At 41.4% G+C, this 144,179-nt stretch overlaps 7 protein-coding genes across 9 annotated transcripts; 2 read left to right on the top strand and 5 right to left on the bottom strand.

Annotated features, from left to right (window-relative positions):
- Nucleotides 1-3,911: 3,911 nt before the first annotated feature.
- On the bottom strand, nucleotides 3,912-15,712 carry noxo1b (NADPH oxidase organizer 1b). The gene is made up of 8 exons (XM_055890256.1): nucleotides 15,531-15,712; nucleotides 15,296-15,376; nucleotides 15,101-15,173; nucleotides 12,243-12,426; nucleotides 11,101-11,294; nucleotides 10,691-10,804; nucleotides 7,913-8,030; nucleotides 3,912-7,428 (listed from the first exon to the last, which is right to left on the bottom strand). The coding sequence occupies exons 1-8, from the start codon at nucleotides 15,603-15,605 to the stop codon at nucleotides 6,693-6,695; spliced, it is 1,575 nt and encodes a 524-aa protein (XP_055746231.1). The 5' UTR covers nucleotides 15,606-15,712; the 3' UTR covers nucleotides 3,912-6,692.
- Nucleotides 15,713-31,966: 16,254 nt separating this feature from the next.
- Nucleotides 31,967-35,845, bottom strand: LOC129828933 (glucose-induced degradation protein 4 homolog). Its single transcript, XM_055890258.1, has 6 exons — nucleotides 35,444-35,845; nucleotides 35,044-35,103; nucleotides 34,819-34,926; nucleotides 34,187-34,288; nucleotides 33,916-34,046; nucleotides 31,967-33,546 (listed from the first exon to the last, which is right to left on the bottom strand). Exons 1-6 carry the CDS (start codon nucleotides 35,630-35,632, stop codon nucleotides 33,483-33,485), a joined length of 654 nt encoding a protein of 217 aa, XP_055746233.1. The 5' UTR covers nucleotides 35,633-35,845; the 3' UTR covers nucleotides 31,967-33,482.
- A 99-nt stretch (nucleotides 35,846-35,944) lies between these two features.
- atpaf2 (ATP synthase mitochondrial F1 complex assembly factor 2) lies at nucleotides 35,945-40,236 on the top strand. The gene is made up of 8 exons (XM_055890257.1): nucleotides 35,945-36,445; nucleotides 36,588-36,632; nucleotides 36,756-36,904; nucleotides 37,085-37,182; nucleotides 37,309-37,389; nucleotides 37,549-37,661; nucleotides 37,947-38,062; nucleotides 38,184-40,236. The coding sequence occupies exons 1-8, from the start codon at nucleotides 36,310-36,312 to the stop codon at nucleotides 38,319-38,321; spliced, it is 876 nt and encodes a 291-aa protein (XP_055746232.1). The 5' UTR covers nucleotides 35,945-36,309; the 3' UTR covers nucleotides 38,322-40,236.
- Nucleotides 40,237-40,592: 356 nt separating this feature from the next.
- On the top strand, nucleotides 40,593-62,520 carry tom1l2 (target of myb1 like 2 membrane trafficking protein). Of its 3 annotated transcripts, none has more exons than XM_055890251.1 (14): nucleotides 40,593-40,685; nucleotides 41,372-41,456; nucleotides 42,096-42,324; nucleotides 43,969-44,103; nucleotides 44,208-44,405; nucleotides 44,559-44,675; nucleotides 44,988-45,121; nucleotides 45,296-45,344; nucleotides 47,340-47,511; nucleotides 47,717-47,840; nucleotides 48,009-48,087; nucleotides 58,710-58,769; nucleotides 59,212-59,248; nucleotides 59,332-62,520. In XM_055890251.1, exons 1-14 carry the CDS (start codon nucleotides 40,634-40,636, stop codon nucleotides 59,472-59,474), a joined length of 1,614 nt encoding a protein of 537 aa, XP_055746226.1. In that variant the 5' UTR covers nucleotides 40,593-40,633; the 3' UTR covers nucleotides 59,475-62,520. The 3 variants fall into 3 exon arrangements, with proteins under 3 accessions (XP_055746226.1, XP_055746227.1, XP_055746229.1); XM_055890254.1 differs by having other exon boundaries at nucleotides 40,610-40,685; nucleotides 41,347-41,456; XM_055890252.1 differs by lacking the exon at nucleotides 58,710-58,769.
- On the bottom strand, nucleotides 51,856-54,226 carry LOC129828928 (E3 SUMO-protein ligase ZBED1-like). The gene is made up of 2 exons (XM_055890250.1): nucleotides 53,931-54,226; nucleotides 51,856-53,778 (listed from the first exon to the last, which is right to left on the bottom strand). Exons 1-2 carry the CDS (start codon nucleotides 54,063-54,065, stop codon nucleotides 52,114-52,116), a joined length of 1,800 nt encoding a protein of 599 aa, XP_055746225.1. The 5' UTR covers nucleotides 54,066-54,226; the 3' UTR covers nucleotides 51,856-52,113.
- A 5,396-nt stretch (nucleotides 62,521-67,916) lies between the features above and the next one.
- foxl3 (forkhead box L3) lies at nucleotides 67,917-72,234 on the bottom strand. Its single transcript, XM_055890249.1, has 4 exons — nucleotides 71,772-72,234; nucleotides 70,529-70,630; nucleotides 70,329-70,395; nucleotides 67,917-69,873 (listed from the first exon to the last, which is right to left on the bottom strand). The coding sequence occupies exons 1-4, from the start codon at nucleotides 71,915-71,917 to the stop codon at nucleotides 69,397-69,399; spliced, it is 792 nt and encodes a 263-aa protein (XP_055746224.1). The 5' UTR covers nucleotides 71,918-72,234; the 3' UTR covers nucleotides 67,917-69,396.
- A 1,919-nt stretch (nucleotides 72,235-74,153) lies between these two features.
- fam20cb (FAM20C golgi associated secretory pathway kinase b) lies at nucleotides 74,154-141,909 on the bottom strand. The gene is made up of 9 exons (XM_055890248.1): nucleotides 140,450-141,909; nucleotides 139,891-140,069; nucleotides 128,665-128,743; nucleotides 85,481-85,573; nucleotides 80,690-80,805; nucleotides 80,319-80,499; nucleotides 79,987-80,096; nucleotides 79,528-79,669; nucleotides 74,154-78,408 (listed from the first exon to the last, which is right to left on the bottom strand). Exons 1-9 carry the CDS (start codon nucleotides 141,187-141,189, stop codon nucleotides 78,141-78,143), a joined length of 1,908 nt encoding a protein of 635 aa, XP_055746223.1. The 5' UTR covers nucleotides 141,190-141,909; the 3' UTR covers nucleotides 74,154-78,140.
- Nucleotides 141,910-144,179: the final 2,270 nt, after the last annotated feature.

Raw genomic sequence — 144,179 nt, 5'->3', positions numbered from 1 at the left:
GCAGAGAGCCACATCAATTTACAGAAATACTCATAATAAACATTGATAAAAGATACAAGTATTACACATGGAACTTTCGATAAACCTCTCCTTAATTCAACCGCTGTGTCAGATTTCAAAAAAACTTTACGGAAAAAGCACTCCATGCTATAATCTGAGTACAGCGCTCAGAGCCCAAACAAGCCATAAAGATATCCGCCATGTTGTGGAGTCAACAGATGTCAGAATAACATTATAAATATTCACTTAACTTTGATGATCTTCATCACAATGCACTCCCAGGAATCCCAGTTCCACAATAAATGTTTGATTTGTTGCATAAAGTCCATAATTTATGTAGAAATACCTCCTTTTTGTTCGCGCGTTCAGGACACAATCCAAACTCACGATGCGCGGGCAAGTCCATGCAAAAGTTTAGACGAAAGTCATATTACAGTTCGTAGAAACATGTCAAACGAAGTATAGAATCAATCGTTAGGATGTTTTTAACATAAATCTTCAATAATGTTCCAACCGGAGAATTCCTTTGTCTGTAGAAATGCGATGGAACGCAGGTCTAACTCTCACGTGAACGCGTGTGGTCAGCTCATGGCACTCTGCCAGACCCATGACTCAAAGAGCCCTCATTCCCCCCTCCTTCACAGTAGAAGCATCAAACAAGGTTCTAAAGACTATTGACATCTAGTCCAAGCCTTAGGAAGTGCAATATGACCAATATCCCACTGTATATTGGATAGGCGATGAGTTGAAAAACTACAAACCTCAGATTTCCCACTTCCTGGTTGGATTGTTTCACAGGTTATTGCCTGCCATATGAGTTATGTTATACTCACAGACATCATTCAAACAGTTTCAGAAACTTCAGAGTGTTTTCCATCCAAATCTGCTAATAATATGCAGATATTAGCAACTGGGCCTGAGTAGCAGGCAGTTTACTCTGGACACCTTATTCATCCAAGCTACTCAATACTGCCCCCAGCCATAAGAAGCTGAATGACCAAAACACAACATAATGACATCTTCTCAATTTGATTATTTTAACAACCAAATAATTCCAATAGCAAATTCTTTTTTAAACGTTTCAAAATTGCCGTATGAATGTAGTATGCTACAGTATTGTAAATTACAGTACATTATACTGTTTTCACACTAGGCAACACACTTGCATTTCCCATTCCAATTGACATATCCATAATTTATATCCTATGTGGTATAGATCCCATTTTCAAGGTGAGATAATTTTACCAGTTTCTATGTCAAATCTATAGGTTTACCAAATGTTTTCTTATTGCTTTGGTGCAATTTTCACAAGTATGTGTTACATTTTCACAACTCAACTCAAAACAGATCATCAAAAAGGCAGTTGTTTCAAAACTCTAAGCACATTTTCAATTGACTAAGTACAACACACTTTTTCACCAAACTTAATCAGTGTTTTGTCTATAAATACTTACTGGATAAGAGCGTCTGCTAAATGACTTAAATGTAAATGTAATAAAGTAATTGCCTTTCACAATGCAATGCTCACATTACTTTTGATATGATTATCTTCTCTTTTGTTAAAATAAATGTACTATTACTTAATCCGACTGCTCTCAATTGATGATCACTTGAATGTTTGGTAAACCTATAGATTTTACATGTCAACTGGTTTGTCTACTACTGATTGAGAACTACATCATGAAAATTATGTCTGTAAAGTAGAAACATAAAATGTATGATACAGTTGAAGTCGGAAGTTTACATACACCTCAGCCAAATACATTTAAACTCAGTTTTTCACAATTCCTGATATTTAATCCTTGTAAAAATTCCCTGTCTTAGGTCAGTTAGGATCACCACTTTATTTTAAGAATGTGAAATGTCAGAATAATAGTAGAGAGAATGATTTATTTCAGCTTTTATTTATTTCATCACATTCCCAGGGGGTCAGAAGTTTACATACACTATATTAGTATTTGGTAGGATTGCCTTTAAATTGTTTAACTTGGGTCAAACATTTCAGGTAGCCTTCCACAAGCTTCCCACAATAAGTTGGGTGAATTTTGGCCCATTCCTCCTGACAGAGCTGGTGTAACTGAGTCAGGTTGTAGGCCTCCTTGCTCACACACGCTTTTTCAGTTCTGCCCACAAATTTTCTATAGGATTGAGGTCAGGGCTTTTTGATGGCCACTCCAATACCTTGACTTTGTTGTCCTTAAGCCATTTTGCCACAACTTTGGAAGTATGCTTGGGGTCATTGTCCATTTGGAAGACCCATTTGCGACCAAGCTTTAACTTCCTGACTGATGTCTTGAGATGTTGCTTCAATATATCCACATACTTTTCCTACCTCATGATGCCATCTATTTTGTGAAGTGCACCAGTCCCTCCTGCAGCAAAGCACCCCCACAACATAATGCTGCCACCCCCGTGTTTCACGTTTTGGATGGTGTTCTTCGGCTTGCAAGCATCCCCATTTTTCCTCCAAATATAATGATGGTCATTATGGCCAAACAGATCTATTTTTGTTTCATCAGACCAGAGGACATTTCTCCAAAAAGTACGATATTTGTCCCAATGTGCAGTTGCAAACCGTAGTCTGGCTTCTTTATGGCGGTTTTGAAGCAGTGGCTTCTTTTTTTGCTGAGCGGCCTTTTAGGTTATGTCGATATAGGACTCGTTTTACTGTGGATATAGATACTTTGTACCTGTTTCCTTCAGCATCTTCACAAGGTATTTTGCTGTTATTCTGGGATTGATTTGACACTTTTCGAACCAAAGTACGTTCATCTGTAGGAGACAGAATGCGTCTCGTTCCTGAGCGGTATGATGGCTGCGTGGTCCCATGGTATTTATACTTGCGTACTATTGTTTGTACAGATGAACGTGGTACCTTCAGGTGTTTGGAAATTTCTCCCAAGGATGAACCAGACTTGTGGAGGTCTATAATTATTTTTCTGAGGTCTTGGCTGACATCTTTTGATTTTCCCATGATGTCAAGCAAAGAGGCACTGAGTTTGAAGGTAGGCCTTGAAATACATCCACAGGTACACCTCCAATTGACTCAAATTATGTAAATTAGCCTATCAGAAGCTTCTAAAGCCATGACATCATTTTCTGGAATTTTCCAAGCTATTTAAAGGCAGTCAACTTAGTGTATGTAAACTTCTGACCCACTGGAATTGTGATGCAGTGAATTATAAGTGAAATAATCTGTAAAGAATTGTTGGAAAAATGACTTCTGTCATGCACAAAGTAGATGTCCTAACCGACTTGCCAAAACTATAGTTTGTTAACAAGACACTTGTGGAGTGGTTGAAAAACTCATTTTAATGACCCTAACCTAAGTGTATGTAAACTTCCTACTTCAATTGTATATACTTGAATGTACTACTATGACGATTACTACTATGATTTGACTTTTCATTAAGTTGAAAAAAAAGCTGACATTTTTTGTAACAAATCAAAACATGTAACAAATCAAATCAAAGTTTATTGGTCTTGTACAGGTGCAGCAAAAAGCTCCTATAGCGCAGTAATACAATCCCAATACTCAAATTATGCAGAAAGTCCACAACAAGACTGAAATGCATCCCCTATACAGTAAAGATGTGTCCAAAATGAAGTTGTGGAGTCTTTTTGATGGGTGGGGGGCAATACGGTACTGTAATACCGTAATATATGCCATTACGTAGCAGACACTTTTATCAAAAGTGACAACAGTGCCCACATTTTGGGATGTGACCGCAGTGGGAATCAAACCCACAACTCTGGTGGTGCTAGCGCTATGCTCTTTTGAACTGAGCCATGTACAAGACCTCTAGAGTACAATACTGTAAAATACAATACACAATTACTATACAGGTGGAAGATATATGAAACATGACCACTGTAAAAAAAAAATAAGACTTGGAAAGAGAGAAGACAAATACATTGAATTCAGTTTATAGGATAATGTTGATTGCATATAAGGCATACAGACAGTAATGGTAAATAGTTACAGTAAAATTCCAGTATGGAATAACAGTGACTTCAGACACCAATAGAAGAATGATATGTATGCTACAACAAAGCAACCAGTCATTGGTCAACTCTAAAGGGGTAGAACATTTCAATGTTCAATAATGCATTTCAATAATACATTGAAACTGAACCCCCTTGAAAATGTCCCTCTGGGAACAAATGCGCAAGTTCAACATCATAATGAAAATCAATCTACGATATTAAAGCAAAATAGATACAAATTATATCATACAAGCATACTATATTTAATTCTGTGTCATCCCATATCTTTCAGAGACAACCGTGTCTCATTCCTTCATATTAAAATCATACAGACAGGAAAGGTGCATTGAAAATATCATCAGAATATAATGTTTCATCTCAAAATAGAAAAGGAACATTTTTGTGAACATTTGTGTGCTTGTTTCAGCTGTTACCGTGTAGTAATAGGAGTAGTAGTAGTGACTAGTAAAATTATTATTATTTGCATGTAAAATTATTTTTTTGTTTGGGGTCTACTCTTTAAGGGTATGCACAAATTAAGGAATGTGGCTTTAAAAGGTAAAGACTATTAGCCAATTCATTTCTACCTTTATAACCTGTGAGCATTTCACGCTAATTTAAATAAGTATAATTAAATAGCAATAGTTGATCAATTATAAATAACATCAGAAAGTTGTCAGCACATTTTAATGTTCAACATTAGCTAGATTTCCATCAATTTGTCGAAAGAATTTCAAGCAAATATTTGAATATGCGCACCCAAAAAATATCCACATTTTACCTTTTGTTTGTTTACATCAAACTGGCTTCATGAAGATGAACAGCTGTTCGTAATGACGTAGTGCACATAAAAATCACTTTGTCGTATAATTTTTCATTTAACTAATAAAAAAAATAAGTACAGTCTGTTTCCATCTCATCTTTAAATCTGATTATGGTTAAAAGCAAGATCATATTTATTTGTCAATTGACAGCCAAGCCCCGATCAACATGTCACCAGCATAAAATTAGGACCCTCGACATTTTAAGGAGTATCAAGCTCATCATCACCATACACTTTCACCACCCTGTGAGGTTCATCATTACTAATTGAATCTGTAGACTAATAAACTGTGCTTTTCCAAGTCGTAGTGGGAGGACTACACAACATAGCATCACGTGACTGAAAGTTTACTGCCACATGAGGATTATTCTTCAACAAATGCGCATTAAAGCATTTCCACTGCATCTGGTGCATGATCTACACCATATATACAAAAGTATGTGGACACCCCTTCAAATTAGTGGATTTGGCTATTTCAGCCACACCCGTTGCTGACAGGTGTATAAATTCGAGCACACCGCCATGCAATCTCCATAGACAAACACTGGTAGTAGAATGGCCTTACTGAAGAGCTCAGTGACTTTCAATGTGGCACCGTCATAGAATGCCAACTTTCCAACAAGTCAGTTTGTCAAATTTCTGCCCTGCTAGAGCTGCCCTGGTCAACTGTAAGTGCTGTTATTGTGAAGTGGAAACGTCTAGGAGCAACAACGGCTCAGCCATGAAGTGGTAGGCAACACTAGCTCACAGAACGGAACTGCCAAGTATTGAAGCGCGTAAAAATCGTCTGTCCTCGGTTGGTTGCAACACTCACTACTGAGTTACAAACTGCCTCTAGAAGCAACGTCAGCACAATAACTGAAATGGGTTTCCATGGCCGAGCAGCCGCACACAAGCCTAAGATTACCATGCGCAATGCCAAGCGTCGGCTGGAGTGGTTTAAGGCTCGCCGCCATTGGACTATGGAGCAGTGGATACGCGTTCTCTGGAGTAATGAGTCACGATTCAACATCTGTCAGTCCGATGGACAAATCTGGGTTTGGTGGATGTCAGGAGAACACTTCCTGCCCCAATGCATAGTGCCAACTGTAAAGTTTGGTGGAGGAGGAATAATGGTCTGGGGCTGTTTTTAGTTCCAGTGAAGGGAAAACTTAACGCTACAGCATACAATGACATTCTAGGCGATTCTGTGCTTCCAATTGTTTGGCAACAGTTTTGGGAAGGCCCTTTCCTGTTTCAGCATGACATTACCCCTGTGCACAAAGCGAGGTCCATACAGAAATGGTTTGTCGAAATCGGTGTGGAAGAACTTGACTGGCCTGCACAGAGCCCTGACCTCAAATCCATCTAACACCTTTGGGATGAATTGGAACGCCGATGCTACCACATCTCGTGGAAAGCCTTCCCAGAAGAGTGGAGGCTGGTGAAGCGACAAAGGGGGGACCAAATCCATATTAATGACCATAATTTTGGAAGGAGATGTTCGACGAGCAGTTGTTCACATACTTTTGGTCATGTAGTGTATTTCACAGACAAAAACTTATCCCCCTGTCTTACGTATTTTGTTCTGTCGAGATTTAGAAAGTTTACTAACAATTATACCGTTTCCATCAGTCCTGTAGTGAGTTTTTTATTCAACAAGTACTTTACTCGCATAAAAATGGTTGCATGGACTCATGGTTAATGTAACATACAGAATAGGCATTTTTATGCAAATTTTACCCTAGTATTGCAAGCCATTCTCAAAGTATTGTGCTTCACGTAAAGTCGGCCAGGAGAGAATAGCGTAATCCTAACCCCAAAAACCCCACTCTCCACCACCCACGGCTCCCCACAACCCTAACCCCATCTCCCAGTTCCCCAACCACCGCTCCCAGCCTTTCTAGTGGGTCTGGACGGGGTCCTGCAGGGAGAACAGCCTCCCTCTGGAGGCTAAGGCAGCCTTGCGGGTCATGGTGGTACACCGGGTCAGGATCTCCTGGGCTCTGGGTCGCGGGGGCACCCTGGGTGCAGCGGTGGGCATCTTACAGGACCCAGTCTCAGACCTGGAGCTAGGGCTGGTTGACAGACTCTTATCTGGGATGCTGCGATTGCCACTCTCCCTTGGCTGGGGTGAAGACCTGGGGCTGTTTGGGGGGCTCTGGGGCTCCTCCTCACTGCAGCTGGAAGAAGACGTCCTGACATTCCGGCCTGATGAGCTGATGTCAGAGTCGGAGGACTTGGCCCAGCTGATGCTGCTCTTGCGGATTGCTGGATCCGGATTTGACTCAAGGTCTTCTCTCTCTCTTTGGGATGGAGGGACGGCCATGTCGGGACGGGTCTCAGACAGAAGCTCCAGAGAGCGGGTCTTCTGGAGAAGGGAGGCCCGGTACGGATCATCCCTGGGCTGGGTCGATGTGTGATGCTGCAGCCCTGTCTCCTCATACAGGGTGGGTGGGTAACAGTTGCCAGATTGGCTGTCTCTGCTGGATGCCAAGTTGAGAGTAGAGCTGTCCATGTGGGTTGCCAGATTGAGAGAGGAGCTGTGCAGCTTCCTCTGCAGGTTGTGGAGGCCAGCACGTGGGTTGTTGTAAGGCTGCAGGTACATGGAGGGAGAGTAGCCCGTTCTGCCATTATACCTGGAGGGGAAAAGAGTTGTGTCACTCAGCGTTCAAAGAGTTTGTTTTTGATTAGAGGACATCTTCTGGTCATGACACTCATGTCTTTGCTGAACAGAACGTTGAAGTGGCGCCGTTCGTCACCATCAATCGTCATTTGTCAAAGGAAACCACCAACAAGTGCTATGTTATCCCTACTCTCCTTACTGTTATTCGTTACCAAATACCTCTGTAAGAAAACCACAGGATTCCCTGATTTATGTCATTTTATTTCAGGTATTAACTTTTGGTGGCCATAATCACGTTTGGAGCGACAATGCATTCAACAGTTCCTCCCACACACCTGCTGCCACACTTTCTCCGATAAGACAATGAGAGGTTGTACATTGTTTGCATTGTCTTGTATTACAGACCCGACAATGAAACGCAGTGTTGGTTGCTTTGTCTGTGTAGCATTCTGAGAGGCAGACAGGCAGACAGATAGTCAAGTTACAAGTTGACATACCTGATCAGCCACCATCCGTCGTCTGATTTCCTCAGCACCTCGACCACAGAGCCAATAGGAACAGGCACCTCGTCATGCTTCGTAGTGGAGTAACTCCTCACAGCGCAGTAGAGAGTTCCTAAGGGACAAACCAGGAAGCAGGTTAAAACAACAGAGATTCCTTTCTACATAATCTACAGCAAGCCTTCAGGGCATTTATTGATATTGGATCTTGAGAAATCTCAAAACCATGACAGAAAGTGTCATGCAATCTTGTAATCTGGAATGCAATCTCAGTCTGTCGTTCTCCATGATTTATATACACTACATGACTGATAGGGGGCGCTGTGTTGGAGCCACTGTGCCTGCATATTTTGTAAACTATAGAAATGCATTTATTAATGTATACATTCGTTTTGCCACATGTATTCTATTACAGTCACCTTAATGCATACTTTTACATTATATTATGTGAGCTAAACATAAATATGTAAAATGAAAAATACATTCATTTATTTTTATTTTTATGTAATTGTTTTAGATTACAAATGTTACTGGCCCCACAACAACAAGAAATATATACTTAAATACAGGCAATCGTATAGAGCCTCACAGTGGAGTCATAATACCCATAAAACACAGCAGTCAAACAGGGAAATGGTTCCAATCTTTTTTCCACCATTCATTTTTCCCATAAGGGATTTTAGAAACATTTAGAATAAGGGCTGTGTTTTTGTGTAGGCTTACCCTGGAATGACATTTTGATAAGCATGTATATCTCTCTCGGACAAGGTGACTTTTATCAATATATTCGGCACTATTTATGCTCTTTTTCGAAAATGCTAATTATCATCAAAGTAGACATCATGCAAAACAACAAATCCCTGAAAGCTCCTGTATGTCATCTCTAGCTGACACCTTTGCTAACAGGTACATTTTCCATACGCACAAAAATATTATTTCACTCAAATTTTGTGCACAAATTTGTTTAGATCCTTGTTAGTGAGTATTTATCCTTTGCCAAGATAATCCATCCACCTGACGGGTGTGGCATATCAAAAAGCTTACTATACTGCATGATCATTACTAGGGTTGGGGAGTAACAACGGATTACATGTAAAACAAAAACAAAGCCCATGTTCCAGTCTGTATTGTAAACAGTAGATCCACTGTAGATTATTTCACATTGATATCAGAGTAGCTGAGGGTTAAGAACCCATCACACCTACTCTATACCAGCTCCAGCTCCACTCATTACTGTAAATCGCTCTGGATGAGAGCGTCTGCTAAATTACTAAAATGTAAATGTCAAATGTTGCTAGAGAATTTCATGGTAATTTCTCTACCATAAGCCACCTTCAACGTCATTTTAGAGAATTTGGCAGTACGTCTAACCGGCCTCATAACCGCAAACCATGTGTGTGTAATGCGTTGTGTGGGCGAGCGGTTTGCTGATGTCATCGTTGTGAACAGAGTGCCCCATGTTGGTGGTGGGGTTATGATATGGGCAGGCATAAGCTACGGACAACAAACACAATTTCATTTTAGCGATTGGCAATTTAAATACACAGAAATAGTGTGATGAGATCCTGAGGCCCATTTTGAGGCCCATTTTTTCTTAAGGTACTGTATCTGTGACCAACAGATGCATATCTGTATTCCCAGTCATGTGAAATCCATAGATTCGTGCCAAATGAATTTATTTCAATTTACTGATTTCCTCTTATGAACTGTAACTCAGTAAAATCTTTGAAATTATTGCATGTTGCGTTTATATTTTTGTTCAGTGTACTGTACATTTAGTTACCATTTGATAGTTAATCCAGAGATTCTTTCCTTTGCCTCGATTCGGCAGTCTCATCCAGATCATAATGGCATTTGTAGTTCTGTTTGATAGACACATTAGCAGCTAACTAGCATTTCATTTGGGGGGGGGGGGGGGGGGGGGGGTACAGGCGAATATATTGATAAAGATAAAGTCTTGTTGTCCTAGAGATATTTACACACAGTTATGAAAACGTCACACCAGGGTAAGCCTACACGAAACAACACTTATTTTAAGTGTTTCTAAAATCCCCTATGGGAAAAATGAATGGTGGAAAAATGATTGGAACCATTTCCCTATTTGACCACTAGGTTTTATGGGTATTATGACTCCTACTGTGGTACTCTGTGGAGGACTGCTCCTACTGGGGGGTGCCAATATGGCTGACCGGTGGCTTCAAAGCCTCTCAAGGGCCAATACACAGCATCAGCAATCCAGGGTTTATGTACATCACTGGTCATTATCTACTATGTTGGGATGAGGATTATTTATCACTCCAGTGTTTAAATGCTAAATTGTAATTACTTCGCCACTACGGCCTATTTATTGCCTTACCTCCTAATCTTACCTCATTTGCACACACTATATAGATTTTTTTTTTCTATTGTGTTATTGACTGTATGTTTGTTTATCCCATGTCTAACTCTGTGTTGTTGTTTGTGTCCCACTGCTTTGCTTTATCTTGGCCAGGTCGCAGTTGTAAATGAGAACTTGTTCTCAACTGGCCTACCAGGTTAAATAAAGGTTAAATAAAATGTTTAAAAATGGTATCTAGTTTAGGACATCCCCCTAGTGTTTGGCTGGCTGTGGAATTTTCTAACCACAAAACTGAATGTTTGTAATGGTGTAATGGTATAAGCTAACTGCAATCCATAGTAGGCTTAGTATATTAAACAAACTTTCACAACATTTACTGTGATTAAGTTTGGACTGTGGACAGGATATGTATCAATATAGATTCAAAAGTATCTTACCCCCCAAGGGAATTCCATCCAATCCATCTTCATCGTTCTCTGCCTCACACACCTCCAGGTAAGGAGCAGGGAACCAGGCCAACTGTTTATCCTCGTTCTCCACCAGCCACCATCCTGAATGAACACACATAAACAGACACAGTATATACGAGGATTTTTATTTAATTTTATTTTTATTTAACCTTTATTTAACTAGGCAAGCCATTTAAGAACAAATTCTTATTTATAATGACGGAGGATGCAAGTATCTATTCTCCCATAAATGTATCTTAATTACACTAGTCTTGATTTCCATGCTTCTCCACACAAAGCTTGAAAGTGGAGCCTATCCCAGGTTGACAGTGGAGGGAGAAATTAAATGTGGGCTAACCTATGTCAAAATTGTAAACTAAATCAAAGAGGACTCTAACCTGCTGGGTCTTTGATGAGCACATCCAGCCTCTCATCCAAGGCCACTTTAAAGGGCCTGTTCTTAGTGTCCTTGGTGTTGTAGGGCCCCACACAGCAGTAAGACTGGCTCACAAAAGGGTGTGTCACATTGCCCAGGCTCAGACGCTGCCCACTCATGTCCTCCAGCCCATCCTCCGATGGTAGGATCATGACGCTGTGGAGAGGAGACAAACAGACATTGTTAACGTTTTTACCTGCTGGCAGAGATGGGCAGTATTTTTGTTACATGTATTTGAAATATGTATTTCAATTACTTCTGAGTATTATGTCATTTGTATTACACTGTGCTGAACTACATTCCAATGTATTTTGTAACAAGATACTTTCGAGAGCTGTAATTTTTATTTTCAAAATACAAAATACTTTTCTATACATTTTTTGTTGTTGCAGTTCACAATTTTGTGCCCCCCTTTCACCCTGCATTAATATCAGAATTCGGATGGCACTATGGTGTGACGAGAGCGTCTGCTAAACTAAATATAAATGTATATGTAAAAATTAACAATTGCAAAGTATGCCGAGTAGTATTCTAATGAGCTTCGTCCCGGAACAAGGCTAATAATAATACCCAGTGTGCTTTGCAGTTCATTTCCCCATTTACATTTTGGTCATTTAGCAGACAATTATCCAGAGTGACTTACAGTCAGTGCATTCAACTGAGGTAGATAAACAACAACATATCACTGTCATAGCAACTAAAACGTTTCTGTAACCATTACTGAGAATGGTGTTGCTGTTCGGCAGGCAACTTGCAAATGTATTTCTGTATTTTAAGTATTTAAGTATTTTGTCATTTATTTTTATGCATCTTTATTCTATTTTGTAATTGTATTTAGTAATTTTTTTCCCATCTCTGTCTGCTGTGTGTTTCTTTAGACAGAGGAACAGAGGCAACCTTGCAAGTTGCAACTCTTTGAAAGTATTTTTCATGAGAAGGCCCGAGTGCTAGGTGCATAAAATGTTGTTGTCATTTAGTAAGCAGAGTAGACGGTCTCATTCAGTACGATTTTAATAATAAGTGTAGTGAAATAAGAAGGCTGAAAAATGACTTGCTAGGCTGAAACGCCCACATAAAAAGGAGGGATGTTTGTAAAGTGTGTACCTGTTTTTGGTGAAGTCTGCCTGCAGGTCGTGGTCTTTGGGCATGAAGAACTGGGTGACCTCTGAACTGCAGCTCACCACGGGGTCACACCTGAGCAGCTCGCTGCAGTAGTTTTCCAGTAAATTCATCCGACGCATTGACCAACTAGGATCCTTCACCTGGATCTTTCTCCTCATAGCTATGGCTGGGAAGAACAGAAGAGGAAAATGAAAAAGGTCAGCTACGCACTCATTATTTGCAGTGAAAGAAAGGAAAATGTCTTCCATATTTAGTGAAGAGAAAGAATGGAAAATGTTTTCTATATGTTTTAATTGAAGGGTTACACTTTTTCATTGAGGTAGGACTCTTCATTCAAAGACTCAATCATGGACACTCTTACGACGGTTGTGGCTGCTTTGAAAGATGTATTGTTGTCTCTACCTTCTTGCCCTTTGTGCTGTTGTCTGTGCCCAATAATGCTTGTACCATGTTTTGTGCTGCTACCATGTTGTTGTCATGTTGTGATGCTACCATGCTGTGTTGTCATGTGTTGCTGCCTTGCTATGTTGTTGTCTTAGGTCTCTCGTTATGTAGTGTTGTATTGTCTCTCTTTATATAGTGTAGTGTTGTCTCTCTTTATGTAGTGTTGTATTGTCTCTCTTTATGTAGTGTTGTCTCTCGTTATGTAGTGTTGTATTGTCTCTCTTTATGTAGTGTTGTATTGTCTCTCGTTATGTAGTGTTGTATTGTCTCTCTTTATGTAGTGTTGTCTCTCGTTATGTAGTGTTGTATTGTCTCTCTTTATGTAGTGTTGTGTTGTCTCTCTTTATGTAGTGTTGTGTTGTCTCTCTTTATGTAGTGTTGTATTGTCTCTCTTTATGTAGTGTTGTATTGTCTCTCTTTATGTAGTGTTGCATTGTCTCTCTTTATGTAGTGTTGTATTGTCTCTCTTTATGTAGTGTTGTATTGTCTCTCTTTATGTAGTGTTGTATTGTCTCTCTTTATGTAGTGTTGTATTGTCTCTCTTTATGTAGTGTTGTATTGTCTCTCTTTATGTAGTGTTGTGTTGTCTCTCTTTATGTAGTGTTGTGTTGTCTCTCTTTATGTAGTGTTGTATTGTCTCTCTTTATGTAGTGTTGTATTGTCTCTCTTTATGTAGTGTTGCATTGTCTCTCTTTATGTAGTGTTGTATTGTCTCTCTTTATGTAGTGTTGTATTGTCTCTCTTTATGTAGTGTTGTATTGTCTCTCTTTATGTAGTGTTGTATTGTCTCTCTTTATGTAGTGTTGTATTGTCTCTCTTTATGTAGTGTTGCATTGTCTCTCTTTATGTAGTGTTGTATTGTCTCTCTTTATGTAGTGTTGTATTGTCTCTCTTTATGTAGTGTTGTATTGTCTCTCTTTATGTAGTGTTGTCTCTCGTTATGTAGTGTTGTATTGTCTCTCTTTATGTAGTGTTGTATTGTCTCTCGTTATGTAGTGTTGTATTGTCTCTCTTTATGTAGTGTTGTCTCTCGTTATGTAGTGTTGTATTGTCTCTCTTTATGTAGTGTTGTGTTGTCTCTCTTTATGTAGTGTTGTGTTGTCTCTCTTTATGTAGTGTTGTATTGTCTCTCTTTATGTAGTGTTGTATTGTCTCTCTTTATGTAGTGTTGCATTGTCTCTCTTTATGTAGTGTTGTATTGTCTCTCTTTATGTAGTGTTGTATTGTCTCTCTTTATGTAGTGTTGTATTGTCTCTCTTTATGTAGTGTTGTATTGTCTCTCTTTATGTAGTGTTGTATTGTCTCTCTTTATGTAGTGTTGTGTTGTCTCTCTTTATGTAGTGTTGTGTTGTCTCTCTTTATGTAGTGTTGTATTGTCTCTCTTTATGTAGTGTTGTATTGTCTCTCTTTATGTAGTGTTGCATTGTCTCTCTTTATGTAGTGTTGTATTGTCTCTCTTTATGTAGTGTTGTATTGTCTCTCTTTATGTAGTGTTGTATTGTCTCTCTTTATGTAGTGTTGTATTGTCTCTCTTTATGTAGTGTTGTATTGTCTCTCTTTATGTAGTGTTGCATTGTCTCTCTTTATGTAGTGTTGTATTGTCTCTCTTTATGTAGTGTTGTATTGTCTCTCTTTATGTAGTGTTGTATTGTCTCTCTTTATGTAGTGTTGTATTGTCTCTCTTTATGTAGTGTTGTATTGTCTCTCTTTATGTAGTGTTGTATTGTCTCTCTTTATGTAGTGTTGTATTGTCTCTCTTTATGTAGTGTTGCATTGTCTCTCTTTATGTAGTGTTGTATTGTCTCTCTTTATGTAGTGTTGTATTGTCTCTCTTTATGTAGTGTTGCATTGTCTCTCTTTATGTAGTGTTGTGTTGTCTCTCTTTATGTAGAGTTGTGTTGTCTCTCTTTATGTAGTGTTGTATTGTCTCTCGTTATGTAGTGTTGTATTGTCTCTCGTTATGTAGTGTTGTATTGTCTCTCTTTATGTAGTGTTGTGTTGTCTCTCTTTATGTAGTGTTGTATTGTCTCTCGTTATGTAGTGTTGTATTGTCTCTCGTTATGTAGTGTTGTATTGTCTCTCTTTATGTAGTGTTGTATTGTCTCTCTTTATGTAGTGTCATGATGTGTGTTTTTCCTATATTTTTCTTTGATTTTATTTTTTATTCCAGCCCCGCAGGAGGCCTTTTGCCAGGCCTTCATTGTAAATAAGAATGTGTTCTTAACTCTTGCCTAGTTAAATAACGTTTATTTTTTATTTTTTAAATACAAATAAAATAGGAAGCAGAACAACATAAACCTGAGGAGGAGGTGAGATAGGAGAGTGATGAAGGAGAGTTGAAATTGCTTGGGGGTAGATTGTGAGGCACAGATGAGACTTTTGTGATGTTGATTTACCTCTGAATTTGGGAATCACTCTGTCTCTCTTGCGGAAAGGATTCTCAAGGGGAAACCTCTTCTTCAATTGCCTCTATTGAAATAAGAGGAGGGATAGTGGTTTTGAATGACAAATTGTCAACACATCCGCTGATAAAGATGAATCAATCCTTTTTTATTTTCTATATTGATGTACAGGTTAAGTTTTAAACTTACGTGAAACTCCTTAAAATCCAACAATGATCTGTAGACAATGACTTCACTCTCATCAGACCACAGCACAGAGGTCATAAACATCTGTAGAAATGTTTTAAATTACATTCATTTATAATTATGTAACAATTCAACGATTGCAGATATAAGGAAATATTTATAACTTTATATACACACAAATGGAATAACACACACAAACAACACACACATTACACTATTAATTTATATAGTGGTTTACCTTGATTTTAGATGCCTCTTTATGCATCACTCCAATAATCCGGACACTGATGGCATAGCGCATCTGGTCTCCCATGTCTGAAATTATTGACCTATTTTTTTCGTTGGTAATGGTCTCCTCTCCAGTCTCTTGTTTTACACTCTATCGGCTGCGTGAGTACAATTTATACTTTGGGAGAAGAGGCGGAGTCGGTTATCACACCAGCCGCCCGCCGGAGCGATCCAGGTTGCGCTGAGTTCGTTGGTTGTGCACGTGAATAAATATTTAAAACACGTGGCATATGCAACAAATTCCTCGTCTCGGTGGCGCTTTGTACCTGGCTGTGGGCGGTGGGCTGTAGGCTAAAGGGAATACATATTTGCATGCCTTGTCAAGAAGTGAATTGGACGGTTTCGATAGATTTTTTTATATCGGTCAATTTTAACCACCCAGTTCACCACCCACAGCAATCAATTACAGAAGAATCGGTGGGTAGTACAGTATTCAGTATGAACCAACAAATCAATGTATAAAGTTAAACAAGGGTTTGGTAATGGGTAGGCAGCAGGCTAGGCCTACAGTTACTCATCGATTCATTTGGAGGCATAGGGTAGTAGTGGGGTAACTAGCACCCCGCTCTAATTGCTGACACAAAAAAGCAACATTAATTGTCTTTGTTCTTTCTGTGTTGTTTCTTTTCCATACAATCCATTATGTAAATTACACTAAATATTATTTGAATAATACACGATTTTAAATCCCAGCAGCCTTTAAAATGACATTCAGGAGCATAAGGTTTTCAATAGTTGTTTGTAATTCATATAAAAAAGTATTCATTGGAAAATAACATTTAATAACAATAACTTAACTAATTAATTCAGTGTAACATTGATGTGGCAAATCTGTTATGCTCTGCTACTGCACATTTCGAATGACTAGGATACCTAGTCATTTTTTTCGTCATCATTGCATCCAATCATCATTCTCAAAGCCGCTGTTTACTTCTAAGATCACTTTAGCACCGCCCTAAAAACCCGATTCAAATTCGACTCAAACCTTCAAATAGGTATGTAGTGACACATTATAAAAACTCTTTATAGTGTTTTATTTACATTTTAGAGCCGATAAGGTGATAAGTTGGACAGATCGAGTGAAATAAGCAATTTTCCCACACGACATCTGTCCTTCTCACTATCACGCATTAGTTTCGCTTCCCCACCCGCTATTTTTAAAAAGACCGGACGGGGCTCATTTCCTGCTTGAATTATGCAGAAACGGGCAGTGTTTAGGTCATGTAATTGATTTTGTTGGAAAGGGGAGAAGTGGTGCTTTACAATGGTATTGACATTACAGTTGATCTGGAAGTATTACGTTTTTGGGGCGCTAAAATAAGGGCAATTGTACGGACCAAGGCGATGTACGAGTTTACGTGAGTTTACGTTAGTAAGGTTGCTAGCTAGCCGTCCTAGCAGTTTATGCTAACTAGCTAGCTGGCTAGCATTTACTACTAATGAAGTTCCTAGCTAGCAAGTTAGCATAAACTAGCCCTAACATAAAGGGGTAACTAGCCCCCAGGGGCAGATACCCCCTAGTAAGTGGGGGAGGGGCTAGTTGCCCCCAACACACTCATCCAACTTTACTCAAAAAGTATCAAAATGTTTCTGTCTAAACAAGTGGATTATTTTTCTTGAGGCTTTCCTACTTGTATATTTAAAAAAACGTTTTCAAAATTTCAAATGTTTTCATCAACTTACTACAAAATAGCTTTGTTGAAATATGTCCAAAAGTTGTGATTATACAGAGGACATGTACACCCGCCTATTGACTCAGTATCTGTAACGGTCCTGACCTGTTTTATGTTGTTTTTGTATGTGTTTATGGTCAGGGCATGTGTTTTGGGTGGGCAGTCTATGTTATCTGTTTCTATGTTGGTTTTGGTTGCCTGGTATGGCTCTTAATTAGAGGCAGGTGTTTTGCGTTCTCCTCTAATTAAGAGTCATATTTAGGTAGGGTGTTCTCACTGTTTGTTTGTGGGTGATTGTCTCCTGTGTCGTCGAATGTATGTACCATACGGGACTGTTTGGCTGTTCGTTTATTTTGATGTCGTCTGTTTCCTGTCCGTGAGTTTACGTTTAGTTATGTAAGTTTATGTTCAGGTTTCGTCAATGTCGTTTTCTTGTTTTGTATATTTGAAAGTGTTTTGTTTCGTGTTGCCATCGTTGTGTTAAATAAAAAGATGGCTTATTTCCCGAAAGCTGCATTTTGGTTTGATGATCCTTCTCTCCTCTCCTCGTCCGAGGATGAGGAGAGAGACAGCCCTTACAGTATCGGTACCCCCTGTATATAGCCTCATTATTGTCATTTTATTGTGTTACTTTTGATTAGATTTTTTACTTTAGTTTATTTAGTAAATATTTTCTTAACTCTATTTCTTGAACTGCATTGTTGGTTAAGGGCTTGTAAGTAAGCATTTCACGTTAAGGTCTACACCTGTTGTATTTGGCGCATGTGACAAATAAAATTTGATTTTGATTTGATTTAATAATCTACTAATACCAACCTTCCCCATTTGCACCTTCCTAACTGGGCCAAATTGTTTTGTTTCCCCTGGCTGCCACAGACCTCTGGCCCTGGCTCTGTTTATCTGACTACTAATAAAAAATCCTCCTGCTGCATGTGCAATCACTCCACACCTGTCATCCGGTTCTAATTTCCCCCGTCATGACTAGATGGGGGAGACAGTCCCAGGTGTCTCTTCAAAGTGAGGGTGGTGATAGGGGGTTGGATCTGAGGGGTGCAGGCTTTGGGAGCGTCTGAAGGGGTGCCAGGACCCCTCCACCAGACTCTGTCAGTAAAGGTCAGCTCTGTCAGGACCTGAGTGGACGTCAACAAACACCTGGAACCACAACAAAGAACCACATGCACCTCGCTGGGCTGGACACGGGACACAGGACACAAGGGGGATGACTGGCTGTTTCTGGGAGGATTTGCTCGCTGTCTTATGGGGACAACATAACGTGTGTGCACATACGCTATAAAACCAAGTGTTTAGAATCTGAACACATAACTAAACATTTTTCTGTAACATTTTTTAAAGTGGCAATATGTAACTTTTTGGGGGACCCGACCAAATTCACCAAAAAAATAGAGTTATATATATATATATATAACATAGAAGCGGTAGATTTCTTATTTTTACTTACAGTTTTGTACACCAGCTTCAAGCAGCTGAAACAACAACATTTTTGGTTATGGAAATTATATTTCACAAAGATTTAGATGGTACAATGATTCTCTACATTATACTATCTTATTTTGTCACATAAACTGAAATTAGGCAAATTGTTAGAGTTTTAGCAACCAGAAAATGGCGGAGCGATTTCTGAATAGTGTAACTAAACGCGTCAAGGCATTTAGAATTCCAATGAAAACGTGTCACAGTGTTTAGATTGTAAACACCAGAACATGTTTATTCGCTGCCTGTTAAACTTTTTAAACACATGAACACGTTATTCAGAGATACCCACCTATGACAGTGTTTTTTACGTGGATGTTGCTTTCAATTCCTTCCATTCCTGAAGCCTTCACCAAGTGACTGGCTAAGTGAATGTGTTTAAATTAAAAGTACCTCTCTATGACCACATTATACATTTCATTAGGCCTTTAGTTATGGCCTAGTTATCCTCGACAAAAAACAGTCTGGTCTTAAAATATTGGATCATGGGCCAAATCAGACCTACAAGTCACAATACACTGGTTTGTGAAGTGATTGCTAATTCCTATCGGAATCCATCCAGAGGGAGAATATCTATGACTTGAAATATTGTATCCCCCACAACCTGCACTCGGGATGACTGCTGTGGTGAAACTACCTAAATCATCTAAACTGTAACAACAATTAATAGGTGCGATAAGTCCAACCCCTCACAGATTGGATTATTTTAGAAAAATGTATTAGATTAATTCATCAATCATTGTGCATGAGGAAACATAAATATTAAAACAAACTATTTTAAAAAATCCACCTACAACAAAGCATTCTGGGAAATATGATAATTTGGCCCCTCCCACATGTTTTTCACTCTGAGAGATTTCATGGAAAATTAACTCAACACAGTCGAGTAGCAATAACACCATGCGATTGAAAATATTTATTGAATCAAATGTCCATTCCAGTTGTGCTGAAATATAGGTAAGGTGACAGACATTCCTAAAAATTATAAGAATAAAAGTCACGTCAATTTCTAATGACGAAATGTACACTAAACAGGACGATGGGAAAGTAAACACTAAGGTTTAAAATATGAACACTTAGGTGATATACAGTCCCTAAAAAGTATTCACATCCCTTGACTTTTTCCACATTTTATTGTGTTACAGCCTGAATTTTAAATTGATTAAATAGAGATTTTATGGCCTACACACAATACCATATAATGTCAAAATTAAATAACTTTTTTCAAAATATGTGCAGATTAATAAAAAATGAAAACCTGAAGTATCTTGAGTCAATAAGTATTCAACCCCTGTGTTATGGACTCTGTGTGCAATAATAGTGTTTAAAATGATTTTTAATGACTACCTCATCTATGTACCACACACATACAAGTATCTGTAAGGTCGAGCAGTACATTTCAAACAGGTGAAACTTGTGGGGGTGGCAGAGCAAAAGTGAGAATAATATGTAGGCCGAAGACCGATTTTCGCGATGTGGTCTGACAAACACCGCTCTAGCTCTGCCACCTTTCACCAGAAATGTGGAAGGGCGATATCCACAGATGCAGTGGATTGAGACGCGGCCCATGCAGGCATTTCATTTAGAAGTGCAATGTAACCATGCTGATTCTGATTCTGCCCACAACAGTACTAGCGACCTAAAGCTCACTCATCTGACAACCCCGCAAAAAACCCAAACACACTATCACCTTTCGTGCATCAATTTTTAGCTGCCATCTACGGATTGTGGATATTAATGTAATTCAGCTGTAGTGAGCTCCTCTCTATGCAAAATGGCCTCATTGCAATTCGTAGCATTTGGGATGTAAATCTGTATCCCTCCAATTAGTATGTTATGTTACTTTATGGTACATTATATTGTTAAATTAATATTGGTGGTACAATGTCATAAGAATTGGCGAAAGTATAGTATCATATGTCTTACCTGGTCGTACAATATCATACAAATTGGATGACATACCGTAACTTATCATAAGTCTTGGAGTGCGTATAGTATTTTTACGTCTTTATCTGAGACTGGGATAGAATTAAATGTTTCTTCGTGCATCACAGGAGGTTGGTGGCACCTTAATTGGGGAGAACGGGCTAGTGGAAATGTCTGGAGTGCAATAGATGGAATGGTATCAATACATCAAACACGTTTTCCAGGTATTTGATGCTATTCCATTTGCCGTCCTCCCCTCAGCAGCCTCCACTGAGTGCCATAACTAAATAATAATACAGCATCATAATGTTTACCAGCAAGCAATATGCTAATTATGCTATACTTTTTTCTGAATGTGATAATACGATCAGTGTGCTATATTGATGTCTGTTTGTGCGTAGTTTGAGTTGTAATGCCTAGGAATTCCTATAAGGGACTATAGAGCTCACCAGCTTATTCATTACAACTGATTGAAGCTGATGCTACATCCCCGTGTTAAATCATTTCAGGTACTAATTCATATTTAGAATGCATTTCACATGTCAATATTTTACAAATGTTACTGTGTTAGATACTGGTTAGGGAATGTGAAGTTAGTAATGACCAGCATTTAATTAGAAGGCTGTTCCCCTAGGCTGTTCCCATTAACTTTGACACAATGTTCGCAGATAAGAACTGGCGCTATAGGTCAGAGTTCAGAGGATATGGATTTTACTTGGGGCACCTACAGACAAAATGGCAGGAAATATCTAACTGTCATCCATGTCTGCACTCTGCTTCTTTTTAAAACAGAGTGCAATACAACAAATATTTTAAATAGACTAAATCTATTCCTGGTCTATGTAGTTGATATACTGTATATATAAATGTGTGTTTGGCAGTGAATATTGTAGCTATGTGCCCTGTTCCAACCGGATGCTGAGGATGGACTGAAGATGGCCTGAGGCCGAAATGTTTATTTTTTGTTTTCAACTTTTAAATTATGCACTTTCTTGCATGATTTTTTTGGGCACCTTGATGTTCAAATAAACACATTTGTTTTGCATTTAAGCCTCAGTTTTGTATTTATTCCTTTTTTCGACAGTGTGCAGGTCACCATCATCTCCAGTATTCTTATTTGACTCATATGCACCTGGAACAGACACTATTCAGTAGTAAGGACCTTAAGAGAGAGCAGATGGCCTCACCATTTACCCTGTTCCAACCAGACACATTATCTATGCAAGCATCGGCATCTCTGCTCAACAAGAGACAATAGTTGAGAAGGAACCCGAGCTGGGCATGGCACTGGGACTGACATGCCAGCGACCTGGCATTCTACTTTGAAATACCAAGAACACTTTGGTGAAACACCTGGAGCAGAGCCACATGTGCCTTGCTGGGCTGGACACGAGGCACAGGACGCAAGCGGGTAACTGTCTGTTTCTGGGAGGATTTGCACACTGTCTTACAGGACAAACACGTGCATGAGCACATCATATGCATGTACATTCTGTATGCAGGTACGTAATCCTGTAAGCATGCACGCACATACACTTTTTCACTACATGATTCCATATGTGTTATTTAATCGTTTTGATGTCTCCACTATTATTCTACATTGTAGAAAATAGTCCAAATAAAGAAAAAGCCTTGAATGAGTAGGTGTGTCCAAACTTTTGACTGGTACTGTATGTGCTCTATTCCAACCAGACACGTTATCTATCCAAGCATCAGTATCTCTGCTCAACAACAGACAATAGCAGAGGAGGAACCAGAGCCGTGCATGGCACTGTTTTACCAGCGACCTGCCAGAAAAGCTTATGCATGGCACGTGCATTCTACTTTCAAATACCAGTAACACTTTGGTGAAATCCTTTCCTCCAGTCAGTTCATGACCTGGAACCTTAACTTTTCTTATTGTCACTCAGATTTATTTTTCAATATGGCCATACAGAATTGCACAGTATTCTGAGGGCCTTTACTTTATTATCAAAAAGTGTTGGAAATCTGCAGAAATAGAAAAAAATGCCTATACCAGCTTTGTTGCCATCTTAGTTTTTTGGTACTGGTAGAGAGTATGATAATGAGGCTGGTAGAATAGTATTGAGGAGGTAGGTAATGGGGAGGACCTTTGAAATATGGAAACTGTGTGTGCAGGCCTTTGGTTTTGTTTGTATCAGGCATGTGGCTGGCTCTCGCAATGCTACGATTGTGGGTTCGATTCGCGGGACCACCTATCATGTAAAATGTCAACACACATCAAGTAAGTCACTTAAAAGCATCAGCTAAACGGCATATATTATATTATTTATTATTATTATATATTACATTATTTTTATTATTATTATATGTATATTATATTATGTGCATTTTGACTCATGATTTAAAAAATGGCATTGGATACTTCACCACCCACTTTTGCTGTAAACTGTATAGTGTAGTAACATAATACATATTTTACTGTAGGTGAATGTATTTAATCTTCTTGTATTTGTAACCCGATGTGAAATAACAGTACATGTTTATAGCCACTTTGTGACTCCTTAGTCTCCAGCAAATGTGTTCATATGAAATATGTTAACTAAACTAAGACATAATAACAATAGAAGGGTATTGCCCATGAAATGTGTGTGTGTGTGTGTGTGTGTGTGTGTGTGTGTGTGTGTGTGTGTGTGTGTGTGTGTGTGTGTGTGTGTGTGTGTGTGTGTGTGTGTGTGTGTGTGTGTGTGTGTGTGTGTGTGTGGCAAACACTCATAGGTGTAGTCAAAGAGGGAAACAACATGTTAATAATTACCTCTCAATGATAATTACCCCTCATAAATGCTTTTTGTTGAGGTTGAGGAAACAGGAATATTTTTCTTTTCATTCACATCCTGCAGAATGGTCACATGCAGAATGTTCCTTACCTCATCCAGGCAGCCACACCTGAGAGAGGGTAACAGTGACTGCCAGCCCTGTGCAAAGTGCCAACTTAAGCAGATTTCTAATCCTCAAATGTGAATAACACGCCAGTGAAAGAAAAACAATACAGATCCCGATAAGATTAATGACCAGGACATGTCAGAATGTTTGTTGATTAGAATAAACATTTAGTCAGAAAGAAAAATATGCTTGGAAAATGGAAAATACAATGTGCATTCATAAAGTTACCCAAATAATTGACATATTGTATCAAGCGGTTGAACATCCTGTGCATATTGAATAAGATTAAAGTTCTTATGAGTCAACTGATTCACCACTTCACTTAAGCATTGTTAGGGTATATAATCTTTCCTCTGCGTCGGACCATGACCAAACCAATGAGGCTGAGGAGAAGGGAGCGGCGTGAGTGATGGTTTCTGAGAAGACTGTAAAGCTGTATGTACTGTAACAGCGAGGCCAAGGAGGAAGTTTATCTATACTGTATTAGTCATTCATTGAAGATATGGAGTCCCTGTGCAGGGAAAGTTTAACTTTTGGCAATACGTCGTGTGTACTACCCACAGAAAAACCCTTGAATAATTTGTCAATTACATATTATGCAGCCTTAAAAGGAAAGATCATTTTGTCACTTGCAAGACCAGGTAAAATGCATGAGCACCACTGAAATTCGAGTCAATTCAGGAAGTAGACTGAAATTCCAATTCCTATTTTCTATAATGCTTTTCAATTAGGAACATTTGGAATTAGAATTTGGATTACTTTCTAAAGGTATTTTTTAAGGAGTGGTGCAGACCCACTCCTTTCGTAATTGATGTATTTATTGAAGAGATAGTAAAGTGTTGGAAAGATGGGAGAGGGTGAGTCAAAGGGTTGTGGTACGGATTCAACCCCATTCCGACTCTGGCATACGTGTGCGACGTGCCAGGGTCAGTCGCTGTAACCACTGGACCACACAGGCCATGGATTTGATTAACTTGACTGGAATTGAAATGGAACCCTGATGAGCACTTGCTAGAACAACCTCATCACATTAAGGCTGCTCCCTATTATTTGTTGTTGTATAAAAATGTACATCTCATGCCCTGCCCTCTGCCTCATCCCTATCTCTGTACTTAACATGCTGGGCCTTACATAACTAGAATTATAAACTGGGTGGGTCGAGCCCTGAATGCTGATTGACTGGCAAACGTGGTATATCAGACTGTATGCCACGGGTATGACAAAACATAGATTTTTACTGCTCTAATTACATTGGTAACCAGCTTATAATAGCAATATGGTACTTCAGGAGTTTGTGGTATATGGCAAATATACCACGGCTAAGGGCTGTGTCCGGGCCCTCCGTGTTGTGTCGTACATAAGAACAACCCTTAACACCTCCTCTGGCCTTATTTCTTAATTAACAAACAAGCCATATTATTGAATTAAAACACTACGCTGGGACCAGTGGAGGCTGCCGAGGGGAGGACGGCTCATAGTAATGGCTGGAATACGCAATGGAATGGTATCAACCACATGGAAACCACATGTTTGATACAATTCCATTGACTCCATTCCAGACATTATTATGAGCTGTCCTTCCCTTACCAGTCTCCACTGGCTGGAACACAGGAACATAAAACTTTATATCATTCCGGTGATACATTTTTTGATTGTCAGGAAGTACAAGCCAGGCCCTTGTGTCACCGCAGAGCAACACTGACCTGCCTACTATATCAGGAAAAGAAATAACACACAGATCCATTGTGTTGGTGTGAACATGACTAGACAATGGGTTTTTCCTCCACTGCATACCAGGGGAAAGAGAGGGATGGGTTTTCCAGACCTGCTACTATTTATGTTATCAAACCAAATGTGCCAACTAACCTACATTACCACGTCAGATCTACAGGACAGTAGATTTACCTGGAGCTACAACTTAAATGTTATGTCTATGACAAGGGCACAGGACAAAGGATGTGGTATGAGGATTCATGGACTGATTGACTGTCGTTTGTTACCTGGACAGGGGAGTTATTTATCTATGGGTCATCACGAAACTCTGGGGAATAGAAATGTTGGGTGACACCATAAAATGTGGTTATGTGAGTTATATGTATAAATATGACATTAAAAACATTTCTATGCAATGATTTTGAATGGCTTGGGGAAAGTACATGTTATCTTCACAAATAAGAAGCTTATTAATATATCCTGTAAACTCTTTTATTTTAATGTTTCATGTTATATTATCAAAGAATAGATAGCAGGGTTGTATCAACGGGCTTTGCTCTACAAGTTTTATGCAGTTCTCTTGTGGTCGTTTGAAAAATAGCAACAGCTTTGCTCCTGACTTGGAGCACTGACCTGGGGTTAATCCAGTGGAGTGCACCATACTGTATAAAGAACACTGCACTGAATATAGAAATATACTGAATAAATAGCTCTCTAAGGTACCCAATCACTGACATGACACGAGGAAAGCTGATGATGCACTAGCCAATAAAAAAATGTCATTCTACTATTACAACTTTCAAGAGTAAGTTGAAAGCTGGACTGAGTTCCTCATGAAAATATATATTGTTTTTTTTGGGGGGGGGGGGGAATTTCCTTTCCATCTGTGAGGTACAGTTAATGACCACAGCAATAAACGCCAAGAAGCCGACCTTACTAAAGCACAAACTGTTTGGGTCACTCTGTACTGGTCTACTACTCAATGATCCTCTCAGGCTCCCTCAAACTTTGCCGACCATCCTATACTTTCCTCACTGCCTCCACATATGACACTTTCTGCACTGCTTTCACCCTGGAAACTTCAATCTGTCTCACTTGCACAGAACATTTCTGATCCCCAGCAACATGGCCACCTCCACAATTGAAACTCTCCAATTTTTTTCACCAAAACAACACTTTTGCTCCATGCCCTCCTGCGCACTTCTCAAACCTCTGAATCTCCCGTCTACATACTGCTGCAATATGATCATAAACTTGGCACCTGAAAGAGCTTAGTGGGTTTGGAACAAAAGCTCTCACAGGATAACTTAAATACCCTAACATGATTTTAGCCGGGAAACACTGCACCAAAACTCAGAAGGACAGACAGGGTCTCGTCAGTCTCGTGCTCACCACTGGGTCTGCGTCACACCAAACAGCATGCATCACAGACACCAGGGATTCCCAACTTCAATTGATCCCAACCCAGTTATCACTGCTTTAAGCAGCACTCTGCTCCGGAGAGCAAAGCAGGACACCGCTTTCGTCCCGAGTCTTGAAACACGCAGCGCACTCTCCCTCTGAATAGCAGACACACCCCCCAAAAAATCCCCCTCTGGATACTTTGACCAAATTAACAGAATCCAACTCATTCTTACTACAAATGGATGCCAAAAGACATGGATCCACTTTCTCCATGAATCGTACTCCCACTGGGACAGAGTCATCTTGGGTATTTTCTTGATCATTAGGCTTGGAAGTAGTGGCAGACTTACTATTAGGCAGAAGAGGCAACTGCTTCAGGCCTCACATCATCAAGGGGCCTTGTGAGCTGGAATTATAAACTGGGTGGTTCGAGCTGTCATGGGTTGCTCAGCTCATCACTGACATTCTGTCTTGCTTCAGCATGTTGGTCCAGCAGCAGCAAAATATGTGTGAAGCTTCAAAGTTGCAAAGCAAATGGGGAGGGAAGGGGGTTTTGCTTGGCCACTGTGCCCAGGTTAATGAGGCCACATTGTTTACAAAAAAGGCCTCCAAATATGTAAATTAATCCATAAAGCCAAATAATAATTCATAATAGATAAATAATGTATTAATATAATCCACGTTTGTATCATAAATAATAGAAACAAGTTTCATTAATCACCCACGTACTGGTTCATATTTATAATGGACTATTTCACCCAGAGTTCTGCCGGGTCATGGATAGAAGGCATCCAGCTTTTGTCAAATTACTTTTTGCAGTTAAATCAAATCAAAATCAAATCAAATGTATTGGTCACATACACATGGTTTGCAGATGTTAATGCGAGTGTAGCAAAATGCTTGTGCTTTTAGTTCCGACAATGCAGTAATATCTAACAAGTAATCTAATAAATTCACAATAACTACTTTATACACACAAATGTAAAGGGATGAATAAGAATATGTACATATAAATATATAGATGAGCAGTGGTCGTGCTGCATAGGCAAGATGCAGTAGATGGTATAGAATACAGTATATACATATGAGATGAGTAATGAAGGATATGTAAACAGTATTAAAGTGGTGTTATTTAAAGTGACTAGTGATACCTTTATTAAGTCAATTTATTTAAGAGGCCAAAGATTTCAATCTGTATGTTGGCAGTAGCCTCTCTATGTTAGTAATGGCTGTTTAACAGTCTGATGGCCTTGAGATAGAAGATGTTTTTCAGTCTCTCCGCCCCAGCTTTGATGCACCTGTACTGACCTCTCCTTCTGGATGATAGCAGGGTGAACAGGCAGTGGCTCGGGTGGTTGTTGTCCTTGATTATCTTTTTGACCTTCCTGTGATATCAGGTGCAGTAGGTGTCCTGGAGGGCAGGTAGTTTGCCCCCGGTGATGCGTTGTGCAGACCGCACTACCCTCTGGAGAGCCTTGCGGTTGAGGGTGGTGCAGTTGCCGTACCAGGCGGTGATACACCCGACAGGGTGCTCTCGATTGTGCATCTCTAAAAGTTTGTGAGTGTTTTAGGTGACAAGCCAAATTTCTTCAGCTTCCTGAGGTTGAAGAGGCGCTGTTGCGCCTTCTTTGCCATGCTGTCTGTGTGGGTGGACCATTTCAGTATGTCCGTGATGTGTACGCCAAGGAACTTAAAACTTTCCACCTTCTCCACTACTGTCCCGTCGATGTGAATGGGGGGGTGCTCCCTCTGCTGTAGCAGGTTAGGAGAACTTACGCAGCAGGTTAGGAGAATTAACGTAGCAGGTTAGTAGAATTAGATTATGGTTAGGAAAAGGGTTAGGGTAAGCTAAAATGCACCAAAGAGAAATCTACTTTTGAATTTAATTTGGCAAAACTGTATCCCTTCTAGCCATGACTGTGCTGCCTGTGTGCATTGTTTTACTCGATATGATTGCAAATGTGACTTTCATTGAAGGTAAGATGCAGCAAAGACTCTGTGATGAGGTGCTTTCAGAAGAGCGGGGCAGAGAAAAAACAAAAGAAGGACATTTTATTTGAACAGAAAAATTACCAAGTTAACATTTTTTTGTTGTTGTAAAAAGACAGGTGCCGCTGATAATACTACCTTCGTCATCGAGGCAGAGGACACAATGATGAGCCCAGACAGGCCCAGGCCTAGTTAGCACTTCAACAACCACTAGAATATTAGCCTAGCTGGCGCTTTAACCAGTAGCATTACTGCCTCTGCTGCTGTTGGTGACTAGTCATCATTGGAACTACATGCTATCACTAGTAGTAGCACAGCAGTAGCTAATGTCGAAGCAGAGCAAAAGCTCGGAGAGGAAGATGCAAATCATGCAAATTTGGTTTCAGAGCCTTTTTCACCTCTAGCCCTTGATCTTCCAGAGTCACAATGAGATCAACACATGGACCTACTGTGTGTTGAAGTGATGATGTGGCCAGAGGCGCTGTCTGACAAACAGAAGTGTGATCTTGTCAAACGGGGGCCAAAACAGTATTCCCTGAAAGTGGGGACGCAGTGCCTTTAAGATTTAGTAGTGACAACTATGAAAAAGTTATGATAAACCGAGAAAAAACAATACATGGACATGGCTTGTGTATTCAAGTAGGACTGATGCCGCGTTTCGTTTTTACTGTCGTAATTTGGGGGAAAATAAGACTAATTTCAGCAGTGATGTTTTCGTCCAAAGTATAATTAACTTCACCATGTTCAAAGGGATATTCAATGTCTGCTTTTTATTTTAACCCATTTACCAGTAGGGTCCCGTCTTTGCAAGGAATTGGAAAACCTCCCTGGTCTTTGAGGTTTAATCTGTGTTTGAAATTCACTGCTTGACTGAGTGACCTTAGAGATAATTGTATGTTTTGTGTACAGAGATGACGTAGTCATTCAAAATCATGTTGAACACTATTGCACACAGTGAGTCCAAGCAACTTATGTGACTTGTTTAGGCTTGCCATAACAAAGGCGTTGAATACTCATTGACTTATTTTGGTTTTCAGTTAATTTGTAAAAAATACTAAAAACATAATTCCGCTTTGACATTATGGGGTATTTTGTGTAGACCAGTGACACAAAATCTCAATTTAAATTCAAGCTGTAACAACAAAATGTGGGAAAAGTCAAGGGGTGTGAGTGATCGTGTGAATACTTTGAAGGCGCTGTACGTGTAGCCCATGGATCTGATGCTGTCTGGCCAAAAAGAGCATGGCATGTCCTACTCTTTTTGCCCAGACAGCATCAGATACATGGGCTACATGTAGTAAGGTGGAGGGGCGCTGTTTCACTCAGATTCTTTCTCTGGTGAAAGTTTCAGACACTTGTGAATTGAAGGAAAGTTGGCAGGTGCACAGCGCACAGACTGGCATCTGTCTGGGGCCTCATACTCACTAAGTCAGACCTTGCTCGGAAGCCTTCACCTCATGACACAGGTTCTTTTTCCTCACTTGTCAGGATCAATTTCAAGTTCACTATCTGTCAATTGCTCGCAATCTTCAGGCACGTAACATGCATTTCTCTCCTGTATTTGACCCAAATGAGAAAGTACTCGGGCTTGTGTTACAGGTTTGCACCTCGCGCCCCTTCTTTCTATGCTGAACAAAAACGTAGACGCAACATACAACAATTTCAACAATTTTACTGAGTTACAGTTTATGTAAGAAAATCAGTCAATTTAAATAAATAAATTTGGCCCAAATCCATGGATTTCACATGATTAGGCAGGGGCGCAGCCATAGCTGGGCCTGGGAGGGCATAGGCCTACCCACTTGGGAGCCAGGCCCATGCACTGGGGAGCCATGCCCAGCCAATCAGAAGGAGTTTTTCCACACAAAAGGGCTTCATTACAGACAGAAATACTCTTCAGTTTCATCAGCTGTCTGGGTGGCTGGTCTCAGACGATCCCGCAGGTGAAGAAGCCGGATATGGATGTCCAGGGCTGGAGTGGTTACATGTGGTTTGCGGTTGTGAGGCCGGTTGGACGTACTGCCAAATTCTCTTAAACAACGTTGGAGGAAAATGACAACATTCAGTTCTCTGGCAACAGCTCGGGTGGACATTCCTGCATTCAGCATGCCAATTGCCAATTATCTTGCCAAAGGAGAAATGCTCACTAACAGGGATGTAAACAAATTTGTGCACAGAATTTGACAAAAATAAGCTTTTTGTGCGTATGGAATATTTCTGGTATCTTTTATTTAAGCTCATGAAACATGGGACCAAAACATTACATACGTTTAAATTTTTGTTCACTATATACAGTATCTATGCCTCTTCCCCCCCGTCCGTCCGCCCTCTTCCTTGCCCGGTCCCTCCATCTCCGTGCGGGACTTCAGGAAACTCAGTTCCCTGCAGCGCTCCTTTTAGTCACAGCACAGCACAGGAGGGGATATCTATGAAGCATAGTGTACTTTATGGTTAACTAATCTAAGAAAGACAGAATCTGAGTCAGGCATCGGAAATGGTGTTGTAAACTATTGACAGCAACATTGGCCAGTGCTATCTGGCATCCCTGGGACGTCCCTACCCTAAACCTTAACCCTTACCATTTTAAATGTCTACTTCAATGGGGGGTATAGACGTCCCAAGCATTCCAGATAGTACAGACCCAACAACAATGTGTATCAAACTGGTATCACCACTAGAGGGTAGTATTAGATAGGTGGGAATAGCTAGGGAGCCAAAACCTCCACATGTTATCCAGCTGGGCATTCTTGACTTCGATGTAGCTCAGAATACAGAGTACACCAAACATTAGGAACAACTTCCTAATATTGAGTTGCCTCAGAAAAGCCTCAATTCGTCAAAGCATGGACTCTACAAAGTGTGGGAAGCAGTGGAGTCAACCCATGTTAACTCCAATGCTTCCCACAGTTGTGTCAAGTTGGCTGGATGTAATTTGGTTGGTGGACCATTCTTGATACACAAGGGAAACTGCTGAGCGTGAAGAACCCAGCAGCATTGCTGTTCTTGATACACTCAAACCGGTTTACCTGGCACTTACTACCATATCTCCATTCAAAGGCACTTAAAAATTGTGTCTTGCCCATTCACCCTCTGAATGGCACACATACAACAAAATAATTATTTAACCTGTCTCCTCCCCTTCATCTACACTGACTGAAGTGGATTTAGCAAGTGACATGAATAAGGGATCATAGCTTTAACCTTGATTCACCTGGTCAGTCTGTCATGGACAGAGCAAGGGTTCTTAATATTTGACATACTGTGTATTTGTCCAGCTAGAATAATATTTAGTTCATTGTGTGTTTTTATGGAGTAATATAAATAACAGGACCCATTACTAGTATGCCAGTGAAGTACAGTTCATACAATAGTCTTGAAAGAAAAAAACATAATAAGGGGTCTTTTGATATGATTTACTCCATTCTTCACAACCAGTCAGGCCACACCAATCTGCTTTCGGTCCATACTTACACACACATACTGGTATAATACATTTTGATACAGTTTAAAAAGATGGCACCATTGCATGGACAGGGCACATGTGGAAGGGTAGTGCTTGAAAAGGGCAATTAGACAAAATATTTCCTTTAACGATAAGACATTTTTAATACTATTTTATAGAATACATCTGGTTTTTGAAACTTGGAGATGTATGGTTGAAGTCAAGAACGATGCTGTTGCATAATGTTGCATAGTTAACAATGAAGGGGCGTGGACACCCAAGGAAAACAGAAGTTTGTGACAAAAGTATTTTTGTTTTAATGAATGCGAGTGAAAAGTAAAATGCTGCTGACTGCATGGACCTAGTAACATATGATTCCATCTTAAATCCAACCATGACCTACCTATGTGTTACGTTACACATGTATACTGGATTAGAAGTGTCGCACTGGAGTTAAACACAACGTGTGCAAATGAAACCCACAATACAAGAACCACAAGCACTCACAAATGTCACTTGTCTTTTCCACAGAGCACGGACCTCCAGACAGTCATTACTCTGTCGTCTGAAGATTTACAACGGGTAGCTGAAGAGGTAACTTGCAAAATCTCTTTGCAGGCAATCAGAAGAGTTAGCCTAGATTGAAAACACAACAATAACACTGTCATTCAAGGAGCTATGAACTGTTTAAAGCTTCAATCCAAAAGACGGAGTGTAGTTTATCAGAACATTATTCCACACGCTGACATTTAGCTTTAAAAGAGATCCAGCGTTTAGAGCAGAAGAATCTTTGTCCAATATCTGTTAAGCTCAGATGAGAATTGGATAAAAGCAGACAAATCCCCAGTTGCAAGAGGAAAACACCAGCTTTATTTATAAAGTGGCCAAAGACAAGTGTTGTAGTACTGAAGTCTCCATTTTCATAACTCATGACTGGACCTTGACACAGCAGAGTGAAAGTCAACAAGCTTTTAAAATCAGATGTTAAAACAAATTAAGAAATGATAAAGCATCATACTGCTATGGCTCTCTGCCCCAATCCCACAGGACTGAAGCTCCTGCCTGCCCTGGCTGGGGCAGAGCTGTCCTTTGTCTCGGTCTCTTCCATCCATCCATACCTTCCTCTGTGAAAGTTCCAGTCCAACAGACCTGCTTCCATCTGTCCATCAATAAATCCATCATTCCATTTCCTTTTCTTCCTCAGACAGAAAAGCACATCCTCTTGGTAGTAGTAACAACACAGTTTTCATGTCCCCTTTCTACCCATCCATCCCCAGTCCTTCTCAGTCTTCGTGTCTCCTTCATGTAGCTTCTGCAGGCCTTAAAGTCTTTCTGAGCCAACAAAGCCACAATGCCTGGGTCACCGGAACTCATAGATGGCTGCACTGTGTTCCAGAACATGGGTGAGGTTCAGAGACTGGTACCTGTGAGGGAGAGGGAGTCAGACAGTGCTATTTAGTGCAGAAAGTCAAGAGAGGAGAGATGCATTGGCAAGTCCCAAATTAAATCAACCCCAAGCCCTCAACTCTTATTGTACAGAGAGCAGTTATTTAATTTATTTTTGATTAGTTGAAAAGTATTTAAAAAATAAGTTCATGCCCCACAGAATTAGGGCATGAACTGCATCCTGACCCTGATAACCTGAGCAAATAAAATATTACTTTAAAGAAAAAAGAAACGCATCAGAACTGATGATGCACAGGAATATGTTCTAAGTTCACAAGGCCTGGCTACATCTGAACCAGTTTTATCACGTTCATCAATGACCCAGTTAGTATTTAGTCTCCTGTTACCATTCTGAGCTCCTATGATAGTAGTATCCCTCTATGGTGGCTGTGGACTTTTGGAAGCAGATGTAGTAGAAACCAGCGAAGGAAGCACCGCTGATGTCTTTAATGGTGTGATCAGGGACCAGGAACTGCTCCTGTGGAAGAGAATAAAATAGTTAGTACATCATTATAACAACAGTATATGTACAGGAAATGTTGCCAAACCTCATATCCATGATTCAGCTTTTCCTTGGTAATGGAGGACTAGGTAACATGCGGTCTGGTTTGAGCTTACCTTCCACCTCATGAAGATGTAGTCAGAGTTCTTCAGCTCTTCATAGTCAAACTCATCTGAGTTGAACGTCTTTGCATACTGGTAGAAAGCCTGGAATTTGCCCTGGAGCCCAAATAGAAAATCGTTAAAACAACACACTACACAGTGTCCTTTTGCTGGAACAATACAATATGTTTAACAATCATAACTATTGTTCTTGCTTGACAAATCTACCGTTATCAGACCGGGTTCCAAACAAATTCAATCACTTTTCACCCGGTGCAAAGTCCACCCACCTGGGCCAGCTTAATCGAATCCTCATTGCTTGAAATCTCTGCGCCCACTTTAAGCACCACATTCTGATACGACCAAATAACCAGTGGCGGAACACCAAAACACTAAAACTAGCCCGTTAGCCATCGCATCCCAGGGACTTTTGACAGACGTCACAATATTTTACATAGTCTGTCCACGAGAGATTAACAGCAACCAAAAAACATTAATGAGGGGGATGACGCCCTCACATTCTCACCAGGCAAGATGATCTCCTACTTCATTTTGCAGAGGTCTAAAGCAGATCAGCGTGGGTGGAATCAGACTATTCAATTATTGAAATAGGCTAAATTAAATGAATGATCGCATATTCGATTTACCCAGTGCTTGCGATCCACATCCTCATCTGCATCCCACTTCCTGGTTAGAAACGGACGCTTCCTACTGATGATCTCCCCTGCAAAGAACGTAGTCAGAGTGGGGTATTCCTACAGAAGAAAAAAACAGAAACAAGTTATGCTGGGAATCAGAAACATGATTAAAATAAAGGGGTTAAATTAAACCTTTATTCAACCTCTTTTCGGTATCAAGTAAATCATTCTCACCTCTGTCAACCCTTTGATCTTCAAGTACCCACACAAGTATGAGTCTTCCATGGTCACATGCTGAAAGAAACAACACAAGACTTGAAAACAGTATATAAATGTTCACTAGCTAGATAGTGGAATGAAGGATCATTCATTGTGTAACTTCTTTCCAAAGATACATCTGAACACAGCTGAATCCCATTCTGGTAGTAACATTTTCACTACTAATGCCAGCTCACCTACCGTCACTAGAATGTAAATTCAATTAATGATAGGGTCATCTAACATCTAGGTTTCATGGCCGGTGATTATGAACACTCCTTCTGGAAGCTGGCAATCATTACGTGTTTTGACATGTTCGTCAGCTCAATTAGTCGTCAGCTGACTGGCAAATGAAATTTTCATAAATCTAACGGACCTGCAGAACAACCTCGACATCGTAGGAGTTGCCTTTGCTCTTCTGATGTCCTCGGAACTTGGAGCCGCTGTAGAGAAGCGAGGCGACAACACCGGGCTGGTGGGTGTTGATCAAGGGAGGTGGGATAAGCGAGGCCGAGGACTTGGAGGCCATGGGGGTGTTACTGAGGTATCCAGCGGGGACAGGCATGGTTCTGGTACCGCGGGAAGGACACCGACCGCAGTCAGTGACCGTCCGGGCGATAGATGTGGGAAGATGGTACAGAGAGCACGAATGAGGCGGCTCACCTACATCCAAATCCCTTCAAATCTAATACTTCAGTCACTCACACCAAGCTCCAGAAAAGTAAATGGACTTCGTCGCGGACGTCATAAAACAGCAGCATTCTCTTCTCTCATTAGCCAAGGGATGCACTAGTCTAAAAGCGCGCTGCTCATTGGCTTATTTATCGCAACGCTATCAATGACTTTTGAGGATGTAGTCCTTTTCGCTCTGGCACTCTTCCATTCTGTTTGATTTTATAACAAGAATGGAACTACATTTCCCCTGTATCTGGGAAATCTATCGAATCTGCCAAACACGAAAGGTCACACACATGGAGAGGAGATGCGATGCAGTGAGAGGTGTGTGCAAATACGATCGTATTTCTCCAAATGATTCGTTTTAGATCAGTCAACCTTCAACTACTCTTCGTCAGTCGTTTCTTATAGCAACAGTAGTGTGTCCTGCATTTTGAAAAGCGATACTATCCGGCATTCATAATTCCTGTTAGCTAACGTTAGTTCAGCTAGCCAAGTCAACTGTAGGTTAGAACCCCACTTCAATTGCGGAAACTTGTTTGTTAAAACATCTCTGTCACTGACACGATGCTGAGGAATCTTGTGAGGTTTCACAATTGTCTGGGGCATGCTTTCTCTCCCCCCACTGTCTGCCCAAGAGGTCAAATGTTTAAGCTGCTCCCTCTGCTCTCTGTGAACTCAAAATCCTACTCCATTATCACAGGTAAGAGATGCACCAGCCACTTGTTTAATCAAATATCCAGAAAAGGCTCTCGAGCTTGCTGGTTTACAGTGATCATGGCTATGTGCACCATGGAGGTTGTACATTTCTTGTCATGTTTACTTTGTTTTGCTCTCATCGACAGAAAGAAAGAAATTCTATGAGGATGTTAGCATATCCCATGGAGAGGGTGAGTACTGTAGCAGGACTTGGAGAGTGAGGGACTTTCTCTCTTGAAATTGTTTAAATAAGAAGTCTGAGTGCTAAGAATTCAAGAACTCACTTTTTTTTTGCCTTGATTTTTGGTCTGCAGGTGGCATGTTTGAGATCAACCTGGACCGGCGGAAACTGAAAACACCAGGAGGAAAGCTGTTCACAGCCCCCAACGAAGCCTTAGCCATTGCCGTGGCGAATGAATGGGATACTCAGAAAGACATGCTCAAGTTCTACAGCATGCATATGGTATGACCTTTTACCCCAGTACTTTTGTTCAATGCTTCATGTTGGCTGTATCTGAAATGGTCACTGTACCCCATACAGGGCACTACTTTCACTAGAGCTTTTGACTTGGTTGATTGATTCAAACTAATGCTCTATATGTGGGAAAGGGGTGCAATTTGAGATTTGTTCTCTCTCCTCCAGACCACTCTCTGCAACACCGCCCTAGATAACCCTACGTTCCGCAGCAAGGACCAAATGATCACTGCTGCCCTCAAGTATCTGGAGACTGACACTCTCTGGTACACTGAGATCTTTGTAGTAGCATGAGGGTTTAGGTTCCCTCCATCAGTAATTATTTCTACAGATCATTCATGTGTATGATTGCATAGGGATTGAAACTGTGTGAGTATGTTGTCTCCTTGCAGTTACAGAGTTGAGGAGCCTCCATCACTAGTTGAGCTTCAGAATAATGAATGGGACCCTGTGTTGAACTGGATTGAAGACAGGTTGGTTTCACTTTAACATGATCATTGACTCATTTTCTGTGCGTTACCTAACAAAAAGTTCACTGGACATGTATTTGCATGTCATCTTCAGCAAAGGAGGGAAACAGAGATTTGTAGCATTGTCTTGTGAATACCTGAATTAATGTTTTTCTCTTTCAGGTACAACGTAGTCATTGGCTCCTCCACCAGTATACTGGGGCCAGAGATCCCACAGGCGACGATGGATACTTTCCGCCAGCACCTGGGTTCCTATAACTTCTGGTCCCTGACAGGTAAAAACATCTAAGAGTCATTAGAGGTACTCCCGTCCCGTGCACATGTGCAAATTCTTCACTGTATGTGGGTGCTAAAAGGAATCAGCCTCTTGCCTAGACCAATGGACTGAAAATGGAGAGAGAATCATCAGTATTTTCAGTTTGTTGGGCCACTTCAGGTAGAGCCTCCTGCTTTGCACTCAGAAGTAGGACCGGTGTTTATGATCACATAATATTGCAGAGTCTCAGTTAAATAGACTGTACACGGCTACTAATATTCTTTGTGACCTCCTCTGTGTGTAGGTCTGGAGTATGTGATCACCCAGCTGAGGTCAGTGGTGCTTGCCTTTGCTTTAATAGACAAACACATTACAGTGGAGCAGGCCGTGCTGCTGTCACGACTAGAGGAGGAGTTCCAGGTAGGAACTCGCCACAGAAACAATGCATATACAGAAATTAGAAAGCGTGGTGGATATGTATTCAATCTCTTTCTCTCTTACTAATGATTTATTTTCCTCTGTCTCTTTTCCCTCTCTATAGATCGGACATTGGGGAAATGTAGAGTGGGCTCATGATGTTGACCTATATGATCTGAGGTCACGTACAGCAGCAGGGGCTCTGTTTGTACATTTTTCTTCTGAAAGTTCAACGGTCAAACGCAAACTCATGCAAGACTAAGGAGGACATTCAGTGCTTCCCTGAGTCAACACAAACTCAGACAGGACTCTTAAGAGCAAAGGCAACAAAGGCAGTGTACTGGCCTTTGACTGGGAAGAAATCGCAAATCCTTAGGACTTGTGTTTATCACTGGTTGTTTTCCTTTGCGGAATAAAAACACATAATATTTTATGTCTGTCAATCAATCAATCAACTGTATTTATAAAGCCCTTTTTACATCAGCAGTTGTCACAAAATGCTTATACAGAAACCCAGCCTAAAACCCCAAAGAGCAAGAAATGTAGTTGCCTGGAAACCTGACGTTCAATTGCATTGAATTCTACATCGGGCAAAAATTTGCATTTGAATCAGGAAAGTTACTTCTCATGACCTCTACAAGCCAGAATGTTGAATAATATAATATTTTAATGTACTTTACTGGTTGTCCGTGCGGTAGGAATGAGGAAAGTATAATTACATTAACTTTTCAAAGCGCTTGTAGTGCGTTCAGATTTCTATCACCTGACGCATGTTCACAAGATAAAAATACATGCACGAGACGCAGCAAAATGAAGGCGGTTATTTCACAACACATTAAATGTGCCTTCACATTAAGTGTGCCACTACTCTTCTACCATATAGGCTACCTACCTGGGCTACCTGTGATGACAGGTAGCCTAGTGGTTAGAGCGTTGGACTAGTAAACAAAAGGTTGCCACATCAAATCCCTGAATTGACACGGTAAACATCTGTTCTGCCCCTGAACAAGGCAGTTAACCCACTGTTCCTAGGCTGTCATTGAAAATAAGAATTTGTTCTTAACTTACTTGCGTAGTTAAATAAAGTTAAAATATATATCTACAACACACAAAAAAATCAAGTTTGTATGTGTATCTCCTCACTGTTCCATAAGATTCATTTTGATCAGTTATTTAAATCAGATTTTACTGCTTGCATGAGTTAATTGATGTGGAATATAGTTCTGTGGCTCCATGTATTACTGTGCACCTCCCATAGTCTGTCCTGGACTTGGGGACTGTGAAGAGACCTCTGGTGGCATTGTAGTTTTCCTAAGTCCCTCTGTGGAATTTGACCACATGACTGGACAGTAGTCCAGGTGTGACAAAACTAGGACCTGTCGGACCTGCCTTGTTGATAGTGTTGTTAAGAAGGCAGAGCAGTGCTTTATTATGGACAGACATCTCCCCACCTTAGCTACTATTGTGTCAATATGTTTGTACAATGAGAGTTTAAAATCCAGGGTTACTCCAAGCAGTTTAGTATCCTCAACTTGCTAATTTTCAACATTATTCATTGCACATGAGTAATGAGTTCATGGCCTTTAATTAAGGCCAGATTGTTCTTCAAGATGTTCAAGTGTTCATAGATGTCCAGCAGGGTCAAATAATAGTCAGTGATTATAGAGAGTGCAACAGGTCAGCACCTCAGGAGTAAATGTCAGTTGGCTTTTATAGAAAGGGAAAGATGTGTAATTTAATTTCAGTAAAGAGGAACAGTCTTCTCTGACACTCCTTCCCCATAAAGTACAACTTGGCAGCAGCCAAGTATGATGATGGCCATCTCTTCTACAGTTTGTGTTTTGAATCAGTTTCTCAGTCATCAGTGACTTTTGGGAACATTGCATGTTTCTATGGAAACAGTGAGTGTTGTCCCTTCAGGGGAGGAATGTTAATTCCCTGTTCCCCCTGTCTCAGCCCAGATGTCTCTCTCACTCCCACTGTATTATACTTAGTAGCTTGTAGCAAAGCTGACTTAGTTTTTCTGTTGCTTCAGTAAAAATGTAATCTATCAATGGGTCAAACTGACTAAAACATGTTTATTGTTACATACACAGCTGTTACATACATCACCAGCTTTTTTGTCAAACCACTGAATCAAACCCTAAATGCATTCGAATAAAAATGACACATGGAAACACGTTTCTGTTATTTCCTAAAGCAAACATTTTGAAATCCTAATGTAAAATTGCTTGTGGATATGAGAAGTTTTCTATGTAAACATACTTTGGATTGTGTGCACTGCCAGATTGTAAAATCTACTGTTTACATAACCATATTGGAAATAAGTCACAAACATTTTTTCAACATAAAATTATTTTTATCTGGTTTTTCTTCATGTAGTACTGCTTAAGACTCATGAATGCAGTGATGGATGTCATTATTTACAATGGTCTGCAATATAATGATCGACGTTTATGCTGCCCAATCAGATTGACATACTGGATTTTTCTGCCAATGAAATTGCTTGATGGGCGGGGCATACTGTATCTTTTCCATGAAGTGAATCGTACAAATTGTTTGTTGTCGATCAAGATGGAGTTCCTTTTGGGAAATCCATACAGTACTCCGGTGGGACATTGTATTGGTAAGTTGTTTTAATTTTTTTAAACAAACTGTGATTGAAAGGAATCTGTAGATAATCGTGTTTCACATTTTTGAATCGTTATGACATTTGATTCTTACTTAGCTAAGTTCATTGGCTATCGACCCATACGCGAAGCTAACCAGTTGACTAGCATTCATTTTGGTTATTTCCAAGCTGGTTACCTTGGCAAGAAATATGTTGTTAACTAGTTATATATTCATCAATGTAAGCATAAGCAATAGTTCGTGGTAATCTTGCTAGGTCGTGGTGGGCATATTCCGTTTGTTGCACTTTATTCATTTACACTCGCTACTTAAGTTAATCTAGCTAACGTTAACTAGCGTTACTGTCTGTATCTGGTCGCGATAACTGTTTGTATGTGGCTGGCTAGCTATTCGAATGAACCATGTGGAATATCATGTATTTGACAGCTGGACCACTGCTAAATTAGCTAGTTAGTTCTCGAGAACCCAAGGCACAGCGGCATAGCAAGCCTACCCAGTACATGACTGGGTAACTAACTTAAGTAAATTAGCTAGCTAAATTAGTATAGCGTTGCTGTGACTGAGCTAATTAGCTAGCAAAAAATTAGCATGTGTGATCATTGCAATCATGAAAAGGATATTGTTTTCAAATTACAATTTTCTCCTGCTCTGACGAGGGGGAATTTAATGTTCTGTCTTTAGAGAGAGCCACTGATGGCTCCCTTCAGAGTGAGGACTGGGCCCTCAATATGGAAATATGTGACATCATCAATGAAACCGAGGATGGGTGAGTAGAAAAGTGCATTCTAACTAGGCTAATGAATTATGTGCATTAAAAAACACACTTTAGACCTATTCTGGAGCTTTGTGACATGGACTTGATAATTTGTCCCTAGTGACTTAACTACATGTGAATATGGCCACACTTTCTCTGTGAAGGTCTCTCGCTCTGCCTTGCCTCTTATCAGAAGCAATAAAGGATTTGATCCAAGTGCTGGCCTACTATCTAGGGCTTGGATAGCTATCTGGTCCATTAAACTTGTTTGTAAAAGTGTTGAAGTCCATTTTCTGTTTGATAAGTGGGTGGTAAATTAGGGAAGGTGGATTTACCCCTACTCCCAGTTTATCTCATAATATGACATCAGTTTGTTAAAGCCCTCTGTATCAGGAATTCAAGGGAAGGCCACACCTACCATTGTTAATGATGTATCTGCATTAGTGTAGCCTAGGCCATTTTTAGGAAAGCATTGCCTGTTAAATAAATCCTTTAAAGTATTAATAACATTATTTCAGTCAAAATGGGTAAATGATGCTTGGTGGTGCAGTTACTACGCAGTAGTAGATGGTATGTTGTAGTCATCATGTGTGTTTGTCTTCTCCCAATCTCACCCTGTTCTCTGCTCTTTGCTGTGTGTTGATGCTGCAGGCCCAAGGATGCCATCAGGGCAATGAAGAAGAGGCTGAACGGGAACAAGAACTACAGGGAGGTGATGCTGGCACTCACCGTCCTGGAGACATGTGTGAAGAACTGCGGGCATCGTTTTCATGCTCTCGTCACCAGCAGAGACTTCATAGATGGCGTGCTTGTAAAAATCATCTCCCCCAAAAACAACCCTCCCACTATCGTACAAGACAAAGTGCTTGCCTTGATCCAGGTAAGGGATCACACACTTATGGGTGAGAGTTTATGCATGACATGTTTTTATTTATTTGTGACAACTTTGGTGATAAAGCTAGTAGAAGAAGCTTTTATTGATAAACCACATTTTTTAAAAGTATTCTGACATAGTTGTGTTAGGAGATGATGATAGTTTGTCCTTGAGCAAATAGATGGAAGTGCTTTCAGAGTATATTGTACTGCTCTGTATGAGCTAGTTGAGGAAAGGTGTTGGTTGCCTGTGGCTGCAGCCCTGGGGGATCCAGTGTTCTTCAGGCAGGGCCTCAGGTGTTGTGCTACCTGCAGCCAGGTGTTACCATGGGGATCTTAGGTAACCCTGGCCGATTGCCTCCGGTGACCTCTAGTTTCCCACTAAGATGGCGGCTGTTGATGGAACTTTAATGGTTTTCACCAGACCACATGCAAGTGTTATTACAAACGCGGCACTGTTTTCTCACAAGGATGAATGTGTAATGATACACCCAAGATGCTCACATGCTTCTTTGCTCAGCCAACAAGAGCTTTTGTGGTAGTGTAAATGTCATTTGTGACACCCTTGACCTAAATACTTTGACCAGTTAATTCTCTACACATGTATGAAGGGCTAAATGGAAATGTTTCTTCTAGAAAAATGAAAAGCATATGCATAATCATGGTATCAATTGAAAAGTAATAGTTAGGAGATTCTGGAAAAATGATTAGACCAAAGGTGAGGACAACAGTTCACCTGACACAAGACTGAATCCAAACTGTCGATTTTTATTTAGCATTTTACATTACTGTACTTTTCGCATCATTTGTTGACATCGAAATCTGAAAATACTCTGGATACATTCAGTAACATAAGAATATTCCAGAAAAATTATGTATAGGTGCAACATAAGACAACTAAATGACAAGGGTCTGAGCGAGCGGACTAACTGGTGTCTCCAATTGGTCACACACCTCACCTCAATTGTGCACAGTTCCTAAGTCATTTAAATGCACTTATGACTCAAAAAAAGTCTTCAACTATAATGTGCCCCCCCCCCCCAAGCTGTGCACTTCAGGAAATAGAGCAAGCGCACTTGTAGTTTTGTTTGGAACACAACTCTGCATCCCTGCCATCACACAATTGTTGTTTATGCAATCCAAAAAACGGTCCATTGTAAATCTGGGTCAGGTGGGCAGCATTTGAAAGCTTGTTCTATTGCTAACATGACTAGATAAGTTATACAATATTACGGTGTTAGGCTTTCACAATGCAATTCAGGAAACAGATCATTATTTTACTGCGCATTGCAATGAGGTGCGTGTACTGTGGCAAATTTTCTTCACAATAGACAAGACTAATTCTGTTCAGAACAACCCAGGGTGACGCCATATCTTGTAACTACATCAAACATAGTGATCATAAATGTTGACACTATTTAACATGAGTTTTATAATATGGAAATGTGGAGTGCACATTTGGACTCATGGGTGTTTTGCTTGCTTTTATGACATCAAAGCAGTATTTAGTATAATCCTCAGTGTCTCTTTCAAAATACATAGTCTTCAACCCGTATATGGGTACGAGTGTAAAGGGCTACCTGAATAAAGCACTGACAGACATGACAAGGTTAGGATAACGTTTGTCTTTCTCATTCAACCCGTCTCCCAGGCGTGGGCTGACGCGTTCAGGAGTAGTCCAGACCTGACGGGTGTGGTCCATATCTATGAGGAGCTGAAGAGGAAAGGCATTGAGTTCCCTATGTCTGACCTGGAGACCCTATCTCCAATCCACACTCCTCAACGAGTAGGACTGTCACATCCATTTGCATGCATTTCCTTACTCTATATTGAGTATGAGAATCCAGCTGCTATTTTGTTGTAATGTTTATTTTTTTTCTTCATTTAAAGCTGTCGACTGGCTCTGATGTGAACCAAGCCACACTGAAAGCCACCGCCCCTCCCCCAGCCCAGCCTATCCCCCACCAGCAGCCTCCTCCCCATGCTGTCTCCACCCCACCCTTTGCAGCATCTGTCCCTCCCATCTATTCCGCCCCTCAGGTCCCCAGCCTCGGCGCCTCTGGGTCTATCAACCCCTCACCTGACCAGGTACTGAGTCAGTGAATAGCCATTACAGTTGCAAGATCTGTTCCCTAACCAGATTTGGGAAAAGGCGTTTAAAATCTTCTGGATAGCTTGCATTCTAAGGTTCAAGGAGATGGATCTGAGAGGAGTTGGCATTTTATTCCCTCTGCTGTCCAGATCTGCCGGCTGCGCAGTGAGCTGGACATCGTGCGTGGCAACACCAAGGTGATGTCAGAGATGCTGACAGAGATGGTTCCTGGACAGGAGGACCCCTCGGACCACGAGCTCCTGCAGGTTAGATGCCAGCCCCCTTTCTCTGACTGTATGACGTCAGCTTCGACTCTGGTATTGTTAGTTTATTTATAGGGTCTGGTTTCTTGACAAACAGAAAAGATGATTGACAGAAAAGGGTATTCCCAGACCACTAGAGAGAGCGCTTTCAATGTTTGTACAGGTAGTTTCCTTTTTCTGCAGTTGGTACACCATGAAAGCACTAATGCCATCAGATCCTTTCAGATCTCTGACAACCCCGGGTCTAGCCCTTTATACAGCTAATGTCAGACTGGGTAACGCTGCTGTGTGTAAACCTGTGCGTGATGTTTGTAGGAGCTGAACCGGACATGCCGGGCCATGCAGCAGAGGATAGTGGAGCTCATCTCCTGTGTGTCTAACGAGGAGGTCACAGAGGAGCTACTGCACGTCAACGACGACCTCAACAACATCTTCCTACGCTACGACAGGTAGGCTAGCTCACACACACACACACACACTAACATCTCTCATCACGGAGCGATGGCTAACATTTGTCTAAAATAACACCTTTCTCCTATGAGCGGCATGGAGGACTTCATGTAACAGTTGTTATGAACAAGCGTGGACCAGTTATTTTGATACGTTAATTTCATTTCTCTCAGGTACGAGAGGTTCCGGTCAGGCAGAGCATCTCAGGGTATCAACAATGGGGTGAGTTAGCAGTGACGGCCATAGGCAGTAACCCTCCCCCCCCCCACACACACACACAAACAAGGACATCACTTCCTTATTTGTACATGGTTGGCGCATGCAAATGCATAATGTTATTCCTATCTCTGCTTGATACTTTGTCTTCCATAGCGTGCCTGTTTCTTACAAATGTTTTGCCATTCTAATGTCATTGAGTCTGACTAAAAGACCGACTGTTCTGTGTAGAGATGTAGGCTACGGCATGTTACATGTTAGATCATCTGTTGCTGTCCGTACCATTAATATCATGCCCACGCTGACCGTGGCGTGTTGCCCAGGCATGTTAATGGTATTTTTTTTCTTATGGCTAGCTAAGACAGGCAAGTATGAAAGTCACCCCAATAATTAGTATGTCGCATGTATTTGGACACCAAGTGACACTGTTAAAACATCAATGAATGACATTGACCCTGTATATCCCATCTGCTCCAAATGGCATGTTTTAACTGCACAGCCCTCTCAGTAACTGACCCAGAGATGGTCTAAAGCTAGGAGTATGATGAAGTTGTCGCTAGACATTGATCTAAGATCAGTTTTGATTTTTCCTCCTTGTATGGTTAAAGTTGTGATTCAGGGAGGTTAAGCTGATCGTAGATCAGGGGGGCAACATCTACTTACTGGCTAAAGATGCCCCCAACCCCAACCCCTACCCCACAACCACCCATCTTTCTCAAGGTTCTGTTACACAGCCAAAAGAAAAAAAACAACACCCAGTGCAAAGTTCATTGCTGTGGTAACTAGGCGCTGCGCACGAATTAATGACAAATCATAGAAGCACACAACAGCTCATTTTTCGCCACAATCAAATCTTATTGCATTTCTCTTACTAACTGTTTCTGGCTGAGTACCTACCCGCTTAACCAGAACTCCCACAAACTACAACTGTTCCTCATTCATGGGCATATTCATGCTTTTCTCCAGCTAACCTAGGATTTTCCCTGACCTCTCACATTCGTATGTGCTTTATTTGCCTGAGACTTTCTTTTCTAGCGAAACATTTTGTTGTTGGTCAAATTGATGAACAAAACTAATGCCAGGTGTCGGGCCCTTTTTGTGTAATCCCTCTCCCCTTCGCGACTAGTTTGTTGTAGTGACTATAATGGGAAATGTAATTGGCAGTCGGTTTGGAGTGGGCTCCTAAAAGTGGTCTTTCATACTCTTAAAAGTGTCCAAGCACACTAAAACAGTCATGAAGAGGGCACGACAAAACCTATTCCCCCTCGAGACTGAAAAGATTTGTCATGGGTCCTCAGATCCTCAAAAGGTTCTACACGTGCACCATCGAGAGCATCCTGACTGGTTGCATCACTGCCTGGTATGGCAACTGCTCGGCCCCCAACCACAAGGCTCTACAGAGGGTAGTGTGAACGGCCCAGTACATCACTGGGGTAAAGCTTCCTGCCATCCAGGACTTCTATACCAGGCGGTGTCAGAGGAAGGCCCTAAAAATTGTCATACTCCAGCCACCCTAGTCAGACTGTTTTCTCTGCTACCGCACGGAGCGCCAAGTCTAGGTCCAAGAGGCTTCTAAACATATTCTACCCCCAAGCCGTAAGACTCCTGAACATCTAGTCAAATGGCTACGCAGACTATTTGCAGTGCCCCCCCCTCTTTACACAAACGCTACTCTGTCATCTATGCATAGTCACTTTAATATCTCTACCTACATGTACATACTACCTCAAATAACCGGTGCCTCCTTACATTGAATCTGTATCAGTACCCCCCTGTATATAGCCTCGCTATTGTTATTTTACTTACTTTTGTTACTTTTATCTCTTATTCTTATCTGTATTTTTTTTGAAACTGCATTGTTGGTTAGGGGCTCGTAAGTAAGCATTTCACTGTAAGGTCTACCTACACCTGTTGTATTTGGCACATGTGACTAATAAAATTTGATTATGATTTGACTCCCTCACGTGCGCTCACACTCATTCTCATATCCCTGGTTTGCAGGTCCTCAGTGAGGCTACAGAGGACAACCTGATAGATCTGGGCCCTGGCTCTCCTGCAGTCGTCAGCAATATGGTCACCGCCACTCCTCCGTCCAGCCTGCCCCCTTTCTACACCACCCCTGCTGCACGGCCTTCCTCACCTGCCTCCCTGGCCTCTCGGCTAGCCGGCCTTGGTATGTTCCCTGGACTCTGTTACTGTACATCCGCCCTATCCAAGTCTATTTAGTAAAAGACAAATCCACTGTAAGAGTGCTGATTAATTTGTTCTCTTTGAACTGTTTACCAGGTCCTTCAGCAATATAACATGTTCTTAACACATGCAATTCACATTTGATTATGTCTGAACAATATAACTGATGTCCTTTTGTTGTGCCTCAGATGTGGGTGACAGTGTGAGCAGCACTCTGAGCTCTCTGCCCAGCTGTAAGCCTCAGGACGACTTTGACATGTTCGCCCAGACCAGGACCGGAGCTCTGCCTCTGACCACCGAGACACTCGTGACGTAAGAACGCTTCACACTTGGTATCCCGTTCAGAGATTAGCCCTTACCTCCTAGGCTTGTAATGGACAGAGCATACACAATTCTACATGACTGATATGTTCTACACAATACATCTCTATCTGAATGTTGTGTTCGTGTGGTCATTAAACACTAACTCTCTCCTGGCAGAGCTCCTCTAGAGGACCGTAATGCTGTATGTGGGATTGGGCTGCCTCTTCTGGAAGTCAGGCGGCAGCCTGCAGGAGGGGTGAGTACTCTGGCTGACCAACCTTTTAGAAGTGCACTACTTTAAAAAAAGATATAATAATATTTAACTAGGCAAGTCAGTTAAGAACAAATTCTTATTTACAATGACGGCCTAGGAACAGTGAGCTTAACTGCCTTGTTCAGGAGCTGAATGACAGATTTTGACCTTGTCAGCTCGGGGGTTCGATGTAGCAACCTTTCGGTTATTGGCCCAACGCTCTAACCACTAGGCTACCTGCCGCCCCTAACATCACTAAGGATGACGTTTAACTTTTACATTCAATGTGCTGTTACACTGTCAAAGGCTCTCCCCGACGTAAAAAAATATATAATCTTAGTCGACCAATCGATTGGTGGAACTATTTAAATGTGCATTTTTTCCATACATAGACGCACCCTATGTGTTTTAAGAAAACAAACTATATGCACTGAGCTTCTCTGATGCTTTAAGCGCACTGTTGAAATAATTAAGACACAAAAGAGGGAGCCAGAGATCAAGAACCTGTTCCCGACCCAATTCAACGGCGCACTGAAGATTATCTTTCAGAACCACGGAGAGCAACCGCTAGCCAATGCTGTAGAGAAAGTTCACTGAAGATTCAGTTCAGCACCTTGGAGGGCCACTGCATCGGCCGCGCTCCACACCCACAACAGCACTCCTAATGAGCCAGTTCCACACACCTGTGGCAGAGGAGTGGGGAACTGTGTGCTACACAGACATTTTTGCCATGTCAGGAAAAAGCTGCCGGACGAGAGTACCATTTGATGTTGATTATTGTTCCATTCCCCTTTCCTTAGAACTTTAGAAGGGGACATGCCCCCCTAATGTTAGAAGCAAGTCAATTATTTATTAACTCAGTTGGGGGCTCAACTTACTTTTGAGAGGTGGAGTAGTAGAATACACAGTGCAATTTTGAAATGTGGTTGTGCATCAGTAGTTTTTCCTCTGTCAGTCACTCAATTAGCCCATGTGAGCTACATTTATAATATTTTTTTTATAGGTAAAATTGTCTAGCCAGCTACCTAAACTTACTACTAATCATGGTTGAATTACCAAGGTGGCTAGGGCCCCCAGAAGGCTAGGGCCGGCTCTGACTCCAGGTGTGTGTATGGACGTCTACACAAACCAGAGCTACTTCAGCCTCTCGTGATGAGTTCAGATTTTTGTGAAATTGTTACTTTTATCTCTTATTCTTATCTGTATTTTTTTGAAACGGCATTGTTGGTTAGGGGCTCGTAAGTAAGAATTTCACTGTAAGGTCTGCCTACCCCCCCCCCCCCCCCTTCCCATGTTACCCATCCATGGTCTAGACCATGGGTGTCAAACTCTGGGCCCGCGGGGTAATTATATTTGGCCCGCGAGACAATACCAAATTACTACTAGAGCTGGCCCGCCGGTATTATACAGCGCATTCACCGCTAATACTACGAATCCCATAATGCTCTGCTGTTGTTTTCACGCGCCAATCAGGACAGGACCCAGAAACGCCCTCTCCTCTGTGACAGTAGTCATAGCAACATAGACGCTACAACTGTTAGCGCGCTATCCCTTCCCAAAATAGGTGAAAAGAAAGGCAGAAAACAGGAGCTTTCTGGACAAGTGGGAGGCAGAATATCTGTTTACATATGTAAAAGACAAACCTGTTTGTCTTGTTTGTGGAGTCAACGTGGCTGTAAGGAGTACAACATTAGACGACACTATGAAACGAAACACCATGACAAATACAAGGACCTGGACATGACTCAAAGGAGCCAGAAAGTAGAGGAGATGAAAAAAAAAGTTTGGTTTCACAACAGAATATGTTCAAAAAAGCCACATCACAAAGTGAGGCTGCTGTAAAGGCTAGTTATATAGTGGCAGCAGAGATCGCAAAATCAGCCCGGCCCTTTAATGAGGGAGAGTTCGTGAAAAAGTGCATGATGAATCTCTACCGCCGTGTTCCCATGCGCACAGTTTGCTGAAAAACTGTGTTCTCGCCGCTGAGTTTAGCCGGCGATTTGCCGTCTTCGATGTCCAGAAATGTAGGTTTGAACTGCTTAGTAATCCCTTCGCAGTTGATGTGGAAAATGCACCAACCAACATCCAAATGGAGCTGATTGAACTCCAGTGCAACGACACGCTGAAGTCAAAGTATGATGCTGTGGGCGCCGCACAGTTTCCACGGTTCATCCCTGACAAAATGCCTCAGCTCCGCACCCAAACTGCTCAGATGCTCTCCATGTTCGGCAGCACTTATCTATGCGAGCAACTTTTCTCCTCGATGAAGATGACCAAAACAACTCACAGGAGACGTCTGACTGATGAACACCTTCGCTCGATACTGAGGATTTCTTCAGCTCAGAGCCTGAGCCCAGAAATTGATGAACTAGCATCCAAGAAGAGATGCCAGGTATCTGGCTTGGGCACATCAGATTAGATCAGTGTGCAATAATTAACGTTTTCTTTGTGCACTTTTTCTTGCTACAAGGCATGGGCTTGAATGGTTGATTTATTATCATTTTATTTGTAAAATTATTAGCCAGAGGAAAAAGTTTATTTTGGTATTTAAATCAGAAGGCTGCAAATAGAAAAGAGGCATACGATTTTTATTTAAATTTTATTTATTTAATAAATTAATGGCATTGTGTTTTCATTTGAAATTCGATTTTGCATGTCTCCACTATTAAATTATATATTGTATGGTAATAAGCGATGCTTGTTCCATATTAAATGTTAAAGCAAAACTTGTTTGGGTCCATATTAAAAGGTTCAATGTTGGCCCGCGACTTTGTTCAGGTTTTACATTTTGGCCCACTGGGTATTTGAGTTTGACACCCCTGGTCTAGACTCTAGAGCAGGGGTGTCAAACTCATTCCACGGAGGGCCTTGTGTCTGCAGGTTTTTGGTCTTTCCTTTCAATAAAGCCCTAGACAACCAGGTGTGGGGAGTTCCTAACTAATTAGTGATGTTAATTCATCAATCAAGTACAAGGGTGGAGCGAAAACCCGCAGACACTCGGCCCTCCGTGGAATGAGTTTGACACCTGTGCTCTAGAGGGTGTACTTCATGTGTTCATATCATGCAGGAGAGAGGCAGCCATATATTCTGTTATAATTTTGTAGAGTGAAGCTTGAACTTTTGTTTGACCTTTCATGCATATATGTAAATCAGTTTAACTGTGCACTTTGCTGGTTACTAAGTTGGAAATATGTTTTAGTTTCAAACCATACAGTATGTAGAGCAGCAGTGGTAACAACCTGACATGGGAAGTGAGAAATACTAGGAAATTACTCATACAGTAGCAGAGGGAGTACAAAATGGTTGTTAATATACACATTAATTGAATATATAATGTCACATTGATGTACAGTATGAATGGCCCTAAAACGGATTGGACTGTACCATACATAATAGATGCAACTCTGCAAGGCCCCTCTAAAGCCTTGTAAATTTGCCAATTTTAAGTTAATATTTGTCCATTTCTCAAGTCACTAGAAATTAGCATTTCATTTGTCAGTCTGCCTGGACCTCTGATTATACACCACAGGGGCCTTGTTTTACCACAAGCAGGTAACAACTTTCTAATGGTACTTAACAATCTGAATTATACCTACAGTAGCCTAGCTTAAAAAAAGCTAAGCTTATCACTGGCTGTCTCTCAGATATGATATTGCAAAATGGAGATATCCGATTAAGAACATAACAAATTTAACAATTTTAAATTGTGCTTAATTAAAATAACGAAAAGCAGCAGTTACAGCCAGTGGGCCTAGTATTCAATCAACAGAGTTGAACATTAAACAGTAAATGTTTAATTATGAATAAAATGCATGAATAACAAAAGAGCAAGTTGTAGCCCCAAATGGTATAAACATAAGCTTAAACTAATGCTGAACACATAAACATATAAAATGGCTTGTATAGGCCTAGGCTACAAAAATAAGCATAGGCTATTCCAAACATTTAGCATAATAGCTTCATCTTCTCCATCTGTCAACTGTATCGGACTAGCCTACTTACTCACATAGACCTGGGCTGCCGCTTAGCCTACTTCCCCAATCTTTTCAAGTTATGCGACAGGAACACCAGCTTGTCAACATTTTCGGGCAGAAGGCAGCTCCTCGTTTTATTGAATATAAACCCTGCCTTGGAAAATATCCGCTCTGATGGAGTGGAGGTCGCCGGAATCGAGAGGAGGTATTTCGCTGCTCTGGCCAGCTTCGGATACCTGTCCTCATTTTTCCCCCACCAAGCTAGTGGTCCAGCGTCGACTTTTGTTCTATCTTGGAGATAATACTTAACTTCTTTTTTGCTATCCCCCTGAAACTCTTTCTCTCCCTCATCTCCACACATTAGCATATCAATCTCCCGCTCCTTGTCCGTTTTTTTTCTTTTTGGTGCGGGTACCTCTTTATCCGTGGGTGTAGAGCTGTCTCTGTCTCCCTCAGCGCTCAACCGGTCGGCCAGCTGGGACACGTTGATGTAGGCTACGTCCCGTTTTGCATCGTCAAGGAATGAAAGCAGCTTGAAGCGGGGGTCTACGACTGCTGCTTGGACGTATATACTACTCTCAAATAGTCGGTCTTTGAGCTGCCATCTTTTGTCAGATTCCTCCACCAGCCTTGTTTTAAGACTCTTAGTGGTGGGGCTGTCGTCCTCCACTGGTGCCAAGTGGCGGCGTTTGAGGTTGGCTAGCATGGGTATGGTTGCAGATAAGGATGCATTTTCCTCCTCGGACTGCAGCTCAGTCAGGGTGACAATGGGCTTCAGCACATTTGAAATGTCCTCTGCCATGTTCCATTGCGCTGGGGTGAGATCAAGGTTGCGTTCATTTTTCCCAGTGTAGTTGGGGTCGGAGAGCACTGCTGTTACAGGCCATCTCTGTTCTATCAGACGCGCTAACATGGTCTGAGAAGAATTCCACCGCATGGAAACGTCTTGGATCAGGACATGTTCAACCACCTTTTGTTCTTTTTGTTTCTCCTTTAGTCCCTTTCTGGCTTTTGTTCGCTTCTTAAAATGAGCCACAAGGTGTCTGGCTGCAACCACAGTGCGACAGATGGGGTCTTGATTGAGAGTGGCGTTGATGCACCGCTGTAGGGTGTGTCCAGCACATCTGATTCCTTTAACGCCTGCCCATTTCCCCTCCCGCCCCAGTATATCTGCACACAAAACCATATTTGCGGCGTTGTCGTGTACCACAGCGACCCTTTTACATCCTGGGATTTCGTATTTGTCGGCCACTTCTCCGAGTCTCTGCGCAATGGTGGCGGCGGTGTGATTCTCCTCCATTTGCTTTGTCTCCAGCACAAGACACTGCAGTCCCCAGGCCTCCGTAATGAAATGGGCAGTTACGGTCATGTAAGACTCCATTCTCAGTGAGGTCCACATGTCGGTTGTAAAACTTACTGCCTGGCTGTTTTTTATAGACTCCAAAACCTTCTCTTTTGTGATCTCATATTTCGCTGTCAGAGCATGCATAACAGTCTCTCTCTTAGGAACAGTGTAACCAGGCTCCAAGATTTTCATCATATCCTTAAATCCCACGCCCTCTATCAGGTTAACAGGTCTCATGTCCAAGGCAATGAAGTCCACGATACCATCGGTTATCTCGCTCTTTCTTTTTTCTGAGATTGGGGAATTCTGCTCCAAGGTGGTTTGGGTTAAACCTGAGCTAGCAGTGGAGGCGCTCGTGCTGTACTGGGGATGCGCCTATAAATACACGAAGTTTAAAATTTAAGTAGTCCTACATTTGAATGAGTTATGTATACCATTGTTATTACATTATTTGGAGATGTTCACATGCATATAAACCCTGTCACTGTTTTAGCATGCAACTAGAAAAACAAAGTAGGCTAACTTACTGTTTTCAAGTGATATGTCATATTCGTTGTCGAACTATGGTAAGCAAACCGCTGTTTGCAGAGTTTGCATTCCACTTTTTTGGCGTCATCCATTACAACAATGAAATGCTGCCATACTGCAGACCTTTTCGACATGTCTTAATTTGACCCAATAAGATTATGAAGTAGCTACGTTATGTACTGGTAGGGTTTACACCGCTTCCGAATTCGCCAGACGAAGTTCCGCCCCCATTCATCTTCAACGGGAGCACGCGGAGCGATGCACATGGGATTGTGGGAAGGTGAGGGGCGCAAACCCTGCTAGTGGTGCGATAGAAAGTTCAGCTCTACTTTATGCAAATTGCACGCGGCCACTGCTGATGTTAACCAATCAGGTGAGGAGCAGATGTTTGCTTCAAAATATTCCTTTTATGGAACAGTTCCACCTGTCATTTAGTTCCAGACCAGCACAACCAAAACAGATGGAGGAACGTAAATCATTGCCATGTCGGGTTTTCCAATTCTATATGATTTTGCTTTGCTAGAATAGAGAGACAAAGTCACAAGGTCAATGGCATGGAGGAGGATTGCAGAGATTGTTGGTGCTGTTAATGGTGGGTGAAGAGAGATTTGCACATCACTGTTTGCTTGTGCTGCTAGCTAGCTATGAAAATCAAGCAACCTAGACCTCAAAACTGTGATCAAAGCCACCAATTGTGAAATGTGTCCACCAAAGGATAGAAATCACCAGTAACACAAATTATAACAGTGTATAATTTACAAAGCTTGCATTTCTCATGTAATATGCTACTAATTGGGTTATGGTATCTTAACATTATGATTCTCATTATCTTATGGCTCTTTCATTGTCTAATGACATTGACAATTATAGCTTACTACCTGTCAAATAAATAGGCCTACATGAATGGGTAATTTGGTTAAAGGAAATTGTAGCTTTGCAAATCTCTTGACCCACCTTTGTAAGAAAGCATTTCACTGTAATGTCTACACCTGTTGTATTCGATGCATGTGACAAATTTAAATTTGATCAACATCATCTGCAATCCTCCATGCAATTGATATTCTGATTTTTGTCTCTGTTCTAAAATCATTCTCGGCAAGTAAACGAGGTAGAATTACAAATCTCCCCACGCAACATTTTTTATTTTTTGACATTTTTTAATTAGTCTAAAAATAGCCAGCTTTAAAAAAAAAAATATGTACTGTACCTAGAATGCAAGGGTTGTAGTTGCACTAAACAATTGTCATAAAAATCATCATGTAGGAAATCTTGCTTATGCTTAGCCTCATGCATTATCGATCTCATCAATATGGAAACTGAGTTTAGCTGTTCTCTGCTTCAGATGTACAATGACAATGGGCACATTGATTGCACATACCCATTAGGCTAGTTATGTCATAATACTGTAGGCCTATGGCTGCATTGGTGATATACCATTATGATAAGCTGCACAATGGGTTCACATGGCTGATATCCTGAGACGGGGACAATCAAATAAAAACTCCCTCACTTTGGAGAGCTCACAGCTGGATACAAAGGTAATGTTAATTTGAGAAACAACACAGACAAATTAGAGAGAATTGTTTTTGCAGAATTGTGATCTGTGATGAATGAAAATTAACACTAGTTCATCTTGAATAATATTTTAAGTTAACAATTCAAACAAGTTTAAACACATCACTTAAATGAATCAAAATGTACAAGCTAACTTGTTTGTAAATTTTAGACATCTTAGTAAGTAGGCTATTACGAAAGCATAATTACTTGGTGAACAAAAAAGTCCATACGCAAGGAGGCCAACCTTGCTCCACTCCCTGATCTACTGGGTGAGTAGACTTCTATTCCAGCCCAGCAATAATACACATTATCAACTCCTTAGGTTTGTTAAGTTAAATCAGGTGTGTTAGCGCTGGGCTGGAATAGAAGCCTGCATACCTCTAGGAGAAGGATTGGCCTGCTGAAGCTGTAGTATGTTTTGTATTGTTGTATATAAAATTTTGCCAACATAAGTACACAATGGCATACAAGGATGTGCAAGCAGTATCTTGGGACATTCATTGTAGATATGTGATAGAGTAGTGGCCTGAGGGAACACACCTAATGTGTTGTGTTAGGTGTAATTTTTTATTGTATATAACTGCCTTAATGTTGCTGGACCCCAGGAAGAGTAGTTGCGACCTTAACAAATACATCTTCATCTGCAGACAGGTCTTCACAGCTCTCAAATAAACAGGTTTATTGTATTTTATTACAATTAAGGCCTGGATATTATCTCTCTGTCTTAGTTTTTCTCTCTAGGGCTTAAAACTGGAGAATATTTTCATAAAGCAGGTTGTGGGAAGACATTATCTAGCTAGTACACCTATTCCCTTTGACAGCTGGAGCAGAAAATAAATTCACCATCTTCAATTGCTGTTGTCTACAAATGCATTTGGAACATGTAGGCCTATTTATCATTGTAAATTAGACTCATCAAGATAACAAGCTACAATGAACAAAAATATAAACGCAACATGAAACAATTTAAAAGATTTTACTGAGTTATATGAACCATAAGGTAATCGGTAATTTTAAATAAGTCATGGATTTCACATGACTGGGAATAAAAAGATGCATCTGTTGGTCACAGATACCTTTATAAAAAAAGGTGTGGATTAGAAAACCAGTCAGTATCTGGTGTGACCATTTGCCTCATGCAGTGTGACATGTCTCCTTCGCATAGAGTTGATCAGGCTGTTAATGTTGTCCCACTCTTCTTCAATGGCTGTGCAAAGTTTCTGGATATTGGCGGGAACTGGAACACGCTGTTGATCCAGAGCTTCCCAAACATGTCTGAATATGCAGACCATGGAAGAACTGGGACATTTTCAGCTTCCAGGAATTGTGTACAGATCTTTACTACATTGTGCCCTGCGTTATCATGCTGAAACGTGGTGATGGCAGTGGATGAATGGCACGATAATGGGCCTCAGCATCTCGTCACAGTATCTCAAATGTATTTATAAAGCCCTTCTTACATCAGCTGATGTCACAAAGTGCTGTACAGAAACCCAGCCTAAAACACCAAACAGGAAGCAATGCAGGTGTAGAAGCACGGTGACTAGGAAAAACTCCCTAGAAAGGCCAGAACCTAGGAAGAAACCTAGAGAGGAACCAGGCTATGAGGGGTGGCCATTCCCCTTCTGGCTGTGCCGGGTGGAGATTATAACAGAACGTAGCCAAGATGTTCATAGATGACCAGCATGGTTTCTGACAGTTTGTGCAGAAATCCTTCGGGTTTACAAGTCCACAGTTTCATCAGCTGTGTGGGTCACTGGTCTCAGGGTTGCTGGTCTCAGATGATCCCGCAGGTGAAGAAGCCTGATGTGGAGGTCCTGTACTGGCGTGGTTACACATGGTCTGCATTTGTGAGGCTGGTTGGATGCACTGCCAAATTCTCTAAAACGACGTTGGAGGCGGCTTATGGTAAACATGAACATTAAATTCTCTTGCAACAGCTCTGGTGGACATTCCTGCAGTCAGCATGTCGATTGCACGCTCCCTCGAGCTATATCTGGGCATTGTGTTGTGACAACTACATATTTTAGAGTGGCCTTTTATTGTCCCCAGCACAAGGTGCACCTGTCTAATGATCATGCTGTATAATCAGCTTCTTGAGCTGATGTGTTTTTATATTTTTGTTCAGTGTAATATGAAGCTAACTAGTTAATGATATTTCACTTAGCTATAGTATGGAAAGTTGGTTAGCTAACAAGTAGCTCATTAGCCTTACACATAGTGACCTGCTGTAGCTAACCAGCTAGCTAATAACACACCAGTTTACTTTTTTTTTTTTTTTTTTCAAAATGTGTTTACTTACTTGAATAGGTTCACGCCCACAAATCAGCCAATCTTTTGGAGCGAAGAGTTGTCAAGCAGAGGCACCGCTTCTGGTCTAAACGAACCGTAGGCTACAATTAGGATAATTTGTGTGTGCCTTCTGCAAAGAAATCAGGGGGATACACAGTTAAATGAAAGGGGATCTATGGCAAATGTTTAGTAATAAACCAAACTATTCGGAAAATACATTTGTAATACAATCTTATTTTTATTAGTGTTGCATCATTTCAGTAGCACATACAGTATGTCTTAGTGATGGATTGTGCCATCACAATGGATTAGTCCACTCACTGAGACGGGCGTGAATCACAGGTTTCTCATGTGCCCTAAAAAAAAGAAATCAATTTGCGACCGATCAACAACAAAATCTCTGTTAGCCAACAAACAGCCTATAGACCAAACAATCGACCAGTCGACTAAATGGGGTCAGCCCTATGGGCAATACATTATTTTCCACAGTGCTTGGCTGTGGTGTGTGTGCGCTGTTGGCCTCCTCTATAACCAATCTTCCAAAGCTTACACTAACTCAGACTAGTCTCATCTAGTGCACGTCCATCCCACACCCACAGAGTTTCATACAGCCTTCAAGATGTTGCCTCTTCATATTCACTGTCACTGCATGGCATTGCAAAGCCTTCACATGGCTCTCTGTTTCATGTGTGCCATTGGTACTTCTTCATGTCATCGATCAATGGCAGAGGTCTTTGTATCATTTTATCAAATGCAATCGTTTGTTAGCATTTTTATTCGTTGTTTGAGTTTCTAGTATTCCTTTTTGCATTATATTTCAATTTATATTTAAGTTGATTTTCTTTTTGTGTTTTCTCTGCCATTTGTTTCATTTTCTTTTGGATGTTTTTTTTTTTTTTGCACTGTTTGTCCATGATGTTGCCCTGTAGATTCCTGTTGGCCAATCCTCTGTCATGGATGACATAGAGGAGTGGCTGTGTACTGACTTGGTGAGACCATCATGATTTTATTCTGCCTTTTCTTTTCTCTTCTCCTTTATTCCTGTTGCATCCCTCAATTTTTGGACGGCTTGTTCTTCCGAAATGTAATTGTAACACATTCCACTTTCTTTGTCCTTCAACACATTTCCTCATCCTTGACCAATCACGTGTCTGATCCATTGTAGCTTCCTGTGTAGTCTTCAATACTAACGGTGTGTCTTGGCATGAACAAATGACTTCAGTATTGAAGGGTTCCTGTCCTCTTTGGTGCATAGTTGTTTTTTCTTAATTTGATGTAAGAATGTGGTAATACTTTGTATTTATTGAACTTCTCTAACGTAAATGGATTTGTGGTGAGGGTGGTTGTGTAAGTTCGGATTGTCCTTAAAATAGTTTCCATACTTTGGTCAGTGAGGGACAAATGTGTAACTTTGTTTCACTTCCTCAACAGCAAGGAGAGGAGGGAGAAGAGGGGGTGACCAGTGAAGGTAGGAAACATGATTCACCTCTAGCTAGCATGTGTAATATGCTTACATCTTCTCCTCTGATCCCTCTCTTCCTCCACTTCTAGAGTTCGACAAGTTTCTGGAAGAGCGGGCAAAGGCAGCAGAGACGGTGCCCAGCCTCCCCTCGCCCCCTAGTGGTGACCCTGGTGCAACTACAGGCACACTCAAGAAGAAGGCTGAAAGACCAGATGACGCCCTGTTCGCTTAGTACAGTGGTTTTCAAACCTCTCCTCGGGGACTCCCAGATGTTTCACAATTTAGTTGTAGCCCTGAACTAGCTCAGTTGATTCACCTAATCAAGGGCTTGATAGTTAGTTGACAAGTTGAATCAGGTGTGTTAGCTCTTGAGTAGTTCAAATGCATGGAACGACTGTGGGGCCCAGAGGAGAGGTTTGAAAACCCCTCGCTTAGTAGACCTTTTAACCTTAACTTCTGACCTGGCTAGAGACCTCAGTCGCTAGCCAGGTCACCCCAGACTTTTATCTGTGACAAGCACACACACTTTCTCATCCTCCCCCTCTGGATCTCTCTACCTTCAAAACTTAACGCTCTACTACCCATTGGTTTACTACACTACAAAGGGAACCCTCGATTTTGATATCCCCCCTCTTTCAGAAAGAAACCAGCTTAATTTGGGAGAAGACAGCCACGTTATTCCATAATCAACATTCCTTATCTAATAGTTGATGGTTTGGAACAGTCTCCAGCCTCTGAAGAACTGTGGAGTATCAACAACGGCCGTCTTTATAAACCAGCAGCTCACTCTGTCCCGGGGCTGGTCTTCTTCTGAAGGGTAATATGAGACACATCCAACCTACAGTACCACCCATATTCTGCTCCGTTATGGCAGCAAGAAACCATCCCTTTCCCCTAATCTACTGCATGCATTATTACATCATCCATCCTTCAATCCCTTGAAGGGTCGTCAAAGGGAATTCAAGGAAAACTAGGTACAATTATTGTTAACCTTTTTTATTGTAGGTCAGATGGGGGGCAGGTAGCTGGATCATTGTGTGTTTTTACTATGCGTTTAATTCCTAGTCGATATTTTCTATTGTCTCGTTTCATCAATTTGACTTCATGGTTTTGAGTGTGGCTTTGTTGTATAACTGTAAAATAATGACATTTAGAATCGCTGTGTGTATATTCAATCAAGCAGAATAAGGGAAAGAAATGGTGGATGACGGGAGATCTGTTATGAGGGCATTGGAGCATGTTACAGTATGTCTACCTGGATATAACATTTTACAGCCTTTACCCAAAAAGGTTATCAACAGGAAAGGGAAGTGGAAATGTGATTTGTCCACTACAAAATTACACTACAGGGCTTTCAAGGGATGAAGTATTTCTAGGGAGTGATGCTCTCATCTTATCTATGCCGTTAGAGATTGATTTATTTTACCAGCTTAGAATTCTAGAATGTTATCTGGAATGTTATTTTGGAGAGATATATACAATTTCTGATTTATTTTCAGATGATGAATTTACATTTTATGTTTTTTAAAGTGAGACAACTAAATAATTAACATCACTTAAAAGAAAATGCACTGTTATGTTAAATGAGGTGTTATGGTTATCTTAACAAATATGTAGTACCATTTACCTGACAATGATTTTCTGTTTATCCATATGCTGAAGGACCAGTACAGGTACAGTGCTGCTGGGAAAGCATAGTCTAGATGTAGTCATGTGACCTAAGCATGATTGCATCACATCCATAGTGAATGCACTACCGTATCATACTGTAAGATTCAGTCAGACGTATACTGTATCAGTCAGTCTGAGAAAGATAACCGTTTCTTGTTAAAGCCCTGTTTTAGTAGTCTTCACTACAAACTGAACAGACTGAACATTGTATGTCTGGTATTGAATAATAACAATTTATGGACCAATGTTTTACAAAGTGGATGTGAAAAAAATGAACCTATAGAAGGGATGGTTCTGAATATCTTGAAGGAAATATAGGGAAGGGGATCTGTTTGGTCTCTGCTTGGAGTGTCAAAGGTTGTTCATTTTATTGCTTAATCACCTGAACTCTTATGTACCATGTCCTGTTCTTGTCTCTCGTTGGCTTGCTAGCTGTTCTGGCACATCACTCCGATGCTAGCCAGTTAGCTCAGTGGGCTAATCCGCTGATCAAAACGGTGACAGTGCTGAAAAGAGAGGCTGAGTGAGAGACTCTCACCATTTAGAATGACATTCATGTTTTCAGAAACGGTAACACTACTTACTAGTATGGGCAAGAACATTGAGTATTGCAAACCGAGATCTTTATTCTCTTTCTTGATGATAATACACGTGCTGTTTCATACAATGTAACACTTGACAGTCACTCATGACCTTATTCTACCCTTATTTTATTGTTAAAATATCTAGTTGAGCGGGTTGGTATATTTAACATATCTGTAATCAATGAAAAATGTTGCAAAATATTGACAAGTGTAGGAGTAATTTATTTAGGATTTTCTTCTGATCTCTGTTTTGAAATTGTTTTATTGTACAAAAGCAGAATGACTATGGGAGAGATTGGGGTTTTTCATGTTAATTGTGTGTTAAATGTTTTGTTGCTGTTTTTTGGAGTTTGATAATTTCTTATGCTGATTCAATGTCAAAAATTATGTAAATGTATTCAGATGAATTTCACTCTACAGTAACTTTTAATGTCACTATTTATGACAAGTGTCCACTCTGTGATTGGTTTGTTTAACTGTAAGCAAAGAACCCTATTGAGTTAAATTTTTTCCAAGGTTTGATGAACAAGCAGTACATTGATAAACATAGGTGTCAGAAAAATGACCTCGCTTCTGAAAGACACTTTGATAGAAGTGTTGACATTGCACATTATTAAAAGGTTTTCCCATCTCTCTGAATGGAAATACTTTAAGTGTGTGTGTACAAGGGTTGCCCTACTCTGAGACAGTAGCCCTGTACATTTGATGTATTGGAGTAAAAATATATTGCTGTTTGTGCAATCCAATATGCTTAATATAAAATGTATAGCTTGATATTGGTCTGGCTTGCTCAGTGGAACTATGGTTCTATACATGATCTTGTATAATTAAGGCAAATCTAAATATTAGCTTTGCCAGGTGGTCACCTCAAAGCCTGCTCTTAGAAAGAATATGTGTGTATGGTTAAACATAAAGGGACTTTTATGTTTGTGTGTGCAGGCTGTTTCCTGAGTTTATCTAGCTCTATATTGTTTGACTCATGCATGTGTTGAACTCCAATAAAAAAACTATAGTAGTATGTGATATGCTCCAACTTTGTCATTTTTTTTTTTTTTTTTTTCATACTATAGTTTTATGTTGATTTCAAGTCTGTCACCTCGTCTGATACATTTGTGTGCAGTTTTGGCGGTGTATGATTTAAATCAAAGTACATTACTGTGCAGTTCTGTGGAGCAGAAGGAATCCTTCCCATGGCTTCTGCCTCAGATGACAGTACACTAGTCTAAGTTGGCCTATAGTTACCCCTGACCATTCATCTTGCTGTGGAACCACTGTATCCCCTCTAATCCTCACCCCTTGGCCATTTTCTTTCTCAGCCCCATTCCTTCCTTGGGGGGGCAGGCCCTAACTGACAGTCGTCTAGGGGCTCTCCCATTGGTCGTTTAGGATCGCCTCATCCTAGAACATGGCTGGCTCTTCACATTCTGCTCCACTCTGCCTGCTGTATTTGCCCGGTCAAAAACAGGGGTGTGCTATATTGTACAACTCATGTTTTACACATGCTTGCTGACTTCATGTGTCCACAAGTTCTATTCTGTTCCATAACCGTGTGGATTTCACTTTAGAAGGTACATTTTAATATTATTTGCATTGTATGAATCTATATCATGTTGCGATGGATGGATGTTGTTCTTGTGGCAATGTGCATGTCTTTTGCAGAGTGCGTTAATTCAGTGAATAGCCAGTCTAATATGAAATATCTCAATCTTGTAAAATAATCCTTATTTTAAGGCTACGCTATGCAGTGTAATTTTGGAAATGTGTATGATTTGAATGATCCACCAAAATACTTTCATTATAATTTCTAGAGGAATCAAAACCTTTATGAATTCTTAACCTAAGAACATGTGATAATGCCACAAGAGATTGAGTACTTAAGTATTGTCCAGTAATATGATAGTGATAACAGGACATCTGAGAGAGGAGAGCTGCCTCTGTACTCTCACTGATTGAAATAGATACAGAGATTTCTTAATTCAATTATTAAAACCAAGGAGCTCTTGATTAAAGGATGTGTGTAGAGGGAGCAGTCTGAGCACAGCATAGGCCTACTTACACCAACAACATGAATGAAAAACAAGTGGGTCTACAGTCAGCCAGCCTCTATCAACCTCAATGGTCTCTTACCCATCCCCTTTTCAATGTACTGTTCAAATCAAATCAACTTGTATTTGTCACATGCGCCGAATACAAAAAAAGGAATAAATAAAATAAAAATGATGAATAGGAAAAAAATTATTTAAGGAGCAACAATAATAAAACAACAGAGAGGCTATATACAGGGGGTACCGGGACAATGGATTCCATAACCGACAATGGATCTTTGCAGTAGATAATAGTACCAAAGATACTGATAACCTTTCATCTGTGGTAGAGCCCACTGATAGCGGCAGTGTAAAAAATGAAATAGAATGAATGTCATAAAGTATGCTTCTCTACTCTCGCCCTTCAGTTTCAATGGAAACATGACAACAGTTCCCATTCTAGGTTGTGAGCAGCCTCTGCTGGCCAAACTGGGTTTGAGGCCAATGGCTATGTGCAAGCAGCGCTGGAAAGGACCGGGACTGGGACCAACTGCCATCAATCAGCCCATTCACTCATAGCAAAGCAGAAAAAAACTGACGTGTGTGTTGACCAGGGCTGCGGTGCATTGTAGTTGCATTGCATGTGTGTGTACATGGTGTGCAATGCTCCTTCCATGCAACACAGAGCTGTGTCATGATGACACGCTGTGTAATTCAGTCTTTACAATTGCGAGCAAGAATTAAATAAAGTCCAGGTGACTATTTATCTGACTTTCTGAAACTGTTGAATATCATGCTCTCTATCATGTCATCTAAGGACATTGTCGGTCTTCTCATCTATCCTTTCATGGTAAATGCATATGAATCCTTTTATTTTTATTTCCTTTTATTTTCACCCAAAGCACAACTGCTGTGAAGTGTGAACTCTGAAATGTGGGACAATATGATGTGAATATGCTAGTTAGCGTGTCTGTGATCCAGAAGCTTTTTGAAGCAGCCGGCTGTTTACCCCTAGATGATGTTACAGATAACGGTCTTGAAGTTGGTTTACATAACTTTGACTCTGCAACAACAAGTGGATGTCTCAGATTGATCCATCAAAACGTTGAATTGGACACCATGTTCTGTTCTGTCTATGGTCTTACTAAGGTTCAGTCCCAAAAGGCACCCTATTCCCTATCTGTGCATACATTTTTAACAGAGCCCTATGGGTCCTGATAAAAACAATAGTGCACTATATAGGGAATAGGGTGCCATTTGGGACATACAGTTGAAGTCGGAAGTTTACATACACCTTAGCAAAATACATTTAAACTCCATTTTTCACAATTCCTGACATTTAATCCTTGTAAAATTTCCCTGTCTTAGGTCAGTTAGGATCACCACTTTATTTTAAGAATGTGAAATGTCAGAATAATAGTAGAGAGTGATTTATTTCAGCTTTTCTTTCTTTCATCACATTCCCAATGGGTCAGAAGTTTACATACACAATTCTCTATAGGATTGAGGTCAGGGCTTTGTGATGGCCACTCCAATAACTTGACTTTGTTTTGCCACAACTTTGGAAGTATGCTTGGGGTTATTGTCCATTTGGAAGACCCATTTGAGACCAAGCTTTAACTTCCTGACTGATGTCTTGAGATGTTGCTTCAATATATCCACATACTTTCCCTGCCTCATGAAGCCATCTATTTTGTGAAGTGCACCAGTCCCTCCTGCAGCAAATCACCCCCACAACATGATGCTGCCACCCCCGTGCTTCACGGTTGGGATGGTGTTCTTCGGCTTGCAAGCATCCCCCTTTTTCCTCCAAACATAATGATGGTCATTATGTCCAAACAGTTCTATTTTTGTTTCATCAGACCAGAGGACATTTCTCCAAAAAGTATGATCTTTGTCCCAATGTGCAGTTGCAAACCGTAGTCTGGCTTTTTTATGACGGTTTTGGAGCAGTGGCTTCTTCCTTGCTGAGCGGCCATTCAGGTTATGTCGATATAGGACTTGTTTTACTGTGGATATAGATACTTTTGTACCTGTTTCCTCCAGCATTTTCGCAAGGTCCTTTGCTGTTCTGGGATTGATTTGCACTTTTTGCGCCAAAGTACGTTCATCTCTTGGAGACAGAACACGTCTCCTTCCTGAGCAGTATGACGGCTGTGTGGTCCCATGGTGTTTATACTTGCGTACTATTGTTTTTCCCATGATGTCAAGCAAGGAGGCACTGAGTTTGAATGTAGGCCTTGAAATACATCCACAGGTACACCTCCGATTGATTCAAATTATGTCAGTTAGCCTATCAGAAGCTTCTAAAGCCATGAAATCATTTTCTGGAATTTTCCAAGCTGTGATACAGTGAGTTATAAGTGAAATAATCTGTCTGTAAACAATTGTTGGAAAAATTACTTGTGTCATGCACAAAGTAGATGTTCTAACTGACTTGCCAAACTATAGTTTGTTAACAAGAAATGTGTTGTTTTTGAAAAACACGTTTTAATGACTCCAACCTAAGTGTATATAAACTTCCAACTTCAACTGTAACCTAAAGCTGCAAGGCTTCCTGACTTGGACAAGCAGGCATGTAACTGAAGGATATTTGGAAATTACTCCCAAGGATGAACCAGACTTGTGGAGGTCTACAATTTTATTCTGAGGTCTTGACTGATTTCTTTTGATTTTCCCATGATGTCAAGCAAGGAGGCACTGAGTTTGAATGTAGGCCTTGAAATACATCCACAGGTACACCTCCGATTGATTCAAATTATGTCAGTTAGCCTATCAGAAGCTTCTAAAGCCATGAAATCATTTTCTGGAATTTTCCAAGCTGTGATACAGTGAGTTATAAGTGAAATAATCTGTCTGTAAACAATTGTTGGAAAAATTACTTGTGTCATGCACAAAGTAGATGTTCTAACTGACTTGCCAAACTATAGTTTGTTAACAAGAAATGTGTTGTTTTTGAAAAACACGTTTTAATGACTCCAACCTAAGTGTATATAAACTTCCAACTTCAACTGTAACCTAAAGCTGCAAGGCTTCCTGACTTGGACAAGCAGGCATGTAACTGAAGGATATCTGAAATGAGGCAGGTTCAAATGGAAATGAGGGATATTACGCTTTATTTTATCGTTCGATTTTTACTTGGAATTTACTCAGAAATGGCAAGCAACAGTAATTACATAGTAACAAACAACTCACTATTTTATTTCAGATTCACCGAAGCCAAGTGCCACTAAAAATGCTATCGTTACCATACAAATTATCAAAAAAGAGTTGTAGTGGTATAAAATAAGGCCTATTTGCCATATTTCTTCTGTATCCTGGTTCATTTCTTACACCCTTCTAGTTGTTTTTTAAACCCTAGTTTTGGGTGTTCCAAACAGGGACATCCTACACAGGTCTCCAGTAGCAGGGGCCAAACAAGGGACTGGAAGATCTACAGTAAATAGAATCTAACTGTAAACACTTCAAAACTGACATTGATTTGACATCCAGTGTTGATATTCTCATTCAAAACACATTTAAAAACCCATTTCAGAACTGTGGAATATTCCACCTTGCCGAATCTACCTCTGGCCCTTTTGTTTTGTACATGGGGATTCAAATGGCTTCAAAGGGCAAAAGCCATCGGTGTGTACGTGTTAGCCCTTTCTGTCTCCTCAGGCTATTTCAACAATCTTCATTAGCTAGAAGCCTGATATCATTACCCAGCAATCTGCTTTCCATTGTAGGCCTCTGGTACATAAGCATGTCCCATATAACAAACTGTACATCCATTTGCCCCTCCAATCCCCTCCTGCCACAGCTCAAGGAAATCATGGTTGTTAGTCAAGTAAGGTGAAATTACACAGCCTCCCTCGTATATAAACATATACTATGTTATTGTTGTGGTTTTAAAACACCAACAACAACACACAAATATTTATAATTAAATTCATAATCAAAATTACTCCCAAGAATGAAAATCCAATTATAAAACACACGCTGTAGATTAAATGACCTATTTGTGTTTATGATTGAGATGTTATTAATGTTGCAGATCATTGCTTTCCCAATTTCCTCCTCCCCATTTCACTCATTTTGCCCTGAGCTACACATTTCAACATTACCTACCTACACTCGTAGAAAAAATGGTTCCAAAAGGGTTTTGAGGCTGTCCCCATAGGAGAACCCTTTTTGGTTCCACGCAGAACCTTCAAAAGGGTTCCATGTGGAACCAAAGGGCTCTACCTAGAACCAAAAATGGGCTCTTCAAATGGTGCTCCTATGGGGACAGCCGGTTCTCGATAGCACCTTTTTTCTAAGAGTGTACAAAATAGCCACAACTAGAAGTGAGCTCATACAGAAAATTATAAACATTTCCATATTATTTTTCCCAGACCAAATTTCCCTCTCAGAGGTTTTTAGCTCAATAAGACATAAAAGTTAAATGAAAATATTGATAGCCTCAAGATACATAAAAAAATATTTCGTGAAAACCATTTCCCAATAAAAATAAATCAAACAACATGACACAAATACTTGGAATTTGGAATGGTCATTTAATAGAGGCCATTCTAGGACAAAATAATAGTACTTCTCTCCTGTATGTGTATTTTCTCTTTGGTGTCTCAGTACAAACCGACGCAGAAGCAGACCCAGCCTTGCAGCATTTTATGCTAAGTTAATTTACCCAAATACATCCACAGCGCCACCTTACATCAACAGCTTAGTTAATGGAAACCTACTGATCCATAACAGTGGTGGTGCTAGACGTTGGCTGGAGGGCCAAGCAGGTATGAATGTTAATATCATTGATCGATCACAGGATTTGAAAGGAAGCATACGCCGGTGTGTTTAATTATAATTGCGTCGGGCCGGGCGGGCGTTGCGGCAGTGTTGTTATGGCAGCACGGCCCCCTTCTTGTATTTGACTAGGGTCACATCTCGGTCTCACCTTGCAAGTGTAATGCTATATTAAATGCCACTCATGTTAAGTGTGTTGTTGTGTTCTGTTGAAACCCCTCCTGTCCTGAATGATGCAGTCACGGCATAATATAAAGGTTAAATTGAAAATTGTCCCTTCAAACAAGCAAGAGAAACCCTGCTATGATTGATATCCCTTCTCCTAACAGGGAAATAAATGTTAGCGGTGTAGACCCCATGTTTTAGTCTCCTTCATACAATATATGTATATAATGTATTCTAATGTGTCTGGATTAAATGTGGAATGTGTCAGTCTCAGGGGAATTGAAAAGGTCGTAGGGAAAGATTAGGAGGTTTGGAGAGGGCCTGGGTTGATTAACCCCATGATAATTGCCTTAAATCACAACAATAAGGATCGACGGGGCTGAGCGCCAGCTTGTGACATGTACACTTCACCCTCTTCATTGCTTTGACACTTTCACCAACCAAAACAATTGTTGAGATTGTTATCTTTTAATATTGATACTGGTTATGATGATGATGAAGTCAGGTCACACTGCCTTCAGTTTTATCAGCTTTCTCATACAGTCAGAATACTCAAGTCTATTTATTTCTGTCCTTAAAATAGTAACGATATAATATAGGCGAATAATTATTTTCACAGACCCTCATAACAGAACATCCTACTTTATGAATACAGCTTTATGTACACCTTTATGCCTTGGGACAAGACTATGAACACTGTACAAGCTTAATTTGAGTGTGGAGTCATGTACATTTAGTATAATCAGCTAGGATCCATTGCACAATACTGGACCTCTCTATATTCTTTATTTACAGGACAAGTCAATCAAATCTCCCCTTGCACAAGGAGGCAGTCTTTGGATCTTTTAATTTCCTAATTCAGATATGGAGGGAAAACCATCCAGTCTTTCAGATGAAGTATCTCTCTTTATAGGCAAGGCTATGACACTCACATGGTCCAGAAGTGCAGGTTCAGGTGTTGGGGCTCCAGAGCGTGTATGGGGGGCCCTGTTGTACCACTACGTGGGGGTCTGAAGCCCGGCAAAGGGGGGTTGGGGGTGGAGAGGATGTAGTCAATACTGAATTTAATCTCCGGTTCTGGTTTATCCTGCTGGTTTGGGTTGAGGGGAGTGTGGTGACCTGGTCTGTGGTCAGGGCTGATGGGGCAGAAGGAGTCTGGTTTGGGGTTAGGGTTAGGATCGGACCGCCTGGTGGAGCCGCCGTGTTGGTTGTTGATGTTATTGTTCTTGTTATTGTCTACAGGGAGGAAAGGCTCCCCAGGCTCTCTGAAACCCATTTTCATGTTGCGTCGGCGCCGGCGACGCCGAAAGTTGCCGTTCTCGAAGAGGTCAAGCATGGACTCACAGCCGGTGGCGAATGTCCAGTAGTTGCCTTTCCCCTTCTCGTTTCCCTCCGTACGGGGAACCTAAAGAAATATAGGTAAAATAAAATAAAACACAATAAGAAAGTAGAAATAAACCCATAATAGCCTATTTGTGGTCACGCTCAAATGTGAAAGCAACATACAGTACTGTATTGAAACAGTATTTTGTCTGTTACCCTTTTTGCTTATAGTCAACTGTGTGCAAAAGACACATTCGCTTACAATTCATACAGTACATTTGTAAATGTGCATGTAAACGTCTATGACTGTTCACTGTCTCATTTCTGACCTTATTATTGTAATATATTTTAAACGTTTCATACAATATTTAATCAACGAGGATAAAATATTATAGTCTTACTTGTTTTCTTCTGACTGATATAAAGTTAAACTAATATCGAAGAAAGTAATAAAATGTGTATCTTACTCTGTTTGATAATGATTCTTGATCAAGTTATCAACTATCATCACACAACATATGTTAAAAAGTCCTTTACCTTAATGAAGCAGCTGTTGAGAGAGAGGTTGTGTCGTATGGAGTTTTGCCATGCTCTCTGGTTAGACCTGTAGTGGATAAAGGAAACAGTACATACACTACTCTGTCAAACTGAATTTGTGAAAGGTATCCAGCCACTTTTTAAGGAAAATGACCGTTGAATAGACATGTGAAGTTAAATAGACATGCGAAGCTCCTGACCTGTAGTATGGAAAGCGCTTCATGATGAACTCATAGATCCCTGACAAGGTGACCCGGTGCTCTGGACTCTGCTGGATGGCCATGGCTATCAACGCTATGTAACTGAAGAGAGAGGGCAGACAGAGTTACAAAAAGTACAAAGATTTATTTGAATTAATATTTCTTGGTGTTCACATTGATATTCCCAAGAACAGGGTTGGGGAGTAAATTATTACATGTAATCAGTTACATGTAATCTGATGACAAAAAACTGCAATCACTTACATTACTAGCAAAAATATTATAATCAGTTTACAGATACTTTTGAAAAACTACATGATTACTTTTACTTTTAAATAAAAAAATACATTATGAAACCTTTCTGTTTCCTCAATGACATTCAATTCAGCATTGAAAGAAGGCATATGTTTAGCTTTGTTCCACCTGATCAGGCTTTTATGGGCTCCCGAGTGGCACAGCGGTCCAAGGCACTGCATCTCAGTGCAAGAGGCATTACTATAATACCTGGTTCCAATCCCGGCTGTATCACATCCAGCTGTGATTGGGAGTCCCATAGGTCGGCGTACAATTGGCCTGGGTTTGGCTGGAGTAGGCTGTCATTGTATATAATAATTTGTTCTTAACTGATTTGCCTGGTAAAATAAAAATTGAAGTCTGACCACAAGTCATGGAGGACACACCAAACGTGTTTGATGGATCCATTTTGTCTTCTTCTAATGATGCTTAAAGGGAAAGTCATTTTTTTTAATAACTAAAAGTGATCAGATTACATCACTGAGTTTTGGTAATCCAAAAGTTACTTTACTGATTACAATTTTGGACAGGCAACTAGTAACCTTAAAATATTACACTTAGAAAGTAACCTACCCAACCCTGCCCAATAATATCTTGATAAGACTGATTAAAGTTACATTCAGGGAAAGTGGTCTAATATTCTTAATTATGATACCAATTTAATTTGGATAGTGTTGAGATTCCACAATCATCTGATTCAAATAATACAACAACACTTGGTAGTTAGGTTTTGGATTTTAAATGGCTTGCATTGCATTCATTTGTGATTTATATTATGGTCTATAAAATACAAAAATAATATGAATTTGTTTTGTATTTTTTCAGTAATAATAATAATGTAATATCTAAAAGACATAATATCTTAGATCATGAATAATGCTTCCATTATTTAAAAATATAACAATGATATAATATACTAATTCCATTATATGAATCATAAGCATTCTACCTGTAAGCAGGTCGACACATCTTCTTGTCTTCATCCGTGCTGCAGGAAGGGTATCCATCTCCATCATAGTTGAAGCAGTTATATGGATACTGCGAGTTATCAAACATGTCTACACTTCCACACTGGCTATTATAGGACTGCTTCATCTAATTAACAAATAAATTGCAGTTTTTACCACCCTCCAAATGTAGACCAATAGTACCAAGCAGTTGTTTTCTTTACAGAGAATGTTCTTCTACTCTACTCTAACATACTCTACTCATAGTGGTGGCTATACTGAATGAAGTATACCTTCCCCCTTGGTGATGAATAGATCTCTTGGAACCCCCACTCTCCTCCTCATCGACTGCCTCACAGTTGGGTTGGTCCCCAGGTAGGCTAGGCTAGCGCCGATAAGACATGCCATGCACCAAATGACTTGGCCAGCCCAACGCATGCAGCTTGTCCACGTGAACGTCTGAACCCGGGGCGTGATCAACTGGTAGCTAGACTAATCTCTGTCTCGCTTCAATCTGGGTGGTCTATAGACTATTTCGATTGTTGACTTTATGTTTGGTTTGTTTCTTTTTATAGTCTAATCTACCTAACATGATTTAAACAACTAATCCAATACTAACAAACAACCTCCTTACATCTCCATCTCTCTCTTCCTATTTTTTTCTTTAGCCTAACTCTTTAAAGAGTGTGTGTTGTGTCGGGGTATGTTGTGCTTGTCCGACTTTTTTTCCGCAACCAGTTATTTTTTTTTGTGGGGGGGGGGGGGGGGGGGGGGGGTTGTGGGGGTTTCCTTGTGTCACAGACGTTTTAGTCAACAAGGATAGTTTTGTAGATGCAATCTATAATGCTGTATAATGGCCATAAATTGTGTTTCCGTGACTAAAAGAGGGGATGTGTGTTCTGAAGGGCTCCTAACGGGGCATTTTGGTCTCTCCCGGCAGCCGACGGAGACCGGAGAAAACAGCCCGCGGGCGCGAGGACTCCGTGTGTGGCCTGCTGTGATCCAGTAGATTAATTGTTGTAGAGACCCTTTGTGTTCTTCTATCGATGCGACCAGAACAGTTTAAAAATGCAATTTTGTGTTTACTCCTTCGATACTAATGGGGCAAAGAAAGGGTCAACACTCCGGTCAATTTTAAAGTGGCAAATAAGATTGAACATTTTAGATGTCCATGTCCAAATATAATACAACTATTCTTAGATCATGGAATTGGGCACATTTTGAAACAAAATTATTGTTTTATTTGCAAAATGCACAGCTATACCCTAATTGCTGGCAGCCAAGGTTGGCCCATACCGGCAAATGTGGTGTGTTTAATCAGGTGTCAACCCATTTGAAACAATGAAGTGTCCACATCTCTATCAAATATATTGTCTTTACATTTGGAGCCATGGCATATCCTCTCTGTATGTCACTGACCGCTGTGACCTTCGGTTGGTCTCCCTCAACATTATTTAGCAAATAAAGTGATTAGCCAGTTACTCTAATTGCCAAAACCCAAGATCTATTCTAAAATGCCAGTACACTAATTCCCTTTCATTAGTGATGCAGTGAAATCAATTGCACCGCCGTTTTCAGGAGCAAATCCAGGGCCTGGGTTGACTACCCACGTGATCAAACAAGGAGAGTCAATCTATCATAGAATTAGAACCAGATTCCAGAACTATGCCCATTCTATTTGCTTTAGCAATTCTATTCTACGTTCCCTTCATCGGGGCAGTGCAGGGGTAAATGAGTGGGATCAGGATCAGATAAGGTGTCCTGTTGGTCGGATCCCTGGCTCATTCCCATGACGATGTTTCCTCTGCCGCCTGTCTGCGGTGGGGCTGATTACCCTAGTTAGGCCTGTGGTCCCTGTCCCTTAGATGTTTGTCTCAGAACGCATCCCAAATAGCACCATATTCCCTTTATAGTGCACTACTTTTAACCAGGGCCAATAGGGTTCTGGTCAAAATAAGTGAGCTATAAAGGGAATAGGGTGCCATTTGGGGCGTACGCTCAGACTGGGCTTCCTCCATTCATGAGCAATCCTTTGGATGCATTTATAAACCATAGTGGAGGCATTCCAGGGGCTGTGAGGGGCTAGGGAAAGGTTATCAAAACAAAAAGACGAAACTGTAAACATGTTCATGTTGGGGTTGCTGACCGCCGTCTGCATTAGTACTGTAGTAGGCCTATAGACATCGTTACTGACCAGGCTCTGTAGTCTGAACATACAGACAAATACGGCTGAGATATTCCTTTTCTGTAAGAGCCAATGACTTCTGTGTCTGTGCTGCCTACAAGGATCAGAATCAAGTTCAAGTTTTTTGTCCCGTCTCATCATTATTTTTCAATGTATCTATTCTATGTTTCAGATATAACTAATAAAGTTAAATGACACGTTTAAATGCACATTTTGTTTTATTGCACCTTTACAATGTTGCAAACAAAACTCCACAGAAACAATGAACTAATGAAAAATAAGCATTTTAGCTGCAGTCAGAACCACAGCCTCTAATGTTGTCCATACCTCCGTCTATACATAAAGTATCAACACAGACAGACGTATGGAAACACGTATACTGTATATAGCTTCTGATCGGGAAATAATATTTCCCATAAATACCCTTTCAATCATGATCCCAAACATTCAAGTATTTCTATCATTGCACAGGCACTAGGTTTATCTACTGTATATATATGAACTTTCAGTAACAGTAACTGAAATGTTTTCTCCAGCAAAGCAGATCTGCAGTTGGAAAGTTAAGAAATGTACATCCTGCATATCTGTAGACAACATTGACATCTGGACATCATACATACATCACACACAAAAGGAATATTCATCCTACAAAAATCTTGGTGTCACATTTGGCTTCTTAGTACCAAAATTGAAGACTGACTAAACTTTCATCTTAAATTCATCCTCAAATAATAAAGTAATCTATGGGCCAAAGAAAAATAAGAGAAAAGTACAATGGAGGATATGCTGTAGTGTGAATCACTTTGAATCTGATTAATTGTTGTAATTTAAACAGGAAAGGGCCTTTCCCAAACTGTTGCCCCTAAATTGGAAGCACAGAATCGTCTAGGATGTCATTGTATGCTGTAGCGTTAAGATTTCCCTTCACTGGAACTAAGGGGCCTAGCCCGAACCATGAAAAACAGCCACAGTTAGCGCTATGCATTGGGGCAAGTAGCGTTCTCCTGGCATCCGCCAAACCTAGATTCGTCCGTCGGACTGCCAGATGGTGAAGCCTGCTACTTCGTGGCTGAGCCTTTGTTGCTCCTAGACGTTTCCACTTCACAATAAAAGCACTTACAATTGACCGGGGCAGCTCTAGCAGGGCAGAATTTTGACAAACTGACTTGTTGGAAAGGTGGCATCCTATGACGGTGCAACATTGAAAGTCACTGAGCTCTTCAATAAGGCCATTCTACTGCCACTGTTTGTCTATGGAGATTGCATGGCTGTGTGCTCGATTTTATACACCTGTCAGCAACGGGTGTGGCTGAAATAGCCTAATCCACTCATTTGAAAGGGTGTCCACATACTTTTGTATATATATATATATATACATATATATATATATATATATATATATATATATATATATATATATATATATATATACACACAGTGTATCTGCGGAGCGAGCGGGTTTGAGGGTCATCCTATTGTGTGGATGAAGTAGGGGTGGGTGGCGGGCGGGTTGAATAATGAGGAAACAATGCATACAAAGATTCATAAATGTATCATTCTTGTGCAATGTATATCTATTGACTACACTGAGGTTTTTCATTATTTTTAGGCTATCTGGCATTAGTGCGTATTGCGTAAGCTTTAGAGCCTAACTGTATGCCCACCAAATAGCCTACAAGCCAATAGCCAAATGCTTTTGGGAACGGCCAGAAAAAGTTAAAGTCGATCCACTGAGGCAAAAAGGATAATGTCGGAGTTTAATTCAATAAAATAAAAGCTGCGAAATGGAGAGTTGTTTAAGTTGTAAAGGAGGATGATTGCAGTGCCGGCTATGTTATGTGTGATGATTCTTTACATTTGATTTAACCTTTATTTAACTAGGCAAGTCAGTAAAGAACACCCCAGCCAAACCCTAACCCAGCCAAACCCTAACCCGGGACGACGCTGGGCCAATTGTGCGTTGCCCAGTCACGGCTGGTTGTGATACAGCCTGGAATCAAACAAGGGTCTGTAGTGACGCCTCTAGCACTGAGATGCAGTGCCTTAGACCGCTGCGCCACTCGGGAGCCCACTCAAGGCGTGCTATACAAATTCAACAGTCACAAGACCAGGATTTCCAATAGGCTTATGGCAAGTCAATTGAACTGTAGCCTACTGTTCATATGGGTTAAATGGAAACTGAAATCTGGACACTGACTGTAGGTCTATAACCTTACACATAACCTTAATATTAACTCCTGTAGAATGAAGCATTTCTTGCAGTAAAATAATACACCAAATTCAAATGTATCCCATATTTTGACTCGGAAACAGGGGTGGAGAAATATGATTGATTTCTTAGAGCATCTTGAGAGAATCCAAATCTGCAGTTAGGGACCTTCTGTAGAGGTGCTATTTTTATCAGCATCATAAAAGCTGATAGGCCTAGTATTTCAATCATAGGAGGTTGGTGGCACCTTAATTGCCATTTCATTTACTCTGTTATCATGCATCCTTCTCCCCTCAGCAGCCTCCACATCAAATATGTATCCAAGCCGACCTAAAATCTTATCAGAAACATCTTGGGTCATTTTTACAGCTTTCTATTTCCTTACAACCGGTCTTTACTGATATAATTTGGACATTTTACATAGAAAATCTTTCCTGTTTATTTTTTGTTATTGCATTTTCTCCCCAGTCCCTAAACGTCTTTGCTTCGGGAAAGAAATAGAGACGACAAAGAAAAGTTTACTGACGTCAACTACATAGATAGAAGCATTCATTCTATCAATTTATGAAATTATTTTAGTGAGCAAGGGTTTATTTTAGTCTTCTAGGTCAACATATAATGACAAAAGTGAAGCAGCATGTATATAGTCTAATAATAGACAAGTTGACTAACAAATAGCCTACCGAAATGTCGGTAATTATAAGCAGAAAAGATATTTGCTAAAAAAAAACCTGCACCCCTGTCAAAAAATCGTTCTTCCATCTCTGACCGTAGCCTACAGCATAGCTGGGCGGTTGCGGATGGGTTATTAGTAATTGTGGGCAGGTGCGGGTGAACAAACAGCTGACCTGCAGACCACTATTGTACATGCACTAGAGCTGCCCTCTCCTTGACCAGCTAAGAACTGCACATCTGCAGAGTCTCTCTCGCTCCCTCTTGGTCTCCTGACCACTCAGGGCTGTATTCGATCTGTATAGTGGAAGTTCAGCGTTACAGTGTGCTTGAAATTTAAAGGCATTGTTCCCACATTAGCGGAAACTGCATTCATGGTAAACGCTGCAAATGGCAGCTCAATAGGACATTAACTTTATATTTCTAGAGCATGTATTTATTTAACCATTATTTAACTAGGCAAGTTAAGAACAAATTCTTATTTACAATGACAGCCTACCCCGGCCAAACCCGGACGACACTGGGCCAATTGTGCACCGCCCTATGGGGCTCCCAATACGGTCGGTTGTGATACAGCCTGGAATCAAACCAGAGTCTGTAGTGACACCTCTAGCTCTGAGATGCAGTGCCTTAGACCGCTGCACCACTCGGGAGCTTCAGCGATACAGATTGACTAGAGACCCCAGTCCTATTGATAAAAAAATTATGTGGGTCTCATTTATTTCAAACAATTAATATGAAATGCAATAAATACTCTCGGGACAGGAAGCACTTGAAAGATGAAAAGCAGAAGACACATTTTGCAGTAAACCCTCCAATGAAATATCTCTTAAATTAATTTAAAAAAAACACATCAACAACAATGTAAAAGAGCAACAGAAGTTATAAAACATTTTGCAATAAATTGTTCATTAAGACACAGAATCGATCTCCAATACGCATATCGTTTGCACACCTGTGACAGGTCCCAACAATGTGTAGAAACACAATATTCAGTTGACAGCAGAAGGAATAATACCAGTCTTGGAATTCACTGAATTCAAAATGTCTCCTGAACAAGACAAGCGGCTCTCACAAGACTTTCATGATCTGTGGTGCTGTGGTGGGAGATGATCGATTGGTTGGGAGGTGTACACTGTTATTTAAGGGGCCTATGTGGATGGTGGTCAAAACCGGTTCAGTCCGGTTTAATCTGGTCCAGTCCAATCCAGTTCAATCCAGTCCAGTCTGATCGACTCTAGTTCCGTACGGTTCAATTCGGTCCAATCCAGTATGGTCCATTCCAGAACAGTTCAGGCCTCCCAGCTACCTCCCCCTGGGTAATGTGTGCATCTGAGCCCCTTTCCTCTCCCCCACCAGGTCATCCTCCACAACATTACTATAGCCCTCCTTCTCGATGCAGTCTGCCAGGACGTTGAGTGTGTGGCGTAGGCGTCTGTCCATAGCCTCCAGGTGGGGCTGGATGAGGATGGGGATCAGTTTGTCCCTCAGCAGAGACTCAGACATCAGATCACTCAGCTGGTACTCCTCCTTGGCCAGCAGCTGCAGACGCAGGTGGGTCGACTTCTTCACTCTGGAGAGACAGGAGGGGTCAGGAGGGAATGGAAGAAGTTCATTAACGCTTTATGATTGTAACTTCATATAAAGTCATTTACTCCCATAGAGAATGATAGAGATATCATTTTTATATACACTGAGCGTACAAAACATTAAGGACACCTGCTCTTTCCAAGATCTAGACTGACCAGGTGAATCCAGGTGAAAGCTATAATCCATTATTGATGTCACTTGTTAAATCCACTTCAGTCAGTGAAGATGAAGGGGAAGAGACAGGTTAAAGAAGGATTTTTAAGCCTTAAGACAATTTTGACATGGATTGTGTATGTGAGCCATTCAGAGGGTGAATGGGAAAGACAAAATATTGAAGTGCCTTTGAACGGGGTATGGTAGTAGATGCCAGGCGCATCGGTTTGAGCCAAAAACAAGGGTTGCAACTCAATATTAGTAAGGTCTTCTTCTGCCATACTGCCATGATGGTTCATCTCCATATTATAATAATACTGCCATGATGGTTCATCTCCATATTATAATAATACTGCCATGATGGTTCATCTCCATATTATAATAATACTGCCATGATGGTTCATCTCCATATTATAATAATACTGCCATAATGGTTCATCTCCATATTATAATAATGCTGCCATGATGGTTTAGCTCTGTATTATAATAATACTGCCATGTCCCATTATGGTGTCTGTGAGCACACAGGCATTTTGAAGTAGTCCATTTTTCTTCTTCTACTACTTCTATGAGTTAGCAAACAAACTGAAAGGGTGCATACTGCCACCTAAAGTATGTTGTTTGAACAAGAATGAAGCCAAGATCGGCTATTTACTGCCACCTACAGTTATGGAAGGTGCATAATTCATTGGCTGAGCCCTCCTGATGACCCGGCTTGGAATTAACCCATCGGATGTCCCACCCAGTTGATTACTTTAAAAAGATGGAAGACCTCAATAACAATGTCCATGCCAAAATGGGTTTTAACCTCTATGTCAACTCCTGATAAGTGAAAAGTCAGGTTAAGTGTGTTGAGGTTCACCAGTCACAAGTAAATGGTCTTGATGTATACATGCCAATGATACACCAGAAATGTCAGTTAATAGAAAAGATTCATAAAGTTACTGACCTGCAACATTGGCTTAAAGGCACCAGGATAGATACCTCATCATGGGAATGCTTTCCAAACCCTCTCCCGTTGTCCAGATGGATTATGAAGCTCTCATTGCCAAACTTCTCAAACGTCTCATAGTGATGACGATCCATGTTGCCTGAGGAGAGACGCCATTTTATAATGGAGCCATCTCACTGGGCAAAAACCGGTTGAATCAACACTGTTTCCACTTTCATTTCAACCAAACAATTCAATATGATGATGTTAAATCAACGTGGAAAACTGATCGGATTTGAAAAGAGTCGACAACGTATTGGAATTTCTTCTATCACCCAACTTTTAACCTAAATCCAATGACATGATGATATTTTTGTTGATTTCATGTTGAATTCACGTTAGCTGAACTGACGTCTGTGCCCAGTGGGATGTCGCTGTGCTCTGAGTGTGTGTGTGTTTTCGGAGATGTGGTCTCACCCATGAGGAAGTCAAAGATGGTCATGTCCATGATGTCCAGCAGACGGGTGCCGCTGTCATAGGGCGGAGTCTGTTTCACCTCTTCACAGTAGTCAGGGTCCACCTCCCACCTACAGAAACAGACACAGAGAGGTCGTCATTAGAAACCTGTTGGGTTCTCACTTCCCCTGCACACGTCTTTCTACCTGTATTTTATTGGAACTACAGTAACTTGTCTTTTCACCTATACTTCTCAGTGCTTTTCAAACTCTTAACGTATATGCTTTTCTTTTAAATGAATGTATTTTGTATTTTATTATATTATGCTTTCTACACATGCATTGGTTTCTTACTCAGCTTTCTTGCGTTTGTGGTAGGATCGTCTCCAGGGGTTTCTCCAGGTCTTGCGTTTTGCCAAGGCCAGGTCTGGGAGGAAGGCAGCCAGGGAACCCTCGATCTGGTCCGGCTTACCGCACAGAGCATGCTCCGTAGAGCAGTAGTACGAACACTCCCCATAGAAACAGATGTTGTTGGCTGGGAGATGAGAGTTTATATGAACAGATTTGTTGGTGATATTGATTTGTTAATTTGGTGGTCAATAGCACCATCTACTGTTCATAAACTGAAATGTAGCTGACATGATCTTAACGCCAGCTTCCTTTGCCAGCTTCATTGCTCAAGACGGCTGTGTTTGAATCTCAGACTACTGTCCTAGGTTTAGTACCTGGTGATATGAAGAAGGTTTTCCACAGCTTCTTGTCCCTGGTCATATCTTTGATCTCTTTAGTCATATTCAGCAGTCTGCCAGCTACAGGAGGGACACGACGGAAGTCCAGGATTCTGCAATAGGACAAAGAGAGGAAGATATTTAGATTTGGCTTTTTAGATCCTGAAATGATCAATCACTCTCTCACTAATTCAACCAATGAGGAATGCCATGATACTTAAGGTCCACATGCTATGGGACCATATTTCTACTATCCTTCTTCGCATAAAGTGCACTGTCGTTTATTTTTAACCACCAGAGGGAACTGTGACACTGCTTCCAACTGCTTCAGTAACAGCCTAGGGCGGCCATCACAGAAATATCTGAATGATTTCACTTCAACAGCTCAAATACAGTAACTGTAGTCTAAATCAGCAATGATAATAATCTAATCAACCATGCTTGGTCTTAATGTCTTCCTCTACACCATGTGTAGTTCTGCTACATGTTATGTCTCTATTCTACTCTACTGCCATGTGGGAGGGAGACAGGTGTTCAGAGAACATGTGAGAGCTGGACACGTGGCTCTGAGGATGATTCATCTGTGTGTGCGCCCAGGTATGTGTGTGTATGTGCACAGAATATTTTAGTGTGTTGGCGCAGATGTGTATGCGTGTGTACGTGCCGGGAATGTGTGTATGCATGAACTATGCATGTGTTCGCCGTATACAGTATTCTCAGCGCGTATGAGACCACTCCAGGGACATGTGGAGATGGAATCTTCTAATGTGAACCTCCTCCCTCCCTCTGTTTTTCTGAGCGCTGTCATGCCTGTCTCTATGCATGCTACACACTCATTCAGAGAGAGTGAGAGAAAGAGAGAGAAAGAGAGAGAGAGAGAAATAAAGAGAGAGAGAGAAAGAGAGAGAGCGCGAAAGAAAGAAAAAAAGAGAGAAATTGTGAGAGAAAGAGAAAGAAATATAGAGAGAAAGAAAAATAGAGAGAAAGAAAAAGAGAGAGAGAGATAAAGAAAGAGAGAGAGAGAAGGAAAAGGAGAGAGGGAGAGAGGGAGAAAGAGAGAGAGAGAGAGAGAAAGGGAGAAAGAGAGAGAGAGAAAGAGAGAGAAAGAAAGAGAGAGAGAGAGGGAAAGAGAGAGAGAGGGAGAAAGAGAGGGAGAAAGAGAGGGGGAGAAAGATAAAGAGTGCGGGAAGAGAAAGAGCAAAAGCACTCGAAGATATAAATTGCCCCGTCATGTTGCAGAGCGTGACAGAGAGCATGTGTAAGAAGAGACTGTGTGTGTGTGGTTTGTGTGTGCATGCAAGTGTGTGTGTGTGTGTGTGTGTGTGTGTGTGTGTGTGTGTGAGCCATGTTTCCTTCCCTCTGGCTGTCAGATGTTACTGTGCCGTACCGCACCGCACAGCCCTATGGGGGATCTGCCATGCAAACAAGGAAGAAGTGCTGGATTCAATTTCCCCCTCGTCACTCACTGTTTTTATCCCTCCTTCCTCCCTCTTCTTCCTCCTCCTCCTCCTCTTCCCTCCATTCCACATCATTTCAAAGAGAGCCGAGACCAAATTTAAGACAGCATTTCCCCCTTTTAATCCAATCAGATAATTAATGGAGCGTAGAGCTCGGCTTAAAAGCCCAAATGGAAAGTGTGTGCATGTGTGTGTGTGTGTGTGTGTGTGTGTGTGTGTGTGTGTGTGTGTGTGTGTGTGTGTGTGTGTGTGTGTGTGCGCGTGTGCGTGTGTGTGTGTGTGTGTGTGTGTGTCCGTGCGTGCGTGCGTGTGTGTGTGCGCGTGTGCGTGTGTGTGTGCGTTACTGTATGTCTGTGTGTGTGTGTGGCTGCGGCCTCCTGGGACAGCAGACAAAACAGCCTCAGCGTCGGTAGTGAGCCCGTACCCAACAACAATGCTGAAGCTTTCATTTAGACCAGAAACCAAATGTGAAAAACTAAACGGATGCTTTTGGCTAACCCTAGTCCCTGCCTGCCTTATATTTAGAAAGGAAGCAGGGCTTTTCATGCCTTTGGTTTCCTCTCCCCCTTACCCACAATGCATGCCTGAGTGTGTGTGTGTGTGTGCCAACTGGGTCTAGTGCCGTACCAGATGTGTGGCAGACTGTCTGCTATTGCTGCTGCTGAATGGTGATATTGTGCCTCCAGGCAGACACAGCTTTATCCAGCTTTATACTCTATGTACTCTGTGTGTGTGTGCGTGCGTGCATGCGAGTGTGCATCTCTAGTGCCACTTGAATGGACCTGGTTGTGTCAGGGACAACATTTAATTCCACAGATGTGAAAGCCTAAGAGATAACAAGTACATTATCATCACCATCTTCACACCACAGCTGTGTAGACTACAACTGTTGTGTCTGAACATACAAGAGCCAGACAAAGCAAAGGCTTGCTGTGTGAAAATACCTGCGGCAGGTGACTACAAAGGATATAGCATGAATGAACTGAAAAAACCACCACGACACTACAGTATGTGGCTATGGACACCGGAGCTTAACCATCATGGCAGTATTATTATAATATGGAGATTAACCATCATGGCAGTATTATTATAATACGGAGTGTAACCATAATGGCAGTATTATTATAATATGGAGCTTAACCATCATGGCAGTATTATTATAATATGGAGATGAACCATCATGGCAGTATTATTAAAATACGGAGTGTAACCATCATGGCAGTATTATTATAATATGGAGTTGAACCATTATGGCAGTATTATTATAATATGGAGATGAACCATCATGGCAGTATTATTATAATATGGAGATGAACCATCATGGCAGTATTATTAAAATACGGAGTGTAACCATCATGGCAGTATTATTATAATACAGAGATAAACCATCATGGCAGTATTATTATAATACAGAGATAAACCATCAGGGCAGTATTATTATAATATGGAGATTAACCATCATGGCAGTATTATTATAATACAGAGCTAAACCAACATGGCAGTATTATTATAACACAGAGCGAAACTATCATGGCAGTATTATTATAACACAGAGCGAAACCATTATGGCAGTATTATTATAATATGGAGATTAACCATCAGGGCAGTATTATTATAATACGGAGCTAAACCATCATGGCAATATCATTAGAATACTGATCGTAACCATGGCAGTATTATTATAATACGGATCGTAATCATTGCAGTATTATTATATAGTAATACCCATTTGTTTGCCTCTCTTACAACCAGGATATTTTCCTATGATCATTAATGCGTTCTCAACAGGCAGGTCATAAAGCCTTGTAAAGCCAGTGGAGTTCCTAAGCAGACAGACAGGCAGACAGAGCTGGGTGGTTGGGTTAGCTAGGCTGGCAGCAGTCATTGTTAAATCAGATGTGTGCCTTTATTTTTATTTGTTTAATTGAACCCTTATTGTACCAGATAAGTTGACTGAGAACACATTCCCATTGACAGTAATGACCTGGGGAATGTTACAGGGGAGAAGGGATGATTGAGCCAATTTGAAGCTGGGGGTAATTAGGTGACCATGATGGTATGAGGGCCAGATGGGGAATTTAGCCAGGACACCGGGGTTAACACCCCTACTCTTATGATAAGTGCCATGGGATCTTTAGTGACCACAGAGAGTCAGGACACCCGTTTAACATCCCATCAGAAAGACAGCACCCTACACAGGGCAATGTCCCCAATCACTGCCCTGGGGCATTGGGATAATGTTTTTTTAGACTAGAGGAAAGAGTGCCTCCTACTGGCACTCCAACACCACTTCCAGCAGCATCTGGTCTACCATCCAGAGACCGACTAGGACCAACCCTGCTTAGCTTCAGAGGCTGCAGGGTGGGATGCAGGGTAGTATACTGCAGGGTAGTATGCTGTACCAAAAAGCATCATATTGTCTAAATAGTGCACTACTTTTGACTGGAGCCCTATGGCCTTCCTGCTGTTATAGGCCACATCCCAAATGGCACCCTATTTTCTACATAGTGCACCATAGGGCTCTGGTCAAAAGTAGTGCACTATGTATGAAATAGGGTGTCAGGGATGCAGCCTATAACAACAGGAAGGCAGTGCTCAGCAACTCAGTGAGTATGACTCATGGGCCTCCTGATGTTTCGAGCTTAATAGAGGAGTCTGCTTTCTAACAAACTGTTCCTCAGATATACAGACATGATGCATGTTTATACCTGCTGCTAACATGCATCCTTTTTCCTGATCTTGTCCACATACTGATTACGCCCACATTTTCAGACATGCGTTTTACACATGGTATTAAACTGTCTCTCTTATCCGTCCACTGGGTCCACATTGTGACCAGATTTAATGGTCCAACCCTGTATGCACATCTTTTGACAGATATTCTTTATTTATTTTAAGACACATATTGATGCCATAAGTCAATGGTGCCATCTGTCAATGATTTTAGATGGTGGGATAATGACGATTTCACTGTCCAGATCTGTCTAAACTTGTTGTAAGATATCTAGACACAATGCGTGCCTTACTACATCCGAAGGTGGTCAGGAAGATCTGATCACAATCAGATCACAATGCATATTTTAATCATCTACACCTGTCCAAAAATGTGGGCACATTCAGAATGTGGACAAGACATGGACAAGGGTGCATGTTAGTACCAGGTATAAACGGGGCCAGAGAGACACCTACGTACACAAACACACAGAGATAGAAACAGGCACTTGATAAAAACAGTGCATGCACGCATGCACTGACACACACACACACACACACGCACACACCCTGTGGATTCTTTGTGTCAGGTACAGGTGTGTGTGTGTGTGTGATTTACCTGTCCAGATGAAAGGCAGCGATCTCAGCATTGTGTCTCTCAAAGTCCGAGAAGTAGAAGAAGTCAGGGGGCGTCTCCTGCTCCCGGGTCTGCCTGCAGGGGAAAGGGCAGAGGTCAGGGGTTATAACATCGTTCTATTAGCCCCTTACAAGAAAACAAGCTCTGGGTAGACGTTGTCCTTAGGCACAGATCTAGGATCAGCTTCTCCTCCCTAAAGCCAAGTCTTAAGGCTTAGGAGGAAGATGACAACAACTGTTCTTACAGAAAAAACACTTGATTTCAAATGTGGAAAATCACATGATTTCAACATGTGAAGTGTTCCAAAAATAGTTTTTCTGAAAGGGCAATGATCTTCTTGGAATGTTTGATTTCTAGCTCACATGTTGTATCGTGTAGTTTCATGTAGTTTTAGTTGACATTTTGCATCCCTGTTGTAAAAAAAAAAAATCAGACGAGATCATGTTTTCACATTTGTAGTTTCATCACAAGTTGCTTTTACATGTTGTCACATGTCATCATATTAACGTCACATGAGATCACATGTGAAATTCATGTGTTTTTTCTGTAAGGGTGACCTCAGATCAGTGTCAAGAGGCCAACTTCAGCCAACTACTTCTGAACAAAGACACACTGCCTGCCCCAATCCCAAGACCCCCCTCTTGAGCTCTAACAGAGGTGAAGCCACAATTGAACCTGTGTGGATCGTATTGTGGCTTCGTGTTTGGGACTGGAGAGACTCAAGGTTAGGAGACTTTTATTTCCCTCACCAACTTTAAACATCAACTATCTGAGCAGCTAACCGGTCGCTGCAGCTGTACATAGTCCATCTGTCAATAGCCCACCCAATCTACCTACCTCATCCCCATACTGTTTTTATTTTATTTACTTTTCTGCTCTTTTGCACACCAGTATCTCTACTTGCACATCATCATCTGCTCATTTATCACTCCAGTGTTAATCTGCTAAATTGTAATTATTCGCTCCTATGGCCTATTTATTGCCTACCTCCTCATGCCTTTTACACACACTGTCACGCCCTGACCTTAGAGATCCTGTTTATGTCTCTATTTTGGTTTGGTCAGGGTGTGAGTTGGGGTGGGTATTCTATATTCTATTATTTGTATTTCTATGTTTTGGCCGGGTAGGGTTCTCAGTCAGGGACAGCTGTCTATCGTTGTCTCTGATTGAGAACCATACTTAGGTAGCCCTTTTTTCCACCTGTCTTTGTGGGAAGTTGACTTTTGTTTAGGGCACATAGCCTTTAGCTTCACGGTTTGGTTTTGTAGTGTTTGTTGTTTTGTTTGGCGTCATCTTTTATTCAATAAAAGAAAATGTACGCTCACCACGCTGCACCTTGGTCCTCTTCTGTTAACGGCCGTGACACACACTGTATATAGACTTTCTTTTTTCTACTGTGTCATTGACTTGTTTATTGTGTTATTGGCTTGTTTATTGTTTACTCCACGTGTAACTCTGTGTTGTTGTCTGTGTCACACTGCTTTGCTTTATCTTGGCCAGGTCGCAGTTGCAAATGAGAACTTGTTCTCAACTAGCCTACCTGGTTAAATAAAGGTGAAATAAATAAAAAAGAGAATCCACTACTGTACTTTACCTATTTCTGGAGTCCCATGATCCTCCCTGGATTCCACACACATTCTGACTGAAAGCTCTGACTCTGTATAAAAGCATCTTTGTAAGGCTTAACCCTCTCACAGGGCCCAACAGACCGGACCAACTGAGGTGCAAAGGAGTCAAAGGCATTGAAGGTGACGAAATACGAACAGACACTTTGGAACCTGTAGATTGTCAACGAGCTGACTCAGAAGTGATGTTTTTCAGAACAGACATGATAGCAAGTTGAATTGCAGTTCATGAACTCAGGTACTCACGGAAAAAACATACCACAAGTCATACAACATCTCAGTGTAATCAGGATATTTTGCTGACTAATAGAAGGAATGTAGCTGAGATGGGACTTTCCATCACTGTAAAATCAATGACATGCCTCATAAATGCCTCTGTTGTTTACATAAGCTTCAGAAGAGCAAAACACAATACAGAGAAAGTCGTTTCAGGAGCAATGGGTCTGCAACCTCCTCCACATCCATACCTACTCTGCAGGCCGTATCTCCTCAGCTGAGGAGAGGTAGTGAGCAGAGGAGAGGAGGATTGGAAACAGATTCTTATCTTGGCAAGGCAATGCACTCTGCTCTCTCTCTTCCTCGTCACTCTTTCTCACCCTCCCTCTCTCTTTCTTTCTCCCTCAAGAACTTCTCTTTGTCTCTCTATTCTCCCATTATTCCCCCCCCCCATACCTCATCCTCTCTCTCTCTCTCTCTCTGCAGCCCTCAGCTGTGTGTGATTGTTTCTCCCCAGCTGTGAGGCTAACATATGCACCGACCATTAAATAACTCACCAGGAACCCTGGAACACTCCACAATGCATTCCTAACTCTCTACTAACGCTTCCTTTCCCCTCCTTCCTCCCTTCTTTACTCAGTTCTCTCTCTTTCTCTCTCTCTCCCTCTCTCTCTCCCCCTCTCTCTCTCCCTCTATCTCTCTCCCTCTATCTCTCTCTCTATCCTCAAAGGCCAGTCAGCCTGCAGATTATATCTTCTCCTTCCAAGAAGACTCTACAGGGACTGTTAAATTGAAACAGACTGTTTTTGCCTGATGAGAATAGCAACAGTGAAAAAGCGACTGTGTTTAGGTCTACGTAGGGTGTTTGGTTATGATCATAACTGATAGATTTACTACATTACAGAATATCAAATACATCTCAGGAATGAGTAGAAACAAGTTACTGTACCAGCACAGTAGGTCTACTAACCCTTAACACCGTTTCTTTAGGAAAACATTCAGTCCTATGATTCAAGGTCATTCAGGCTCCTGGAAATCCACAATCACACCTCACACATTCCTAATACATTCTTTTCCCTGTGAGACAGAACCAAAGCTTAGATTCCATTTCTGTACAACAGAACACACAGCATGTTTTCACTGTGTGAACTTATTGTCCAGTGGCTGTGTAAGACCCTGTCTTGCTGTGTCCCCCCCGACACTGTGTGTATGTGCCCATGCGTGTGTGTGTGTGTGAGTGTGCGTGCATGATGTGTGTGTAAGTGTGTGTTCCTCCCCTCTTATTGTCTACTCCGGGGCCAGAGATGATCCGGTGTTGACACGGTTTTGTCAATGAGTGGCTCGCCCAGAGGCAGGAAGACTGGGTAATTACTATGATACACATCTAATTCAAATGCCAATAAAGCTATCCATCTGGAGCATGGTATTACACCTCGGCCTGAAGAGGGAGAAAGAGAGAGGGGGGAGGAGGGGATTGTCAAATCAAATCAGAGTTTTTTGGTCACTCTGCTGCTGAGTTTTCTGTCTTTACATATAGTACAGCTGGAGCTAAATACACACACACACACACACACACACACACACACACACACACACACACACACACACACACACACACACACACACACACACACACACACACACACACACACACACACACACACACACACACACACACACACACACACACACACACACACACACAGGCTGTTGTGTATGACCCTGAAGCAGGGGATAAACACATAGTTTACACTCCAGAGTTAGACAGCTTCTTGGCAGCATGGCGGCTTGGAGGGCCAAAGCAGCCAATAGATCTGCAGCCTGTCTGCAAACACTGGAGTGTGAGAATAGTAGCAGTACGCAACAGGAAAAGCATAGGCATTACTGTACACTACATCTCATACCTGACCTCTCTCACTGACAGAACAACAAAGAACAGACAAGTGGCAGAGAAGTCACATTGTCCCAAAGTCATTTTGGCAACCATACGTGTGTACTTACTGTGGGCTCCAGTAAACCCTAGATGAGATGTGGCAGAACAATTGTGTAAAGGACTTAAAGAGTAAAAAGACAAGGGCATCACGCCTCCCTAGAGGAGCATGTAAAGGCTGACTCCACTATGTGTCATCTATCATCTGTCAAACAGACACACAAGATGAGGAGCTGACTGCATGGCACATGGTGTCCTTCTGGGGCCTGTTTAGTAAGGCTACATGTCCACAATGCTGCAGACAGAACATGGCATGCGTAGAGCTGATACAAGTCCCTATTCCATATGTCAGAGAATCACATCTGTTCTACACAATACATTTCTATAACCTCTCTAGCTCTAGGGGGAGGTGTTGAGCTGTATACCCAGACAGACATTGCGCCCCCTGTGGACAGACACACAGCACTACAGTAGAGAGACCCTAGGGACTTTGAGCCTACAGATGAGGAGGTGGCCACTGGAGCGCCAGGCCTGACCTCAGAGCTGATCACAGGAGAAAGGCAACATACATCTGAGGGAGGGTCATTGGAAAGGTCCTCCCTGATGGTGACATATTTATCTACAAAAGCAGCGTATAGTTTTTATGAGAGGAATGACTAAAAATCTAACGCAAACATAATCATGTTGTTGCGTTGGAAACGAGGCGCCTCATTTCTAAGTGTATCTTTCCCCAACCACATTCGAAAACAGAGTTGAAATGGTTATCTAGTGTACATGACCACTGTATGGTGGCCTGCTCCGCGGGCTGGTGTGTCTCATACTGATTTAATGATCAGACAGACAGTGGTGGCGTAGCGAGCAGTGTTTGTATGTACTGACTGGGTCAGAATGAGAGGAGCAGAGTAGTGAAGAGAAGAAGAGGAGGAGGAGGAGGCTGTGGCCTTGAGTGTGCTCCAGTCTGCCCTGTCTTGTTTATGTGCGGGAGAGGCAGTGTGTGGACAGGTACTCAGCTAGGCAGTAAAAATTCCACTGAGGAACTGTTACCCAGAGCACACACCCATGTGTGTGTGTGTGTGTGTGTGTGTGTGTGTGTGTGTGTGTGTGTGTGTGTGTGTGTGTGTGTGTGTGTGTGTGTGTGTGTGTGTGTGTGTGTCTCTCTAAGAGCAGTAAAGACCCTCCAGCGCTCCTCAGTCCCCCCCTGATGCCTCAGATCCCACAGCTGAGAGGGAGAATGGTTAAAGGCTCTGGCTGTGGAGAGAGGAAGAGGCTGAACGGAAGACTGGCTGTGGAGAGAGGAAGAGGCTGAAAGGAAGAGGCTGGTTGAAGAGAGAGGAAGAGGCTGGTTGAAGAGAGAGGAAGAGGCTGGTTGAAGAGAGAGGAAGAGGCTGGTTGAAGAGAGAGGAAGAGGCTGGTTGAAGAGAGAGGAAGAGGCTGGTTGAAGAGAGAGGAAGAGGCTGGTTGAAGAGAGAGGAAGAGGCTGGTTGAAGAGAGAGGAAGAGGCTGGCTGAGGAGAGGCTATGTGTGGCTGTGGAGGGTACTGTATGGAGAGGGAGAGAGACTGAAAGGAAGAGCGTGGCTTGTGGCTTTGGAGACAGCTGTTTTCTCAAGGCCCAGCGGGGATATGTTTGTTTCACTCTCACACAGTACAGAGACTGGAGATGACAGGAGAGTCAGGAGAAGACTGACAGGGCAGCTCTCTGCATTACCTTTTGACCCAGCTCCCTTCTAAAACACCAGGCAGTGCTTTTGTGTGTCTACTTCCTAAGCTATTTAAACAACGGGTTAAACACTAATAACTACTAGTCTGGGGGCTATTGCAGATTCTTAGACCTTGCTTGGTGGGTAATAGATGGAAATATCCCTCCCTCTGAATTAAACCACCAAACTCCTTAGAATAAACATTCAGTCAGTTCCATTGCATCCATTTCAAAAGGCCGCATGGAAATCCCTGTTTGAAACAGTTATTAGAGGGTAAATGTGTGTGGCAAGACACCATGAAATGTGTTTTTCCTCTGCAAGGCGAATACAGGAGAACTCAGAACTGCATGTCAGTGTTATTGTGTTATTGAGAGGGTTTCAAGATGACAGCAAGAGACAGCTAAGGGACTGACATATCCTGCACCTGCAAAGCAATACAGGACGAGATCTGTAATCCTACACAGACGCACACGCACACGCACACACACACACACACACACACACACACACACACACACACACACACACACACACACACACACACACACACACACACACACACACACACACTGCAGATAAACTGACAGGCATATCCTAATATCCTTCACTACAATACTCCACCAGCAGGCCTCCTCAACCTCCCCTACCAGGCCCTGTTGTAATGACATCCTGTAAATACCAAGGCAGGCAGCTACATCAACAGGCCATAAAGAGGGATCAATCATCTATACATAATCTGGGACAGATTTACCGCTCACTAGCGCAGCTGCTGACAGCCTTCCTCAATCTCCATCTCTATCCTCAGCATTTCAGATCCCCAAATCACAGCCAGGGACTACAGTGAACTGGCATAGCAGCTCATCATGCCACCCACATCCCATCTCCCTAAAGAGGCAACAGTAGCTACAGATGTAGGGTCTTAATTTGATCACTATTTTATTGCTGAGAATTTTCCTGAAAAGCTGAAAATTCAAAATTGTTGTGTGTTTTAGTTTTAAAATACTTCTCAAGTTTGTAATTTCCACTTTGAAATTTGAGACCTGATTTGTCCTAACGAAAAATGTATCAACTCCTACAAAAATGCCCATTCCTTATAATCCACATAAAAATTCACATTTCCTGGTGCTGCAGGATTATTTGGCTCAAATTAAGATCATACATCTGTACATGGAGATGCACTATAAGCAGCAACAGCACTAGAATACATGACGTCTCTTCTCTCCATGTACAGACAGAGCTCAGGTCTATGCTGTCCTGTTCAGTGATGGCATCTATAACTGCATATTATTTATAGCTTTCAGTCCTGTGTATTTCAAACCTCAACATCAGCAAACCGTCCAGCATAAGACAGCACACTTCAGTGTCTTACTGAAGCCTGCAATATTTCTCAGAAATTCATAATCATTTCTCTCATTCTATTTCCAGTGCATCATCATCAAAGCCGCCAGGAAATTATAAAGGGCTTCCATTTAATTAAAATGTATTTGATTAATAAAGAACTGGGCTTGAGAACGCAACTAAGCATTATAAAAAGGCTAATAACATCCAACCCTGTGACGTAAAGAGGCAGAGTGTGGAGTGTATCTCAGCCCAGAGATGAGGCTTCACCGTGGGGCTGGTAAAGAGAGATGGAGGGCTGGTGCTAGTTCTAACAACACCTAAAGGATATTATATAACTAACTCCACAGGGATGCAGAATGAAGTGCTCATGAAAAACGAATTCATTATAAAAGGCGTGAAACATGAAGGTGTAGGTATTCATTTAGTTTTAAGGAATAAAGCGCATGAATAAACGATGTCGCAGAGTGAAGTGTGGAATCAACACTTTGTTGTACCACTGCCTTCAAAGAAAAAGGAGTGCTGTATTCAATTGTAGGTTTCTATTTCATTTCATCATAAGGGAATAATAATAATACTCTTAGAGCCTGTTTTCAGGGAGATGAAAGTTTTCTAGTCTACAGCACCTGGGCTTCAACTCTATTCTGATGCAGAATTAACTACGTTCAATTCATTATTTATCCAGGTTATCCCCATTGACAGGGCATTTATTTTTCAAGAGATAAGACTGCTTTTAATTATAAAAGGTGTGAAACATAAGTTTTAATTGAATTTACGCCATAAGAAAAAATACACTCAAAGTACTGGTTTCATCTATACACAGAGTATACTAAACATAAGGAATACCTTCCTCATATTGAGTTGCACCCCCCCCCCCCCCCCCCTCTACAAGGTGTCCAGAGCATTCCACGGGGATGCTGGCTAAGGTCGAATATTTTCCAGGTATTTTACAAATGTTCTATCCCGCGAATAAATCACTTTTCCTATGGTAACCCTGCCAAAACTGGAAGTGTCATTCAAAAGCATTGTAAAGCATATAAATATCTGGATTTGATTAAAGCTTTGATCAGCATGAACATTCAAACCAGATGCTACCTGAGCCTGATGAGCCATACATTAAATACATTTAATGACCCAAAGCCTAAAAAAGGCCAAATGATTGTGCTGTTATCCAAAACATAGGCTATATGACATAGGCTACTCCACATTACGCACGGCAGAAAAACATGAAAGCCCATAGATGTAACTAGTTATATGCTCTCTTGGGTAAATAAATTAAACTAGCTCCAGTAGGCTAATCTTTTTGAGTGTGAACTGTATGACTGTACTGTGGCGCAGTGGTCTAAGGCACTGCATCTCAGTGCTAGAGGCATCACTACAGACCCTGGTTTGATTCCAGGCTGTATCACAACCGGCCGTGATTGGGAGTGCCATAGGGCGGTGCACAATTGGCCCAGCATCGTCCGGGTTAGGGTTTGGCCGGGGTAGGCTGTCACTGTAAATAAGAATGTGTCTTAACTGACTTGCCTCGTTAAATAAAGGTTAAATAAAATAAAAATATACTGTATTATATGGACTGGAATTACGCACATCGTTCAAACCATGGTAAAGCAGAAGAGAACATGTGATTCTGGTGCAGCACGTGGCCTACAAAGTTACAAGTATAGGCTAGCGAATTTAATTTTGAAATATAATAGGACCTATTTGTATAATCGGTAGGCTGACTCATATACCTTTCATAATATTTCCCCTAATGTTATTAGCCTACCACCTCTTTCTCTGGCTGCTGTATTTAACATTCAGAAAAAAAGAGCTTGCATCCCTCTTCGAATAGTCTATTGATATAAGAAATGCTAAAAATAAATAATGTCCTGCAAGCTATTCTAGTCTAGCTTTTCCTGCATGGGACTCCAAGAGCTAAAGAGTGTTTTTTAAGGAGAGCCCAGCGGAGCAAATGTGACTGAGTCTCCATTGTATTGAACATGGAGCTTGACATCAGATTGCGAGCGAAGGTAGAATAGCAAATGAAGAATACCGAGGGTAGAATAGCACAGGTAAAATAGCGAAGGTAGAATAGCAAAGGTAAAATAGCAAAGGTAGAATAGCAAAGGTAGAATGGCGAAGATAAAATAGCGAAGGTAGAATAGCGAAGGTAGAATAGCGAAGGCAGATTTGTGATGGTAGAATAGCGAAGACTGATTTGCAATGGTAGAATTGCAAAGGTAGTTAAGGTAGAATAGCAAAGGTAGATTTGCGATGGTATAATTGCGAACGCAGAATAGTTCATGTAGAATAGTGAAGGTAGAATAGCTCCTGGTGCTGTTCTAGTTAGACCTTCTATACAGTATTGATGAATTGATCCACACTTCCATAACACCTGCTTCAACCTATCACAATGCCAAAGGATCATTTTGTTTTGCTGAAGATCAGGTTAATTTTCAAATCAAATCAAATTGTATTGGTCATACACATATTTAGCAGATGTTATAGCGGGTGCAGCGAAATGCTTCTGTTCCTAGCTCCAAGATTGATGTCAACAATCACCAAGCATCCATGCATCTACTTAAATGTTCAGTTTGCTTCTGTGACAATAACATAATCACCCTTTTCACATAATTGGAATTGACTATTGTTATCCCAGTTACTGCAGGATAAGGACAACCCCCGCTGCTATTGTTGTTAATAATTAGAATTGGGGGGGGGGGGGGGGGGGGGGGGGAGTCTGACCATGCCTCTGTTGTTTATCTTGACTGTATTAGCTACAGTATGTACCCAAACCACATTTGGAAGTTAAGTTGAATGGAATGGTCTCTAGTCTTTGTCCCATGAGCTCATTCAGAAGGTGATTCATTTTGAAGAGCATTGCTGCCAAAACAAGCACTTGATGATCAGAATCCATCTTATTATCTTGAATGGTCCTTTTTTGAAATTCAATAGCCAATCTAAAACATAGTTGTAGGCTATACGCTTCTCAAAAGAATTCACTCTCAAATTGCTTGGCGCTCTTTTTTTGCATAGACTGGCTCAATCCCTCTTTTTGAAACTCTAGCATTCAGAAAGTGGTTCTACACTGACAAAAGGTTGTTAGAGTGATCTCTGTGAAACTGTAAGCTATTATCTGTTCTTAATGGACACCCACCAAGTGACCAGGCCTTCACTTTCCTCACTACCTCTCCCTCTCACCCTCTGTCTCCCTCCCTCCCTCCTGCCTGCCCTCTCTCCCTCTCTCTGTCTCTCTCCCTCCTCAGGAGACTAGCCCTCTGTCTCTCTCCCGCTCTCTGTCTCTCTCCCTCTCTCTGTCTCTCTCCCTCCTCAGGAGACTAGCCCTCTCTCTGTCTCCCTCCCTCCCTCTGTCTCTCTCCCTCTCTCTGTCTCTCTCCCTCCTCAGGAGACTAGCCCTCTCTTTGTCTCTCTCCCTCCTCAGGAGACTAGCCCTCTGTCTCTCTCCCTCCTCAGGAGACTAGCCCTCTCTTTGTCTCTCTCCCTCCTCAGGAGACTAGCCCTCTGTCTCTCTCCCTCTCTCTGTCTCTCTCCCTCTCTCTGTCTCTCCCTCCTCAGTAGACTAGCCCTCTGTCTCCCTCCCTCCCTCTGTCTCTCTCCCTCTCTCTGTCTCTCTCCCTCCTCAGGAGACTAGCCCTCTGTCTCTCTCCCTCTCTCTGTCTCTCTCCCTCCTCAGGAGACTAGCCCTCTGTCTCTCTCCCTCGTCTCTCTCCCTCTCTCTGTCTCTCTCCCTCCTCAGGAGACTAGCCCTCTGTCTGATTGAGAGCTTTGAAGAGTGCTAGTTCTACTGTCAACCCCACAGTACAATAACACAGGGGCCATGGCTCTACACTGGTTTAAACTTAAATCTACCTTCGAAATCTATTTTCTCTACTCCGACGAGTCTACTTTTGACATGGTGAACTAAACTCCACCCCTGTGATGAAGGAAGTTCCTGATGAACTCCACCAACGGAGTGGAGCAGATACCAGGCTTTTTGGAATTTAGCTTTGACTACACTGATTAGCCCAAGGTCAATACTTCAAAAATGCTAATTCTGAAATGCCAACCTTGTACCTATGTTTGTCCTCTGTAGTTGTGTGCCTTTTTTGTTGTTGCTGAAATCAATACCTTCTCAATAAAATGTTAATCAAATACTGTACAACCACCAACTGTTTCTTTGTTGAGATTCAATTAGCACATGCGCATTTGCGCTGAGTTGCCATCTTAGAGCAACAGCATTTACTGAAATGTATGGATTCAAACAAACAAACAAAGGCACAGAACTAAGAGAACAAGCATAGGTACAAGGTAGACATTTCAGAATTTAAATTGTTTGAAGTATTGATCTTGGGCGAATCGATGTAGTCGGAGCTATAGTCCACAAAACCTGGTCTCTGCTCCACTCCGTTGGTGGAGTTCATCAGAAACTTCCTTCACCACAGAGTGGAGTTTATATACACTGCTCAAAAAAATAAAGGGAACACTTAAACAACACAATGTAACTCCAAGTCAATCACACTTCTGTGAAATCAAAAAGTCCACTTAGGAAGCAACACTGATTGACAATAAATTTCACATGCACATTTGAGGCCTACTGGAGGTCATTTTGCAGGGCTCTGGCAGTGCACCTCCTTGCACAAAGGCAGAGGTAGCGGTCCTGCTGCTGGGTTGTTGTCATCCTACGGCCTCCTCCACGTCTCCTGATGTACTGGCCTGTCTCCTGGTAGCGCCTCCATGCTCTGGACACTACGCTGACAGACACAACAAACCTTTTTGCCACAGCTCGCATTGATGTGCCATCCTGGATGAACTGCACTACCTGAGCCACTTGTGTGGGTTGTAGACTCCGTCTCATGCTACCACTAGAGTGAAAGCACCGCCAGCATTCAAAAGTGATCAAAACATCAGCCAGGAAGCATAGGAACTGATAAGTGGTGTGTGGTCACCACCTGCAGAACCATTCCTTTTTGGGGGGTGTCTTACTAATTGCCTATAATTTCCACCTTTTGTCTATTCCATTTGCACAACAGCATGTAAAATTTATTGTCAATCAGTGTTGCTTCCTAAGTGGACTTTTTGATTTCACAGAAGTGTGATTGACCTGGAGTTACATTGTGTTGTTTAAGTGTTCCCTTTATTTTTTTGAGCAGTGTATATAAAATATATAAAAAAAATATAAAAATATAAATTATAATTTTATGTACTTATGTACTTACTTGTTGATGCATGAACAATAAACAAGTATAGGTGAAGAATCAACTACTTATGCATACTTATTGCATCAAACTATATACAGCAAAGACTACTTTGTAGTAGCATGTTCTTCTGGCGTAGCTAAGATAATAATCAGAACTTAACCACATAAACCCATCGCCTACACAATCCAGAAGTTAAACGAATGTTTCCCTTTACAGCAATTACTGCTAATTATCAGGTCTGGTATTCTCTATTATCACTCTGAGCACGTAGCACACCTCTCTCTCTCTCTCTTACTCTCTCTCTCTCTCTTACTCTCTCTCTCTTTTTCTCTCTCTCTTTTTCTCTCTCTCTTTTTCTCTCTCTCTCTCTCTTTCTCTCTCTCTCTCTCTTTCTCTCTCTCTCTTTCTCTCTCTCTCTCTCTCTCTCTTTCTCTCTCTCTCTCTCTCTCTCACACTCACTCACTCTTTCTCTCTTTCACTCTCTCTCTCTTTCATTCTCTCTCTCTCTCACGCTCACTCTCACTCACTCCTCTCCCCCGTTGTGTGCCCACAGCAGGCTTCATCTGCCCCAAAACCTTAACAGCACAGGAGGATTCTGGGTACTATACATGTCCAGGGTGGGCAGGATTGAGTGTTGTATGCATTCATTATTCACGTTCCCCCCTGCCTCGGCATCGCTGGGCGGAAATCATTTCTAGGAAGGCAGCACTCACTACCTTCTAGACAGCATTAGCTACCGGGAAGGAAGAATGTTCAGAGTGTTCTGGAGATTCCAGGCGGATGGTCGTTGTGATGAGTGGGATTTGCAATGACTGGCACCCTTGATAAAGATGAGCAAAAAAGACTGCGCTATATTGTATGCTCCAAAGTTTTTTTTATTATATTGTTTTATACTAATACAATTGCTCAGAAAAAGATATGGGTCAAAATTATTGGCACCCCTGTTTCAATAAGCTTTGCGAGGATAATTTTTTTTAAATGAAATTGGAGAACACATTGGGAGGAATCTTAGATCGTTCCTCCATACAGAATCTTTCCAGATCCTTGACATCAAATCAAATCCAATGTTATTTGTCACATGCGCCAAAGAGTGAAATGCTAACTTACAAGCCCTTAACCAACAATCCTTTGTCTGCGCGTATGGACTGCCCTCTTCAATTCAAAGCATTGCAAAATGTTGCTTTTGTTATCAATGAAACATTTCTTTGTGGATTTTGATGGGTGCTTGGGGTGATTGTCTTGCTGGAAGATCCACTTGCGGCCAAGTTTCAGCCTCCTGGCGGCAACCAGGTTTTTGACTAAAATACTGTGGTACTGAGTAAAGTTCATGATGCCTTAACAAGGGCCGAAGGACCAGTGGGAGCAAAATAGCCCCATAACATCAAAGATCCACCACCATATTTTACAGTAGGTATGAAGTTATTTTCTGCTCATGCTTTCTCATTTTGACGCCAAACTCACTACTGGTGTGTGTGGCCAAAGAGATCTATTTTTGCTAATCTTTATCAACGGTGCCAATATTTTAGGAAATGACTGTAGGTTTGGAGGAGGGAGGGGAGAGGGAGACAGAATGAGAGGAATGTTTGTGAAAAAGCGAGAAGGATTAAGAGTGTGAGAGAGAGAAAGAGAGTGAGAGCGAGGGGTGAGCGGGGCGAAAAAGATACAGGGATTTTTCAGCTTCCTCTCTCTCAACATGTCGCCCAGCCAATTATGTTTTAATTGTTTTAGGTAATGGATGGTTTTCCTGCACCAGGCTAATATGTGAAAATCACTACTGACCTCACTCTCTTCTCTCACTACAGAGAAGCGAACAAGGCTGTCTAACACTCAGTGATAAGGTGTCCAATCAAAAACGCATCTTCTGACCGATGGTTAAAATAATATGTTCATTGTGTAGATACTCTAAGAAAACTAATGGTCAAAACCTCATGTCTCTTTCATAAACCGTTTGTACCCTTGTAGGATGGCCAATATTAGCGTGACTAAATCAATGGAGGCCAGAGAGGTAAGTGCTAGAAAAGTGGTCACAAACAGGAAAATAGCATTGCGTCCACTAGGCTGGATACTATGTAAGAATTAAGGCAAACCAACAGGCTCACCGTTGAACTCGTCATCTTTGTTCTCGAATCTGGAGGACATAAAGCAATATAGAGGTAAGATAGATATCAATTTAGAGACATGACATGTAGTATTTTTATATTTTAGTATATTAATGCGAAATTCCTGTTATTTTTCGAAGATTTCTCTGAAAAACAAGCGGATCTCTGAAATGTCAACGGAGCACAAAGCGTACCGCAAGCTTTAATTTTCAAGCCTTTTACATTTGATTCAGATCATGGCGTGTTAATTTAGCGTTTTGCGACTCGCGGAAACAACTTTGCTGATGACCACAACATGTAAAATCCTCAAAATTCACTGCGACAAGCGTCACCGCTCTGTCTACAGAGCACGGTGCTTATTGTCAGATGTATTAGGTTACGAAATCTGACTTTTTGGTTATAATTTGAATGATATGTTAGAGAAAGACCCCACTGAACAATTCAGAACATTCAGAATCATATTTGTCTTCGTAAAATGTATTTTATAACATAAGGAAGTGAAATTTCATCAACAAAGCGTGTTTTCACCCACTCTGCTCTACATCACATGTCAAACTCATTCCACATTGGGTGAGTGTCTGTGAGTTTTCACTCCACCCTTGCACTTCATTGATGAATTAAGGTCACTTATTCTGTTCTACCTGATAATGAAATCCACCCACCTGGTGTCCCAGGTCTAAATCAATCTCTGATTAGAGGGGAACAATGAAAAAAAGCAGTGGAACTGGCTTCGAGATCCAGAATTTTATTTGAAGGCTTTACATTGATGGTATGACATAAACAACAGGTGCTTCTTACTGTAAGAGGCTAGATCATACTGTTTCAAGGGGGAATGGAGGAGAAAATAATTATAACGAAGCAGCCTTGTAGTTCCTTCCCTTCTCAAGTGGTAGAAATTAGACACATCTAAGGGGATGGAAAGTGTATGAACAGTGACTCTCTGCTAGGCCAGCTAGGCTACACATACTATATACAGGGGCTTTTTAACACAAGCTTAGGATGAGTAACTGTCTGGAACCGATCTGTTCCATTCCTCTCAGTTGGGGTCTGATGGGTTTAGCCATGTCTGGAGAGCAGAGGAAGAATCTCCTGAGAGAGAAGAGGAGCGGCAGAGGATGAGAGGAGAGGAGAAGAAAGGAAAATGTAGGCATGAGAGCTAAGCTGCAGAGAGGAGCACAACTCTACTGAGTGGTGGGATGATTCTCTCAGGGCATTCTGAGGGCCAGGGAGGGGGTTGGTTAATGGGATAACTTGGGAGCTGCCAATAGAAGGACCATCATTTGTGCCATTTGAGTGGAGCCCTCAGTCATACAGCCATCCAGGCCTCCTTTGTGAATACACACGCACACACTTCAACTGGCTATTCCGGGCAGGCGGTTAATGATGACACAGTCATAACGTCAGAGTGCCAGGGGCAGTCCATTCCTTCAGATTACACAGCTCTGCTTGGCCTGGCTTAATGGACGGAGCCAGAGACAGACAGACACACTGTCTGTGTCGAGGGACAGAGGCAAAATGTATCTTTGTAGCAGCTGCGTGGGCCGGTCACACACACGCCAAGGCTGAGGTCAATTCATACCGTGACAAAATGGCATTTATTTTCTATTACTTCTCAGTAAACTGATGAGTAGAAGCTATTTTTAATTTGACATTTTCTAAAAATCACTTCCTGAATTGACTGCCTTCAATTCGAATGGATCCCAGCCCTGATGCACACACACGCGCATGTATTACATGTAGTACATTGACACGTAGTGCAAAATGTTGCTGGACAATACTAACTCACACATGCTGCCCTTGTCCTCCAGTCCATAAACCAGCTCAGTCAGAGAGTAAATGAACTTCCAGACAGACCCAGAGAGCTCAGGAGAATCATATTGCATCTGTGAACATGTGAAAGTAATTCAGCAGAGATGGAAGAGGGAGCAAAGAACGAGGAATTGTGAACTCGTGGCGCTATTCTTCCCTTGTCATTTTGGATGATGAGCACTGTTACACGCACGCACGCACGCACGCACGCACGCACGCACGCACGCACGCACGCACACACACACACACACACACACACACACACACACACACACACACACACACACACATGCACACACACACAGAGAGACAGGGCTAAACTTCCGTTTCCAGTGAGCTTCCGCTGTAAACTGCAGTTTGATGAGTGTCTCCAGTGCTAGGCTAGCCCCTGGGGATCCTGCCTGGCCAGGCTGGAGGAAGTACTGACCATCATCCTCTAGCACAGTTTACACAGTTCAGATCCTGCTTTACACTACTGGACTAAGACCCATAGTTCCACCAGGGTTTACACAGTTCAGAAGAACCTAGTAACCTACAGTGGTAGCACTGAATCAACAATGGTGCTACTTATTAATACCTTACTTCAGACCCTTGTGGATTTATAATATTGTGCTGTTATTATTTCTATTAATATGATCTATTATTGTCATTATTGATTTTTTTCTGACTGTTTTCCATGTTATTTGGTAAGTTCTCTTAAAAAGCAGCCTCATAGATATGCAATAAACATTCACTTAAAATGAACCCTACAAATAGCAGTGTTGGGTGATTTGGAAAGCCATGGTCAGTCAATAAATAATATAATAACACTCAAAGTAGCACTTTGAATGTGTTAGTGAAGGGTGGCAGTACTGAATTATGTTATCATTGGACTGCCCATATTTGCCTCTGGCCTACGCCAATTGGCGGCCAATGGTTTGCCTTAGGAAGCAAAGGTGCGTCATGAGTCAGGGAGATGGTCTGACGGGGGAGGTTTTAGTGGGTGGAATATTAGGACAATATGGACACTTAATCATCATGGTGCTTTTTAATGGTAAGTTTACAAACATTGGATGTGGGAAGTATAATTGAAACTTGGGTATCATTATGGTAAGTGGGGAAATAAGTATAGCCAGGTACAATTGTAATGGCTAAAAGAGAAAGAATATAATGTATATTGTTTACAGGAAACTCACTCTACAAATATAGATGAGGTTGGGTGGGAAAAGGACTGGGAGGGAGAAATATATTTTTGTCATGGGCAAAGAAACTGAAAATGGGTGATTATACTAATTAATAAAAACTTTGATCTGATTGTGCAAGCTGTGCAAACAGATCCTCAAGGAAGATGGATTCCTTTAAATATGCTATTGCACCAAAAACAGATTTGGCTAATTAATCTTCAGTATATGGGCCAAATAATGATGATCCACACTCCTTTGAAAATATATATAATAATCTATTGAGCTCACAAGCAACGCATTCATCTATTGTTATGGTGGGAGATTATGATACGGTTTTAAGTACCTCAATGGATCGTAAAGGAAATCACACTACAAACTATCACCCGCAAGCACTTAAGGAGATCACGAATATCATGGATACATTAGAACTAGTGGATATATTGAGGTTGAAAAACCCTGACCTAGTGAGATATACATGGAGGAGGCTTCATCAAGATAGCCGTCTTGATTACTTCCTGGTCTCATTCTTGCTGGTATCAAAAGTTTAAAAAATAATTAATAGGAGACCGAATGCGATCGGACCACCATCTAATTGGCCTCCATATAACTCTTACAGAATTTCCATGTGGACGGGGATATTGAAAATTTAATCAAAGCCTTTTGGATGACAATTTGTTCTTAACTAATTTCCTTCTTTCTGCATAACATATGTACAGCAGATCCCCTTATTATATGGGACACTTCTAAATGTACTTTTAGAGGCCATTCAATACAATACTCATCATTTAAACAAAATCAGTTTAGGTCAAAGAGATGAGAATAATAAAGGAAATAGAGGAAGTAACAGCGCAGGTAGATGGTCATGTAAACTTTACTATAGAGGCACAAAATCGGTTAGAGGAAAAACAAAAAGAATTGGAGGTACTTATTCAAGAATTATCAAGTGTAATGTATTACAAAAATAAAGATAATTGGATTGAAAATTGTTAAAAATGCAGAACATTTTTCTTGAATCTTCAACCTAAAAATGCTACCAAAAATAATTTACAGATATTCGTGGAGTCTTCCATGATTCACCAAATTATATTTTGAAAGAGGAAGACAAATATTTTTAGCATATATTTTATTTTCAGTCTCCTCCATTTCCACTAAATGGTGTTAACTGTAAGGATTTCTTTCCTAATTATAATAATAATGTAAAATTAACGCATTTACAGAAAGACCTGTGTGAAGGCCAACTTAAAGAATATATTTTTGAGGCAATTAGATCTTTTCAGTCTGGAATGGGATACCAGTAGAGGTATGTTAGACCTTTTTTGATGTACTCAAAGATCCATTATTAGCATGTTTTAATTACTCCTATAAAAATGTTAGACTTTCAGGTATTCAACAAGAAGGTCTGATTTCATAACTACTAAAACAGGACCGGTGGTAAGTATAAAGATCCAGTCCATTGTGAATCCTGGCGAAATATATAGCACATAGAATAAAAAAGGTTTTACCAGATATTGTTCATCCTGATCAGACAGGTTTTTTACATGGACGACATATTGGCGATAATATCCGAAAATGATTTTAAACAATTCAGCATTATGAAACATCACAAGAACAGGTTCAGGAATGATAAAAAAATAACAACATCCACTTAAAATTAACCTTACAAATAGCAGTGTTGGGTGATTTGGAAAGCCATAGTCAATCAATAAATAATATAATAATACTCGTAGGAAAGGTTTTCATCTTTAGCTCTTTAGAAAGGTTCAAAATGTATGTAAAACAACACAGCACATTTGAAAAATATATGGCACATGGAAACCAAACGAGGGTGGTCTATGGTGATAGGTGGGATGGGCTGAGAGTGGCTGAGGGGTGGGATTAGAGAGTTTATGTTTGGTAATGTATTATTGTTATGTGATTGCTTTATATAAAAGTACCATATATGTAAAATGTGTATGCAAAGTGTGTATTTATATGTAGCAGAAAATCTGTAAAAAAAACTAAAAGATATGTGTCCTGCCGAAGAGGGGGGATGGGCAAATAAAAATAAATAAAAAATACCCTTGTGGAGAAGTTTCATTTCAGAATATAGTAGGAACCTATTCTCCACTGTTTTATAAGTAAAGGATTAATGTAACTATTTGGATGGCTGAAATGTGATCATCCAGACCTTCCTGGCTATGAGAGACTTTTAAAGCATGGTAAATGCAGGGAAATCCCAGGTGCACACTGCAGAGAGCAGAGACTTCCCAGGTGAAACTTCCCAAGTTACAAGTGTGTAGCGTTGAGAAAGGCAAGACATGTTCTTAAGTTTCACATGAACTGGACTTGGCACCCTGCTAAATGGCATGCTGGAGCAGAGGTGATTCTCCTACAGCAGCTATACATACACACCTTAATACACTCATCTCTGTACTTACAGACTGCTATCTATTGCATTTCCCTCCACCTGCCGAATGACCATTCTCCTTTACGTGTAATATTAGACCCTGTTTTAATGGACTGTATGGATTTCCCAGCAGAAGCCCCTATGTAACCCCTTGCCTGACATCCCACTAGTCAGTTAGCTAGTCCCAGTACAGAATAGACGATAGCCAGGAGCAGAGTGGGACTCCAACACAGAGTCCTCTGTCTGTCTGATCCTATAGGAGCCCTGAGGTAAAAGAAGAGAAAAAAGGAGAGAGGTGAACGAAGAGAAAGAAAGGAGATCGCAGATCCAGTTTCTGGAAGCCCCCCGAGTCAGTCCTGATAGCTGGCCTGACCCTATTCATTCATTACAGACACTCTACTCCAGCTACATATAGTGTGTGTGTGTGTGTGTGTGTGTGTGTGTGTGTGTGTGTGTGTGTGTGTGTGTGTGTGTGTGTGTGTGTGTGTGTGTGTGTGTGTGTGTGTGTGTGTGTGTGTGTGTGTGTGTGTGTGTGTGTGTGTGTGTGTGTGTGATTTCTTGCGAGCGTGTGTTTGTGCATGAGTGTGATTGTGGAGTGAGTGGGGTATGGATTAGGTCGATCGACTGATTGGGACTCAGTCATTCCTCTTGTTGTCTTTCACGTTAGCTATATCTGCATTAGTGCTGTGAGAGGAATCAAAACAGATGAATTAAAAGTCCCGCTGTATAGCCAGTGCGTTTTGGACTTCTAACCCATTTGAACCATTGTGTGTCTGAGATATTGACTTATGGGTTGCCTATTCCTCTGCGTCCGTAGATACGGACCACTAGTCTGTGTGATTAACGGAGGCGGAAGTAGAGCAGTGTTTGTGAAACAAGGGCGGATCCCGAAGGGGCCCGGGGCCGGGTCTTTTATACAAGAACGTCTGTAGAGTCCGAATGGTTTGAGCTACAAACTATTAAAGCTATCTATGAAAAGCTGAGACTCTCACGAACACAGTTTACTCTATGATTCTCACAAGCTACACAAGCATCGTTAGAAGGTAAGTGGTTCGTCTACTTAGAAGATCACTGGAAATCCCAGGACGTAGTGTCTATAATACTGTAATAAACTCATAGTTGCTGTCACAAACTTCACACAGTTGTCACTGACTAGTTGGATATTCATTTCCCAGTGAGCAAACAATCTATGTACTTACAACATTCATATACATTTATTTTGATCAGGTTTTTGCTTTGGCAGACTTTTTGTTGATGTTGACATTTGTCAATAAACCGGAAAATGGTAAAACACTTCAATGTGAGGCTAAATAAAAATCTGGGCATGCAGATAAATGACAGTCAGATAAATAAAATGACAATTTTTGCTGCAATCTCGGGACTGATAGGGTTAATGCAGGCCCATATCCACTGCCCCTTGATGTTAGCCTAAAGCAGGGATGAATCATCCACTAAAACAGTCAGGAAACCTCTGAAATATCCCTATCTTCTTCCATATTTCGTAGATGTCCAATGATCCATCACAAAGAAACAAAGAAATGGAAAACAATGTTCAATACAGAGCTAATATGTTCAAATAAGCGTGGTTGTTCACCACTGTGCCAAGCCCCTCAGTCAGGAATGAGACAGAGACAGACAGACACTAAACAATACTATATCACAAGGGCCTTTACGGCCAACAATACAAAATACAGTGGCAAGAAAAAGTATGTGAACCCTTTGGAATTACCTGGACTTCTGCATAAATTGGTCATAACATTTGATCTGATCTTCATCTAAGTCACAACAATAGACAAACACAGCCTGCTTAAACTAATAACACACAAGCAATTATACGTTTTAATGTTTTTATTGAACACATCGTGTAAGTTCACAGTGCAGGGTGGAAAAAGTATGTAAAGCCCTTGGTTTTAATAACTGGTTGATCCTACTTTGTTATCAATAACCTCAACCAAACGTTTTCTGTAGTTGCGGATCAGACCTGATCAGGAGGAATTTTGGACCATTCCTCATTACAAAACTGTTTCAGTTTAGCAATATTCTTGGGATGCCTGGTGTGAATCGCTCTCTTGAGGTCATGCCACAGCAGGTTTGGGTTGAGGTCAGGACTCTGACTGGGTTGAGGTCAGGACTCTGACTGAGCCACTCCAGAAGGCGTATTTTCTTCTGTTGAAGCCATTCTGTTGTTGATTTACTTCTGTGTTTTGGGTCGTTGTCCTGTTGCTTCACCCAACTTCTGTTGAGCTTCAATTTGGAGGACAGATAGCCTTACATTCTGCAAAATGTCTTGATAAACTTGGGAATACATTTTTCCGTCGATGATAGCAAGCTGTCCAGGCCCTGAGGCAGCAAAGCAGCTTCAAAGCATGATGCTCCCTTCACCATACTTTACAGTTGGGATGAGGTTTTGATGTTGGTGTGCTATGCCTTTTTTTCTCCACACAGTGTTGTGTGTTCCTTCCAAACAACTCAACTTTAGTTTAATCTGTCCACAGAATATCCAGGTGCTCTTTTGCGAACTTCAGACGTGCAGCAATGTTTTGTTAGGACAGCAGTGGCTTCTTCCGTGGTGCCCTCTCATGAACACATTCTTGTTTAGTGTTTTACGTAGAGTAGACTCGTCAACAGAGATGTTAGCATGTTCCAGAGATTTCTGTAAGTCTTTAGCTGACAATCTAAGATTCTTCTTAACCTCATTGAGCATTCTGCTCTGTGCTCTTGTCGTCATCTTTGCAGGACGGCAACTCCTATGGGAGAGTAGCGACAGAGCTGAATTTTCTCCATTTATAGACAATTTGTCTTACCGTGGACTGATGAACATCAAGGCTTTTCGAGATACTTTTGTAACCCTTTCCAGCTTTATGCAAGTCAACAATTCTTAATCTTGGGTCTTCTGAGATCTCTTTTGTTAGAGGAATGGTTCACATCAGGCAATGCTTCTTGTGAATAGCAAACTCAAATTTTGCGAGTGTTTTTTATACGGCAGCTCTAACCAACATCTAACCAACATCTCCAATCTCGTCTCAATAATTGTACTCCAGGTTAGCTGACTCCTGACCCCAATTAGCTGTTGGAGAAGTCATTAGCTTAGGGGTTCACATACTTTTTCTAACCTACACTGTGAATGTTTAAATTATGTATTCAATATAGACCAGAAAAATACATTAATTTGTGTGTCATTAGTTTAAGCACACTGTTTGTCTGTTGTTGTGACTTAGATGAAGATCAGATCTAATTTTATGACTAATTTATGCAGAAATCCAGATAATTCCAAAGGGTTCACATATTCTTTTTTGCCACTGTAAGTGGAGTGAAATTAGGTCCTGTTAAAGGTAACCACTGACTGACACATCATCTGTTACTGTCTGATGCTTCGTAAAACTCCATTCAAGTGTCCCACTTATAACTGCACCCAATGACACAACTAGCTTCAGTACAACTCACAATCCCTATCCCATAATCTGGAGGTTGAATTGGGCCTTTTATGTGTGATGAGTCACATTTGAGGTTAATCTTTTTGTCGACGTCGGAGCACTATCTAATTTGAGATGCCACACAAGGCAAGGTTTAACCAACCCTGCTGAAATGACATTAAACCCTGCCCTAAAACATCATTTATAAATAGAAAGGTTTGTCTCAGTAGTGAAACGTAGTCTGGTTCGAGGTGCGTCCAAAATGGCACCCTATTTAGACTGGGATCTGGTCAAAAGAACTGATCAAAAATATAAACACAGCATGCAACAATTTCAAATATTTCAGAGTTACAGTTCAAATAAAGAAAATCTGTAATTGAAATTAATTCATTAGGCCCTAATCAATGGATTTCACATGGCTGGGAATACAGATATGCATCTGTTGGTCACAGATACAGTACTTTAAAAAAAAAGAGGTTGAGGCGTAGATCAGTATCTGGTGTCTCATGCAGCGTGACATATCTTCTTCGCATAGAGTTGATCAGGCTGTTGATTGTGGCCTGTGGAATGTTGTCCCACTCTTCTTCAATGACTGTGCGAAGTTGCTGGATATTGGCAGGAAATGGAACACGCTTTTATACACGTTGATCCAGAGCATCCCAAACATGCTCAATGGGTGACATGTTTGGTGAGTATGCAGGCCATGGAAGAACTGGAACATTTTCAGCTACCAGGAATTGTGTACAGATCCTTACGACATGGGGCCGTTCATTATCATGCTGAAACATGAGGGGATGGCGGTGGATGAATGGCACGACAACGGGCCTCAGGATCTTGACATGGTATCTCTGTGCATTCAAATTGCCATCGAAGAAATGCAATTGTGTCCATTGTCAATAGCTTATGCCTGCCCATACCATAACCCCACCACCACCATGGGGCACTCTGTTCACAACGTTAACATCAGCAAACAGCTCGCCCACACGACGCCATACACAGTCTGTCATCTGCTCGGTACAGTTGCACCGGGATTCATCCATGAGGAGCACACTTCTCCAGTGTGCCATTGGCCATCGAAGGTGACCATTTGCCCACTGAAGTCAGTTACGACGCCGAACTGCAGTCAGGTTAAGAATCTGGTGAGGACGACAAGCACGCAGATGACAGTTCTTCGTTTGCACAAACCCACAGTTTCATCAGCTGTACGGGTGGCTGGTCTCAATCCCGCAGGTGAAAAAAGCCGGATGTGTAGGTCCTGGGCTGGCGTGGTTACACGTGTTCTGTGGTTGCGAGGCCGGTTAGACATACTGCCATGTTTTTTTAACTATGTTGGAGGTGGCTTATGGCAGAGAAATTAACATTAATTCTCTGGCAACAGCTCTGGTGGACATTCCTGCAATCAGCATGCCAATTGCACGCTCCCTCAAAACTTGAGACATCTGTGGCATTGTGTTGTGTGACAAAACTGCACATTTTAGAGTGGCCTTTCATTGTTCCCAGCACAAGGTGCACCTGTGTAATGATCATGCTGTTTAATTAGCTTCTTGATATGCCACACCTGTCAGGTGGATGGATTGTATTGGCAAAGAGGAAGGCTCACTAACAGGGATGTAAACAAATGTGTGCACACAATTTGAGAGAAACACACTTTTTTGAGTATGGGATCTTTGATTTCAGCTTATGAAACATGGGACCAACACTTTACATGTTGCGTTTATATTATTGTTCAGTATACACTACCGTTCAAAAGTTTGGGGTCACTTAGAAATGTCCTTGTTTTTGAAAGAAAAACAACGTTTTTCTTCATTAAAATAACATCAAATTGTTCTGAAATACAGTGTAGACATTGTTAATGTTGTAAAGGAGTTTTGTAGCTGGAAACAGCAGATTTTTTATGGAATATCTACATAGGCGTACAGAGGCCCATTATCAGCAACCATCACTCCTGTGTTCCAATGGCACGTTGTGTTAGCTAATCCAAATTTATCATTTTAAAAGGCTAATTGATCATAAGAAAACCCTTTTGCCATTATGTTAGCACAGCTGAAAACTGTTGTCCTCAATTAAAAAACAAAAAATGTGTCCTTCTTTAGACTAGTTGAGTATCTGGAGCATCAGCATTTGTGGGTTCGATTACAGGCTCAAAATGGCCAGAAACAAAGTACTTTCTTCTGAAACTTGTCAGTCTATTCTTGTTCTGAGAAATGAAGGCAATTCCATGCAAGAAATTGCCAAGAAACTAAAGATCTTGTTCAACGCTGTGTCCCGGAGCCACTCCTGCATTGTCTTGGTCTCTGGAGAGACCTGAAAATAGCTGTGCGGCAACACTCCCCTTCCAACCTGACAGAGCTTGAGAGGATCTGCAGTGAAGAATGAGAGAAACTCCCCAAATACAGGTCTGCCAAGCTTGTAGCGTCGTACCCAAAAAGACTTGAGGCTGTAATCACTGCCAAAGCTGCTTCAACAAAGTACTGAGTAAAGGGACTGAATATCTTTGAACAATGTGACATTTCAGATTTAAAAAAAACTGTATTTGGTTTGTCATGATGGGGTATTATGTGTAGATTGATGAGGGGGTAAAAAATATTTAATTAATTAAAAAATAAGGCTGTAACAAAACAACGTGGGAAACTCAAGGGGTCTGAATACTTTCCGAATGCACTGTAAATCATTTAAAAGTCCTTATATTAAGCAAAGCAGTCGGAACCAGTTTCTTGTTTTTAAAATGTATGGTAGCCAGGGGCACACACCAACACTCAGACATCATTTACAATCGAAGCATTTGTAATTACTGAGTCTGCCAGATCCGAGGCAGTAGGGATGACCACGTGTTCTCTTGATAAGTGTGTGAATTTGACCATTTTCCTGTCCTGCTAAGCATTCAAAATGTAACAAGTACTTTTTGTTGTCAGGGAAAATTGTCGTCTCACCAAACAGGGGAGGTTAGCATCCCCAAACAGGGGAGGTTAGCAAAGGAGATGATTGTGGACTTCAGGAAACAGCAGAGGGAGCACCCCCCTATCCACATCGACGGGACAGTAGTGGAGAAGGTGGAAAGTTTTAAGTTCCTCGGTGTACACATCACGGACAAACTGAATTGGTCCACCCACACAGACAGCGTTGTGAAGAAGGCGCAGCAGCGCCTCTTCAACCTCAGGAGGCTGAAGAAATTCGGCTTGTCACCAAAAGCACTCACAAACTTCTAAAGATGCACAATCGAGAGCATCCTGTCGGGCTGTATCACCGCCTGGTACGGCAACTGCTCCGCCCACAACCGTAAGGCTCTCCAGAGGGCAGTGAGGTCTGCACAACGCATCACCGGGGGCAAACTACCTGCCCTCCAGGACACCTACACCACCCGATGTCACAGGAAGGCCATAAAGATCATCAAGGACAACAACCACCCGAGCCACTGCCTGTTCACCCCGCTATCATCCAGAAGGCGAGGTCAGTACAGGTGCATCAAAGCAGGGACCGAGAGAATGAAAAACAGCTTCTATCTCAAGGCCATCAGACTGTTAAACAGCCACCACTAACATTTAGTGGCCGCTGCCAACATACTGACTCAACTCCAGCCACTTTAATAATGGGAATTGATGGAAATGATGTAAAAATGTATCACTAGCCACTTTAAACAATGCCACTTAATATAATGTTTACATACCCTACATTACTCATCTCATATGTATATGTATATACTATACTGTATATCATCCACTGCATCTTGCCATCTTTATGTAACACATGTATCACTAGCCACTTTAAACTATGCCACTTTATGTTTACATACCCTACATTACTCATCTCACATGTATATACTGTACTCTATACCATCTACTGCATCTTGCCTATGCCGTTCCGTACCATCACTCATTCATATATCTTTATGTACATATTCTTTATCCCTTTACACTTGTGTGTATAAGATAGTAGTTGTGGAATTGTTAGGTTAGATTACTTGTTGGTTATTACTGCATTGTCGGAACTAGAAGCACAAGCATTTCGCTACACTCGCATTAACATCCGCTAACCATGTGTATGTGACAAATAAAATTTGATTTGATTTGATTTTGAGAGAAAAAAATATTACTTGTTAAACTAAATCTCTTTCTCTGAGCAATGTATTAGTATAAAATAATACAATTTCCCAATTTTTGTTGCATACAATATAGCTCAGTATTTGAATGATTTATTTTATACAGTCATTATTGCTGGTCTTTGTAAAGGCTGTCAATAATCTGGGAACCCAGTGTGTATCCAGTATAGTGTTGGCTGGGACAGTGAGTAGCCAGAACCCTGTGGTATAGTCAGAGACACAGTGCTCAGTACGGTCAATTGGTGGGTGGGGAATACTGTGGCTGTTGGTAAGCAGATAGATAACAGAAACACTTCTATAAATATAAGAGAGAAACCCTGTTGTTCAGCCCATGTGACCAGGCAGTATGGCAGCAGAGACGAGAGAGGAGAAACTCCATGGTTAATATCCATTCTGATACCCTGAGAGAGCGATGAGGGACTGACAGATGAAGAAAGAGAGAGGAGGATAGGGAGATAAGAGAGAGGGTGGAATAGAACCAGGGAGAAAGAGAGAGCCAGCCACACACATAGAGAAGGCAGTAAAGGAGGATCCCAAACCTCAGTGCAGTCTGCAGAGATACTTGTATTATTATGTAAGTGGAGAAAAGGACATCGTAAAGCTCTCTGGTTGACTTTACAAGAACCCAAACCTTTCATTGTGTTATAATACACACAGTAATATAACAGGACCCATAGGGGAGAGGATACACTGTGGAAATTACAACCGAAAACGGACCTTGTTAAACATTTACAGGCACCGTCTGGGACACTTTATTGGGGGGAAAAACAAGTTTATCAGAGAAGAAAACATTTATTATAAACGACACCCTCGACATTGGCAGTGCACAAACAACCGTTCACACTTTCCAACAATGTGGATAAACTGCTTTGGTAAGAGTCAACGGAGCGAAACACAAAGTGAGAAGGAAGGGGAAAACACGAGGGAGATTTTAAGATGGGACTTTTCCTACGTATTGGATCAGTGAGGTTGGTGAAGAGAAAATATGTTTGTTATTAGAGGAAGGGCAGTGCTTTCTGCCAAGATGAAGGGATGGAGGAGAACTGGAAAAATGGAGTCAAGTGGTGAGGGAGAGAGGGAGAGAGGGAGAGAAAGAGGGAGAGAGGGAGAGAGGGAGAGAAAGAGGGAGAGAGGGAGAGAGGGAGAGAAAGAGGGAGAGGGAGAGAGGGAGGGGGAGAGAAAGAGAGAGAGAGAGGGAGGGATAAAGAGAGAGGGGGAGAGAGGGAGGGGGGAGAGAGAGAGAGGGAGAGAGGGAGGGGGGAGAGAAAGAGAGAGAGAGAAGGGGAGTGGGGAGAGAAAGAGAGAGAGCGAGAGCGAGAGAGAGGGAGGGAGAGAGGGGGAAAGAGAGAGGGGGAGAGAGGGAGGGGGAGAGAAAGAGAGAGAGAGGGAGAGAGGGAGGGGGGAGAGAGAGAGAGAGAGAGAGAGAGGGGGAGGGGGGAGAGAAAGAGAGAGAGCGAGAGAGAGAGAGAGAGAGAGAGAGAGAGAGAGAGAGAGAGAGAGAGGGAGGGGGGGGAAAGAGAGAAATAAAGAGAATAGACGTCCCTTTTAAATGAATTATACAAATAGAACTGAGTGTAGCTATAGAACAGAACAATATGTATAAATATACTGTACATATAATAGATATAGAACTACAACAAATAGAACTCCACCAAATATGGTGCAGAATAGCAGAGGGATCCAGCTGAGAGAGGTCTGGTGGCAGTTATAGTGTTGGGATAAGTGCCACTCTGTCACTCTCTTCCTGAATGACTGTCACATATTTTCCTACAGTGGAATCGAAGCCCACAGAACCAGCCACAGAGCCTCACCATACACTCCCTCCCATGTCAAAACACATCCATAAATGAAATAATGGCCTGTGATGACTTACTTACACAGGAAGTTCTAGAGCCATTTTAGACTCTAAATGTAAAAATAGTTACAACCCAAGCCACCACACTTCCTCTATGGTAAAACCACTATCAAGTGATCATAGCTGGAGCAGTATTAGCACTTTGTTGATCTGATGTGATGTTTTCATGGTAAAGCCAAGTTGTCCGTTTAGATTTATTGTTGGCCAACTAGTTTGTTTGGATCGGTGTTTTGACAGTGTGACAGAGTTAATGTTTTGCAGAGAGCGACTACAAGTGGCAGCCATCTTGACGATGATGAAAGATGTCTACTTCTGCCCTACCCCCTTCTTCTCTCTACTGAGGGAGAAGAAGGGGGTAGGGCAGAAGATCAATATAAAGTCCTATTTCTGGCACTGTTTTATGATTTCATCACTGGCTTATTACTGTGACTGATGAGCGAGACACTCCCCCAGACACGACTTCCTGCTTGGACAAGAGCTTCAATTCCAAAGCTCATATTTGAATAAGCCCTTAGACAAACACCGTAACTATTTTCCCTCCCCATTGAAAAAGTAACAAGACTGTCCGTCCTTACTACATGGAGTTAAATCCATGCGTTTCACAAGCTGTTTTCCTCCAGATTGGCCAAACAAAGCTGAAGTACACTAGTCATTTATTTTTTGCAACAGCAAATCATAAACCTTCTTTGTTGGGGCTGGTTACCATATGCTATTTTCTAAATCCTTTCATTTTACACAGCTCACAACCTACATTACTAAACTCTATGGAGATACTAAGAGGGAGGAACACGCGCGCACACACACACACACACACAACATTTTATAAATGATAAGCCACCAGTTTCCAGGCCCAGTGTAATCATTTTCTTCATTGTTGTTCCATACAAAACAGCTGTGACTACTGCCTACCACTTGGACAACACAGTCACATTCCCACGCACAGCCTATTCATTACGGTCAATAAACTGTCATGGTAAGTGTGTCCTTATGCATTTATATAGGGACACTTCTGGCTGCTTTGTGTTCAGATGTGTAGGTTTTTATGTTCTGAAGCCATGAAACTTACTGCATTATGTTAACACATTAGAATGGTCTTCTTTGACCATCAGAGTAGGGCAGAGAAAACCCTGACCTGGGCCTGTATCAACGTCTAACTAATACATACAGAGTCCAAGAATGAAGTCTTTATCAACCCTGGTGGACTCTAGGAGAGGTGAAACTAGAGAACTAATCATGTTGGGACAGGGATGTTACACGTTGCTTTGCACTGAGGACAGTTACATCATTTGTTTTGACTATCCAACGAAGAAAGGAAAGGGGGGGAAAAAGGGGGAGGAGGAGGGAGGAAGGGAGGGGCTGGTCGATCGGGTGAGCAATCCACATCTCCCATCGCTAGATCAGGGAGTTAAAAAATCCCTTTTGAGAGTGAGGGAAGGAGTTAAGGCACTATACTCATTTAAAGCTTATAGCTGTGAGCAGATGTATCTTTAAGGCCCATTATACTGTCTATTGTTTTTTTGTTTTTTTAATTATTATTTTTTTTACCCCCTTTTTCTCCCCATTTTCGTGGCCAAACCCTCCCTAACCCGGACGACGCTAGGCCAATTGTGCATCGCCCCACGGACCTCCCGGTCGCGGCCGGCTGCGACAGAGCCTCTGCGCGAACCCAGAGACTCTGGTGGCACAGCTAGCGCTGTATACTGTCTATTGTTAAGATATTTCTGATGATTGTTCCCTATTGGAATTTGGCCTTTAGGTACCCTCTTTAATGCCAGAGTTCACGACAAAGCAGGTCTTAGTAACTGGTATCTGGGCCCTTGAGCCATAAAATCAGCCATGGGTGTTCTTAAACGATTAAGATGTTTACAATGTATAGTCTACTCAACCCTACGGTCTTAGCCCTGATTTAATGCCTTGCACCAGGCACGGAAGGGTGAAACATCGAACAGATAAGGCAAGAGTGTTTAGGTCTGCCCTCCCCTCTGGAGGGGGAGAGATTTTCGGCAAACCTCTTAGGGGAACGTGTCTCTCTTGACATATGCATATGTCTATTAAACCTTTAAATATAGAAGTTGTTCACCTCATATTTTGCATCTAGCATTTCTCCACACCTTGACCAGGTTTTCAATTCCTAACAATATGGGGACTTTAGAATGCTGACTGACAGCCGTCCAAAAAGATACATACAATGATACATACAAAAATACATACACAAAGATACATACAATGATATATACAAAAATACATACACAAACATACCTACAATGATACATACAAAAATACATACACAAACATACATACGATGATACATACAAAAATACATACACAAACATACCTACAACAGCAATGCAGCTTGTCCTGTTCTTTATTCCTCAAATAAATATGCATCACAATATGCATACAGGCCGACACCCCAACATTATGATTCAGATGAATTTGTTTATCTCGCTCCTAAGGAAAAGACTAAAGCCACCGTACAGTAATATACAGATTTAGATGTTTTTCAATTATTCTGCAGCAAAACATGAAGACAACATTGTGTTTTTAGAATCACATCACTTAGCTTTGGAAAAGACCAAAGCTACCATGTACAGCAGCAAATAGATTTAACGGTTGTCAAATAATGATGCATCACAACATGCATATAGACCTGTACAACACAACATTTCATTTCAGATCACTTAGCTTATAGCTCCTAAGTAAAAACGCCAATTAGACCAACTGTCCATCTGGTGAAGGGAGATGTAAGGAGTAAAAACGTGACACTGGCCCTGCGGTGTCATAATTAAACCTGACAGTCAAGACTTTTTGGGACTGTCAACGTGGTATTTCACCCCCTGCTTCATTATTTATTAATGATTCTCCTGAGGGGCTTTTCTCCGACACTAACTACAGGTTATAAAACAGAGAGAGGGAGAGAGGGGTGTAGAGTTTTACAGGTTCAGGTTGTTAACAGACAGATAGACAGTCTGTGTTGCTGTAGACAGACGACATGCAGGAAACTAGGCTAAACCTACACCTATAAATGAGGGCCAGAGTATTGGAAAAGAGAAACGACGGTGCGTCTCAAAGTTAGGCAGAGTTACACAGCTGTTGCACGTCTACTACCCAGGTATGTCAGGATGAAAGGAGTATTCACTGTTTCCCATGAAGTAGTTTGAAAAGAATCAAAGCAATGGTTGATGAGCCATGGAGCAGCCCCTGAGTACACAGACAGATAGATAGCTCGACCAGCACTATCTGCCTTGGAGGGACGGAGCGCCCCTCTCCATGAGACGAGACAAGGTGTCAGTTGATATCAACTGACACAGTCACACAATGAGCTACCTCTAAAATGACTCTTTCTCTCTCCAGCGGAGAACAGAGAGGGACGAAGTCGAAGGAGGAGGAGGAGGAGGAGGGGAGGAGGAGGAGATGTGTACATTAGTGTCATGAAAACTGAGTGATTAACCTTCTCTGTCTTCCCAGAGACAATGAGAGGGTTTATCAGAGCCTGCCTTAATGTGATGAGCCATAAACATTATGCCTCTGAGACAACACAGAAATGGCAGGAGTGGAGTCACACACGCACAGTACACGCACGCGCGCACACAAGGACAAACACACACAAAACCTTTGCTATGCAGATTCTGTACTAACCTGTCACCTGTCCTTTCCTAACCGCAAAAACAAAGTGTTATCCGTCCTTTAACAGTGGAAATTCTAACTGATAATAATAAACCTGCAGGGAGGTTTATATCTTTATGGAGAAATGTTTCTAAGGCCTAAACACTGACAGCGTGGAAGCTGTGAGTAATGCATGGATGGCAGAGCTACCTAGCTATCACTGAATGTAACACAGAATGCTTTTGTTTGCTCCCTAAACTAAAAATAAAGTGACAGTTAGGAACACAGCATGTCCAGAATCATCAAGGGTGTGGTGAGGAGACACACTGGGCCGAGAAGTCTTCATCTATAACGATGACACTCAGTGACGCCAGACAAGGCTGAGCAGAAGAGAGAGGAGAGGACCAGAGGCACGGCATGGAGGACACTGCTGTCCTATTGTAAACAAAACCAAAAAAATCGAAGCTAAATAAATACGGCAAAAGAAAATCGAACAACGTTCAATAGCACTGTTGTTTGTCCAACACATCGTGTAGCGATTAACCTAATCCACAAAGACAGTATTGTGCCTTTGTACAATAACCCATATTGACCGTTTGCATTGGCAAATAGGGCACTATACATTAGCTAGCATATATACAGCATCACAGTGCCATAGACTGCTAGTCAGATCACCGTAGGTCTGAGAGTAGGAGGAGGTCGGTTTAAACACAGCCTCAGGGCTAAACACAATCACGTGTGGAGCATCCTCTGACTGTACAGGAAACCACATCAAATCAAGTACAATGTTATTTGTCACTTGCACCGAATACAACAGGTGTATCTTACCGTGAAATGCTTACTTACAAGCCCTTAACCAACAATGCAGTTCAAGAAATAGAGTTAAGAAAATATTTACTAAATAAACTACAATAAAAAATGTAATAAAAGTAACACAATAAAATAACAACAACGAGGCAATATACAGGGGTACCGGTACCGAGTCACACTTGTGTCAATGTGTGTGTACTTGTGTGTTGGCGCGCTGCTTGCTTAGAGAGTATCACGCCAACTCAGGACCTCTGCCTTGCTAGGACACGTGACCACCCTCCTGAAGCGTCTTACCAGTCAGCGCCACTCGAAAAGCTAGCTATACACTGGTGCAAGTGGGGACACTTCAGGCTGAGGAGTAACTTTCACACGTCTCCATGTGCTACATTTGCAAGCGTGTTATCCTTTCACAATGCCTCCCATTCATTAGACTTTCATAAACATATTATAATTACTTCAACACAAACCCTGCTGAACTCAATGCCCAGAGGACCCAATTATTACAACAGAGAAATTGTCAAAACATTAGGGGGTAATTTGCTAAATCAGTGTTGGGCTCAAAGTGCTGTTGTATCATGTGATCACACTGGGATCTTTACTAATGAATTATTCCCTCTCTGACTCACTTCATATCTGCTCCCATTAGGGACACTGGCAACTGGTACTAAGACACTGATCTAAGGTATGCTTCCTCCTAATGGTTAAATTATCGTAGGGTGAAGGTAAGCTGATCCTAGATCTGTGCTCAGGGCTTGGAAGAGTGTGACATTTTTGTTATTTTACCAGGCAGGTCAATTAAGAACACATGAATATTTACAATGACAGCCTGGGCTAGGCATCCCCATCTAACAATCACTGCCCTGTGTCATAAGATGACTTCAATCACCACAGCTTTAACCAGATGCTCTCATCTAGAAGTGAGTGCATACATTTTTGTACTGACCTCCCATGGGAATCAAACGCACAATCCTGGCATCGCAAGCGCTATGCTCTACCAACTGAGACACATGGGCTCAGATAACCTTACTCTAATCAGTATTTGTTCACCATAAAACAAAATCTGATCCTGAGCCTGTGGTTTAGAGGTTAAACATCTACTACAGTATCAACCGTTCCTGGCCTGAAACTGTGTCATTCTTGACATCATAATGTTTGAGTTCCCCTCATTTTAAATCTGTCTCATATTCATCTCCTCTCAACCAATTGTCCTGAAGCCAATCAAAGCCAAATCACAATCATTGTAGGTGAAAATTCATGACTATGGGTGATTTTCCAGTATCTATACTGCTCTCCCAGAAGTAGTGAGGGTTAATTAATGTCTAAGCAGAATAAAGTATGATCTCAGGGGAATGGACAGAGCTGGATCAACATAGAGTTAACCATTGGACATGTAAAAACAGAACGTAAGCAGAATCCATGGGAGTGTACAGACTGGGTCAACATGGAGTTAATCACTAGATATGTAAAAACAGAACGTAAGCAGAAAATGTGTACCTTAGTTAATTAATATAGGCACCAAAAGCCATGTATCTGTAATAAAAACATGTGTTTGTACTAATCAAGTATTATTAGAAAAGCACTTATATTAGGAATGTATATATGCAATAAATGTATTATTTTTTGTATTAATATTATGGCGCCGCCACCAATATAATCTAAACTGAGCAGATGTGGGCATTAACAAGCAAGAATTGAGATAGGAAGATAATGGTGGCGAGAGCCCAAGGGGGGTTAATCATCTACACAGAGGGGAGTGACCATGTGTGTTATGTGAAGGTGGAAACCTATAAAGCCTGAGGTCTGTAACAAGAAAATTCAGTTGTTCCATGGAATTGCTCGGCTTCTGTTACTTTTGTAATAAAGTCTATTTGAATTTACAAGTTCCAGTATCTGAGAAATATTTGATTCAATATTTCCACGACAGGATCAGAAGATATTGTTAATTACAGTTATATTGTATTAGGTAAAACACAGAGAATAGAGAGAAAGAAGGTGTGCGGGAGAGAGAGAGGGGGAGAGAGAAGAGAGAGAAGTGTGGTGTTATGTGATGAGAATGTGAAATATTGTTTATATTGTATTAGAGACTAAAAGAGAGGAGGATATGTGAGAATGTTTTAGTTTGAAAAGTCTCTCTCTGAGGCTGACGAAACATAATGACAAGAGACAAGAGAAGAGAACAATTCCTATATTGTCTGACTGTTATGCTCGTTGTATTGTCATATGGCTGCATTGTTCTCTGAGAGAAGCCAAGTGGCCATCAAAGTGAATGAAAAACACTCATTATGTTCAGACACGTCTTATTCAGTTCAGACATTTTCATCTCAATACAGTGCATTGCTTGGAGCGTTGATGCTATTTGATAAAACATTGTTTCACATCCTGTCCATTTTTAGGAAATGTTGAAATATTTAATGTGAGTTACAGGCCTACACAGACATAACTTCAGGGAGTCATTTATTTTGTGTTGTCAATATGTTGACCAAAACAGTGAAAAATATTGCACTGGCTCTACTCTCAAACTGTCCATCAATCACCTATACAGTCATGGATTGCACAGGCAGCTGGTGGCCCCTTAATTGGGGAGGACGGGCACATAGTAATGTCTGTAATGGAGTTGCATCGACACATTAAACAGATGGTTTCCATGTGTTTGATACAATTCCATTAACTTCGTTCCGGTCTTTGTTATGAACACTCCTCTCTTACCCAGCTCCTGTGGGTGATTGATACTATACAGACTATACAATTTGTCTCCATAGAAAACGACAGGGCATATTTGTTTGATTTGTGTGCACTGTATGACTCAATGGCGGTGATTGACAAGCAATACAATTAACTGGGAATGCCGGAACAGAAGCCATCATTATATCAACACCCAACCCTGCCTCCCATTTGATCTCATCAGCTAACTAACGATGTCTGTGTACTCAGGGGCTAATTTGTCTGTATGTATGACGATCACGTCTCCTCCATTCACACAAACAGATGAGACGGAGAAACAGACTGGCTGTCAGAATAATGATTGTTACAGAGGCAGTGTTTACGCCCGACCTACCACTCTATACCCCCAAACAGCCTGGAATCAGGCTGGAATCATGGTGAAATGGAGGATATCAGTTAGGATTCCAGGCTAACCAACAAAGCCAGTGAACTAGACTGTACCGTGGGTGTCTCTATCTCATTGTGCAACTAAATAGGATGGATAGATCATTTGTAACGCACCCAACATGACAAGGCCGATGTCAAGAGGTGAATCATCAGATTTATAGGTCTTATTCGCACAGCCACATTGTGACGCTTGAAGCCTGGGTTGGGCAATGCTGCAGGGAAGCTGACTGACTTGACTTATGCCCCAAATTGCCTACGGATTTGTGAACTCTTCACAAAACACAAGGCTTCAGGATGCAATAACCTTACAGTAAAGACACAGGATAGATATGTCAAACCATAATGGAAGTACATACAGTAACGTCTCTAAAAGCACACCTCTCCACAGCACAGAACATTGAGACCAGCATCAACAGTACCCCTATCGAGAGAGAGATAGACAGAGAGAGAGAACTAAGCCATCACTTACAGAGAGATGAACCTGGAGAGTCGCCTAAGCAAGCTGGTCCTGGGGCTCTGTTCACAAACAGAGCCCCAGGACAGCAACACAATTAGACCCAACCAAATCATGAGAAAATAAAAAGCTAATTACTTGACACATTGACACACACACAAAAAAATGAGAATTTGGCTTATTTGGCCCTAAACAGAAAGTAGACCGTGGCAGAATACCTGACCGCTATGCCTGACCAAACTTAAGGAAAGCTTTGACTATACACATATTTCCCTCAGATTACACAGATACACAAAGAATTCGAAAACAAAGCCAATTTTGATAAACTCCCATATCTGTTGGGTGAAATACCACAGTGTGCCATCACAGCAGCGAGATGTGTGACCTGTTGCCACAAGAAAAGGTCAACCAGTGAAGAACATACACCATTGTAAATACAAACCATATTTATGTTCATTTATTTTCCCTTTTGTACTTTAACTATTTGTGCATAATATGACATTTGTAATGTCTTTAGTCTTTTGGAACTTTTGTGAGTGTAATTTTTTTTGTTTATTTCACTTTTGTTCATTATGTAGTTCACTTGCTTTGGCAATGTTAAAATATGTTTCCCATGCCAATAAAGTCCTTAAATTGGAGAGAGAGAGAGAGAGAGAGAGAGAGAGAGAGAGAGAGAGAGAGAGAGAGAGAGAGAGAGAGAGAGCGAGAGAGAGAGAGAGAGAGAGAGAGAGCAGTACAACAGCAAGCAGCTGACACTAATTGAGGAGTCCATCAACACAAACAACTTCTGGCAAAATTGGAAAAAATGAAAAAAATCTAAACAAGAGGAATTAGCGATACAAAATGGTGACATATGGACAACCCATTTTAAAACACTCTACAACACCGTTCAAATTGACACAAACGCAGAACAATGCCACAATCATGAGTGGTTGAATGGATTGGAAAAAGCTATAAAGGACAATCAAAATCCACTGGACTCCCTAATTACTGACCAGGAGCTCCATAAGAAACTTCAGGATCTCTCAAATGTAAAAAAGCATGCGGACCTGATGGCATCCTAAATGAGATGCTCAAACTCACTAGTGCAAAATTTCAATTGGCTATATTAAAACTGTTTAATTTGATCCTGAGTGTAGGTTATTTCCCTGACATCTGGAATCAAGGACTCATAAACCCAATCTTTAAAAACGGAGACAAATTTGACCCTAACAATTACAGAGGCATTTGTGTGAACAGTAACCTGGGGACTGTTTTCTTTAGTATTATAAATGTAAGAGTTCTAAACTTCCTTAATAAGCACGATGTCTTGAGTAAAAGCCAAATTGGATTTATACCAAAACATCGCACAACTGATCATATTTACACCCTACACACCCTGATAGATAAACATGTCCACCAAAATAATACCAAAATATACGCTTGCTTTATCGACTTCCAAAAAGCATTTGATTCTATTTGGCATACAGGACTGTTCTACAAAGTTATTGAAAGTGGTGTAGGGGGTAAAACATATGACATAATTAAATCAATGTATACTGGCAATACGTGCAGCATTAAAATTGCCAAAAAAAAACAGAATTCTTTAACCAGGGGCGGGGCCTTCGTCAGGGTTGTAATCTGAGCCCTACACTCTTCAATATTTACATCAACGAATTGGCCACTATTCTAGAAAAACCCTCAGCTCCTGGTGTTAGTCTCCACAATTCACAGGTTAAATGTCTACTCTTCGCAGATGACCTATGCCTGCTGTCATCCACCGCACATGGCCTACAGCAGAGCCTGGACCTGCTGAGCAGTACTGCCAGACCTGGGCCCTGGCAGTAAACTCCAAAAATACTAAAATAATGCTTTTCCAGAGAAGATCCAGATCTCAGGGAATTAGACCAAAGTTCTCAATTGGTACAAAATATATAGAGTACTGCACACACTACAATTACTTAGGTTTAAAAATAAGATCAACTGGACACCTTAATGAGGCAGTGAATGAACTGAGAGAGAAAGCACGCAGGGCATTCTACGCCATTAAAAAGCGAATTCAAATTGAAATACCTATTAAAATTTGGCTAAAACTAATTGAATATGTCATTGAACCAATTGCACTTTATGGCAGGGAGGTGTGGGGTCCACTTGCAAAACAAGATTTCATCAAATGGGACAAACACCCAATTGAAACCCTGCATGCAGAGTTCTGTAAGATTCTCCTACATGTCCAGAGGAAAACTACAAACAATGCATGCAGGGCAGAATTAGGCAAATATCCACTAATAATAAAAACTCAAAAAAGAGCAATTAAGTTTCGGAAACATCTAAAATACAGTGACCCCCTCTCATATCACTACCAAGCCCTGCAATGCCAAGAGCTGAGCAAAGAAAAGAGTCCCCTCATCCAGCTGGTCCTGGGGCTGAGTTCACAAACCTGTTCTACGAACACACTGAAGCCTCAGGACCAGAACATCCAATCAATCAGGATAAACCAAATTACAACACAGTCAAAACAAAACTATATTGCTTATTGGGAAACACAAGCACAAACACAAAGCAAAATGCAGTGCTATCTGGCCCTAAATCGACAGTACACTGTGGCTAAATATTTGACCATGGTAACTGATCAAAACCTTAGAAAAACCTTGACAAAGTAGATGGGATCGATAAAGAGCAGCACTATTGGTTTTCTGCTCTGCACCTGCTCTGTACCATTCTATTCTTAAGCCGGTTTACTAGTAGAAGAAGCCCGATCTCTCGCATGAGGCATTTTTGTTCAGAGGAGAAGCTGATGCCCTGTGAAGTCTTTGATGTTGGGGCTTTATCTCTTTGATGCACCATGTGGCAATGTGTGTGTGTGTGTGTGTGTTTGTGTGTGTTTAACTATTTAAATAATAGTAAACAAACAAAAATTGACCAACTGGGTAAATTTTGTTAGTCCCTACGAGGTCAAATAATTTTTCTAGTGGGTTTAGGGTTTCAGGTTAGAATTAGTATTTGTGTTAGAATTAGGGTTAGTTTTAGGGTTAGGAGCTAGGGTTAGGTTTAGGGTTAGGGTTAAGTTTTTGGGTTAAGGTTAGGTTTTTGGGTTAAGGTTAGGTTTTTATTAAGGTTATGGAAAATAGGAGTTTGAATGGGACTGAATTGTGTGTCCCCACAGGGTCAGTTATACAAGGAGTGAGAGGATATGATCACCAAGTGGATACTGCCAGAGATGAGTTGACAGCTGCAGACAACAAATAGATTTAAATCCCAAACGTCATTTCATTTCTGTAATTTAGTTTTTGTTTAAATTCAATATTAGTGTACCGCAGAGAGATAATCCGAATGGATTTGGATTGTATTTCAATATTTGTCGATATGAGAGAGAGAGAGAGAGAGAGAGAGAGAGAGAGAGAGAGAGAGAGAGAGAGAGAGAGAGAGAGAGAGAGAGAGAGAGAGAGTACTACTGTTGCTTTAATTTATTGTTGTTCTGATTAATATTGTTGTTGTTGTTAATGGTAATCCCATGTCCACTACTACTGTTATTATTGCTGTTGGTCCCACCATTTATTCATATATAAATATATATATATTTTGTATATATATACATATATATTTGATTTTTATTTTTCGATATGTATACTTTGACAATGTAAGTAATAACGAACCTACCATGTCAATAAAGTCAATTGAATTGAATTGAATTGAATTGAGAGAGAGAGAGAGAGAGAGAGAGAGAGAGAGAGAGAGAGAGAGAGAGAGAGAGAGAGAGAGAGAGAGAGAGAGAGAGCAGCACTATTGGATTTCTGCTCTGCACCTGCTCTGTACCTTTCTATTCTGACGCTGGTTTACTGGTAGAAGGAGCCCGATCTCTCCCATGATGCATTTGTGTTCAGAGGAAAAGCTGACGCCCTATGAAGTCTTTGATGTTGCACCTCTGTCTCTTTGATGCACCATGTGGCAACACGTCAACAGATTGAGGAGTGAGGTGTGAGTTGGTGGGGTGTTATGGAACGGTGTGTGCGTGTATGTCACTGTATGTCAGTGTGCGTGTATGTCAGTGTGTATGTGTGCGTGTATGGGACCAGAAGTCCCCACAAGCATAGTAAACAAACAAAATTGGGGATAGTATGGAGGAGTGACAGGATATGTATGCCAATTCAGCTGGACGGACGGAGAATGGCGTCCAACTGTGGAGTCAAGACAGTTGGGATGTTTTGTTAAATGAAGTGTATCAAGACGGGGGAGTGAAGACAACCCTCATACTCCTCCTGCCCCTCCTTTCTCTAGATTAGAGGAACACCAAGGGGATACTACCGGAGATGATTTGACAGCTGCAGACAACAAATAGATTTGTTTCTGTTTTAAGTTCAATATTAGTGTACCGCAGAGAGATAATCTGGATAGATTTGTATTGTATTTCAGTATTTGTTGGTATGCTCCTCCTCTGAGCCTCTTTGCAATGTTACAGCTGCGTACACATACACACACGCACGCACACGCACACACGCACGCGCGCGCACACACGCACGCACGCACGCACGCACACACACACAAAGTTATGTCAGGGTGATTTGAGGTGTGTCTAGCTTGACTTTATGTGAGTAGACTGAAGGAGTTAGTAATTATGACAGCCTCTGAATAGCTTCTCTCTGCCTCCGCCACCTGCTCCTCATCCTCCTCCTCCCTGAGATCATCCACAGGCTTAACCCAGCTCTCCACACTGACACTGAGGCCAAACACAACAGGAGGGTGACAATGATTAACCCTCAATTAAATTACAATTACGATAACAAATGGAATTACATTTCAAACCCAGCTAGCTACAACAATCACAAAAGGGATTAGGACTAAAGGACCAAGTCTATCATGAGGAAGTATATTATCATCACAGTATGGCCAACCTGAATACAAATAAGGATCAATTAAATAATTGTTGTTTTCATTTAACCTTTATTCATCTAGATCAGAGGTCTCCAACCTTTTCTATTTTTATTTAACATGTCGCGAACTACTATCTTTTTTTATAGCCTTCAAATAGGCACATTCTTCTCTTCTCCTGTACCCTGCAACTCTTCCCTGGGTCCTTGGTGTACAATAGGTGGGTTTTCTGTCAATATACCCAGTAAAATAATGGTTAATAAACAATATTTGGTATGATCGGCCCCATAAAATTATATTTGGTATTTTCCCGAAATCTGTTTTCAGAAAGAATTGGCAAGCTACTCATAGAGCTACTGGTAGCTTGCGGGAACTACCTGTCGGAGACCCCTGATCTAGATTGGTAGACTAGTCTCATTGACTAGACGTAACATAGTGAACATATCCGGGACACTGAAATGAGTATGATATTTTACGTTTGGTATGGTTACATAAGACAGAAGGTTATTTAAGCCAAAAACGAAAGGTGGGTGGGTGGTTGTTTGGTTTGTTGGTTGGTCGTTCAGGGTGGGTGGGTGGTTGTTTGGTTTGTTGGTTGGTCGTTCAGGGTGGGTGGGTGGTTGTTTGGTTTGTTGGTTGGTCGTTCAGGGTGGGTGGGTGGTTGTTTGGTTTGTTGGTTGGTCGGTGGGTGGGTGGACGTACAGTATAATGTGAATGTCTAGCAACAGATGGGTGGGCGTATACGCGAACGTCTAGCAACCCAAAGGTTGCGTGTTTGAATCTCATCACGGACAACTTCAGCAATTTAGCTATTTAGCAACTTTGCAACTACTTACTACTTTTTAGCTATATTGGAACTTCTTAGCATGTTATAACCTTAACCCTTTAAGCTAACCCTTCCCCTTTAACCTAACTCCTAACCCTACCATTAACCACTAGCCCTAACCCCTAGCCTAGCTAACGTTAGCTAGTTAGCTAACATTAGCATTAGCCACCCCTAGCGAATGTTACCCAAAACAAATTGGAATTCGCAACATATCATACGTTTTGCAAATTCGTAACATATGGTACGTATTGCAAATTCGTAAAATACTGTAGGAATTGCATTTCGTAACATATCATACGAATTGTAATTTATATCATATTATACGAAATGGATGATGGACATCCACTCATTAATACATACCATACGAAACGTAACATATGATACTAAATGGAGTGTCTTGGATTTACGAAATGCTCTGAGACCACGTTGAGATGATCCCCTTGCGGAACTGTACAAATAGCCTATTGAACCTGTACAATACACCACCAATACATCACGCATTTCCAGTTGGCATATGCAGTCAAATCAAATCACATTGTATTGGTCACATACACGTGATTAGCAGATGTTATTGCGGCTGTAGCGAAATGCTTGTGCTTCTAGCTCCCACAGTGCAGTAATATTTAACAAGTAATATCTATCAATTTACACAACATGTACACAATACACACAAATCTATGTAGGTTGACATAAGCAGTCTACTTACTTCATAGGTTTGAACAGAGCCTGTCCATAGTTCTGGAACGTCATGATTAATTTCAGTTGGGTACCTCCAGATTTCATGGCTGTTGGAAAAAATACAAACAACAAAAATAGACATTGGTAGCAAATGTACAGTATGGCAGAATCATTTTCTCACCGAATGACATTATAGAGTATACCATCAAATATGATCTAGTCAACCTTGTAATGATCCCCCCCCCCCCCCCCCCCCCCCCCCAGAGGATGGTCAACCTCTCCCACTGATTCACTTCAGACTGTGTGTCTAACAGTTTCTCAAAACAACTGGGAATTCAGAACTCAGAGATCTCAGACTTTAGTGTGATCAAGACAACTGGAAACTCTGGAGAAGAAAAATGAGCTCAGAATGGGAAAAATCTTTTTGAACTGTCATCCAACTCAGAATTCCAAGTCGGAAACTCTGGCATCTTTCTAGAGCTCCGACTTTCCGACCTGAAGATCACTGACGTCATGATTTGACCTCGTTTTTTTCAGAGTTCCCAGTTGTCTTGAAAGCACCAAGTGTACTTAGAGTGAGTGACATATGATATCACAGTGTTTGTTTGATCAGGAAGGAGACTGGAAGGTGAAGGATAGAGAGTGCAATCACATTGCTCTCTGTTCTCTCTCTCTCTGTTCTCTCCTTTCTTCCCTCATTTTCTCTCTGTTCTTTCTTCCCTCAGTCTCTCTCTCTGTCTCTCTCTGTCTCTCTCAATTTCAATTCAATTCAATTTAAGGGCTTTATTGGCATGGGAAACACATGTTAACATTTCCTAAGCAAGTGAACTAGATAATAAACCAAAGTGAAATAAACAATAAAAATGAACAGTAAACATTACACTCACAAAAGTTCCAAAAGAATAAAGACATTTCAAATTATGTGCAAATAGTACAAAAGGGAAAATAAATAAACATAAATATGGGTTGTATTTACAATGGTGTTTGTTCTTCACTTGTTGCCCTTTTCTTGTGGCAACAGGTCACAAATCTTGCTGCTGTGATGGCACACTGTGGTATTTCACCCAACAGATATGGGTGAAATTGGCTTTGTTTTTTGCATCTCTAATATGGTCATACATTTGGCAGGAGGTTAGGAAGTGCTGCTCAGTTTCCACCTCTCTCTCTGTCTCTCTCTCTGTCTCTCTCTCTGTCTCTCTCTCTGTCTCTCTCTCTGTCTCGCTCTCTGTCTCTCTCTCTGTCTCTCTCTCTGTCTCTCTCTCTGTCTCTCTCTCTGTCTCTCTCTCTGTCTCGCTCTCTGTCTCTCTCTCTGTCTCTCTCTCTGTCTCTCTCTCTGTCTCTCTCTCTGTCTCGCTCTCTGTCTCTCTCTCTGTCTCTCTCTCTGTCTCTCTCTCTGTCTCTCTCTCTGTCTCTCTCTCTGTCTCTCTCTCTGTCTCTCTCTCTGTCTCTCTCTCTGTCTCTTTCTCTGTCTCTCTCACTCCCGCTCTCTGTCTCAATTAAATTCAAAGGGGCTTTATTGACATGGGAAACATGTTTACATTGCCACAGCAAGTAAAATAAACAATAAACAAATATGACAACAAAAAACAACAAAAATCAATTATATGGAAATGAACAGTAAACATTGCACTCACAAAGGCTTCAAAAAGATAAAGGCATTTCAAATGTTATGTGACATTTTTTGAAGTACCAATGGTAGGTAGGGGAATATAAATAAACAGATAAATATAGATTGTATTTACAATGTTGTTTGTGTTCCACTGGTTACCCTTTTCTCATGGCAACGGGTCACAGATCTTGCTGCTGTGATTGCACACTGCGATAGTTCTCCTAACAAATATGGAAGTTTATCAATGTTTGATTTGATTTCAAATTCTTTGTGGGTCTTTGTGATCTGTGGGAAATGTGTGTCTCTAATACGATCATACATTTGGCAGGAGGTCAGAAAGTGCAGCTCAGTTTCCACCTCATTTTGTGGACAGTGGGCATAGCCTATCTTCTCTTTGTGTTTATTTCTCACTCATTCGCTCTCTCTCCTCTCTCTCTCCTCTCTCTCTCCTCTCTCTCTTCTCTCTCCTCTCTCTCCTCTCTCTCTCCTCTCTCTCCTCTCTCTCTCCTCTCTCTCTCCTCTCTTTCCTCTCTCTCTCTCTCCTCTCTCTCTCTCTCTTCTCTCTCTCTCTCTCCTCTCTCTCCTCTCTCTCTCCTCTCTCTCCTCTCTCTCTCCTCTCTCTCTCCTCTCTTTCCTCTCTCTCTCTCTCCTCTCTCTCTCTCTCTTCTCTCTCTCTCTCTCTCTCTCCTCTCTTCTCTCTCTCTCGCTCTCTCTCTCTCCTCTCTCTCTCCTCTCTCTCTCCTCTCTCTCTCTCTCCTCTCTTCTCTCTCTCTCCTCTCTCTCTTCTCTCTCTCTCTCCGTGTTCTTTCTTCCGTCTGTTTGTCTGTCTTTGTCTGTCTCTCTGTCGGTCTCTCGGTCTGTGTCTGTCTCACGGTCTCTGTCTGTCTCTTTGTGTGTCTCTCGGTCTCTCGGTCTCTGTGTGAGTTTCTCAATCTCTCACTCACTCACTCACTCACACCTTCTCTCTCGCTCACACACACTCACATAACAAGCCATCAAATAATTGACAAAATTCAACAAAGTCACTTTCTTGGTCAGTAAAACATATTGCCCCCAAAAGAGAGCCACTAAAGCTTAATAGATTGAACCGTGTGCTTTAGATTGAACTGTGTGCTTTAGTGAATGGTCACCAAGATGAAGGTTTTCTCTTCAGTAAAACAGCTATGCTTTATTGACACGATCAGTCAAAGAAGCAGCACTGAAAATAATCACATTTATGATCTTTCAAAAGAAGAAAATGCTGTTTCATGTTAAAGAGATGTTGACAAGTGCTGTACAAAGGAGAGAAGAGGACGAAAAGTTCAAGTGGAAATGGCAATGCTTCAGTCTCTAGACTGTTTGCATACTCACTTAGTAATCAGATGCCCTGACTTAGCCTCGTCGCATACCAGGCTAAAACAGGAAGCCTGGGGAAGTTCCGTGGCAGAAATCAGATAAAGAGGGATCGTAACCAATTATGTATATAAACCCTGGATTGCTGATGCTATGTATTGGCCATTGAGACACTTTTGAAGCCACCGGTCGGTCATATTGTTACATCTGCTCCTGCCACAACCTCTACTGCTCATCCTGTGTCTCCTTGACCTGCCGCCACTCTCCCAGTACTCTCTCCCGCTCCCTCTCTCTGCGTGTGTGTGATTGTGTGGGCGGAGACAGGTGTGCTGGAGTCAGAGCAGATCCCCACCAGTTGCAACCTGTTCCATAATCAAGACCTCTACAAATACTCAGCCCTGCCACTTCCACGCTGCCAGATCGTAATCTCTGCTCAGTCAGTCTACGATTCTAGCCCTTTTTTCCGGTTAGATCCTGTTATCCTGTTGTGCCTGCTTTCCTTGCCTGCCGCTGTTTTCCTCTCCGCTACAGTTCTGCCCGCTCTGACTCTGGTCCCTGTCTCCAGTCCCACGTATCGTCCTCCTGCTACTCTGTTCTGGATTCCCGACTCAACTACTCCCTTGGATTCCCCTCCGGACCTGCTCACCCTGTCTCAACCCCTCTCGCTCCAGCCTCAGCCTCCGCACCTGGTTTCCTGCAACCCATCCGAGCTTTCCCTGGCCTGCACTCCATCTTCCCCCTGTGTTTCAATAAATACCTTGGTTACTTCATCACAGTCTCCTCGTCTGAGTCTACTCTTGGGTTCCACTCCGCGTAACACATATTGGCACTCCCCAGTAGGAGCAATCATCCATAAGAATGAATGAAATGCTAAAAAATGACATGAATTGAGGTATATTTGATGTTGTTGTAGTGGGGACAGTAACATTACTAATCGAAAAAAAAAGAAGGATTTTTTTATATACTGTATATACAGTTTTAACACACATACTCATTCCAGGGTTTTTCTTTATTTTTTCAATTTTCTACATTGTAGAATAATAGTGAAGACATCAAAACAATGAAATAACACATGAAATCATGTACTAACCAAAAAAGTGTTAAACAAATCAAAATATATTTTATATTTGAGATTCTTCAAAGTAGCCACCCTTTGCCTTGATGACAGCTTTGCAAACTCTTGGCATTCTCCCAACCAGCTTCATGAGGTAGTCACCTGGAATGCAGTTCAATTAACAGGTGTGCCTTCTTAAAAGTTCATTTTTGGAATTTCTTTCCTTCTTAATGGATTTGAGTTGTGTTGTGACACGGTAGGGTTGGTATACAGAAGATAGCCCTATTTGGTAAAATACCAAGTCCATATTATGCAGTGGTGGGCCGTCAGTATTATATTAAATATATTTTTCCACAAATATGTATTAAATTATTCCCCAGAGTAAGAGTTCTACTCTTCATTTCATAGCTTTCCTCTTGGTTGCACTGCTTCCAGCCCCAGGTTGAGATTTGGAGGGCTGGTCTTTATGTTAGATCTTTTATTCAATCATATTCAGCCATCATGTGTTGCCAGGGGTCTAAAATCTGCCCTTAGGCCTTCAGAATCAACAGTGCGGGCGCTTGTCGCTTATAGTGAATGGAAATGAAAATTTAGTGTCAACCAATCAGCTTTAGAGTTGGCTATTGTACGCCTGCTGGCTGGTTCCAGTGTTACACAGGAGCCAGCTAGCAGGCGTAGTGCGTGCACGTCTTTTGATTGGATTACCAATATTGAGAGGCAGGTCCTATGGAGATCTAGGAAACTGAATTTGATAAACGAATAAATTTGCGTACTACTAAGCTGTTTTTTCAACCCACAATGGCGGAAGGAGGAGAAGATATCGATTTGGTCGAGGATATAATTATAACGCCATTCTCAAGACGAACTTTTCAAGAAAAGTTAGACATTGTAAGGAGAGGTCGCCCGACGCCACAAAGCCTGTCAAAGGGCTTCGTTCGCTCGCCACTTTCAAAGTTTCAACTACGAGAGCTGTCAATGGCTCACAGGCTCCTTGGCTCCGAGAAGCACTGCAAACTGTACTGCTGGGAATGCCTATTATTTGCAAGTGATCGATTTGGTGTTTGGAGCCACACTGGCTTTGCAAACTTGAGTTGTCTAACCAAGGCAGCAACGAGACACCAAAGTACGGCTGGGCACTAACAAGCAATGGTGCTTTTGAAAACTTTTGGGGACACCTGGGTGGATCTACAGCTCAAAGAACAAGCGCGCAGGGCAACGGAGCTGCACAATGAAAAGGTGAAGGGAAATATTGAAAAGACTCATTGATTGTGTCATGTTTTTGGGTAAACACTGTTTACCCAAAAATGTCAATTTGTCAATTTCAAGGTGACGCAACGCCTGGTTATACTGCGTTTCTGTCTAAATGTATAGTGTCTAGAGCCATGGCATCATAATGAGGTGGATTAATTCGGGTGGGACTGTGTAGTACCTCACTGAAGGCCCAGGCCCCAGGCCCACGGCACGCCACTGATATTATGGCAAGAACAGCTCAAATAAGCAAAGAGAAACGACAGTCCATTATTATTTTAAGACATGAAGGTCGGTCAATATGGAAAATGTCAAGAACTTAGAAAGTTTCTTCAAGTGCAGTCGCAAAAACCATCAAGTGCTATGATGAATCTGGCTCTAATGAGGACCGCCAAAGGAAAGGAAGACCCAGAGTTACCTCTGCTGCAAAAGATGGCTCACTCGGAATATGTTGTCAGAGTCGGTACAGCCACCCGGTTTCTTTCATGCATCGCGCCGACAGAAACAAACATCTCTCTGGTAAGAAGAAGGGCGGGGGTGTATACCTTATGATTAACGACTCATGGTGTAATCACAAAAACATACAGGAACTCAAGTCCTTTTGTTCACCTGACCTAGAATTCCTTGCAATCAAATGCCGACCGCATTATCTTCCAAAAGAATTCTCTTTGATTATAGTCACAGCCGTGTATATCCCCCCCCCCCCCCCCCCCCCCAAACAGATACCTTTTCGGCCCTGAAAGAACTTCACTGGACTCTATGTAAACTGGAAACCATACATCCTGAGGCTGAATTTATTGTAGCTGGGGATTTTAACAAAGCTAACCTGAGAACAAGACTTACTAAATTCTATCAACATATAAAATGCGCGACACGAGCTGGTAGCATTCTGTACCATTGCTACTCTAACTTCCGTGATGCATACAAAGCCCTCACCCACCCTACCTTCGGCAAATCTGATCACGATTCCATTTTGTTGCTCCCAGCCTATAGACAGAAACTAAAACAGGAAACGCCCATGCTCAGGTCTATACAATGCTGCTCTGACCAATCGGATTCCACGCTTCAAGATTGCTTCGATCACGTGGACTGGGATTTGTCCCAGATAGCCTCAGACAATAACATTGATGTATACGCTGACTCGGTGAGCGAGTTTATTAGCAAGTGCATCGGAGATGTTGTACCCACTGTGACTATTAAAACCTTTCCTAACCAGAAACCGTAGATTGATGGCAGCATTCACGCCAAACTGAAAGCGCGAACCACCGCTTTTAACTATGGCAAGGCGACTGGAAACATGACCGAATACAAACAGTGCAGCTATTCCCTCCGCAAGGCAATCAAACAAGCAAAGCGTCAGTAGAGAGACAAAGTAGAGTCGCAATTCAACGGCTCAAACACGAGACACATGTGTCAGGGTCTACAGTCAATCACGGATTACAAAAAGAAAACCAGCCCCGTCGCGGGCATTGATGTCTTGCTCGCAGACAAATTAAACAAATTAAAGCTTTGAGGACAATACAGTGCCACTGACACGGCCACTACCAAAGCCTGTGGGCTCTCCTTCTCCGTGGCCAACGTGAGTAAAACATTTAAACATGTTAACCCTCGCAAGGCTGTCGGACCAGATCACATCCCTAGCCACGTCCTCAGAGCATGCGCAGACCAGCTGGCTGGTGTGTTTACGAACATATTCAATCAATCCCTATCCCAGTCTGTTGTCCCCACATGCTTCAAGATGGCCACTATTGTTCCAGTTCCCTAACTCTAATGAAGTTCATTAGAGTTAACAGTCTCAGATATTGCAGCGCAAATAAATGCTTCACTGAGTTCAAGTAACAGACACATCTCAACATCAACAGTTCAGAGGAGACTGTGTGAATCAGGCCTTCATGGTTGAATTGCTGCAAAGAAACCACTACTAAAGGACACCAATAAGAAGACGAGACTTGCTTGGGCCAAGAAACACGAGCAATGGACATCAGACCAGTGGAAATTTGTCCTTTGGTCTGATGAGTCCAAATGTGAGATTTTTGGTTCCAACTGCTGTGTCTTTGTGAGATGCAGAGTAGGTGAACAGATTCAAGGCACACTTAACAAGCATGGCTACCACAGCATTCTGCAGCGATACGCCATCCCATTAGGTTTTGGCTTAGTGGGACTATCATTTGTTTTTCAACAGGACAATGACCCAACACACCTCCAGACTGTGTAAGGGCTATTTTACCAAGAAGGAGAGTGATGGAGTGCTGCATCAGACGACCTGGCCTCCACAATCCCCCGACCTCAACCAAATTGAGATGGTTTGGGATAAGTCAAACCGCAGAGTTAAGGAAAAGTAGCTAACAAGTGCTCAGCATATGTGGGAACTCCTTCAAGAATGTTGGAAAAGCATTCCAGGTGAAGCTGGTTGAGAGAATGCCAAGAGTGTGCAAAGCTGTCATCAAGGCAAAGGATGGCTATTTGAAGAATCTCAAATACAAAAATCTAGATTTTGATTTGTTTAACACTTTTTTGGTTACTACATGATTCCATATGTGATATTTCATAGTTTGATGTCTTCACTATTATTCTACAATGTAGAAAATAGTAAAAATGAAGAAAACCCCTTGAATGAGTAGGTGTTCTAAAACTTTTGACCGGTAGTGTATATACGACCTCTCTCTCAGAAAAATAATTAGTACTGCTAGGATTTACACAGTCAAATGTAACAAATAATTACCTTTTTTTTTATAAATAACTGTACAAATGATACATTTCTGACATCAATATATATCAATACAGTAATATGAGATCTGTATCTAAAATACTTTGAACATTTTTGTCATTTAACATATGCTCTTCGTTAGTACATTCATCTTAAGATAGCTATGTGAGACAACCAAATATCACACTCAAATATACAGAATAGACACACTCCATTCCAGCTAAACAATGAAGGAAAAAACTAATTTTAATAGACCCCTAGAATCTATGAATTAAAAATCTGACAACAGTAATATTTGACACACACATGAAGGATCTTATAAGCAATAATTCCTGGTGAAAAAACACAAATGTAAAATATTGCGTTTTGGAAATAAACTCATCAAATTCACATGACCAAATATATCACCTATTATCTACAAAACATAATTTTTCATACACTATCAATATACAATATCTAATATTTGTTTATCATTTGTATTGTATTCCTTCTGTAAATGAGTGAAGTGGGTCTGACTGTAGCTAGGCCTGCTATACAAAGCAAAACCCATACTACCAACTGTTGGCTTTTGTAGTCTCAATTGACATTCACATCCTAGCCCCTCAGTCATATAGCTGTGTAATTACATGGGCTGGAGGGAGCAGCATGTAGCTGACCATACTGCCAGACCAAGCTGCATCCACCCTGCATTCTCTGGTTTCACTGTGTGTGGATCTGGAGAGAGAACATAGCCAGGTTCCAGATCTGTTTATGGGTCTTTCTATGAATAATGGAGCCAAAGTGTGACATTGGGATCAACATTTCAAAATGGTTTGAAACAAAAATAAAAATTATTTTTATGCAGTTCTACCTGTGTACTGAGAGGAATAAAAGTGAATATATGCTAATTGACCCATAACTCCACCAACACCCCAACATAGGACTAATACTATACATCCTTTAAGCAGCGATCATACAGACATTGGCAAATCAAATTCAAGGACTTTCAGGGACTTTTTCAAGCACTTAACTGTAATTTCCAAGGACCTCAATGTAACACAGTTGTATAATTTATATCATTGTACATTTAGGGCCCACTTCCCCCAAAATGCATGCAAAAAGTGTCCCAAAAAAGTAGGCCCTTACCACTTTAAGAAAAAAAAAATGTAGGCCTTGCCAATGCATTAACATTCCAATTATTATTTCATTCTAAAATATGTGAGAATAATGTGGACATCGCCTGACTAAATAGATTGGATGCATGCCTATTTTTCTGTAGCCTATGTGGCAGACGCAAGGACACATAATAAAGCCATGAATAGCAGTATCATTCATCTCACCATTTGAATTACACCATCGCTGTTTTTATAATGAGAAAGTGAGCAACAACCAGGTTCCTTTTGAAATGGAAGGATTTGTATGGAAAGACAAGTTGAAGCCAACATTAGATGTTGTCATCCTAATAATAACCACACGTGGTTTTACCGCAACAGAAATTCAAACAAAAACGGAGCAATAACGTAATCACAGATAATTATAAGGGAGCTGGAGAACTTTTAAATTGACTACAATAATTACAATTGAGGAAATTGTATTGTTTAAAATTGCAGGTGTAACATGGAAACCGAAATGTATTTGTCATGTTATTTCATTACCAGATCATGTTGTGAATAAGCCCACTAGGTATGTCATTTGTTGTTATTATAGCCAGAATAATTCATCAGAATAGTGTTGGGTGTTGCGCAATAGTATATCCTACACAATTGCGCAAAGTAGACCATGTCCAATCTGAGGCACAAAAACATATGAAAACATGAACTCATTACCTTGATGCTTTCTCTGTTAAATCTAACGACACCCTGCTGTACATCAAGCAGACAACAACAGATGAACAACATCAATTCGCTAGGGATATTAGACCCAACATGGATCCAGGCACAATGTTCTTCACCGACGTAACGAATGAGACACCAAATTATTCTGGACATTCCTCAAAACCACCTTTGTTCCAGCACTTGGGCTGTTGTTGCATCGCATGTGCTATCAGAACAGCTGCTTGTCACTTGACTGTCATTCGGAAAATTCCTTTCTAGATCAGATGACGTGTGAAAATATCACGCCGTAACTAATCAGCTGGATACCAAATGCCCATCCAACATGTATTAGGCATAATTATTGAAAAAACACGTTAATGACAGTATCAATTTAGGTTTTAAGTATCAAGTTAAGGTTACTCTTTCGGTTAGGGGCTTTCGATTTTGCAATTGAATTTATTATTTTGAATCTGTGTGCCCATGAAAGCTGTTTTCACCCCGTAACATAAGACACAAAATGTTATGTAGCCACACTGCATTTCTGACATCTCTATACAACAAACTGTCCGACAGCTAGATCCAGGATTCTTACAGGGTTCACATTCATTGTCAAATTTAACTGATTAATGCTTAATATATGAAGTAATGTCAACTTACACTGCCATAAATGCAAGGACAGAAAAGTAATGTTTTATGTCACAGGTTTTTACAAAAATCCATCATGACACCAACCATGACAAAGAACTAAACATCAACTTATGAATTGTATTAAATATAGCTATGATCCTCCCTTATATCTTAATGTAATGACATGAAACAAATTAGCAGATTATTATCAATGACTTATCAACAGCTGTAACAAGTTGTCCAGTGTGGGAAATCCTCACTGGTACCCTAGTTTATTGAAAGACCCTTATGTGCTTAGTTTAGCTAACTACTCTGACTAGTGTTGTGCCATACAGAGGAGAAACTAGCCAGTCCCAAATCTGTATGTGCCTTTGCCAAGTCCTCTGTAACAATGATAGTCAGAGGATTTGGCTACACAATCCACATACAGATCTGGAACCAGGCTAGTTTCTCAACCTCAATGACAGGGGTAGGCAACCTGTTCCTGGAGTACCACAGGTACTACATAATTGTGTTCCATCTACACTGTAGGCACCACACCTGACCAACTGAGAAAATGTATCAGTTCACTGATTGCCTAAATTCATAGTCAAAAATAAATTCATAGCTGTTTGTGGGTGCGGCATCTTTTTATATATATATACTTTATTAAATTCTGATTTTGCAGGGGGTTTCGGCAGCACCCCCATTTCCCACGGCTAAGTCTAAATTCAACACACCTGGACTTCCATGTTGGTTCAACTCAAACAATGAAGTGCATGCGGCTCTCCAGAACCAGGGTTGCCCAACCCTGCTATATCACATAAGGTTTGGCTGAATAAAGTACAAACAGACCTGAGACAAGGCTTTAGAGAAGCTGCCTTCTCTCCTCTCCTCTCACTTACCGACGCTGGTGATTCTCTGTGAGACCAGGTCCCTGAGCAGAGCATCGATGACTAGGTTGTGTCTGGAGTAGAGCTCATATCGATTAATCCCTATGTGGAAGCGGAGCCAGTTGGGGTAGGAGTCAGCCGTCAGCTCTCCTCCTGTTGGAGTGTACTCCTCCATGTTCCCTTCAGCGTGCCTGGGGGAAGAGGGGAGGGAGGAGAAAGGAGAGGTGATCCGTGTTATTACAATGGGGAGTATGACATGAGTATGCTTTTCTGTAGCCCTGGACCACCCTCCTTTTTAGTGTTTCATATGTTAAGAGGTGACATGTTTTGACATGACATGACTTGCATTTGCAAGAGGGACATTTGCTAATATGATTAGGTAGCCTATAACCATTTGTGTAAAAACACCTTTATTAATGTGAAATAACAAGCCGAAATTTGTAATTTACACATAATATCCTAGGTGTATTGTTTGTTTTATTTATGCTATTGTCTTGAGTTGAATTTTAAGAGGCTAATAATCACTTTTCAATTTTGGTGATGGTCTATAAATTATAAAAATATATGTTACCATTCCTGATTCTCTGTGGCGGCGTTGGGGTCAAATCTGATGTCTGTGTTGACGTTGAACAAGGTGTCTTCGTCGGTCAGAGACGGTACGGCTCTCTTGAATAACGGGTGGTCAAACAGAGCCAGCAACCTTGAACTCTTGACAGGTATGTTTCTGGTGACCACAGTGTCCTGTATGAACCGTCTCTTTTTGTCACCATTTTGTGCATAATGTTCAAGCCGTTTAAAGGCTCCCGTTTTGTTTCCCGCTTTGGGGTTCTTCTCCAGAGAATGGGAAGAGATGTTAGAGTTTGGTTCATTGCTGAAGTCCTGAAGGATTCTCAGTGTGTGTTTGTTAGGCCAGCCTGACTCCACTCCCGACCTGGCTCGGTGTTTAGCCCAGCTCTGAGGGTCCTCGCTCGGCTTGTGCGAGCAGGAGCAGCCGCTGTTGCTGCGCCTCTCCAGCTTTGGTAACAAGTCTATCATGATGTGCATCGAGCAGGCGATTAGAAACACCATCAGAATCAAAACTCGGAATTTACGGAAGAGTATCATCTTCATAGTCCCCTGTTTGAGCAGTTGCGAGTATTTACTGCAAATGATGAGCACGCATATGAATAGACTCACTACATCACTGATTATGTTTATCACGCTGGATGCCACTTTAATGAAATACACGTTGAACACGTAACCATCTTCACTTCTTGCCGTCTTGAGTATACTAAATGTTTCAGTGTTCAACTTGTGTATTCCCAACCACATAGAAATCCAGACGGCAGGCTTATTTTGTGATTCAGAACGTGAGGATTCTCCGCATGCGCCCAGGTAAAACAGGTCGACTCGGTTCAGACCAACGGTCGAGTTGGGAAAGCGGCATTATCTCAATTGCTTTCGCTCTACAGCTCCGACCCCAAGGCTTTACGCACAATATAAGGTATAAAGGAAGTGCAAGGGTCCCGAAAGAAGCTCGAAAACGGTAGATAAATGATCCATCAGAGGTGTATGTTGGCAGGGGCTGCTGGCGCACATCGGTCCGGCCATTGAGCGATAACTCTGCTGTGTGAGAAACGGAGCTATCGTGGATCCGCTGGGCACGGGCTACGCATTGGTCCAGTCCGGGATAGGAAAAGCGCAGAGAGCGCTTATATGTCAAAATATAATTTTAAAAGAAGACTATTCGAAAGACTCCTCCCTTGCCAATAGAAACGATAAAACAACGTGTAAAGGCGCAGCAGGCAAAGTACAGTAAGCGACCCAGGATGAGAATAAATGGCAATGTTCACAGCAAATCCCGAATAAAGACAGGCAATACAAAACAACCAAAGCGAGACGAATCAAACAAATAATTCGGATAGGTGCCGATTGGGTTTCTCTCTCGGAGATAGACTACAGTGTGCCGTGTGAGCAAGGAAAAAGACAATCACTGTCCTTCGCATGTGAGATTGAGGTTGGGTGTGTTAAATATTATGATGAAGCGCGTCTAGATCCAGCCTTGTGCAGCGTCACCGTGCACAGATTGGCTGAGTCTCTCCCACAGTCGGAGAGAGAGGGGGACAGCAACCATCTGAGGCTCAAGTGCCTGCCTGCCTGTTTCTGTAGCCTGTGTTCTTCCTAAAAACATTCCCCCCTGCAAATTCCCCCCTGCAAATCCAGGCTGTGCAAGAAGAGGGCGTCTCATCCCAGTGGTGAAAATCCACTGTGGCACAATATTGTATGTAGCTACGTTAGATGATGTATGTCTATTGATTAGTGAAATGCATCTGATGGAATCAAGGAGGCATCCTCATGGAGACATGTCAGTGTCAGTCCAGGGCCTTCATTCAATCAAATCAGCAGTATCTGTACAGCAGCATTATCAACATACAGTATATACAAAATCAACCACAGCAATACCAGACAGTATGGATATGTATAGAAACAACAGTGGCTGCTGCAATATTCACATCTCCTGCCTCTCCACTTGCCAATCAACACACCAATGTCTTGGCTAAAAGGGTTAGCACTAAAGCTACTGAAGGGATGGTTATGGGTAGGATGGTTGGATGATAACTGCAGGGAAGATAATGGGAGATGGGTTAACGAACAGTCGGTAGGTTATTATCCATGTGTGACCGACTGATCATGCCCAACATGATTACCTTTTCTTATGACATTTTGTATTACAGTAAAAGCAGCATGGCTTTGGCTGCACCATTCTACAGCGGTATAGGAATGGCTTTGGCTGCACCATTCTACAGCGGTATAGGAATGGCTTTAGCTGCACCATTCTACAGCGGTATAGGAATGGCTTTAGCTGCACCATTCTACAGCGGTATAGGAATGGCTTTGGCTGCACCATTCTACAGCGGTATAGGAATGGATTTAGCTGCACCATTCTACAGCGGTATAGGAATGGCTTTGGCTGCACCATTCTACAGCGGTATAGGAATGGCTTTGGCTGCACCATTCTACAGCGGTATAGGAATGGCTTTGGCTGCACCATTCTACAGCGGTATAGGAATGGCTTTGGCTGCACCATTCTACAGCAGTATAGGAATGGCTTTAGCTGCACCATTCTACAGCGGTATAGGAATGGCTTTGGCTGCACCATTCTACAGCGGTATAGGAATGGATTTAGCTGCACCATTCTACAGCGGTATAGGAATGGCTTTGGCTGCACCATTCTACAGCGGTATAGGAATGGCTTTAGCTGCACCATTCTACAGCGGTATAGGAATGGCTTTGGCTGCACCATTCTACAGCGGTATAGGAATGGCTTTGGCTGCACCATTCTACAGCGGTATAGGAATGGCTTTAGCTGCACCATTCTACAGCGGTATAGGAATGGCTTTAGCTGCACCATTCTACAGCGGTATAGGAATGGCTTTAGCTGCACCATTCTACAGCGGTATAGGAATGGCTTTGGCTGCACCATTCTACAGCGGTATAGGAATGGCTTTAGCTGCACCATTCGACAGCGGTATAGGAATGGCTTTAGCTGCACCATTCTACAGCGGTATAGGAATGGCTTTAGCTGCACTATTCTACAGCGGTATAGGAATGGCTTTAGCTGCACCATTCTACAGCGGTATAGGAATGGCTTTAGTTGCACCATTCTACAGCGGTATAGGAATGGCTTTAGCTGCACCATTCTACAGCGGTATAGGAATGGCTTTAGCTGCACCATTCTACAGCGGTATAGGAATGGCTTTGGCTGCACCATTCTACAGCGGTATAGGAATGGCTTTAGTTGCACCATTCTACAGCGGTATAGGAATGGCTTTAGCTGCACCATTCTACAGCGGTATAGGAATGGATTTAGCTGCACCATTCTACAGCGGTATGGGAATGGCTTTAGCTGCACCATTCTACAGCGGTATAGGAATGGCTTTAGCTGCACCATTCTACAGCGGTATAGGAATGGCTTTGGCTGCACCATTCTACAGCGGTATAGGAATGGCTTTAGCTGCACCATTCTACAGCGGTATAGGAATGGCTTTAGCTGCACCATTCTACAGCGGTATGGGAATGGCTTTAGCTGCACCATTCTACAGCGGTATAGGAATGGCTTTAGCTGCACCATTCTACAGCGGTATAGGAATGGCTTTGGCTGCACCATTCTACAGCGGTATAGGAATGGCTTTAGCTGCACCATTCTACAGCGGTATAGGAATGGCTTTAGCTGCACCATTCTACAGCGGTATGGGAATGGCTTTAGCTGCACCATTCTACAGCGGTATAGGAATGGCTTTAGCTGCACCATTCTACAGCGG

This window comes from Salvelinus fontinalis, chromosome 30, assembly GCF_029448725.1.
Source record: "Salvelinus fontinalis isolate EN_2023a chromosome 30, ASM2944872v1, whole genome shotgun sequence".
In the NCBI taxonomy this organism is placed as follows: domain Eukaryota; kingdom Metazoa; phylum Chordata; class Actinopteri; order Salmoniformes; family Salmonidae; genus Salvelinus; species Salvelinus fontinalis.
This window is presented reverse-complemented; position numbering and strand designations above follow the sequence as displayed.

Excerpts from the sequence above, each read along its gene's own strand:
- noxo1b (XM_055890256.1), bottom strand. The coding sequence starts at position 15,605 with ATGGGAGACCAGATGCGCTATGCCATCAGTGTCCGGATTATTGGAGTG. Across the intron at positions 15,377-15,530 it reads AAGAGGCATCTAAAATCAAG|ATGTTTATGACCTCTGTGCT; the intron begins GTAAACCACTAT and ends ACATTTCTACAG. Across the intron at positions 8,031-10,690 it reads GGATGGAATTCCCTTGGGGG|GAACTCTCTACTGCGCTGTG; the intron begins GTAAGATACTTT and ends TTTGTCCCTTAG.
- LOC129828933 (XM_055890258.1), bottom strand. The coding sequence starts at position 35,632 with ATGCCTGTCCCCGCTGGATACCTCAGTAACACCCCCATGGCCTCCAAG. Across the intron at positions 34,927-35,043 it reads AGATCAAAGGGTTGACAGAG|GAATACCCCACTCTGACTAC; the intron begins GTGAGAATGATT and ends TTTCTTCTGTAG. Across the intron at positions 34,047-34,186 it reads ACATCTTCATGAGGTGGAAG|GAGCAGTTCCTGGTCCCTGA; the intron begins GTAAGCTCAAAC and ends TCTCTTCCACAG.
- atpaf2 (XM_055890257.1), top strand. The coding sequence starts at position 36,310 with ATGCTGAGGAATCTTGTGAGGTTTCACAATTGTCTGGGGCATGCTTTC. Across the intron at positions 36,633-36,755 it reads TAGCATATCCCATGGAGAGG|GTGGCATGTTTGAGATCAAC; the intron begins GTGAGTACTGTA and ends TTTGGTCTGCAG. Across the intron at positions 36,905-37,084 it reads AGTTCTACAGCATGCATATG|ACCACTCTCTGCAACACCGC; the intron begins GTATGACCTTTT and ends TCTCTCCTCCAG.
- tom1l2 (XM_055890251.1), top strand. The coding sequence starts at position 40,634 with ATGGAGTTCCTTTTGGGAAATCCATACAGTACTCCGGTGGGACATTGT. Across the intron at positions 44,406-44,558 it reads TCAACCCCTCACCTGACCAG|ATCTGCCGGCTGCGCAGTGA; the intron begins GTACTGAGTCAG and ends TCTGCTGTCCAG. Across the intron at positions 45,122-45,295 it reads ATCTTCCTACGCTACGACAG|GTACGAGAGGTTCCGGTCAG; the intron begins GTAGGCTAGCTC and ends CATTTCTCTCAG.
- LOC129828928 (XM_055890250.1), bottom strand. The coding sequence starts at position 54,065 with ATGTCGAAAAGGTCTGCAGTATGGCAGCATTTCATTGTTGTAATGGAT. Across the intron at positions 53,779-53,930 it reads TGACATATCACTTGAAAACA|GCGCATCCCCAGTACAGCAC; the intron begins GTAAGTTAGCCT and ends GTGTATTTATAG.
- foxl3 (XM_055890249.1), bottom strand. The coding sequence starts at position 71,917 with ATGAAGCAGTCCTATAATAGCCAGTGTGGAAGTGTAGACATGTTTGAT. Across the intron at positions 70,631-71,771 it reads ATGTGTCGACCTGCTTACAG|TTACATAGCGTTGATAGCCA; the intron begins GTAGAATGCTTA and ends CTCTCTCTTCAG. Across the intron at positions 69,874-70,328 it reads TCAACAGCTGCTTCATTAAG|GTTCCCCGTACGGAGGGAAA; the intron begins GTAAAGGACTTT and ends ATATTTCTTTAG.
- fam20cb (XM_055890248.1), bottom strand. The coding sequence starts at position 141,189 with ATGTGGTTGGGAATACACAAGTTGAACACTGAAACATTTAGTATACTC. Across the intron at positions 85,574-128,664 it reads GCTCTGTTCAAACCTATGAA|GCAGACCCGGGAGCAGGAGA; the intron begins GTAAGTAGACTG and ends TTTCCCCTGCAG. Across the intron at positions 80,806-85,480 it reads GCTGCCTTTCATCTGGACAG|AATCCTGGACTTCCGTCGTG; the intron begins GTAAATCACACA and ends GTCCTATTGCAG.